This window comes from Meriones unguiculatus, chromosome 7 (genome assembly GCF_030254825.1).
Source record: "Meriones unguiculatus strain TT.TT164.6M chromosome 7, Bangor_MerUng_6.1, whole genome shotgun sequence".
In the NCBI taxonomy this organism is placed as follows: Eukaryota; Metazoa; Chordata; class Mammalia; order Rodentia; family Muridae; genus Meriones; species Meriones unguiculatus.
Genome location: NC_083355.1, coordinates 77,094,526 through 77,214,970, shown reverse-complemented (window position 1 = coordinate 77,214,970; position 120,445 = coordinate 77,094,526). Strand labels below are relative to the sequence as shown.

The window sequence follows — 120,445 nt, the reverse complement described above, 5'->3', positions numbered from 1 at the left end:
CACATTCTGTGTTTTTCTAATGACCTATTCACAAGACCTTATCTACTGACTTCTGTAATTTTAATCTTCTTTCCAAGTCACTAACCAACCTATTACTTACTGTGCATAAATCAATATTGATTCCTACCTCAGGCCAACTCTCCTTCCTAACAAAAAGGTCAATGAAATGTACTACTCAATATTGCACCCACTGGGGGAATTTTTCATCACTGTTACCATTGCTCTTTGTGGAATCGGGCCATAAATCAGGGGCAAGCCTCTTCATATTAGTGCTAACACAGAATGCCAACTATTAATAAATGAGGCCTGCACACATTCTTCCTCTGCTAATGGCCCTGAGCCTGAATGTGTAAGTACAAGAAATGAGGCACAGGGGTGGGGAGAGAAGGGCAGATGCCATGGAAGCTTGTTCGAAATCTACCTTGCTTGGTCATGTCAAGCTTTTCCAGGATATACTGTTCCATTCAACAATGAAATTCTGCTGCCTGCATTTATAATTCAGTAAACTAGGTAACACAGTTCTTAAAGAAAAGTTTATGTCACACAGTCACTTAGTATCCCATACTCTGGTGTTAAATACGTGCCAATGCCTGGTAGCAAGCCAAGAGTTGGCTTTCAGTTGTATAGATGTCACAGGCATGCTCATATTCCAACATCGTAGATAGGATACCTAGTGCTGTAACTCTCACTTTGGGTTTGTAAGAGACTATGAATAATATTTGTATTTACCATCAGGTCTGCTGAGTCTTTAAACCCAAGTATCAAGACACCCTATGTCATAGTATGGGTCATCAAGCTATGTTATTTCTTCCAAGTCCCATGAAAACTGGTAGCATGTGCAATGAGGGAAAAAAATCAAAGAACAGTAAATGTAGCACATTGTCTTCAAAATCCAAAAAAGACATCTGAACACATGAACTCATCCTCTGAGGTGGATAAATTTCAATAATATGCTAGGGCTGCATAGATCTGTTTCATTCTCTGGTATGAGGTCTTTGGTTTTGCCTTAAGGAATAAGTTAAAATACTTTTGCCCAGGGTGCTCCCAAACTCCTAGACACATGGATCTAAATATCCATGACTATTTTATGAGAGCACATCTGCCTTGACAGTCTTTCTAAATTATGTAGGATGGTAGCTCCTTGCTGTTCCTCAGGTCCTATGTATCCAATGAAATCAAAATAATAGACTGCTTTGATGCAAGGAAACAAAGGTCAGTCTAGAATTATACTATGTTACTGCACAGAAAAGGTCAAACAGTGACCACCCTATCATAGGCTCAGGAATGCAAATGGTTGGGATTATCCTTGTTAACAGGAACTGAAAAAGTTACATACTGGGCTTCAAGTCAGCAGCTACTCTCAGACTACCAAGCTTATGTTTATTGGCTCTAGTAAAGGCCCTAAATGCAGTATTTAATTGGCATCAATATTTAATTGACTGTTCACGTTTGTGTATGGTTTACACATGTGCACATATACAGGAAAGCTTCCCTATGTGTACTCACTCATGTGTGTGTATGTAGAGGCCAGGGACTGACAATGTCCTCAGTTGCTTCTCTACTTTTGTGTATCTTTGAGGCAGGGTCTCTCACTGAACCCCAGGCTCATGTTTCAGCTAGGCTGGCTGGCCAGCAAACCTCTGAGGTCCTCTTGTCTCTGCCTCCCCAGGTGGGAACTACAAGTGACCCCACCATGCCTGGTTGCTTTCAGATGGGTGCTGGGGACCTGACCTAAGGGTGTCACACTTGCTTAGCAAGTGCTTTATCTGCAGAGAGGTATCTCCTCTGCAACTGGTAAGATTTTGGTGTTTTTTGTTTGTTTGTTTTTAATAGTTTACAAGTATCTTCAAGCTAATTTATCTAGTTGGGATGGTTTGAATGTGCCAAACAAAGTTCTTAGGTTAGAAACTTAATCCCTATTGTAACCATGTCAAAAGATAGACCCTTTAAGGGATGATTAGGTCATGAAGGCTGGGCCCTCTTACATTCTTTAATGATGGGTTCTCTTCATCTACCTATTTCACACTAGCAAGTTCTTGTCCTTCTGTGTTCTGCTAAGTGATGAAATAACCAGAAGATTTCATCAGATGCCGACACCTTGATATTGGGCTACCTAGCCTTCAGATATTGGACTACCTACCTGAACTGAGAGATATGAATTCTCAGTCTATGGTATTATGTTAAAGCAATGTAAAATGGACTAAGACACTAATGAATGGACCAAGCAGATATGTTAAAAGACAAAGGCCTCTGTCTCTCAGATTTAATTTTTTTTTAAGATGTGTATTAGGCCTGCATGTAGTGTGACTGCATTGGTAAGAAGTGACTGTTGGGTCCTCTGAAATTAGAGTTAGAGAGATGGTGAGATACCATGGGGTTGCTGGAAAACAAACTCGGTCCTCTGAAAAAAGAGCAAATGCTCTTATCCTCTGAGCCCTTATCTAACCTTGTCTCTTAGATTTTTAATAATTGCACTAATGCCTTTCAGGTTTTTAAGAGTTAAACCAAACTAATTTCCCAAGCAATAAGGACATCCTGTGCCTACCAGTTGTATAATTACACACCGCATAGTAAACATTCACAAGCCTCCTGCTGAGTTTCTTCTGCATGTTGTGCCCATTCTCACATACATTTTGGAACTGAGAAAATAACCTCTGAATTTATCTTTGCTTCTTCTACATCTTTCATGAAAGACTTCTGAGCCAAAACTACATTTGACTTCCTTCCATCTCTACTAAGATCACTGGAATCCTGGTGTGTTAAAATACCGCTCCAGGGAATACTGTTCAGGCCACTATCCTCCAGACTGTCTGAGAATTTCACATTCCTCAGTTCATATTCATCCTGGTCACAGGACTCTCTGGAAATAGCCTCAGGTAAGGGACAGTCATTATATGTAACTATAGGCAGAATCTGTCCTCAAAGAAACCCGCCTCCCACCCCTTAATTAAGGGATTCCAGGCTTAAGACCTAGCTTACACCCAGATGTTGGATATGCTATGCATCTCTATTACAGTAACCAGTTCCTTTTCTGCCCACCAGTCCTAAAATCCTTCCACTCACATATATCAAGTAGCACTTAAGTGGGCTATGGGTTTCATTCATTCCAGAGATCTGAGGATCAATAGGTCACCACTCCAATCCCTTTCTCTTGAGGGTTATCAATAGTAACTGTACTCAGCATGTACTTGATAGTCTTCTGGCCTCTACAAGGATCTCCCTGTGTTACTGTGGCAACATCTCCAACCTACTGAGGACAGTCACCAGAGAAGTTGGCAAAAATATTTCTGTTCTCATTCAGTGTCCAAACTGGGTAAATTCTATGAGCCCTGCCAGAAGAGGTGTGCACAGAGCATAACTGTGCAGGATGAACACAGTAGAGCATATGTCAGTCTCCTTTCTATCACTGTGACAAAACACTTGACAAAAACAACATAACACTTAACTTTCAGAGGTTAGGAGCTATGGCTGGCTGGCTCCATAGTTTCTGGTTGTGTGGTGAGGGAGGGTATCATGGCAGAAGGGCCTGCTGAAACACAGCTGCTCCCCTCATGGCAGCCAGGAAGGAAAGAAAAACAGTATGGGGTTGTGCAATCATGCACACACAAGCAAGCACACGTGCCCATACACACATACACAGACATACACACACCCTTCAAAGATATGTTCCTAGACCTGCTTCCTCCAATGAGCTCCCACCTTCTATCGTTTTCAACACACCCAAAAGTCCATTTGAATTTTGACACTATAAATGAATCAATCCATCAGTTAGGTCAGAGCCCTAATGAACCAATGGCTGCTGATTGGATCTACAAGCTATGAACACAACCTTCCATACCTGAGCGTTTGGAGGTACACTTCATATATAAAACAAAGTTCAACATTTCCATCTTTCTGAATCTATAGAGCCCTTCCTTTACAATATATGAGGAAAAATTTGGCACTTCCATCTAAAGATTCTAAGTCACTGTAGTGGTTTGAATGAAAATGGCTCCTATAGGTCCATATGTTTTACCACTTGGTCCCCAGTTGGTGAAACTGTTTGGGAAGGATTAGAAGGTGTGGCCCTGTTGGAGGAGGAGTGTCACTGGGTGTTAAAGTTAATTTTATAAACTTGTGCTTGTTTCTCAGTTTCTCTTTTAACCTGGCTATCATCCAAATAATTGAGACTCTGTTGTATTATTTTAACAAGCTTCATAGACAATACAATATTACTCTTTTTTTATAATGTGATTTTTTATTTATTACAATTTATTCACTTTGTAGTCCCCACCCTCATCTCCTCCCAATTCCTCCCTCATCTCCTCCCATGTCCACCTGACCCTAGCCTATCAGGTCTCATCAGGACTGTCTTTCTCTGTGGCCTGGTAAGGCTGCACCCTCCGCATCCCTCAGGGGGAGGTGATCAAAGAACCAGCCAGTAAGATATTCTATTCTTAACCCTCTAAGATAACAAATCTAAGGAGCTATTTGTTCAGTCATATAAAAAATACACTGCACAACTGGTTTACATTGAAAGATGTATCAAGAGTTCAAACTGCAGCTGGGCACACCTTAAATGCCAACACTTGGGACAAAGAGGCAGCTAGTCCCTGTGAGTTTGAGGATTGCCTAGTCTGTGCAGTGAATTCCAGGCCAGCCAGGACCACACAGTGAAACCCTGTCTCAAACAGCCAAGAGGGGAAACAGAGGGGTGTATTGAGAGATTATATTGCTAAGATCTATATGTTCTAGAGACTGTGTAATCAGGCTAGCCTTGGAACTAATGAAGATCCACTTTCCTCTACCTCCCCGAGGGCTGGGATTAAAGGCCTGCGCCATCACACCTGGCTAGCTTTTAAAATTTTTATTTTTGATACAATTTATTTATTACTTGCAGTGGTAGTGCTTCTGCCCTATTGTGGAGTGTGTGTGTGCGTGCGTGTAGGTTGGAGGACAACTGTAGGTGTTGATTCTGTCTTTCCATCATGTAGATCAAGTTCAGGCCATCAGGGAGGCAGAGGCAGGCAAATCTCTATGGTCTTGAGGCCAGCCTGGTCTACAAAACTAGTCCAGGATAGCCAAGGCTACACAGAGAAACTCTGTCTTGAAAAACAAGCAAAAAAATTTTAAAACCTAAAATTATTTGTATATCAAGTATTATAGAACATATATACATATGTCTGTATATATATGATATATATATGTGTATATGTGTTTTGGGTAGAATACCTATTAAGTCATGTTTTTATTCCTTATCTTATCATTATAAAACTGAGCAATTTGTAAGACTTCTTTCAACTCTTGAAACCTTAAAATTATATGCTTAACTGTTTAAGACACAAACCAAGCCTACTCACAGTTTGTTCATAAGTGCATTGAATTTGAATTTCTTTACCAACCAACCTACGTCACTGACCTTGTTAAAATTAACTCAGCTAGTTCTGAAAAAAAATCTTTAAAATTCTTTTGGAGTTAGTATAAAGCAAATGTTTTCCTGTTTGCATCATCTGTGGTACAAGTAAAATAATGATTATAGCAGACACTATTTTTAACCAGCACAGACTCCTGTCTTTCCATGCTATCCGGTTCTTGGTTGATGGTCAAAGCATATGGATCTACCATTACTGGAAACATAAAATATCTTCACTTGTGACCTCAAACTTTTTATTACCTAATTAATTTTAAATATTGTGTTTCTAAAATAACACACTTAGAGGGTTGTCAGAGGATATTTATCATTGCCTCAAACTGGGTACTCAGAGTTTCTACTCTGTGAAAGCTCATGAGGGAGATTTTTCTGAGGTCTGACCATCAAGAAAAGATATGTCTCTCAATTAATTTGTTTGTCTTTATTTCAAAAACAAACAAACAAAAACCCCACTCTCAAATCTTTTGCTTTGGCTTTTTCTTTTTCTTTTTTTTTTTTTTTTTTTTTTGGTTGCATTGTTCTGGTTTCCTGTCCCCCCTCCCTTCAAATCTCATGTAGTTTCCTCTCACTTATTTTTATCTTGTGTAAAAAAATAAGTATTTTGTGTGAGCTGCCCTAAACTCCCCACGGGATAATGCAGGTGTAAATAAGAACAAGCACATTTCAAGCTTGAGAAAGGATCGATGTCCCCTTTTTGACCCTGAACTTGGAGGGCTGCTTTCCCTCACACAACACCCACCCTCCATGTTGACTTGACTATTCTGGGGACAGTGTGGTGGAGGGTCCTCAGCCCAGGACAGAAAACAAGTACTAAGATACCAATAGAACATTTGAAGAGATTTTGAGTCATCGAAGCCAAAAGTATGTGCCCACCAAAACAAGAGCCAAGAAGCTTTGAAAGAAGGAACTGTTCTCCAACTTTTTTTCTTCAGTGCAGCACAGACATAGGCTTTGTCCCTGGAGCATGTAAGTCTGGGCTTACTTATGTTCCCTAAATAAGTGCTCTTTGTGTGTGGAACACAAGAAAATGCATATATTCCCTGATCTGTGAAGGTGTTAATTTAATTTCTTCATTTATTAACTATAAGGAGTGTATTTCTCAAAACAGAATTGGATTGTGTCTGGGGCCACAAGTCATCTGAAACTTGTATTATTGGAATTTTTTCAGTCACTAAGCACACAGTGGCTATGTATTTATCTGGTTTTTCCAATTTTTCATACATTTTTATTTAATTTTGTTGTTTGCCCACATGTATGTCTGTGTACTATGTGCATGCCTGGTACCTACAGAGGCTAGAAGAGGGCGTCGGATCCCCACGCCCACCCCTACTCCGAGTTACAGGCTGGTGGGAGCTGCCAAACTGGTGCTGGGAAATCAATCCAAGTCCTCTGAAGAGCAGCCAGTGTTCTTAACCACTGAGCCATCTTTCCAGTCCTTACCTGGTTTTTCTACTGAAAAATCTCTGCAAGATTCTAGAGATAGCTTTACCAGTATATATAAATTGGTAACCTAATTTCTACCTTAAGAACAAGGCTGGCACTCAAACTGCAAAACGGACTGAAACATTACCTATATCCCTTCTCAGGACTCCTGCCCAACATTTTAAAACCTCTCACGTCTGATAATCCTCTTTACAACCCTGTAAAATGATTTACAAACATTTCTCAGGTGTCAAATACAAAACCTATCCCCTTCCTGAGGAAGGTGTTGGCAACTGAGATGTTGCCAACTCTGCCTTGTCCCAGATCACCTACTTTGGAGCCAGAAGCAGACTAACGACCCTAGCTTTGTCTTAGGATCTCCAGAACTCCCGGTCCCATCAAAGCTGCAACAATGAGGTGATTGCCCCTAGACCACTGGAACTTCGTAGGAATTGGGGGTTTTCAGAAATGGCTTGGGAAACCCCGGTGGAAGACAGGTTGTGCAGGCTTGTGGTCCATCCTCAGAACTGGTACCTCCGGGAACAGTGTGTCAAACAGGAAGGTGCAGTCGGGTGTGCCGGCGTTTACAACCGGGCACTCCCCGACCTCCTTCCCGGGCGGCCTCAGTTTACCTTGACTGTGTGGAAGCAGGAAGGCAGCGCTCGCACAGCCTTCGAACAGGCCCTCCTCCTCCTCCTCCTCTCGTCCCTCTGGCGACCGGACGAATCCCGGTCGGGCCTGGGCGGGTCCGACGCCGCACGAACGCCCCGGGCGCCCCGCAAGGATCTGGGAGGCGGGGCGGCGGCGGCGGCGAGGGTGTCGTTCGCCCGGCGGGCCTCAGGGCGGCACTCTGGGCCTGCGCTCTCGGGCGGGCCGGGCTCGATCCACGCCGGCCGCGAACGTGTCTCCCGGTGACGCAGCCACGGGTGGGGGAACGTGGTGCGGCGACTGTGCGCACGGCCGTCTCCGAGAGGGCGCGGGTCTCCGACGCGGCGCTCGGCCGGGAACGGGCGGCCCCTCGGGTGCGAGCGGCGCGGGGCCTGGAGGGGCCGAGGAGGCCAGGAGGCTGCCGGGGCCGCGGCCCGTGACGCCCCCGCGCTCGCTCACGCCGGTGCAGGCGCAGCTGCGGGCAGAGCGAGGCTCCATGTTGGGAAGCGCCGTCGCGCGCCCTCGTTAGCGGGATCCGGGCGCCGCGGGCGAAGCCCCGGGCTGGGTGCAGCGAAGATGGAGGCCCCGCTGAGGCCTGCCGCCGACATCCTGAGGCGGAACCCGCAGCACGACTATGAGCTGGTGCAGAGGGTCGGCAGCGGCACCTACGGGGACGTGTACAAGGTGAGGCCCGGGCCCGGCCTGCGAGCGTGGGGCGCCCCCGGGATGCGCCGGACCACAGCGTCCGGCCAGGAAGCCGCCGGGACCCCGCGGCACCGTTCCGAGCACCCGGGGTTCCCCACCGGTTCCAAGGCTGCGGACCAACAGAGCTAACCGCACCTTCCTAACCACGGCTGAGCTTTTTTTGTGGTTTTTTAAGGCGTATTTATGGCATTGAAGTTTCTCTGAAGGATGTTCTGGTGTTAGCGTGGAAAAAAAAAAGTTCCAGGGGAAGGCGGTAGACGGGAAAGAATACTGCAAATCCAGACATTTGCATTCTAAATTATTGTTATGGATGAACTTGGCTTTAAAAAACTCTATGGGACCGGGCTCTAAATTGTGAACTGTAAGCAGTCTGGTTCTGGAGTAAAAGAATAAACACGACGGCCTGTAGAAAGATGTTTTTAGGGGACCGGTGACATGGCTCAGGAGGTAAAGGCGCTTGCTGCTAAGCCTTTGGACCCCAGGTCCAAAGAATCCCCCGGATTCTCCCTGTGGCAACACGTTGTCCTCTGACCTCTACACGCATGCCCACACCCATACACTCGCACACAACCCAGTAAATAAGTAAAATGTAATTAAATGTAAAAAAATTTAGAGAGAGTTGATTTTCACCTGGCAGAAGCTTAAGCGTTTGTACCTGGTTGATAATAAGGAATATAACTTACTCCAATAATCTTTTCCTACTCCAATAATTCCTCTCTTTGGGATTTATAGCATTCCATAATTAGGAGTGGATAATTGCTGTTGTCATTTTACTGGTCTCTTATATTAAGATAAATAACAATAAATTTGTAATTTGACATTACAAAAACAAAGAAACAAAGCATGCCATAACAAAGCAAACCAGTTTCTTAAGTCGGCTAAGTTTTTGACGGGCTCAGAAGCACGAGACTGTCAGAGATTCCCTTATGGCTTTTGTTCTTTGTTCCAGAAGGGCAGAATTAATGCAGTTCTCTATAGGTATCAAGAACAAGTTTCTTTTCTTTTCGCAACAACTTGATGTTTTGACCTATATATTCCATATAGCAATTTGCATATAGCCCTAATGGCCTTGTTTCATGAGTAATATCTTGACTCCACTGAGGTATGTTGATTTACACAGGAGGTACTATGCAAGGAAAGCACCTCTTTTCTCTACTTGCTTTTCAATAATTTTCTAGCACCTTAGGGTGGTATCAGGATACCGCTAGCACTGTTTGATTCTGGGGTGAGGGCTCTGGATAGCTTTTTACTCCCTAAAAAAAAAAAGGCCTTTGAGTCTAACTCCAGACTGTTCTAGATATAGGGCCGTGCAGCTGGGAGCAAGGTCCTGCCTCTGGCTTGAATACCTTTGATGCAAAGTGCACAATTATAATGGAATTCCTTCCTTATGTAAAAAATTAGGGGTAGTTAGCACATACTTGTTTATCTGTGCCTTCGCTGTATTTAGGAAATGCTTGCTCTTTAAGAAACAAACTCCTGTTTGCTTTCTCAGTCACATTTTCAATCATCTTTGTCTTAGATTCCCTGTAAGTTAGACCAGGTCATGGTAATTATACTATACTCTAAATTTCTAGCTCTTGCTCCTCCCTCAACTCCCCTTCCCCCCTTTTCCCTACTACAGAACATTTAAGGGTCTATTTACCTACAAGGATCTCGCCAAGATCATGTTTTTCTTTACAGAGTAACAACCAGAGTAGCCCTCTGACTGGGGAAAGCACGCTATGTTAAAGGACAGCTGGCAGCCTGATTCTTACCCAGCTGCTTCCTGGCCCTTGCTGTTCTTGTCTGCTACACAACAGACAAGTCTGAGGCTAAATACTTCCCACCCCCACCTCGGCCTCCCACCTTTCACCATCGTGCTCACATTATATGTGCACTCCTTGCATGCCAAGCCAGCCTCTGAGTCCCACACAGCCTGTAGACTTGGAATGTCTTCTGTTTGGTTTTGTTCTAATTACCTGGGACCACCTCCCTCCCCCCTCCTCCACCTGTTGCCACTTTGCTGTCTAGGAAAACATTACTCAGTTCTATAAGCCCCAGCCCCTCACCCTGACTTCTAACCTCACTCACCACTCTCCCTCTCCCATTCTGCTCTAACCACACTGGCCTGCATCTTCCCACTTCGGAGTCTTTGTTCTTGCTACTTCCTCTGTTCAGTGTCTTTTCCCAGGCAGTCCATGTCTCGCTTCCTTCCTTTTAGACATACCTGACCATGGTTGTACTTAGAGCTGTCTAGCACAGTGTTTTACTTATGTTTTTTACATGTCTGTTTTGATCCAATAATATAAATACTACACAGACAGGGATTCCCCCTCCCCCGCACACCGTTTTGTTGTATCTTAACACCTAGAATTAGGGAGCGCACAGTAAGTGATTCCTAAGAGGTTGTCAAAAGAATGAATGACTGTGATTCTGCCACCCAGTTGTCTGAGCACTTAATTTTGACATTACGCCAGTGTGTGTATATGGTTCTCTGTGTATTCCTGGACTGCTTTTTATGATAGCCACATGTCTGTTTTTATTACAAATTTCAATAACTTGAGTTCTCTGGGAAAACATTTCTGAAAAGCTGTTTCATAGCATATTTATTATCAGTGATCTAAGTCTTGTGGAATTTTGTGAGTTTATACTTACTCCTTAATATGCCTAGAACACGAGACTTAGGGATTTTTTTAAGGCAGAGAGAGTGTATTGTGATTGTGTATTTTTAAGAAACTGAAAATCCTAGGGAGCTTTAAAAGCATTCTCCATCCATAACACAAAGTAGTAAAAGAACTAGTGAGAAATAATGTGGACTCTTCAATGCTTACTCATCCCAGCCTCTTTTTTTTTTTTTTAATGTCTGAGCTATATCATAAAGTAGTAACTTTAAGAAGACTCCAGCCTTGAGAGTGTGAAGTTTTACACTCTGCAAACACACAGGTTCCCTTGGAACCTCCTTTCCTAGGACTTCCCAAGAGGCTCAAACTCCGTCTGAAAAGGCTGTTCTCTGCTTGAGAGAGAGGAATGTAAAGATTCAGATAAATGGAGGAAATCCTTGAGGGCAGAGCAGGAAATGGTGGAGGGAGAGAGACACAAAAGAGGAGTGTGGTGCATGATGGATGAAGGACCGCTCCAGCTAGGCAGATCCTGTTTGTGAGGTTTAACACTTGCTAACAGGAAGGGGAAATCTAAATAAATAAAGTGTCCCCCACCTTCTGCCCACAGAGCAGTTGGTGTGTCACATGGCTCACAACCAGCAGCCAGCAGCACGAGCTGTTCTGCCGTTTTGTACCAAAATTGTTTCCAGTCCAGTTTCCAGAAGAATTCCAAGATCTTCTCACCTTTTATAGGATGTAAATTTAGAGTAGGGGACCCATGTACTTCTTTTAAACTCTTACTAACTCTTTGATTGCTTATCCAAGTGTGACATGTTTAGTTCCAGGCCACCAGCCTTACAGCTGTATTATAGCAAACAAGACCAATGCTTAGGAAATAATTTGTTTAATGATATTAGCAGTAGTAAATTGCTCAGATATAATAAATACTGCTGTAATGTAGTTTTCTCAAGCCTTTTCTAATATCTTTTCTAAAGACATCTAAATGTTTTTAGATGTCTCTGAAATGATTTACATTTTTTTATGATGCCAGTCATGTTGCATCATAATCACCAACAGTTTTCTTTAAATTACTGTCTTTTAAAAGGATCCATTGAATGAATCTCTAAGTTTCACATCAGTTATTTTCAATTTCTGAGATTGTTTTGCCATTATAAATGACATAATTTGTGTACAAATCTCTGTTATATAGTCCTACCATTTCTGTAGGTTCTTCTGCAAGTTTGATGAGTTACCTCTGCTGTAATTGAATCCCACTTTTATTCAAGGCCTTTCTTTCTCTCCCCCAAGCCAATAGTCAGAATTCTGGAATGGCTTTAGGCACTTTGAAACATTTGCCAGGATCCCATTGCAAAGAAACAGCTTAGTCCATAGTGATAGTGAGTGCTGACTTTGTGCTGGGGTCTGGAGATGCAGGCCTGAGAAAGAAAGTGCACTATCAAAAAGGAGTGTGTAATTTAGTCAGGAAAACAAACATGCAACCACTGCAATTCAGTACGTGTCATAATAGATATGGAAGAAATACTCAACTCTGCCTTTATCAGGGTTGTGGGGGTGTGGGGGTCAACTGAGAAAGATTAACAAAAGAAGAGGCAGTAACTACAGGGTGTTTGTTTTTTGTGGAGATTAGTTTCCAGACTGACAAAATAGGGAACTATTTCAGACTGTGGGACTAGTATAGGCAAGCATCTGGGGATCTTCTAAGGACTGGCACTGCACTGGCCTTGATGAGCTTGAAGGGTGTACATCTTTCTTCCAGGTCCCTTGCCACAGCCCTGAAAGAACTGGTAGTGGAGGGCAGCAAAAACCAAGATGGCAGATCTTGTATTGGGCATGAGAAAGGTGGATTTTGTTCTGTAATCTGAAGAAGTATTGTGGGAGGAACTTTTCTGTGGTATAATACAGAGTAGTTGGAATGTAGAAACCATTCCTGAATAATCTGGATGAGAGTCTACATAAGTTTGCAGACTGGTGTAGGAAACCAAAGAGAGAGAGATTTGAGTTCAGATTTATAAGATTTGTTTGTTTGTTTGTTTTCAAATGCTCATGATCTGTAAGAGAGCAAGATGGTAATTGATGGCACTTGGGTGCATTTATTTTGTTTGTCTTGGGTGACATTTTGTGTGTGTGTGTACTGTTAACAGAAAAAAACAGCTCTAGTGGGATCTGAGTTTTGCATTTGGGTTTGTTTGACCGTCAGATATTGTGTAAGTGAGTGTGTCTCTTAGGTAAGAGGAAGTGCAGTTCGAGCCTTAGCTCGGAACTGGGGCTGCAGGTTTAGGAGTCATCATCGGTGCATGGGATAGTACGTGTGACATGTGGTGAGGTCACCCAGAAAGTTTTTAGGACAGCAGAGGGGACTATAGTCTTAGAGAGAGGTCAGAAAAAAAACAGAACACTGATGATGTCAGAGGAAGCAAGGGCCCGAGGAGCTTCAGTCCATAGGAGTCAGCCTGCTCTCTGTGGTCTTATTTCACCTGCTCTGACTGCAATGAGGAACCATGAATGGTCTTTCATTAATAATAATATTTATTAAAATTATTAATTTTACTAAATGATTATTATTAAAACTACATGAACACAGTGACCTTAGGTATACCATTGTATTGGCTAGTCTAGTGTGGTTCCATCGCACATTGTCTCAGCTAGTCTAACATGGGGCCACAGCTCAGTAATTAGAGCTTGAGGAAGAGAGCAGTGAGGTCATCATGGAAAGTCACAGTTCTATTAGGAATGGAGGCGTGGGGCAGTTAAGGTGGCCCAGCAAGTAAAGGCTCTTGCTGCCAAGCCTGACAACCCGAGTTTGATCCCCAGGACCCACCAGGTGGAAGGCTAGAACCAACTCCTCCAGTGAGTGCCAGCCCATTTTCCTGGTGAGGATGATAAGAGTGAGGTGCGATGATTGATGAGGAATAGTGATGGAGAACTGGGGTAGAAGGGGGAAGGGAGTGTTTGTGTAGGACCTCTCATAGTACAGACACTGCCCCTGGGCACATCAAGTGAACAAAGTAAATGAAGATTGCCACCTTCATGGAATATGATATTCTCTGCCAAGGAGACCATAAATGTGTGTTATGTTGGGGAGATTAAAGATGAAGAGAAGGTGAACAGGTTAAGGGAATTGAGAATGGCTGGGTGGGATTCTAGCCTGAGGAATTCACGGGGATTGTTGGGATAAGCTTCATTGAGAAGGTTAGAGTTGAGCCAAGCCTGAGCAGAGGTGTGAGCGCTGCCTCTCTGTTTTGTTGATTTGCAAGACTCTGGTTTTGAAGCTAAATGGTGAGCTCAGGTGCAAGCACTGAAACCAAGACAAAATTGGGGGAAGAGAACTACATGTTATTATAATTAATATAAATAATAAATAAATAATTAATTAAATAAAGTTCACCAGTTGTATGACTAAATCTTGTGGTACTCTTTAAGGCTTGATTTTGTAGGCAAGGATGTGTCACTGTTTTCTTTGTCTTGCTCTATGAGTATTCTCTAGTCATTAAATCCTAATAAAGTCTGTCAAGATATGTAATGGCCTCAGATACGAAGTTAAGAGAGAACGGTTTTGATAGGGACGTGATTAAAGTGTTCTCCTAGTGTCCTGGGAGTCTGACTTTAGAGAGACTTGGTTTTCACATTGGGGTTTGAGAGTAAATAACTTGAAAGTAAAGTTAACAGAGCTGAAGGCATGTGCTTCAAAAATCTCATCTTAAATTACATTTTGTTAAGCAGTGATACCTTACTGAAAACTTTTAAAATAGAGGTTACATTAAATAGTAAATTACTATAAAAATAAATTATGTTTTGCTGAGATGAAGTGTTATAACTGTTTACTATTTATAAGTCATCTGGTTAAGATCTTACTTAGTATTTCTTTTTCTTAGAGTTCAGAAATAAGTATGTTTTAAGACTGAAAGAAAACATGGTTCCGATGATGAGTGCAAGCCTGAATCATAGCTGCGAGCAAATTACTTCAAAATGTCTTTCTACTTGCATAGAAATGTGGAAGCTGTGAGAGAAATCTTTAAAGTATTTCAGCAAAGAGAAGATAGATGTAAGATGGTATGGTCATTATCTTGAGGCACAGATTCTGTGCTTAGAAGTCACCACAGCCTTGCACAGGTGTAGCATTTTTTACTTTGATCACTTTCAGTTGTTCTGATGAACATACATAGGATGGAATGCAGATTGATTTTTTTTTTTTTTGTTTTCAGTTTTGCTTTCAAAAATTGAAAGTTTCACTTCTAAATTTTGAAGTTGTGGTTTTGGACCAAGAACACAGGAAAAGAAAGATGAAACCGGTTAAAAGTGATGATTGTGTTTTCAGGCCTGCCTTAGCAATATGAGAACTTCCCCAAGACCAGGTAAACCAGAGCAAGCACTCTCTTGGCACTTTGGAGCATTTTCAGTATTTGTGCACTCTACTTTTAGAAGGCTTTTGCTTCCTGATTTTGCAAAGTACTACTTAAGTTGAAAAAAGAGGATGACCTTTGAAAAAGGCAAGAAATGTATGTCTAATGTAGCTCTAGTTCTCTTGAATATCTTTATCTCCCTGGGAGATTTTCAGACTATGTCTGATGGCCAGGGCTCTCCTTACAGGTCTGAGCTCATGAATCATAGTAGCCCCCACCTTCCAACATTTTATAAAAATAAAATCGGATTAAAATGACTAAGAGTGACTAATGTTTGCATAACCCTCCAGTACATTATTTGTTTCCAGCCATAATCCTGTGAAGTAGATGGAACAGATGTCTTTTCATCCCTATTTTACTCAGAGAGAAACTTGGTTTTGCCTTGTTGGTAGATTGCACACTATCAGGAGTTGAATCTTGATGCCCTAGTCTCCTGGTTTCTGCTTTTTCCTTATCCCAGGCCACCTGGAAGCTATGTCTTTCCCATTCATTAGGCAGCATTCAAATCCACAGCCTTGTTGCACTGCCTGGCGCCTGGTAAGCAGTGTACAGATTGTGGTGAGGCGTGGCAGGCTTGCTCCCCTGCGGAGGGCTGGAGGGTTTTGTGGACTAATGTTCGATTGTGCACGTAAAGCACCAGTTTGTAGAAGCACTTCCTCCTGGTCTCTCTGCGGTCACCTCTCCCCTTCACGCCTTTCAGTCTCAGCCAGGCTCAGTTCTTTTATAAGCGAGGCTGCTGCTATCCACCCAATTGTTGGACCCCTTCCTGCCTTGCCTTGCCTTATTTTGCCCTCATTGTTTTGGAACTTTGGATTTATGGTTACTGTTACTGAAGTTAGTGGGTCCCATAAACTAGGTTCTAAGTGGGATTATAAATTAGACAAAACACTAAGCATTTTAGACAAATGAAAATCCTTATTCTGTTTGTCTCTAATGAAAATAGGATGTCTGAGCAGACTTCCAGTGTAAGCTTCTCCTCACACCCTTCCAACCTCCAGCCCCACCTTTTTAATCCTTCTTGTCATTAAAAGCAATCCAGTTGTGTGTGTGTGTGTGTGAGAGAGGGGGGGTGGGGGGTAATTTTTAACATTTGAGATAGGTCTTACTCTGTAGCTTGATTGGCCTCAAACTCAGTCTTCCTGCCTCTGCCTCCACTTTGTGAGTTGTAGGATCACAGTTGTATGTTACCATTCCTTGCGAGTTAATACATTGTAAAACAAGTGACTTGTAACAAATGACCAAGACCTCTGTATGGCTGTGGTAGAGCTGTTTGGGCCACTCTGGATTATTTCTGCAGCAGTGCAAGTTCATCCACGTTGCCTATCCTATTGTCTGTGGATAGGCTGCTCTCTCTTCACTGTCTTTTAAAAATAAACTAAGTACTGTAGGTTCGTTTTAGAAGCCTATGATACAGGAAGAAATGAAAATGTGCTTGTGTCTTCTTTACCGGGAAGACATTGTTACATATCATTGTAGACTTAAAAACATTTTGTTAATTTGCCAAAGCCTAGAGAAATGGCTCTTAACCAAAAGGGTCGCCTATCAGATATCCTTCATATCAGATATTTATACTGCAGTTCATAACAGCAGCAGAATTACAGTAATGAAGTAGCAACAAAACATTTTTATGGTTAGGGGTCACCACAATATGAGGAACTGTATTAAAGGATTAAGAAGGTTAAGAACCACTGGCCCAGAGTATCTGAGTGAGTCTCCACTGGGAGACTGCTTAGATCAGATCAGCAGGTGGACATCTTTTAACTGCTAATTGAGGTAGAATGGCCCGCCCACTGTGAGCAGTCTCACCCCTAGTCAGATCCTGGGAAGAAGAAATCCAGCCGAGTGGAGAAGGCTAGGGAAGAAGCAGTAAGCTTTGCTTCCACTTAGAGTTTCTTTGAGTTCTTTCTTGAGTTCCTGCCTAGACCTTTCAGTGAAGGCTTGTGACCTGGAATTTAAACCAGATGATTCCTTTTCTCCCCAAATTGTTTAATCACAGTCACAAAAAGCAAACAATAACAATAGGCAAAAATGACAGTGTAGACAGTATAATCTTTGAAATACAAGTTATATAGACATATTTGGGATGTCTCTTAAATAGTATGCCCAATTTTTAGTTTCAGTAAATATCCGTATTTACTTTCTTGTATTCTGTATATAGTTAGGATTTTTTTCTTATTGTGTGTGTGTAAAACAGCATCCTGGGGTAGCCTAGGTTAGTCCAGAACTCACAGTTCTCCTGTCTAAGTCTCCCAAGTGCTGAGATTACAGGCAGCACCACTATGCCATGCTAGTTTTTTTTTCCCCCTCTTTAGAAATCAGTGTGTTTTTAATTTATGTGTATGTCAGCAGGCCTGACACCAGAAGAAGCCAGAAGAGGGAGCCAGATCACCTGCAACTGGAGTTTCAGACAGATGTGAGCTATCATTTGGTGCCGTGATCCAAACCTGGGCCCTCTGCTAGATTAGAAAGTGCATTTAAACCCCAACCCATCTCCCTGGCCTCCCTGGTAGTTTAATGCATTATGTATAGTTCCTTGTTAGAAACAAAGCTGTAGTCAGTATCCATGAATGAATCCTTTTTATGGGTCCCTAATTATTTCTTAAATCTGATTCTTTTTAGAATCAGATTTTCTAAGTTGTTTTAAAGTTTTAGTGAGTTTTGGCTAGTCATTCTCCAAAAAAATTGAACTCATCAGCAGTGACTATTAGTCTGTATCTTTCCTATATTAAAAGTTGAAGCCCTTTGGCCAGCAAGATCCTCATCAGGTAGAAAGTGCTTGCTGTCAGCCTGACTACCTGAATTCAATCGCTGTGCACACGTGCAGCCTTTTTCTTCCTTTCCTTAGCCTTTATGACCTTGGTGTAATAGTTCAGCTTAGCTGATCCACCTAAGCAACTTGCCTGTTACCACAATTAGTCTGTATTAGAAAAGAGTTAGGAGAGGTCTTTTCAGAGACAAGTTAGTATCCTAGCAGACTGGCTTTAGTTGACTGGAGATAAAAACCGTGTCCTCCGGGTAGACGCCATTTGGGGTCCCAGCGCTGAGAGGAATGGACACAGACTCCCCTCCCATTCATAGGAAGCTCTCTCCCGTTGACAGCCTCACTGGGTGTGCACCAGCAGCGGTGGCTAACACAAAACCAAACGATGGTATTTGGGGAGGCCTTTATTTTTATTTTTATTTTTTTTATTTTTGGTCTCATAATGCTTTGTCTGGGCTTCTCCCTACTCCCACCCCACCCCCCTTTACCATACAGGTCTTCTGTTTATGTTATGGTTCCTGACTTTGTATTTTTAAAGGATTTCTGTGTGTGCCAATATGTATGACTTTGCATCAATATGTGTTTCTTGGGCATTTTCTTTGGCACTTTGTTTTTCTGTTCATTTGTTTGTTTGTTTTTTTCCTATTCATAGTTTTTTAAAAACTCTTACTATTTTTCTTTCATTGTTTTGGATGCTTGTTTATTTTTTAATGAGAGGAGGCAAGAGAGGATGTGGACTTGGGTTAGTGGGGAGGTGGGGAGAATCTGGGAAGAGTTGGGGAGGGGCAGTCATAATCAGCATATTGTATGAAAAATGTACTTTAAATTAAAATAAAATTGAAAATAAAAAGCACATGCTCAGATTTGGCTAGAAAAATCTGAATTTGTCTGCCTAATGGTGGAAGAAGTGTGCAAGTACAGACTCCTCCCCGGAGAGGAGTTTCCCGTCCAGATCTGTTCATCTATGTGGAAGCAGGCACACATCAGAACCTAAGGAGCTTGGTTGGTGCAGTGAAAGGACCTCTGGAATGGAGGGTTGGAGGAGGTAGAGAAGCAAGGATGTGTGAAGGGCTGGGTATGCCATTCCTGCAAGTCCAGGGCCAGCTAAGGCTGTGCAGTGAGCTCTGAGCCTGCTTGAGCTACCGCGTGAGATCTTGTCTCAAAATAAATAAATAAAACAAAAAATAGTGAAGTTGTAGTTGTTGTTGTTGTTGTTGTTGTTGGCTTGGAATAGAGCCCAGCACGCACAAAGCTGCTTCATTCTCCAGCACCATACAAACTGGGTGTGAGCGTTCAAACAGGGCAGGGAGGATCAGAAATTCTGTTAGGCCAGTGACTGAGGGGTGAGAGGGTGGAGCTAAATGTTGAAATCAGCAGGAGCAGTGGCAAAAGAGGGCTAGCGAGGAAATCTAAGATGTAGGAGAAAAGGATGCGTCTCCCAAAGTTGATGGGTAATGGCTTCGGGAAAACAGAGAATGGGACAGTCTGCTCTGAGCATCAAAGTGTCCTTGTCTCTCAGCATCTCCTCCTGCAGGCTTATGTTCAGCAGCAGACACTTTGACCTCTTGGAACTGTCCATCTTGTCTCCAGACCTTGAGTGGTACATGGTACTCTGCCATCCATAACCCTGTATTGGTATCTTTCCCCACCCCCCAGAAAATCTTTTAGATTTATTTCCCTTTTGGAAATGTTTTTCTAGTCCATTGCTCCTGGGCCGAGAGCACCCCTCTATGTTGCAGTGTTCAGGACTTGACATGGTGTGGTTGTATTTGCCATCTGCATCCGTAGCTCCCCACCCGGAAGAAGGCCCTGAAGACAGCACAGGGTTAGTAGAGCACTAGTCCTGGTAGGGGGGCCTCACACACAGTAAGTGCTCTGTAGTACTGTGGTATAAATGGACTTGTTAGAAAATGTCATTAAAGAATTGATCATAGATCTTTAAAGCCTGAGGCGCAATTGCTCGCTTCTGTATATGAGCCAACTACTATTCTGTTTTTAAATTTTGTGGATTCTATGTTGCTGTCTTTGTATAATTCCAGTTCTCAAGTCTGAGCTCTGTGATCCTGACCCTAACGAACACTTACTGGACATAAAGATGGCTTACTGAATGTTGGGACACCTGTTTTCCAATTATTAAAAAAATTTAGAAGAGGGCATATGTAAAGTCAAAGCTGGGCTTTGACTGGCTGCATGAAGTTTTGTAACCCTAAAAATATGCACAAAGAAAGTTAATTTGGAGTAGGGAGGGTGATATTTCTAATGTGAAGAACAGTAAAGCTTATTTATTAGAAAAATTTTTTCATCTAATAATTTCAGTAGCCAGCTGGTAAGAATTAACTAAGCCGTGTAACTATAGCAATCCCATCGTATTGGATTTCTGGGTGTTTACCATGCTTGTCTGCGTATTATGCCAAATAACCTACTAAAATAGGAATTAACATATTAAGATTTCTTTGAGTCGGGCACAGTGGTGCACGCCTGTAATCCCTCCACTCAGAGAGGCAGAGGCAGGCGTATCTGAGTTCAAGGCCAGCCTGGTCTACCAAGCCAGTCTAGGACAGCCACGGCTGCATAGAGAAACAAAATCTCCAAAAACAAACAAACAAAAAAAATTTCTTTGTAGAGGTAGTGTGGGAATTTAGTTCCTTTTGCAAACAATGCAAAATCTTCAAATTCTACGTGTTTGTTTTAAAAGGGATAACTTGTGGGAGGAGGTGTTAGACTTTAAAATTCAGTATTTCGAGATCCAGTACTCCTTTAGATTATATTGTGAAACTCCATAGCTAAATTTCTGGAAGATCACTTGATTTGAATTGAATCTGAAAAGTCTCTGTGTGTGCATGTGCGCCTCCCCCCTTCACCACCCCCCCCCACCAGCCTCTTTGCCTCTCGCTATAAAAGAGCCTGGCACTGCTTTGTGTTTTAAAAATTCAGCTGGAAAATTACAGAGTACAAACATTTGCCCATCAGTGCTTTCCTTTGGAGACATGTCTTCCAAGTGCACACTGACATTGGAATATTCCCGTCCGTGGGAGCTGTAGTTTGTGGCTCTTCACTTCTGTAGCTACATCTATTCAGGCTTCTGCCCAGTGCATCTGAATTTTCAGATACCAGCTTTCTGAGCTTCCATGGTAGTTTTCAAATTTTCCAGAGCTGTGTTTCCTTCGGAGACACTCTGGAAAAAAAGAAATCCATGAGTCCTTGGGCATTGCTTTTTTATTTTAGTTCTATTAAGTTGAAACAGTATGTTTATACTGGTTCCTGTCAGGACCAAAGGAGACATCACTTCCCTAAGCGCCAAAAGACAGTCCAAATATCCAGAAATGAGCTGAGCCTGGGCTATAGGAGAATTTCTGGCAGTTAGGTAAAAGCCAGCATTCCTCAGGTACTTGTGAAACTAGTTCCTGTCTGTCAGGAGTCACCTCCCTCACTTTTGGCAGAAGAGACATCTGGCTACCTATGGAGCCTATCAGCATATCTGAGCGCATGCTGGCCTCCAGGCCCCCTCGGGACCACAGGTATCATTTCAGAGTCTATGCTAGTCTCCCCTGAAGTCCCTTCAGCTCACAGGCTTCCCTCCCCACAGCTCTTCATTCCCCTCCAACCCTGCTGATCTGTGGTTTGTTTCTGTTTGTTTTCACGTGCTCAGCTCCTGCTTCTCTCATGTTTTCTCTGTTCTCTACCCCTGCTCTTCTCCCCTCACTTGTAGACAGCTCTGGCCGTGTTCAGTCTTTATTTCTTTCTCTCTGCTCTGGACTCTTCCAGTTGCCTGTGGCTGTTCTCTCTTTCTCATATCTATAATAAAAACCTGCCCTTACTCAGACCATAGAACAGTCATATCATCAGTTTATATAGTTGGAGTCCTAAAAACTGACTTTAACATTCTTTAGAAAATAATTTTTAAAAGTCTTTTATTTGTTGATTTACTCTGTGCATTTTTATATTTACAAAATTAATCAGACAGTACGTAGAATTATATTTATCTATCCCTAACCTGTATATATCTTCACCTTTTATTACTATCTTGCATTTGTGTGGTACATTTCTTTTCATAGCCATGTTTATGTATCCCTAGTTTATATAAAGGTTTACTCCAAGTGATGTACATGCTTTTTGACAGGCACATAATGATGTGCTTACAATGTTTTACCTGCATATAGAAAACTGGCTGCCCCAAAAGTCCTCTGCATGTCATCTATTTATTTCTCTTCGTAACCACTGATAATTTTTTGTGGGTTTTTTTTTTTTTTTTTGCCTTTGTTGTGGTTGGTTGATTGGTTAGTTGATTTTGGCATGGAGGTTGTAGTTGTTTTTCCATTTCTGAAACTTTGCCTCTTCATACCATGTAGGTGGGATTATATGTATAGCTTATTATATTTATAGCTTCTTTAGATTGGTTTCTTCAGTTTACAATCTGTATTTCCGGCTTCTCTATCTGTCCTCATGGCTTTTTGGTCCTGTCTTTTTATTGCCAATAGATGCAGCACAGTTATTAGTTTATCTATTGAGTGACATCATGAATATCACCTGTCTTATTTTATTTATGGATTGACTGCTATAAACATTTGTATGCAGATGTAAATTTTCAGTTCATTTGGGTCCATTCCTCGAAGCAGAGATTGCTGGATCGTATCTAAGATTGTTCAGCTTTTTAACATACAGACACATTTTCAGTGTCCACATCTCTGCATGTGTACTCTTAAAAATTAGTCTGATCCGGGCAGGAGAAATGACTCAGCACTTAAAAGCACTGGGTGTTCAAGAGGATTTGGATTTGGTTTCCAGAACCACAAGGCGGCTCACGGCTAGATGCGAGTCCAGTTGCAGGGGGTCCGGATCCTCCTCTGTGAGCAGCAGCGCGTGCATGGTGCACGGACACACGTGCAGTCAGGACACCCACACAGAAAGCAAAACTAGTCTAAAAAATCAGCCAAACCAAAAGCCTGGAAGTATGCCCTCTAAACTGTGTGCCATAGTTACCTTAGGAAGAAGGGAAGACTGGGAGAGAAGGGGCTACCATGTTTGCCGACAGATTGTTTTAATGTTTTTAAACAACACAATCTTACTCTATATAGCCTTTTCTCCAAAATTTCTTTTTAGTTTGTGGGCATAAAAATGACTGAATCCGCATAAGCAAACCCAGCATGATTCAGTTTATTTTCAGTCTCATAACGTGCTAGTGACAGGAGATTGGAGTGTCGTCGACTGTGTACGCACTGGATGGTAGAGTGTGGACCCAGGGACGCTCTTCCAAAGCTGGTGTCCTGAGGACCACACACCTAACCGGCCTTGAGTTACCATCAAGGCTTGGGATAATGAGTATCCTGAAAATAGTTTGTGGTTGGAACTGTGTCAGTCACTGTCTCTCGTGTTAAACCCTGCGTTTCTTACCAAAAGCTCCCGCCTTGACTTGGTTCCTTGTTACTTAACTGCCTTTGTGGTTGCATGTGGTCCTTGCTACTGTTCTCTGTTGCCTGTGTTCTTCAGCCCATCTTCCCAGTAAGGATACTTCTACTCTGTCCATACACGCTTTCCTGTTTTCTATAGAATTCAAGGGAAACGTTTAGAGGATCCTCTTAGAGACAGAATCACAGTCAGGAAACGTGCTGGCATTTGACGACAGAAGCGGTAGGTCCTTGGATTGCTACAGGCTGATGAGAATATTTAGTCTTAACTTGATTTTATCCCATTCTTCACAAGGTTTCTGGCTGTGTGTGTTTTCCAAAATATTTAAAAGTATATTTTCTGTAGATTAAGTTAAACTTTTAAGATTTTTTAAAAAAAGACTTTGATGTGTAAATTCAAATGCTGTGACATTAAAAATCACCATCAAGACTGAGGAATGTAGCTTGTCTAGCATGCATTTATTCCTACCATACATGCATCAATGAACAAATAAAATCCTCATAGGAACCATTACTTCAGTGAGAAAGATGATTATTATGTTACGGAATTTTTTTAGATAAAAACCATCAGTGTTAAATTATAACTACTTTATCAAGTACCTGTTAACTTTAAAAGGAAAAGGGGACAGTCAACATTCTGAAAGAGAGCCTCATCACCTTGTCATCAGTACGTAGTTCTTTGGTTCTGAATCCCTTGCTCTTGGCATCTTGGCCTTGGATAGTCAAGCTGAACTTTTTTATGATTAAAATAATTGAATTAAATAGCATAAGCCATAAATAATACAAACCATGAAGCACTACAGGTGTAATTGCCATCGTCATTAGGGAATCTTTCTTCTAAAGCACGTAATCTACCGAGTAAGACTCACAGGTCAGTGAACTCTGCTTGTTCTATAAGTGCTTACAATGTTTTCTATACCCAGCTCTCGTGACATGGACAGCTCAGTACATACAAACCATTCTTCCTACAGCTCAGGACAGGTGAAAATGCTGAATTGTAGTAAGAGCTGTAAGACCTGGAGTTAATGGATAGTTCTTTTATTCAAGGACCAAAAAGAAGGTCAGGAAGGTTGTGAGACTTCTCTGCTCTAGTTTTTTGTAAACCTGTTCCTGGTTTGAGAAGTGACTACAGATAAGGAACTAAAGAATGTTCTTAGTTCACCTCAAGAGGAAATGTGGTGAATTCATGTAGTTGACAACAATAGTCATCTCCCTTCTGCTTGTCTGTCTTTCCTATTTTTTATTTTTTAATTTATTATAATTTATTTACTTTGTATCTCAGTTGTAGCCCCCTCCCTTATCCCCTTCCAATCCCACTGACTGCATTGTCTTCCTGTGTGGCCTGGTAAGGCTCACCCCTCCCCCCAACCCCAGGAGGAAATGATCAGAGAGCTTGCCACTGAGTTCATGTCAGAGACAGCACCTGTTCCCCTTACTAGGAAACCCACTTGGAGACTGAGCTGCCATGGGCTACATCTGTGCAGGAGTTCTAGGTTATCTCCATGAATGGTCCCTGGTTGGAGTATTAGTCGCAAAAGGGGTACAGAGCTAAACAGAAAATTCTCAATAAAGGAATATTGAATGGCAGAGAAACACTTAAAGAAATGCTTAACATCCTTAGTCATCAGGGAAATGCAAATCAAAACAACTCTGAGATTTCACCTTACATCCATCAGAATGGCTAAGATCAAAAACTCAAGTGACAACATATGCTGGAGAGGTTGTGGAGAAAGGGGAACCCTCCTCCATTGCTGGTGGGAATGTAAACTTGTTCAACCACTTTGGAAATCAATCTGGCACTTTTCTCAGACAATTAGGAATAGTGCTTCCTCAGTATCCAGCTATACCACTCCTCGGCATATATCCAAAATGTGCTCAACTATACAACAAGGACATTTGCTCTTTCCTATTTTTCTACCAGTCTTTCTCAGCCTCTGGGTCATTCTAAAACCTCTTCTAACATTCTCCTCCTGCATCTTTGTTCTTTGTGTCCTTTTTTTTTTCCTTATTTCTCTGATGATGTGATTTACTCAATCCAGAAAATTGCCAAAAGAATTCTTGCCTCTTTAATTGTATGGTACTTATTTTTTTATGCTGAAAGTTGACATTTAAATCTAATAAAATGGGTAAAATATTATCAGTAATTGAATTTAATTTTCACATATGGAATATAACTGGGCACAGTGAAAATGATCTCTGGTTCTGTTTTCCAGATTCTTTGTCTCTTTCATGTCCTGTGTCAGACAGTTTTTAGAGCAATGAGGGAACAAGACATTTTAAGTCCACATATTGTTTAAGCTAAAAATTCTATGTCTAGGTTACTTTACTGATAAGCTTTTACATGTTCTTTGGAGGGATATTCATTATAGCACTAATTATAGTTCAACCATGATAATTATAAAATAGTGGTTTTTCTTCTGAAGATTTATGTGAAGGAAGTAATCAAAGCTATGGACAGATATAAAGCTGTGATATATCTATTCTTTTGTTAATAATTGCAGAATGTTAAAATCCTAGATATGTAACAGTAGTGAGTTAGATAAACCATGTATTCTCTAGGTGGAAGATTAGGCAGCATTGCAAATGTTGTAGAAGACTATAATGGGATCGTCTTCCATCATCCACGTGCACACACAGTCACGTACATGGATAGATGGGAAGGAGTAAACGTGGGAAAGATTGCTTTTCATTTACGTTTATTTTTATTTAGTGGCTTGTGATTATGATTATAGTATGAAACAAACATGAAGGTTCGTTTTTGCAGTTTTGGCCATATAGAAATCTTATTTGTTTATTCATTCATTGAAATTCTTATCACTCTGTGCTATTGGCCTGGTCTCAGATCCCCAAGATCCTGAGGTCAAGTGATTAAGTCTACCTTCCAGGAGTTAGGACTGCAGGCTTGTGCCATGGAGCCTAGCTCATTTGTTCATTGTTTAAACTGACACATGATAATTTTACATATTTATGAGGTCAGGACTGACAGATGGATACATTGTGCATGCATAGGTCAGGGTAAGCCTATCTGTCACTTTAAACATTTGTCATTTCTTTGTGGAAACAAAATCTAGTTAATGAACAGCACATAATTACCTGTAGTAATCATATTTTACAACAAAACACTGGATTTATTTCCCACTCCAGTTGTGTTTTTTTTTCTTTCCTTGTACTGAAAAAATAAGCCACATATACTAAAAAAAACATTGTAGGAGATATACTAAAAGATTTAAACAGTAGGTGTTTTGAGAGGTGAGACTAAAGTAATCTTTAAAAAGACTTTTGTGTCTTTTCTATATTTTTCTTTAATGAGAAAATGAGTATATTTATTTTATTGTAAATAAAGATGTTGATTTTTTTTGTTTTGATAAAAGCATGGTTGATAGGCAATTTGTTAGCATAGTACCTAGTAATATTTATAAAACTAACAAACTTGAATTTTTCTGTTTTCATTTTTAGGCCAGAAATATACATACAGGAGAGTTAGCTGCAGTAAAAATCATCAAATTGGAGCCTGGTATGTATTTATGTAGTGTGTATGTCTGTGTGTTGCTAGGAATTAAGCCCTGCCTGGTATGGGTGTGTATTAAAATACTTTATGTACATTTTTATCAGTTTTTATATGGCTATAAGACTTAGATGTATATTCTGTATTTCTTCTTTCTCCTACTTTTCCTCCTCTTCTTTCTCCTCTTCTTCTTCTGCCTAAAATAAATTTTTTTGTGTTCTTTTAGGTCAATAGAATATCTCTAATAATATCTTGTATTAAATTGCTTGATAGTCACAATTGATGTGACAGTTTTATTGCTAAATAAAATTTAAATTTTAAATGTACATGTTCAAAACTTATAAGTTGCATCGACTCACAGTAACAAAGTAATTTTTTGTGCAATTATAGTGAACATTTTAATTTCAACTTTAGCTGTTAAAAAGTACAGTTAGAAATTCACACACACAGCCCTAACTAAACTCTGGGGTATACTACATAAAACCAAAAAAAAAAAAAAAGGTGAGAGAAAGAGATTGTAGGCTGGATACAGGGCTGGCGGCAAGGGCAATCAGTGGGAAAGGGTGGAAAGAAAATGGCCAGACTGCAGAGTTTACGTGCATGAAATTGTGAAAGAACAGAGTTTACTAATAAATGTGAATTTTGAAAAGTTAATTATGGAGGTAGGCAGTGGCTTTTTAAAGGAAAAGTAACTTAATATCAGTATCTAAGATACTGGTATTTTGTATGTAAGCTGTTCCTTGATTATTTTTCATAAGTTGGATCTCAGTTCAGTGCTTGTTTCTGAAGCACTTCATGTTCCAGAAGATTATATTAAAACATACTGAGAGATTTGTTTTGGAAAAAAACATAAAACCTGGCCAATTCCTGAAAGTGTCTGATAACACAAAGATTATTTTTAGACCAGGAGGTGAATATTTGGTGATCTGTTCATTTCCTGGTTTATAAATGAGACATGTACAATAGTACATTATAATTATGAGGGATTCTTAATCTGAGTGGCTTTTGTATTTCAGATACATTTCTGCATCATCATTTGTATACTTCAATAAACATGATACTTAGAAATAGCCTATTTTGGAACAGTTTAAAGCCAAGTCTTGAGATATGACACTGTACCTTTCCCTCGGACAGAAAGTATGATATTTCAGAAATCTTTTACTAGTCCTGTGATAAATGTAGACTGATCTCCAGAATGTCTCTTAACTAAATAAATGGGACTATAAACAAAGTTTCCTAGAGGGGTCATTTGAGTGACCGCTTCACGTTGTTTCCAAGGGCTGGGGATAGTCTAGGTTCCAGGCTGGACGCTAAAGGAGGCACAAACGCTTTCTCTTTGCTGCCCACGGGAGGTACATGGGTCTTGGTACTGCACTGATTTACTTTACCTGGCTTCCTTTTGAATATCTGCATGTCTCACTTATCAGTAAACTCTGTTATGAATAGTATAGAAAACTGAGTCAACAAAAAGAAAAAAAAAGTCAAGGCCAAGGACATGGCTCACTAGATAAATTATTCACCTTGCAAATAAAGGACCAGTGCTTGGATCCCCAGCACCCTCCAGTGTTGGGTGGGTGTGGAGGCCTTTCGTGATCCTAGCACTAGAAAGACAGACAGGATCCTCGAGCAAGCTGGAGAGGACTAACCGAATTGATAAACTGAGTTCAAATGAGAGTCTCTGCCTCAATGTGTAAGGTGATGAGGCTTCAAAAAAGGTACCCACAGTCAGTCTCTGGCCTACACGCATGCGTGCTCACCAAAGGAAAAGAAAACTATCATATGTGGTGTTATTTAGCTTAGTGGTTAAATATGGGGTCTTAAATTAAGACTCTTTGAATGGCTGGAATTCTCACTTCCTTTTTTTGTAAAAGCCATTGTTTTCATATTAGAGGTAACTCATAAATATTTAAACTCTCCTTCACAGAGAAAACAGACTCAGTAAATACCAATGATGTAATATTAGTATTTCAGCATTTGTATCTGTAGTATGTGTGTGTGTGTGCACGCACACGCATGCACCTTCATGTGTATGTGAGCATGGGTGTGTGCGTGTGTGTGTGTGTGTGTGTGTGTGTGTGTGTGTGTGTGTAGGTAGGTAGGTAGGTAGGTCAGAGTACTTACTTCTGAGTCCCGTCTTTGTTCCACCTTGCTTGCTTGAGATGGGTCGGTCTCTGTTTTTAGCTCCGAATATCCCAGAGCTTTCCCTGGAGCTTCTGGGGATCGACTCCTCCTGCCATCTCCCTGCAGACTGGGGTTGTAGAAGCACAAAGCCACACCTAGCCTCACACGGGTTCTGTGGATCTGAACTCAGCTCCTCAGGCTGTGCAGCACACAATTTACCTGCGAGCCGTCTCCTCAATAGTCAGCCTTTTTTATGTTGATTGCTTACTTGTCATCTATGCTGCCTGCCTTCTCTCAGGCTATTTTTATTACTTGTGTTTAGATATCTGCACTTTGAGCATAGTGACTCTCCACATTTTTATGTTTGCATTCTGCTTCTGGTATTTTTCTTTTTTGGGTGGGGGGAAATCTATGTGTGGTTTCAGTTTTATTAATGTTTCTTTTACAAATGTCGGTGCCCTTGTATTTGGGGCATAGATGTTCAGAATTGTGATGTCTTCTTGGTGGAATTTTCCTTTGATGAGTATGAAGTGACCTTCCCCATCTCTTTTGATTAATTTTGGTTGAAAATCTAATTTATTAGATATTAGAGAGGCTACTCCTGTTTGTTTCTTGGGTCCATTTGCTTGGACAACCATCTTCTAGCCCTTTATTCTCAGGTAATGTCTATCTTTGTGACTTAGGTGTGTTTCTTTCTTTCTTTCATGTAAATATTTTTTAAAAGTATGATTTTTTTTCTTTATTAATTACACTGTATTCACTTTGTATCCCCCCTGTGGTTTCCTCCCACCTCCTGTCCCAATCCCTCCTTTCCCCCACCCTCTGCATGCATGCCCCTCCCCAAGTCCACTGATAGGGGAGGACTTCTTTTCCTTCCTTCTGATCCTAGTCAATTAGGTCTCATCAGGAGTGGCTAAATTGTCTTCTTCTGTGGCCTGGTAATGCTGCTTCCCCCTCAGGGGAAGGTAATTAAAGAGCAGGCCAATCAGTTCATGTCAGAGAAAGTCCCTGATCCTATTACAATGGAACCCACTTGGATACTGAACTGCCATGGGCTACATCTGTGCAGGGGTCTTAGGCTATCTCCATGCATAGTCCTTGGTTGGAATATCAGTCTTAGGAAAGACCCCTGTGCTCAGATTTTTTGGTTCTGTTGCTCTCTTTGTGGAGTTCCTGTCCTCTCTAGATCTTACTGTTTCTCACTTCTTTTCTAAGATTCCCTGCACTCTGCCCAAAGGTTGCCCATAAGTCTCAGCATCTGCATTGATAGTCTACAGGGCAGAGCCTTTCAGAGGTCCTCTGTGTCAGGCTCCTGACTTGTTCCCTCTTTTCTCCTTCTTCTGATGTCCATCCTCTTTGCCTTTCTGGATAGGAATTGAGCATTTTAGCAAGAGTCCTCCCTCTTGATTAGTTTCTTTAGGTGTACAGATTTTAGTAGGTTTCTCTTATATTATATGTCTATATGAGTGAGTATATACCATGTTCATCTTTCTGCTTCTGGGATAGCTCACTCAGGATGATCTTTTCCAGATCCCACCATTTACCTGCAAATTTCATAATTTCCTTGTTTTTTATTGCTGAGTAATATTCCATTGTGTAGATATACCACAATTTGTGCATCCATTCCTCCACTGAAGGGCATCTGGGCTGTTTCCATCTTCTGGCTTTTACAAATAAGGCTGCTACATGGAGAGATGTCTTTTTTGTCTTGCCAGTCTCCTTTTCTCTATTCTCTTCTTTCTCATTTTTAGGCCTTTTTATAAGGCCTTTTCTATTAAATAATTACATGTTTTTTGTTGTTTTGTTTTTATTTGGGTTTGGCTTAGGGTTTTTGAAAATTTATTTAACTTTTTCTTGATTCCTTGTGAATTCCACATCATGCACCCCAATCCCACTCATCTCGCCATCCCTTCATACCCGCCCTCCACCCTTGCAACCCCCCCCCCACACACACAAAATCTCATTGTGGAAGCTGTAGTGTGTCATGATGAGTCCCACAGTACACCCTTTTACAGACTTCTATACTTCCAAATGTTGATTGCAACAAGTCATTGGTCTGGAATGAGGCCTCTGGCTTCTGCTACCCTATCAATCCTGGATTCTCACCAAGGCTCCTCTCAGAAACCCTGCTGTTGCCCTGTGTCATGGCAATCCTGTAGTTTTGGATCTGTAGGACTGGCCCCTTCACACGCTCCAGAAGTTCATGGAGGGTGGGGGGAGGTAGATGTTAGGGTGGGCCAACTCAGGGCCCTGGATCTGGGCCTGTGTGGTTGCTGAGCTGGTCAGCCCTCGAACCCACTCCAGCTCTCCCACCCACACCACCAGGGTGAGCTCTCCAGCACTGTCCCAGCTAGCTCACTCAGTGCTGCAGCCCGAAAGGGACAGGACCAGCTCTCCTATGCTCACACTGTCGGTGTGGCTCCCAGGCAACTCCCCCAACCAGGGCCAGCTCTGCTGTGCTTCCCAGGCCAGGAGTAAGCAGCTCTCCTGAGCTGGTGGGGCCAGCTCTCCCATTATGCTCAGGAGAGGGATGAGCCTGCAGGTCTGTGCAGCCCTCAAACATCAGCATGGCCTCAGGCAGTGGCCCAGACTAGGGAATTCTGCCTGTGGTGGTAACAGACACCCAACTCCCACCTCCACCCCTCGCCCCGCTGCTGCAGGACAGGGACCCAGACATGGCCCTCTGTGACAGCTCGTGCCAGGACCTTATCATGGTCTTAGGTGGCATCGCAGGCCACTCACTCCAGGCTGCTGCTCACTACCCCTGAGTCTCCAGTTCTGCCTCTCTTCCTTGTGCCCCTGTCCTTCTGTTCCTCTTTCTCTTCCATTTCTCCACTACTTACTCTCTCATCTTGGTGCTGCCCTGGGTGTCTAGAGCCACCTCAGGAGCGACTCCAACCTTGTGCCACGTGGCACTGGGCAGGGGTTGTCTCTGGTGCGATCTGCTCACACTGGCCTGTGTGGCACTGAGCTTAGGCTTATCTCAGGTCTCACCTGCTCCCCCGGGCCCTCCGCCTGACTACCTACCTGTCTTGGGATAGTTGCAGGTGTAGTCTACCTGCCCGGGCTGCATGGTGCCGGCAAGTCTTCAGTGCCAACCTCTCTCCTGCTCCCCTGCCTGCAAGTAGAAGGGAATGTTCTTCCAGCCCAGCATGGAGTCCTGTTTTTGGTTTTTTTGAGACAGAGTTTCTCTATGTAGCCCTGGCTGTCCTGGACCAGGCTGGCCTTGAACTCAGAGATCTGCCTGCCTCTGCTTCCAAAATTCTAGGATTAAAGGTATTTGCCACCACTACCTGTCAGATTATTATGTCTTAAAAAGTTAACTGAGACTTCTTAGTTGTGTCCTTCCAGTTTTAAATGTCTTCTCCATCAGAACACTCTGTTCTAAACAGCGAGTGAGCTCTCGGATCTCAAGGTCATTGTTATGTTTTTGAATTGCTGACCGTCTTTCCAACCACTGCTGTAAAAGCTTTTTCTGTTGACAGATTGGAAGTGTGTTTCTTGGGTTTGTGTTCTGATACAGTGGTTTCTGCCTTCTATTTCAAGTTTACTAACATTCGGGTTTTGAGTAATATGACTTTTTATTATTTATCAAAAATTCTCTTTTATTTCTCAAATGTCTGCTTGCTTTGTTTATTTATTTATTTTGCAATAAAATTAGTTCATTGTTTTGGGAGTCTCAGTATTGGCCAAGGTAGCCTCAACTTCTTAGGCTCAGACAATCCTCCTGCCTCAGCTTCCCAAATAGTTGCAGCTACAGGAGTCTGCCACTTACTGTGCCTGACTGTAAAGGGGAACAAACTTATTTATTTGTTTTTTTTTTTTTTTGAGGAAGGGTTTCTCTGTGTAGCCCTGCTGTAGACCACACCTGTCTCAAACTCACCGAGACCCGCCTGCCTCTGCATCCCCGAGTGCCGCACCCTTTAAGACGAACTTCTTAAATCTCACACACAGTTTTGTGTCTGGCAGTCTTATAGAACTAATATCATCTCTGATAGTCTTCACATCTTTAGAATTACCTTTACATGTGTACATGCTGATGCCCACAGAATTTAGGATGCTGCTGCCAGCCCTGCGCATTAAGGCTGACAGTATTGACTGGCCTGTACACTGTGGTGATTCTGCCTTCCTCACCTTGTCTGTGCCATTGTTTGCATAATGCATCTTTTGGGGCTGGAGAGATGGCTCAGAGGTTAAGAGCACTGGCATAATGCATCTTTTGCTTTGTCTGTTAGCGCATAAAAGTCATACAACATTCTGCCTGCACACCAGATCTTACTATAGATGGTTATGAGCCACCATGTTGTTGCTGGGAATTGAACTCAGGGCCTTTGGAGAACAGCGAGTGTTCTTAACCTCTGAGCCATCTCTCCAGCCCCCGATTACATCATTTCTTAACAGCAGTTTATTGATTTCTTAGTACATGAGAGGTCCATTTGGAGTATAGGAATGTAGAAGAGAACAGTGGGGCATAGGATTTGAATTTGTATTTTACAGAGGGAAGTAGAGCAAAGGAATTAATGCATGATACAGTGATTGCTCATTATTTGATCATATTGGCCAGTGGCTTTGTTGTTTTCCTTGTGACTCATGTGCTCTGTCCTCAAACATCACTCCAAGTGCTCCCAGAGCTCTGTCCTCAGATGTCCACTCCAAGTGCTCCCAGAGCTGTCCTCAGACATGACTCCAAGTGCTCACAGTGCTCTGTCCTCAGACATGACTCCAAGTGCTCACAGTGCTCTGTCCTCAGACATGACTCCAAGTGCTCACAGTGCTCTGTCCTCAGACATGACTCCAAGTGCTCACAGTGCTCTGTCCTCAGACATGACTCCAAGTGCTCACAGTGCTCTGTCCTCAGACATGACTCCAAGTGCTCACAGTGCTCTGTCCTCAGACATGACTCCAAGTGCTCACAGTGTTCTCCTTACTCTGATTTTAACTTTGGATGAGCTGTGTTAGAGCCAACCTTCCTTTTATGTTGTCTATACCAGTGAGACACTCTAGCATATCTGGGCCTAGCATTTTGACCTTAATACTTCCTAAGTCATGGGTTTTAGGGTTTGCTTGTTTTGTTTTGTTTGTTTAGGCACTTAAAAATTATAATTCATTTATTTTGTAACCTAACCTAAACGTTTACCCCTTATAAAGATGAGTCCATCAATATGTTCAATATATTATTACTTAGAGGGTAGATGTTTCACTTCATATGTTTATTTTCTTGGGTTTGTTTGTTTGCTTGTTTGTTTGTTTCTTGAGACAGGGTTTCTCTGTTTAGCTTTGGCTGTTTTTAGAACTAACTCTGTAGACCAAGCTGGCCTTGAACTCAGAAATCTGCCTACTTCTGTCTCCTTGTTCCTATTTTATTCTTAATCTTTCCTTTCCTGTAAGTTTTTTAATGGCCTGGAATTTCTTTTATTTTTGCTGCTGACAATTTGGAAGAAACATAATTTGGTTTTATCAGAGAATGGCTTATGAAGCTTTGGAATAACAGGCTTAAATTTGCATAGCTTCATTAAATTAGCACACACCTTTAATCCTAGCACTCCAGAAGCAGAGGCAGGTAGACCTCTGAGTTGAAGGTCAGTCTGGTTTACAGAGGGTTTCAGCAGAAGTCAGCTGTGGTCAGAGTCTAAGCTCATATCCATAAGTGTTGGGGCAGTGCAGAGACATACTCAGGGTGTTCAGGGAGAACTAGAGCAGTTTGCCAACAGCTTGATGCTGAAGGATAAAAGAGAAATCAAAGTAAAGCTCAGTTTGGAGCGTGGCCAGCTGATTTCCAAAATGAGGAAGATCAAACAAGTTTGGGAAGACAAACCAATTTTTGGACACAGATTACATCATTCCTGGATACACTTGGAATCATAATCAAATACCCAGCCTTGCTCATAAAATCCTACACCATCTGCTCAGCCACTCTGAGCTACTCACTTATGTTTCTCCCTTCACTCCTCTCCTTCCATTTTCTTCCTGTTTTCAAGATAAACTGTTCTGTGTACAAGACTCCTTGCCATTCAGAACTCAGCTTAGATGTTGTGTCTGCAGAGGCCAACCTAACCCACACTCTTGTGGGTTTGAATTTTCACATAGCATGTGACTGCTTGATACTTTTCCTATATGATTATTTGTTTGTCTTTCCTGGAATGTATGAGCCATAAGAGTAGTGGTCTCTCTCCAGCACTGTGTTTCAACACGTTGGGCAGTGTAGGCACGCACCAGATACTCATTCTTCCTATAAATGCACGGTGTTTCTGTTGCCTTTGAATAAGAGTGATCATTGACTACATACAGAGTGACTGTGTCACTCATTTTTCTGTCAGAGAGTCTGTAGCGTTTCTCCTTTGAATGCTGTAGGAGCTGCTGTTGCTTTCCTGGAGGTGTATTTATCTCCTCAGTGGGAGTGTGCTGCTCTGCATTGGAGGTTGGCAGTCTGCTCTTGGCTTTGAAACTAGGTTCTTCATGGAATACATTTTGATCTTTGAGAAATCTTTGCAGGTTTTCCCCCCTAAAATATAGTGAATCTATTGTTTTCCTTTGAAATTTTGTTCTTTCTGTCTTTCACAACTTTTCTTTTATCATTCATAGATTTAATTTTTTTTTCCCACTGTGTTAAGAGTACCAATTTTAAGCTGGAGAGATGAGTCAGTAGTTAAGAGTTCCTACTGCTTTTTTCAGAGAACTTGAGTTCAGTTCCCAGCACCCATATTGGGAAGTTTACACCTACCTGTTAACTCCAGTGTCAGGTTGGTCTGTTACCTTACACACACACACACACACACACACACACACACACAGAGAGAGAGAGAGAGAGAGAGAGAGAGACAGACACAGACACAGACACAGACACAGACACAGAGAGATGGAGGGAGAGAGAAATGGAAAAAAAAATCCTTAACAGTATAGTGCCAGTGACTCACAGGCCCTCCCCTTTCCTCTGCTGTGTGGTTCTCTCCAGGTGTGTTTGTCTTTAAGCGTCTTCCCTGTTTTCTGTATATTCATTTTTGCTCCTCATACAACAGTGACTTACTCGCCTCCTTCAGCACTTCTGGTTGGTTCTGTACAAGTATTGTTTTTTCCTCAGCTTCTCCACTGGACTCTACATCATTATTTTATTTCATTTGTTGCCAAAATATTCCTGTATTCATTATCCCCTTTCATTTCCTTAAAAGGTCAAAGCACTGTTGTCTAAAATTCTCTTTCGAAGGGAATGCTCATGTTTTTTGCATCTTGTAGTGTCCTTTTTTCATGGTAAAATTTGGAGCAGGATCAATGTTTTTTCCTTTAGCATTGTGGGGGAAGCCAAAGTAGATGTTGGTTCCCATGTTATTGTAGCAGACTTTGGGAATGTTAAAGCACAATATCATGTTAATGAGTTTTCCTAGGATTCATTTAAGATGTTTAAAAAAATTCTGTAGACAGCAGTATTTCAAAGTTGAAGTCTTAGCTGTATTTAGCAACTTAAGAACTTGCACTGAAGCCAGTACAGTACAAAACACTTCCTTGTATTGACTTAGCAGATGAGCTGCTTTAGGATTGGGTTAGGCGTAAAATGGTAATTACTTGCCAGTATGACAAAAAAGGGCCTATGTTTGGGAGACCATAAACAAGAGGGTATTTTTGTTTGTTTTTTATTTTTCATCATTAAGTAAATGAAATGCCAACTGGAGAATTTTAAATCTTGTTACAGCCTTACTGACTTGCCCTTGGCAATTTAATTTTATTATATTTTAGTCAAAATTTTACCAAAACAAATTGCTTTGGTGGTCATAAAAATGCTAAAGTAAGTTTTAAGGATGAAGATAAAAACAGAAAGTTGTTTGTTTGTTTATAGGACACAAAAATGATTATGAAAGAAAGTGAAGTCAACTGTCTTTCTGTGGCCCTGCGTTCTTTTTGTCTTTTTTATATACCGAAATATTACTTTTAGGAATATTTGACTATTTCTGTCTTGTTCTTATAGTAGAATCTGTATTAACCAATAAAGTCACCACTTCACACATAGTGGCATGAGATAGGATTTGGCTTACCTGTGATCGCTACTAAAACATGGTGCTGTTGTTGTGAGCTTTAAACTGCAATCTTCTGTTCTATGGCCTCAGAAATGCCCCAGAGAATTAGGCTGGTGTGATGGAGATATACCACCTTGACTTCCTGTCTTGGGTCTGAATGCATAGCTTAGCATGATGCTTGCTCAACAGGTCTGTGGCTGGTGGAGGCCAGCAGCCAAAGCAGGAACAAAACCCCAGGAAAGCTTTCTCTTTTCTTTCTTCTCTCCACTTATCCCTTTATACTTACTAGTGGTAGTTTGTTTATTGAGACAGGGTCCTATTAGTCCAGGCTGCCAACAACTTGCTATGTGGCCAATGCCTCCTATCTCTCTCTCCAACACTGGCGCTACAGAATATTTACTTACTTACTTGTTTGGTTGTTTGTTTATAAAGTTTCACCATGTAGTACTGGCTGGCCTGAGCTCACTGTGTAGTCGTAGACTGGCGTTGAATTCAGAGATCCTCTTGCCTCTGCCTCTTAGGTGCCACCATACCTGGCAAGGATATTTTAAAAATAGGAAGTTTATGATATGTTAAGTGTTATGAATCTTGCTTATAAGGATGGATTTTTTTTTTTTTTTTTTTTTTTTAGTTTTTTCTGACAGGGTTTCTCAGTGTAAGCCCTGGCTGTCCTGGAACTCACTTTGTAGAGGAGGCTGCCCTCAAACAGATCCAACTGCCTTTGCCTCTGCTTCTGGAGTGCTGGGGTTAAAGATGTGTGGCACTCTACCTGACTCTAAGGATGGACTTTAAGAAAATTGTTGTCTACATAATTAGTGTGATAAACTTTTGTTTGTTCATTTGCTTATTTTTGTCTGGTTGGTTGGTTTTTGTTTTTATTTATTATTCACAATTTATTCATTATATATTCTGATTGAAGCCCCCTCCCTCAACTGCTACACTTTTCTTCCTCTTCTCCCTAGCCCCTTCCCCTAGTCCACTGAGAGGGAGAGTTCTCCTCCTCTGCCATCTGCCAATAGCTTATCAAATCTCACCAGGACTGCCTGGATCCTCTTCCTCTGTGGCCTGGGAAGACCACATCGCCAGGGGAAAGGGATCAAAGAGCAGACAAAAATACTCAACAAAATACTTGCAAACCAAATCCAAGAACACATCGAAGATATCATCCCCTATGACCAAGTAGGCTTCATCCCAGCTATGCAGGGGTGGTTCAATATACGGAAATCCACCATTTAAAACTGAAGGAAAAAACCCACATGATCATATCCTTAGATGCTGAAAAAGGACTTGACAAAATCCAACAGTCATTCGTGCTTAAAGTCCTGGAGAGATCAGGGATACAAGGCACATACCCAAACATAGTAAAAGCAATATATAGCCAACATCAAACTCAATGGAGAGAAACTTGTAACAATCCCACTGAAATCAGGGACAAGGCAAGGCTTGTCTCTCCATGTCTCTTCAACATAGTTCTTGAAGTCCTTGCTAGAGCATTAAAACAATTAAAGGAGATCAGAGAGATTCAAATCAGAAAGGAAGAAGTCAAAGTATCACTATTTGTAGAGGATATGATAGTATACATGAGTGACCCCAGAAATTCTACCAGGGAACTCCTATAGCTGATTAACACCTTCAGCAAACTGGCTAGATACAAAATTAACTTTAAAAAAAAAATCAGTAGCCTTCCTGTATACAAAAGACAAATGGGCTGAGAAAGAAATTAGGGAAACAATACCCTTCACAATATCCATTAAAAACATAAAATATTTTGGTGTAACTCTAACCAAGCAAGTGAAAGACTAATATGAAAAAAAAAATTAAGTCTCTGAAGAAAGAAATTGAAGAAGATATCAGAAGATGTAAAGATCTCTCATGCTCATGGCTCTGTAGAATTAACATAGTAAAATGGCCATCTTACCAAAAGCAATCTACAGATTCAATGCAATTCCCATCAAATTACTATCACAATTCTTTACAGACCTTGAAAAGAAAATTCTCAATTTCATATGGAATAACAAAAAACACAGAATAGCTAAAACAATCCTCTACAATAAAAAAATCTTCTGGAGGTATCTCCATCCCTGATCTCAAGCTGTACTATAGAGCAACAATACTAAAAACTGCATGGTACCAGCATAGAAAGACTGGTGGATCAGTGTAATCAAATCGAAGACCCAGAATTAAACCCACACACCTATGGACACCTGATTTTTGACAAAGGTGCCAAAACCATACAATGGAAAAAAGATAGCATCTTCAATAAATGGTGCTGGTCTAACTGGATGTTCACATATAGAAAAATGCAAATAGACCTGCATCTATCACCCTGCACAAAATTAAAGTCCAGGTGGATCAAAAATTTCAACATAAAACCAGACACACTAAATCTGTTAAAAGAGAAAGTGGGGAAGAGCCTCAAACTCATTGGCACAGGAGACAGTTTCCTGAACAGAACACAAACAGTGCAGGCTCTAAGATCTATAATTAATAAATGGAACCTCATGAAACTGAAAAGCTTCTGTAAATCAAAGGACACTGTCAACAGAACAATATGACAGCCTACAGACTGGGAAAAGATCTTCACCAATCCTATATTTGATAGAGGGCTAATATCCAGAATATTTAAAGAACTCATGAAATTAGACACCAACAAACCAAATAATCAAATTAAAATTGGGGTACAGAGCTAAGCAGAGAATTCTCAACAGAGGAATATCGACTGGCAGAGAAACACTTGAGTGTTCAACATCCTTAGTCATCAGGGAAATGCAAATCAAAACAACCTTGAGATTTTACCTTATACCCATCAGAATGGCTAAGATAAAAAAAACTCAAGTGACAATACACACTGGAGAGGATGTTTCAACTATGTTTGTAGTGGCTTTATTTGTTAATAGCCAGAATCTGGAAACAACCTAGATATCCCTCAACAAAGGAGTGGATACAGAAATTGTGGTACATCTACACAATGGAATACTACTCCGCTATTAAAAACAAGGAAATCATAAAATTTGCAGGCAAATGGATGAAACTAGAAAAGATCATCCTGAGTGAGGTAACCCAGAAATAGAAAGACAGGCATAGTATGCTTTCACTTATAAGTGTATATTAGCTGTATAATATAGTATAGCCATACTAAAATCTACAGACCTAAAGAGGTTAAACACTAGGAGGACACTAGAGAGGATGCTTAAATCTCATTCAGAATGGCAAACAGGATAGACATCAGAACCTGTGAGAATAGAGGAAACAGGATGGGAGCCTACTATAGAGAGTCCTCTGAAAGGATTCACCCAACAGGAGATTGAAGCAGATGCTAAGACTCACATTCCAAACTTTGGATAGAGCGCATCCCTGCATACTACCCCTCTTTCTTTTGGAAGAAAGAGGGCTAGAAGGTCCTGGAGTGGACAGGAGCCCCACTAGGAGACCAACAAACCTAAAAATTCTGAGCCCAGGGGGTTCTGCAGAGACTGATGCACCAGTGGAGAACCATGCATGGAGAGGACCCAGACCCCCTGCTCAGATGTGGCCCATTGGCAGCTCAGTTTCCATGTGGGTCCCTGAGTAAGTGGAGTAGAGGCTGCCTGTGTCATGAACTCAGTTTTTGTTTTTTAATGCCATTAGGAATGTAAAATAATTTTTTACAATAAAATGTTGAGCATATCTTCATAGTTTAAAGTTTTCTAAATAGGTGGGAATATGCTAATATCTTTCAATAAGTGTTTTTAAAAACATTTATGCTACCAGGGAATCCTATTTTCTGGAAGTGCAGAAGAGAATGTAAGAGAGGAAAGGTGGGGACAGGTATGATATGTGCTCTGAACAAACCATCAGCTGTTCTAGCTAAGTGGTACATTCTCAATTCTCGAAACTGTTTACAAACTTAATAACCCTTAAGAAAAAGAGAGAGCTAAAAAGTTTTGTTTTTTCTTTTTAGGATGTATATATAGTATATGTGTACACATAGAGGTACCTACCCTCATTCTTTCCCTTATTCCCTTGAGACAAGGTCTCTCAGTGAGCCTGGCATTAAGCTGGCAGCTGAGAGGCTGCAGCCATCCTGCATTTGCTCTGCACCCCAGCACTGTGCTCAAAGGATGAGCATGACCATATCTGCTTCTTCATGTGGGTTCTGGGAATGAAAATTCAGGTCCATATGCCTGTGACCAGATACTCTGTTTACTGAGCAATCTTCCCAGGCCTATTGTTTTGAATAAAAAAAAATTTATATGTATACATGTATATATCCTATGTATGTATGTATACATGTGTGTGCAGGTACCCACAGATGACAGAAGAAGGCATTAGAGCCCCTGGAGTTGGAGTTCCAGGTAGTTGTGAGTGCTGGGAACTGAAACTCCAGTCCTCTGGAAGAGCTACATGGCCTCATGACTGCTGAGCCATCTCTCAGCCCTCATTTTCCATTTTTTAAAACTATACTATAAAATATTTATAGCCTTCTCTTCATTGTTCAGATACTTCAGTTCTGAACTGGGGGAATGTTAATGGTAGTAAAAATAAATTTAAGGGCATGTTGCACATCAGAAATTTTAGTTTAGGGTAACAGAAATGGCTCAGCAGGTCAGACCATTCCCCATGCAAGTGCCCTAGGGTCCCAGAGAAAGACCTCTGCAGTTAAGAGTTCTTTCTGCTTGTCCTGGTTGGTTTTATGTCAGCTTGGCAGAAGCTAAGGTCCTCTGAGAAGAGAGAACCTTACCTGAGAAAATGCCTCCCGACAACTGGCCTGTAGGCAAGCCTGTGGAGCAATTTATTGATTGACGGTTGATATAGAAGGGCCCAGCCCACTGTGGGCAATGCCATCCATGGGCAAGTGATCCTGTAGTGTAGAAGACTTGGCCAAAGAGAGCATAATATGCAGCATTCCTCCATGACCTTTGCTTCAATTCCAGCTTCAGGATTCCTGCCTTGTGTTTCTGCCTGCCTGCCCTCAGTGATGGAGCGTTCCAAGACGAAATAAACCCTTCTCAACACTGCTTTTGGTCATGGTATTTCTCACCTGAGTAGAAATCCTAAGACACTCCTTTTTCAGAGGACTTAAGTTCAGTTCCCAACAGCTACATCAGATGGCTTACAACTCCCTTCACTACAGGGGATCACCTTCTTCTGGCCTTCATGGGTACCTGTGCATGTGTGAGAGCAAATAATTTTTTTTAAATTGTTTTGTTTTGTTTTTAATTTTTAGCACCCTTAAAAAAGCCTTTGTGCCAAACCTGTAACCCCAGCACTGTGGAGAGGGGTACACAAGGTCCTTAATGCATGCTGTCTACCAAAATGACTCAAGGTTCAGTGAGAGGCCCTGCTTCAAAGAAATAGGGGAATGATGACAGAATAGGACATTTAGCACCCTCCCCTGGCCTCCACCTCTGCATGGCTACATGTACTCATGTGTGTTCATGTGCATATGCCCCACACACAAAAAATTTATTATATTGGTTTTAAGTAATATATAAATGAATAAAAGCTAAATAGAATTTTTTTTGTACCAATTAAAGCACAGGTAATGTATTGCACTAATAAGGCTGTCTGTTTCCCAGTTCAGCTTTGAACACAAAATAAAATTAAAGTTACTTTTTGCTTTTCTTTTTTTTTTCTTTCTTTTTTCCTGACATGAGAGTACGAGCCTGTAATCCCAGCTCTTGGGAGGCAGAGGCAGGTGGATCTCTGTGAGTTCAAGGCCAGCCTGGTCTACAAAGGGAGTCCAGGACAGCCAAGGCTACACAGAGAAACCCTGTCTCAAAAAAATTAAAAATAGTGTTTGTTTCTGTATGTTAAAAATCTGTGACCTTCAGTGCCAGATTCTAGATTAGTAAATTTAAAACTCACACAGTTTTCTAGATGAAGGAAGCTGAAGCCAAAGATTGCAAGTTTAAGGCGAGCATGTTACAGTGAGTTCAAACCTAGCATGGTCAATTTAGTGAGACCCTGTCTTAAAATATTTTTTTAAAGTGGATGAGAGGCTGGAGGTGTAGCATAGTAGGAGAGCATTTACCTGGAAGGCAAGAGGCCCTAGTTTCAAGGCCCAATACTGTAGTGTTTTTGTTTGTTTGTTTAAATGGTTTTAAGGTCCTTTATCAGTAAACATTCCGCACTCATTTTGTTCAGTGGGGAAAAAAGTTATGGTTCTTGATTACCACTTGAATCAACCAAATCTACATGAGCATCAGCATTGAGTCCCTGTCTTCATGGCTATGTGAAGCTTAGCAAATGCAATATTTAGCATTGGAGTTATTTGGGTTTCTGAAAGCAGTTAATTTTTAAAGTGTGTGTGTCTGTGTGGGAGTGCACGCGTGTGCGGCTGAACATGCATTGTACACATGCACGAACAAGACAGAAGTCAACGTCAGATGTTGAACGTCAGAACCCATTTACCCATTTTCTGAGACAGGCACTCTCCCTGAAGCCTGGGGCTCTTCACTGCTAAATTGGCTCGCCAGCCAACCCCAGGGTTCCTCCTGTATCCACCTCCCTAGTAGTGAGATTGCAGGCCTGCACCTCCAGTTCTGAACAGATACTGAGGATTGAATTCAGCAAGTTCTTCACCAAACTATCTTCCCAGCCTGGATTTCCCTTTTAAGGCTGCATACTTTCATTATTTATAGATACCTTGTGTTTTCCAACTCTCACCATGAATGATTGCTCCCACCTCTTGGCTCCTGTGAGTAGCATTGCTATGGTCATGGAATCTTTGAGATTCCAGATGTGCTCCTTGGATGTGTACTTAGAAGTTGGCTACTCCGTAAATAACTAGATCATATAGTAGTTCTATTTTTATTTTTAAATTGTAAAGACCTACCATACTGGTTTCTGTAATAGCTGCATCATTTTATGATCCCAGCAGTGGGGCACAAGGGTTCCATGTTTTCTACATTCCTGCTGTTACTTTAAAACAAAACAAAAAAACAAACAAACAAACAAAAAAAAAAACCAGCAACCAATCGTTGGTGGCACACACCCTTAATCCCAGCACTTGGAAGGCAGAGGCAGGTGGATATCTGTGAGATCAAGGCCAGCCTGGTCTACAAAGCGAGGTCCAAGACAGCTAATACTACAACGAGAAACCCTCTCTGTAAAAACTGGAATAAAAGCCCAGCCCATCCTTGTGGGTTTCTCTGATTAATGCTGTTGAACATATTTTCATATGATTATTAATATTTGTTGTCTTTGGATAAATGCTAACATTTGTTGCCTATTCTTGATGAAGCTTTTGATTTGTGATTGTTGAGTTATAGGTTTTTATATATTAACGCCTTATCAGATACATCATATCACATAACATTTTTTTTTTTTTCATTCCACAGGCTGCTTCTTAGTCTGTTGATGGTGCCCTTTGATAAACTTGAATTTTTAAAGTTTGGTGTATAGCTGTGCTTCTGGTGTCACACCTAGCACATTTCTCAGCCCGGTGTCATAAGCCTTTTACTAGGATTTCTTCTAGGAGTTGTGTGTTATGATAACTTAGGTCTTTAATTCATTTTGACTCACGGGTCTATTTTACGGTTAGTTTCCATCTTTCTTCTCTTACAAGTGTATAGCAGCACTGTTGTATAAGTAAATTATCATACATACATGAGGGCTTATTTCTGGGTTCTGCTCCATTTATGTGTGTGTCTGTATTTGTGCTAATACTGACCTGTTTTGGTTATTGTAGCATTCAGTACCTTGGATAACTGGAAACACAGTCTTAAAGTTTTGTTCTTTTTAAAGATTGCTTTGGTTATTGAGGGTCCCTTGAAATCTCAGGAGGTTTGTTTGTTTGTGGTTTTTGGTTGTTGTTGTTGTTGGTTTTGGGTTTTTGTTTTTGTTTTTGTTTTTGTTTTAGTTGGTTTTTTGTTTTGTTTGCTTGCTTCTGAATAAAATTTCTGTTGGGATTTTTATGGAGATTATGTTAAATAAGTGCTGTTGAGCATAGTATGATTCCATCTACTTGAGTCTTCTTTCTGTACTATTTTATGGTTCTTGGTGGATACATCTTTCACCTTGCTCCATTTTCTTTCCAGGTATTTTATTTTGGGGGTGCTATTATGAATGAAATTATTTTATTTTGTCGTTGGTTGTTCCTTGCTCCTGTATAAAAGCACTAGTTTACTGAGCTGCAGGTGTGCTGGCTTCACTGGTTCTAGCAGATTTTAGTAGGATCTAGAAGATGATGTCATCTGTGAACATATTGTTACTTGTTCCTTTCCAACTTGAGAGTTACTAAAGTGACTTTTAATGACATGAACAGTGCTTATTTTATTATTGGCTGAAAGTAGTCTTTTAAGGTATGGAATGTGGGTCCCATTCATGGATATGGTAGGAGGAACCTCATAATTACATACTTAGAGAAATGGAAGAAAATATCAGAATGCTAATAATGATCACTGTGTATCTGGTTGGTAAGTTTATGAGTAATTTTTATTTCATTCCTTCTGTTCCTGTGTTGACAAAATACTTATGTTAATATTGATACAGTAATACAGACTAGAACACAAAAAGGTTTCATTATTTAAAAAGTAACAGTTCTATTATTGGTGCCTCAATAAGATGAACATGGTTTGGCTTTCTGTATCATTTGGAAGCATCATTGTAATAATTTAACCTTTGAGCAACAAGGTGGAAATGTATACAGTAGACCTTTAAAGCATAAATCAGTTAATATTTGATGAAATAATAATATTTGATGAAAGGCTTGCTTCAGTAATAAATATCTAATGGAAGTATTAAAATATATTAATGTATTGACAGTGAGTCAACTTATTAAAAGTTATCCAAGTTAGGTCTGGTCCCAGCGTCTTTCATTTAGTATGTAGAGCTTCCATCCCTCTTTCATGCCTGATGGACTTACTTCATGACTGACATGGAACACTCTTTTCCCAGGGTTTCAGGCTAAATTCTGCAATCCCAAGACTGAAAGAAACCAGGATGACAATCCAGTGGCCTCTGTGGCTCCCCGCTTTCTCAGTTCCACTTTGGTGTGGCCAGCAGCCACCCTTATCAGAGGCAGGGAAAACACACTGGAGGCTTATCTGGGGAGTGCTGTTCCCCTATCAGGACTTACTTAGCTGTAGGGCTTTCAGAGTACTTTAAAAAGAACTGAAGCCATAGTGATGTATAGCTTTTGATTCTATATCCTGTTTTTACCGAGACTCAACTAATGACTAAAAATGGACCAATTTTTCATAGTTCATCTTTTCAAGAGACAAAAGCTGTCTTGTGCCAGGCTGTAGCTGCCTGTCCTCTTGTCCACCCAGGTACTTTCAGCAGCCAGGTAACTTAGCACAGACAATAGTTTGAGGGAGGGTCATTGCCTTAGAAGGGTGGGGGATGACTCATAGAGGGCCAGTGGAGTCCTTTACACTATGTTTAACATAAACAGATTAGTCAGGGAGAGGGACTGGAACTGTAGTAAATGTTGAAACGTGTGCAAGATACTCAGGTGGGAATGAGAAGGCTGCTAAAACTGGAGATAAGGAGTTCTGTGGTTCTCAGCTAATTAGTCTCATCCCTAACATGGCCTGGATAAGATGAAACTCAACTTTAGACACAACGTAAAACCCGTTTGTAGAGGAGTAGAAGTAGCCTGCATCCTGCAAACCCAGCATACAAGCCCAGTGCCTTTCCTGTGTACTGAAATGAGCATGCTGAGAAAGAAATGGGGGAAAGCCAAACTAGGACTAAGCCCAGCCAATGAGCTGAAAGACCTGGACAGGAAACACTGAACCAAGGCCAGTGATTCTTGAGTACACTTGCCACCAAGCCTGGTGACCTGAGGCCAATCCCTGGAACCTCCACAGTAGGAGAGAACTGACTCCGCAGGTTGTTTTCTCATCTCCACTCGTGTGCAAATGTGCACACACACACATACACACACCCTCAAATGTAATCTTTTTTAATGCCAACACTGAATTACACTAAGTAGAATAAGCTAAACCTAGAAAGAGAAACATCACATGTTGCTCTATGTAAAATCTAGATTTAACAGTGTGTGTGCGGACAAATGGAATAGTCCAACTAGAAGATATGATTGCAAATAGATATGTATTGAATATTGAACCCAGTTTCACAAAACACTGTAGTACGTAAGTGTTGCCGAGTATTTCATCATACTATGAACCCTGAGATTGTTTATTTACTGGAAAAAACCCTGTTTCTAGTTGTAGTGTGACTCAGCCATATCACACACCTTTAATCCAAGAGCTTTCTGCTTGACTATTGTAAACAGGATTAACTAAAGTCAACCATAAGTCAAGAGGCAGAGCAAGCAACCAGATGACCAGAAGTGAACATAGGAGTAGTAAGAAAAAAACCATAGATAGTAAGAGGGATGGACAGAGAGATACATAGGAAGTAGAAAGGAAGGACATTCAGTTTGAGGGGTTTTTGAGGTGGAATGGAAGAAGGAGATTTCCTTCTGGGATAGTGGCTGAGAAGGAAGTCAGCTGGGTGCTTTCTCTGCCTCTCTGAGCTAGCTTGCTTTCTCCCCAGCAACTGGCTCGCGAGTCTATTGGTAAAGTCAAAAATTGAGATTTTGTTAAAAACAACATTAAAGGACATTGAGGCTCAGATACAATACTAGTGAGTGACTTTGGGCCTGGGAAGATGACTCAGAGGGTAAACTGTTTGTTGTCTGAGATTAGGTACTTGAGTTTGAATCCCTAGCATCCACATAAAAAGGCTGCTGCTGGTGGTGGTGGTGGTGGTGTGCCTGTAACCCAGTGCTGGGAGGCAAAGACAAGAGTACCCCCGGGACTCACAAGCGAATCTTGCTTAGTCAGCAAGTATCAGGTTCAGTGAGAGACCATCTGTGTTCAAAACTGAAGTGGGAAATGATAGTGGAAGACACCCAACATTGGCCTCTGAACTTTACAGGCATGCACACAAATTCTCACTACCGCTCCCCCTCCCTGCTCAAATAAAAGTAGTGGGTGAGTTCATTCCCCAATGGTCCTTAATGTGTAGATCACCCACAAAGAGATGGTCTGTAGTTCAGTGGTAGGAGTGCTGTCCTAGCAATGCATGAGGTTACGTAAATGTAAAAAACCTTAATAGTTGAACTATACCATAGATCAAATGAGCAGGACCGATAGATAACTCTGTAGTATTCCTTCAAACAACTGCAAAATATAGTCATCTCACATTTTGTCATATTTGGAGTAACGTGGTGACCAACTTATTTTGTTTTTCAGGTGATGATTTTTCTTTGATTCAGCAAGAAATATTTATGGTTAAAGAATGTAAACATTGCAACATTGTAGCCTACTTTGGGAGCTATCTCAGGTAAAATCCAAGAACGATCTATTTCATATTCTCTTTCCGTTCACTCTCTCTCCCTTTTGTGTGAATGCTACCAAGTGTGTGCATTTTGAAGATGTCCAAAATTCTAAATCTGGTAGGGTTTTCTTGCCCTCTTCCCTGCTACGTTAACTCTACCTCCTCTTTATATGGTCATGCCTTGTCTGGCAGCCCTAGTGGAGCAGTGTGAGTGGCGATAATGGAGAACAGATCCTATCTGAGCTCCTTCAAACTGAAGCACAGCTGAGGCTCACGTGCTCTCGCATGTGCTGAGGAAGGAATCGCTCTGGCAGTTTTCTGTGCTCGAGCACCCTGAACCCTGTGTGCTACAAGTAGAGCACTTACCTGAGTAGTTGGAATTACGGGCTCATAATTCTCTCTCCCTCTCTCACATTAGCAGGGAGAAACTCTGGATTTGCATGGAGTACTGCGGTGGCGGATCACTTCAGGATATTTATCATGGTACAATATAATATATATGTAATATATAATTGACACAATTATACATCTTAAGGCATGCTTTGACTTTTTATGATTGTGGGTTGACATTTCCAGCTAACAAGGGAAGTGAGTTGTATAGATTTTCTCTCTTAACATTATCCACTCTGTCCCTATAGACATGTTTAAAAACTAAGAATTCTTATTGTTGCTCTAGATGAGTCAGCTGATTTTGCTTGTGCTTGACCTAAGAGATCTATAGATACTGTAGAATATAAACTTCACTTTTTACATGGGAGTGGTGGTGTGTTCTTATTACCCCAAATGAAGTTAGCCGGACAGAGTGATCAAGAGCAGATTCATTACTGTGACAATTTTTATTAAAGTATGAGTTTGAAAAGAACATTTAGTATTATTCTAATTTAGTCAGCTTTCTTGGAACTCACACTGTAGAGCAGGTCCTTGAACTCAGAAATCCGCCTGTGCTGGGATTAAAGGTGTGCGCCACCACTGCCCGACTACTTTAGAAATAGTTTTTTGCGGGGCCTCCGTAAGTGTGATTTACGCACGGGGTCAACCATGCCCCTGGCTTTGTCCCTGAGAATGTGTTGAGGACTGAGCTCACAGCCCTTGCTCTCTGTGGACCTTCCTATGCTGCGTACTAAGTTTTGCGCATAATGAACACTTAATTTTCACTGTCCAGTTGTCTGGGAATAAACGTCTTATTTTCAAAGTGGGCTTTAAAATTGTTTTGTCTCATTCATTTCTTTCCTTCTTTCTCTCTCTCTCTCTTTTTTTTTTTTCAAGACAGGGTTTCTCTGTGTAGCCTCGGCTGTCGTCGAACTCACTTTGTAGACCAGGCTGGCCTCAAACTCACCTAGATTTCTCTGCTTCTGCCTCTCCGAGTGCTGAGATCACAGCCGTGTGCCACTGCGCCCAGCTTTGTTTCATTTCTTAATTACGAAAATACTGTATGCTCTTAGTCAGACAAAAAGGCATCCAGGGATATACGCAGGAGTTATATGCTGCTTTATTGTTTTTCAGCTAGACTGTTTTTAATGTTAGCTTCAAATGACAGTGTGCTTTTTTTATTTTTGTTGTTGTTCTTTCCTTCTAGTTACCGGACCATTGTCTGAATTGCAAATAGCCTATGTCTGCAGAGAGACCTTACAGGTACCGTATTTGCTTAAGTAGCTAGAAAAGCAGTTTCATAGTGAGTAACTGTAAAATAGTGGTTTGCCCAAAAAGCTAAAGAGTAGAAGAAAATAATCTCCCAGTTTGGCTTCCATGTTTTAATCTTGTAACGCTCCTGCCTTAATCATGAATGATTTCAAAAATGTATTCAGATGGGCGTCAAGAAGCGTGGTGGTCGCGTGTCCTCTTTGATGCTGATGTGCAGGTGGTCCTGTGCGTGGTAGTGTACTTGGATGTACGTAGTATAACCTGTGCTCAAGATCCTGTGGTCGGTGATGTCACCTGTAGATAACTTACATAATCAGCTCATGCACCGGAAATGTGGAGGCCATTGCCGCCCTGTCGTTTAGGGGGAACAGCAAAAAAGTCTGTACATTGGAGGTAGATTTTTCTTACCTCAGATATTTCCAGTCTTCGTTTGCTTTAATCCATGTATGTAGGAATGACTCGAAATATATTTTTCCACAATATGTACCTAATAGAAATATATTGTGTTTAATAAAATATAAACCTAATCATGGGCCCATACCAAAGAATTACTGACAAATTAGTTTTCTTTATATTTCAGCTTCCAAGGTTCATTGTTTCTTTAAGCAATGATAGGAGGCTAAACCTAAGAGAAAGAGTTGAAACTTTTATTTATAGTCAGGTCTAGTCTATGACTTCAGCTTCTTACACAGTTCTGGTTCCCTGGGTGTAAAATAAGGCTTTATAAGCAATGATCTCCCAAATCTGTTCCAATTTTAAAACTCCTGTCAAGCTAGCAGACTTCTGCATTTGGTCAAAATGGAGTAACAATCCCCACACCACCCAAAGCAGTATAAGAAACTTGTCAAAATACATACAGTAGTGGTTTTCAAGCATCAAGACAGGAGGTCATAACAAACAGGAAGTCCTGAGAGGTAGGAAACAAGCAAGGAAAGCTTTGTTGCCCACGAAGATCTTGGGAACTTGTCCAGACCATGGTGCAGGAAGAAGACCCCATGCTGACTGCAGAGACAGCAAGGCAGCTAGAGTGTTCAGAACAGGATGCTGCAGAGTACAGGGACAGCAAGGCAGCCAGAGTATTTAGAACAGGATGCTACAGAGTATTGGGATGAGGTTTTTTATTCCAAAATAATTTCAGAAAGGACAGTTCATAATATTGGCCATCTAAAAACTATTGGCCAAACAAAGAAGCATCATAAGGAGAAAAAAAAAAAAATCAGTGAAACTAACCCACAGCTGATAAAATGCTATGCTGACCAGATTAGAACAAAAAGTCCCGAATTTAACTAAAACTGGGCCCACCAATCCAAAACATTCAGTGAACTCTTAAGTACAGGAAACATGGGGAAAAGCACACCATCACCATCATCACCATTACCAAAATGCTCACATAAGGAGACGCTTAGAACCAAAGACACAACAGGTACAAAAGAGCAAAGGAAAAGGTGAGGGGATGTGACAGGTGTAACAGTACAAATGAGGAGACAGTGCAAGGCTTGAGAGAACTTTCCCTTCAAGCTTATCGGTACAAAGAAATGTCTAGAATTCAGTACCTAGAGGAAATAAAATACTTGTCTCGTCACTATGATAGACAGAAGCAAAGGAGGAGGGGTTTATTTGGTTCATAGATTCAGAGAGTACAATCCCCTGTGGCAGGCAAAGTGTCAGCACTGGGAGCCTACAGCATGGCTTGTGCACATCTTAGCAGAAGAACTGAGACCTTGGGCCAGAGCCATGGCTTGATGTAACTTCAGAGGCCTCCTCCCAGCATCTCACTTTGACTAGATCAGTGTCTCAGTGAACCAGTTGTTCACACAAATGATCGTGTAAGGGATATTACAGATTCAGACCATAATGTCTTCAGTATGCGGGGACATTCTCTAGGCAAAGTTCAGATAACATCCAGTAAAAATATAAATGTGCTCAGAGAAGCAAATGCTGTGTGGTTACCATGTGCATAAATATATAGATAAATGTGAAGGCGTTTCAAATTAGCGTATATTGCCAACATTTTTACAGCTCCACTAATTCGGGTTTTGTAGCAGTTAGAGTGTGTCTAAGTAGGATGAGTGACAGTTATCTCATGTGGATCTCACAGTGTGAAGGTGGGGGCTGGAAAGAGGGCTCAGTGTGAAGAGCAGTGGATGCTGTCCCAGAGGACCTGGATTCAATTTCCAGCGCCCACATGGCAGCTCACAACTGTGTAACTCCAGCCCCAAGTGACTTACATGCAGGAAAAACACAAATGCACATAAGATAAAACAAATCATTTTGAAAAGAAGAGTCTATAGAAGGTGGACACATATCACAAGATTTGTATTTGGAAGTTAGGTTTTGTGTCACTCAAAGGCAGCTGTACTGTAAACCATACAGCAGCACACAGAAGCCTTTGAAATAAGTTAGCCGAGATAATCCAGAAAGATGGAAATGCAGATGCCGTATAAAGAGTGGGTGACCCTAAGAGGGAGGGCCGTTCAACGTTCACTCATTGTTGCAAGTAAACAACCATGAATAAACCTTAGAGAAAGCCAAACAGTCAGCTAACCGAACAGTTAGTGAAATCCAGTGTTTATGCTGGATAAGTTTCTGAGCACACAGAAGACAAATACAGCATGTTCTCTTTCATATGAGAGGCCTAGCTTCTGGTCTGCGTGTGTGTTTATGTGGGTATGAATGTCTGAGGAGGCCCAGAAGCTGGAACGGAGCGGTGAGAGAGGCAGGGGGAAAGGGAGAACATTTTGTATATGGAGGCAAAGTAGAAAATAGTGGGAAGGCTTTGGGAATATAGTGAGGAAATTTAGAGACCCAACCTAAAAATGCATGGAAAGCCATCAGGAAAACTGCTACTTTGTAAACCGATTAAAAACATAGAATGAAAAAATGCAGTATAGCATATGTGGAAGGAACTTGGTTAACTCAATGCAGAGTCTCTGAAAATGCTGCAACCGAGGCTTCTCTACACAGACCAAGACAATGCCAGCCTTGTATTAAAGCTTCTGATAGTGTGATAGTGTGGAAGGAAAAATAGAATAAAATAGAAAGGAGTCCAGCTTTGAAAATAGCAACAAAACGCTGCATAATCATTTCTACTGCAAATGGAAGAGAATCACTAGAGCTCATAGGTGGAGCTGGAACCAACCTTGGCAAGATTCTGATTGCTTTTCAAGAGTCAAGTGGATTTCAGACTTAGAAATTAAAGTTTAAAGAGAATGCTGTGTACATTAGCATAAGGGAAATGACATTCTGGTGGATAATACAGCAGAAGAGCATGGACACCTGGGTACTGAAAGTCACAACACTGCCAAGAAGTTAAGGACCGAAGTGCGTAGATAACTAGGCTGCACCCGTGGATTAGGAGATTAGCGTCCCCAGAGCAAACCCCAGTTCCAGTCAAATCCAACCAGACTTTGTTGTTGTTGCTAAAGAAATTGGCAAGCCAGTCAGGCATTGTGGCCCACACCTGTTATCTCCGCAGTCATGGACACTGAGGCAGGACGATTGTGAGTTTGAGGCCAGTCTGTGCTACTACATATCGAAAGCTGGGGATGTGGAAGAACGACAGTGGAACTGATAAGCTGATTCTGTAATCCATGTGGAAATGCGGAGCAGGGAGAATAGTCCAGTTACTTTGGAAGCCTGGTATAGAGAGACCAGCCAATGGAGTTGGTGGAGTGAGCATAGTTACAAAGAGGCCGAGAGGAGAAAGCTCTGGGGAGTGGTGAGTGCACCCGTTGTCTTAATTACTGATGCTTAGGTAAATTATTCCAAGTTTACCAGAAAGTTAGATTACAGTGCTCAGAAACCAGTTAACAGAAACAAGCCCTTTTAGCCCCTGAAAGACTGTCTAGTTTTTCTTATTCAGTAATTCGGGTAGACATTTCATGCAGCCTTCCTAATGCGTATTCTTTTTTAACTTCAGGGTCTTGCCTATTTGCATACTAAAGGCAAAATGCATAGAGATATCAAAGTAAGTTCATCTAATATATTTTCATTGCTGAGTTTTGAAAGAATTTTTATGTTGCTAGTTTAATAGTATTTGTGCTTTTGTTTTAGGGTGCAAATATCTTATTAACAGACCATGGTGATGTGAAATTAGGTATGTTATTTTGAGTTCTTAAAATTTTTTACAAAAATATTAAATATTTAGGTTCAAATAGCTTTAATTTTTTTATATGTAATCATAATAATCATTATATATGATACCTATTCTATTCCTGAAGGACAGAAATCTACTGAACTTGAGAGTATAATCTTATAAGTGAAAAAAACTCATATTCATAAAACTATTAGTCATATTACATATGGTAGAAATTTACAACCCCTGGAATACTTTTCAGCAGATCATTAATATTTATGAAGATATGTGAGTAAATCTGCTATATTAAATGGCAAGTATGAACTAAATAGTATATTTAATATTTGTTACCATGTATAACAACAAATATAAAATTTTATATACATAAGAAAATATTCTAAAAAGTAGCAACAAAATAATAGCCTTGTAGTGTTTTAGAATTAAAGGAATTTAGGTGTATGTTTTCTCATGTTTTTAGTTCTGCCGTATTTTTCCTCAAACTAACTTCAGTGTGCTTATAATAAAATAATTTAGTCAGCCTAATACATTTTTCATTCTAGTAAAATTTTAGTAAATCTCCTTTTAGTGATTATGTTATGAACCAAGTAAGAACAGATCTTGTTACTAAGCTTCTGCACAGCTTCTTGACATTAATACCTAAAATATTAATGATGCTGTGCAAAGGTTGAAGCTTTAGAAGCTGGTTTCAAAAAGAACTACCAATTTTCTGCTGTTTTTCCTTTGACCAGCTGACTTTGGTGTGGCAGCAAAAATTACAGCTACCATTGCAAAGAGAAAGTCTTTCATCGGCACCCCTTACTGGTAAGACGTTGCGATTGTTCTTCTGTTCTCATTTCTTTATGGTTTGGGCTGAACCTTAGTTCTTAATAATAAAAGCCACCATCAAAGGCCAAGAGACTTGCACCACTTGATGCTTTTCTGACTTTGATTGTGTTAGGAGCTTTAATTCTTCATAGCGCCCTGCTCTCCCTACCAGGATGGGCCTAGTGTGGAGTTTTCAAAAGAAAGACTGCTAGGACCTCTTCTAATTTTCTGTTTCAAGTACTGTGCTCCTGGTTGCTAACGCCCACACACCCTGTGCTGGTGTGCAGCAGCTCCACGTGCGTGGTGTAGCCTCTCGGTGACCACCACAGCGATCTCTCAAACACTGCCATCCTCATTTACAGATAGTGGAGTATAGCGGAAGACCTCATATTAAACATTAGTGTGAGCCCGACACGTGGGTCATGCCTGTAATCTCAGCCGTGGGGAGACTAAGGCAAGGGGATTGCTGAACTTGAGGGTAACCTGAGCTTCAGTATGAGACCCTGACTCAAAAGAAGGCAACAACAAAATCCCTTAATAGTTAAAGTAATGTAATGAATGCTACAGCAGGTGACATGCAAAGTTTGTGTTAAAGGTTGGGTTTGTTAATATATAATATTTGAATAGTTTATTATTTTGAAAATATTTTAAAGCAACTCTGTACCTCATAAATAATGCCAAAATAAATTGTAGGTGGGGACTGGAGAGAAGAGCCCTGGCTGCCTTTCCAGAGGACAGAGTGAAATACGAAAGTAAAGGCAGGTCAGACATGGGGGCACAGGCTCTTGGAAGGCAGAGGCGGGCTCTGTGAATGTGCAGCCAGCCTGGACTGCTTAGTGAGCCCCTAGCTTGCCAGGGTCGCAGAGTGAGGCCCTGTCTAGGAAAAAACAGTGAACACGAATAGGCTGGGCTGGAGATGTAGCTCAGCTGGTACAGGGCTTCCCTGGCATGCATGATCCCAGTACCACATACAGTGGTGGGGGGCGCGCTTTTTTTTCCCCCTGCACTTGGAAGTGCAGGAGAATCAGAAATCCAAGTTCATTCTCAGCTAAAAGCAAGTTCAAGACCAGCCTGGGGTATATGAGACCCTGTGTCAGAAAAAGGAAGGTGGGGTACAGCAGAGAAAAAGGAAAGGTGGAGAAACCTTTGTTGGCATCAGACTTTAAAGGAAAAGATTGTTCACATCACATGACAATTTAAAGCTTTATGTCTGCCTCCTGAAACAAAATTAAAAGGCAAGTAAAATACAGGAAGGACTGGCCACATTGTCCAAACTATTTAATATCTTCAATATGCCACCGAAAAGAAGGCCTCTTGAGCAGCAGTTATTATAATAACACATGCAAGAAATCATAGATTATGAGGAGTGTTTCCCTCGATGAGCATAAGCACAGCTAAACGACTTTCTCTTCAGTCAGATTGGGAAGTGCTTGGAGTCGGTGAGTAACCCTCCCCATCACTAAGTGTGCTACAGGGAAAACCGGTGGAGTACCCGGTCAGCGAGGCTCCAAGAACCTCGAAGTAGCATCTGTGTCCTCTAGTCTCAACACGTTTACTAGTGGGAATTTATCCCAGTCTCGTGCATTTTTATATACAAAGGGCTTTCCGGTAATATTTTAATATGGATACTCAAGAGAAAACAGTGGCGCAAATAAACTAAGGGAATTTTACATGTCAGTTCAAAGGAGTAACAGGATGGTGTTAAAAATGATGTTGTCCAAACAAGATAAGTTTTTAGCAGACAAGCTCAAGATGGACATAATTAAAAAGAAAAAAGAAAAAATTAAACTAAAATTAACACAAGCAATAGAATTATCTTAGGAAAAATAATGTGTCTCTATATAAAAAGCACCAATAAAAATATGTGAGACAGTAGCTGTATTTGAATTGAGGTCACAGCTTGTTTTCTATACTTATAATTTTCTTCAGTTGACATATGCCACTTTTAATATCAGAAAGGGCCTTAGGTATCACTCAGGTAAAAGTTAAATGCAAACATACAGTCAGACTGTCGAGTCTCCAGGACTTTCTGGGACTGCATGCCCTTGTAAACACATCTGCAGCCACTTAGGAAAGCTGCCTCCCAGGAAAGCTGCGCTCAGTTCTGCTGCTCCTCGGGGGCATACACCGCCACCCCTTGTGGAGCTGACTGAGCTAAGCTCAGGTACCTCTGGACCTAGGAAGCACAGCAGACTCCGTCAGGCTGCCCCTCCAATTAGCTGCACAGTCTCCCTCCGGCAGGTAGAGGAACTGAATTTATTTGCTGTTTCTGGGCCGCAGCTCAGTCCCTTCCAAGTCTCAGGCTGGCCTTCCATCCTCTGGCTCAGTGGTAATTATTATCTTCTCTCTTGTGCTGTGCACATGGCTATTATATAACACTTCTGCATATAAATGTCTGCATTATCATTTCTTACTATTCACATTTTGAAGGGAGTTTGGCTTAACAGCAAAGCCCTTGACTGATATGCTCAAGGCTCTGGGTTCAAGCCCCAACACAGCAAGAAAGCAAAGAACTTTAGTATAACTATGTCTTCACTTTAGAGTACACCTACTATGTTCCACATTAGTTAAGATAATATATTTATCTCAATGAGTGTAGATTATAATGTTTGTACATGTAAAAGCAATAGTAACTTGGAGGTATTCAATATGCCTATAAATTAATAAACTTGAAAATGGAAATAAAAAGAAACATTTCCCCTGGGCAGTGTCGCCTACACGCTGAATGCCATCACTGCGTATTTTGAGATTTTGGGGTGGGGGGAGACTATTGAGACATGATCTTCTGTGTAGCTCAGGTTGCCCTGGAACTCAATATAACCTGTGTTTCTGCCTCCCGTGGGCTGTAGTTACAGGCGTTTGCCACCACACCCTGTATTTTTGAGCTACCCTGTGACTCCTCTCTCTGCCTGCCTCCCCTCCTCTCCTCACACTGTGCTTCATGTTGGTGAGAGTTTCAGATTAAGTCTCCTCCATAATTCTTTCAGTGCGGCCACATCATTTTCACAAAGAAATCTGAACTTACTATATATTATAAAAGTATATGTTACATATATAATAAAATAATGTTATATTTCTATATTATAAAGGTATACTATAAAGTATACTATAGTGTATGCATATTTAATACATATAGCGTATTTGTAGTATAAATGTAGATTGTTTGTATCTAGCCCCTACCTTGCCAGTCTTTTTTTCATGCGCTTTGCAGACCATTTAACCCTTCAGATATAAGGATATTTAAAAAAAAAAAAAAAATCAGACCAGACCTAGACTTTTATAAAGTTAAGTGAATTATAAGGTTAGTGATGTGTTCAGGCGAGAGAGTGCTTGCTGTCTCAGTCCCCAGCAGTGACGGGAGAGTGTGGTCCCTTCTCCACTCTCCATAGCTCCCGGCATGTGCTGGTGTTCCCTGAGGTGTGCAGACTCCTCGCCCTCGGCTTCCTGTTGACTCATTCTCAGTATTTCGCCTCCTTTTGGGCATTTTTCTTTGATCTGCACAAGATACTTGGTATTCCTCAACAATTTCACCAACACGGACTGGGGTAAAGTGAGAGTTCTAGGGGCACAGTGTTCAGAAGAGGAAGTCGGGCGTTTTAGGAGTGAATTTGGCTTCTTTTTTATGTTTAGAGTTATTTCTTCTGTAGCAGTACAAGTAGACTTGTACTGCTTGATGCTATTTATTATGTATGCATGTTTTGTCTGCATGTATGTATGTGCACCACATGTGTGCCCATGGGAGTTAGGAGAGCTTAGAACAGAGCCTAGAATCCCTGGAGCTGGAGTTACAGGTGTTTGTGAACTGCTGTACGGGTGCTGCAAATTGATATAAGATCTTTGGCAAGAGCAACCAGTGTTCCTAACCACTGAGCCATCTCTAGCCACCAAGTCATGAGGTGGGGGTGTGGGTCAAGGTGGTAAGGTTTCTTCTTTCCTAGTGATTACCTTCCAGCTTCGTTCCTTTTTAGAGCATAACAAAAGGCAGCATATTTTATATCACCTTAAGAAATAAACGATGTTCTCCTCACTGATTCCCTCTAGGATGGCTCCAGAAGTTGCAGCGGTGGAGAAGAATGGTGGCTACAACCAACTCTGTGATATCTGGGCAGTTGGAATAACAGCAATTGAGCTTGGAGAACTTCAGCCGCCTATGTTTGACCTTCATCCAATGAGGTGTTCTCATTATTTACAACACTTTGGGAAGAGGAAGTGCTGATTACTCTGGGGCTGTGAGCTTATTTTCACATGTGTCATACTAGGAAGAGTACTGTAAGACATGCGGAAGGAATGTCATGTGCCCTGCTCAGGGCTCTGGAGCGCTGCCTTAGTGTGTAGGCTGCTTTCTACACACCATTACAGACCATCCTTAGAACCCTTGTAAAAGCTGGGCATAGCCAGGTTCAGTGGCCCACACCTGAATCCCAGTACTCGGGGAGGGAGAGGCAGGATCTCTGTGAGTTTGAGGCCAGCCTGGTCTACAAAGCAAGTCCAGGACAGCCAAGGCCACACAGAGAAACTCTGTCTTAGAAAACAAAAAAACAACAAAAGCAGGGCATGCTACCACATACCTGAACCCCTATTCTGGAGTGCCAGGGACAGGCGGATTCCCAGAGCTTATTTAGCTGGGCAGCCCCTCTAGACAAAGCAAAGCTGCAGGTTCTGTGAGACACCTTGTCCCCCAAATGAGATGAAGAAAAATAAAGGAAGACAGCCAAAGTTGACCTCTGCCCTCTGCACACACGTGCCGGTTGAGCACATACACACAGTCTGCACCCACGTGCAGGGTGAGCACACACTGCACACACGTGCAGGGCGAGCACACACTGCACACACGTGCAGGGCGAGCATACTGCACACACGTGCAGGGCGAGCATACTGCACACGTGCAGGGCGAGCACACACTGCACACACGTGCAGGGCGAGCACACTCACACACACTCACACTGCACACACATGCAGGGGCAAACTTTCTCTTCCAGCTGTATCACTGCTCCTAAAACAACAAAACAGCAGAGTTGTCTGTCTTGCTTGAAATTTTACTGCCATGCAAATTTCCCCTCATAGTCAAAAAAGTAGGAGATGACAGTTATTGTTAGGTCTTTTTTGAGTCTTCATTTTAATTCCTCCAACAGTTTGTCCTGTTTCTTTTATAAGGAAATGATAGAAACACTTGAATTCTCCTGTTCTGACTTGACTTTCTTTTACCTTGTTTGGGGAATAATGAAGTACCGAGGATAGTCTAATAGTCACTTATGCTTTAAGATGGGTTCCTTCCCAGAAAAAGACAATGAAAGCTTTTGAACAGATGTTTCGATGTTGTGAAGGAAAGGCTATATTGAGCTAAACTTAAAACAGTATAAGAATTAAAGCACCCAAGTGGGAGAAATGTTACTCTAACATGTTTCTGGCTGCAGATTTAACGTGCTGCATTGGGAGCAATTCAAAGACCGCGGGCAGAAACCGTGCCCTAGTGACTGTTGTATCGCTGTGAAGAGACAGCACAACCAAATCAACTCTTATAAAGGAAGCATTTAACTGTGGCCTTGCGTACAGTGTCGGAGGGTTAGCCCATCATCACCATGGTGACAGCGTGGTGGCAGGCCTGGTGCGGGAGCAGTGGTGGAGGGCCTACATCCTGATCCACAGACAGCAGGCAGAGACAGGCACTGGGCCTGACAGGGGCTTCTGAAACCTTTACGCCCACCCCAGTGACACACCTCCTTCAGCAAGACCAGACCTGAACCTTTCCAAGCGGCTCGCTCACTAGGGGCTAACCATGCAATTATATGACTGTGGGGGCCATTTTCATTCAAGCCCCCACTATAGTTTATGAACAAGTACCAGATCCTAAAGAAGCACACAGGGCCCTGAAGGCTACAGGCTGAGAGAGAGCCTACTGCTGACTGGCCAGGAGATTCAGTCATCAAAGTAATTTTATGCCCCACTGCACAGACGCCAGTCTAGAAGATGGCTGAGTCTGTACATTCACAATATGTAAATGCTCCTGTGATAACTCAGCTCAGGAAACTATATACGGGAAGCAAGTAACTGAGCTGGATCCCATGGCCCACATGGGAGAAAGAAACTTCCACAAGCTGTCCTCGGTCATGCTCCTCCCACATTAAATAAATAAATGTAAAAGTAAAATAAAGGGGGAAAAGGCTAAGAATTACCCATTTGTAACTAACTGGCATGGTGGGAATATAAGTATCTTTATACAGTATTAAACAAATTATTATTGGGCCAACTGTTATGTTTGTAAAAAAAAAAAAAAAGAAACCTGGAGAGTTGTTTAGTAATGAAAAAACAAACAATATATAAACCCTATTATATTAGGAACATAATAGTACCTAATAGTGCAAACATTTGGATAAAAGCTTTTTAAAAGGTAAATTTTTATAAAATATCTAAAATTGTAAGAACATGACTTTTTCTCCTCTTTCAGGTTTTCATTAAATTACTTAATTTTTCTTAAGAGAAATATCTTTGCTATGTTCAATAAAAAGTTAGAGATTTTTGTAGCAAATGCTGAAATACAACATTTTAAAAATTCTTTAAGTCCTCCTTATAGAAAAATAGATCAAAGGTGAATTTATACTCTCATAGGCTAGCTTGTGTACCGTAAGGCAATATAAAAATTTATTGTCCAAATAAAGGAAACACCAGGAAATAGGTCTAATTTGCCAAAATTATAGATCTCAGGCTTTATTTATATCTATAATTTAATATTAAATGAACGTGTCATTGCTGTGTTATAAACTAATACACAATATGCCTACAATATACTATTAGTTATGTAGGTAACTGGATGGTAATGAAACTTTGACATTTTATGGCTTTGTTTTGTGAATAAGGGCCTGTTTGACATTTAAAGATCTTTTCTAAAGCTAGTGGAAATATTTCATACCTACCCAAACTATAAAAAATCTCAGGACCATGGGCACTGCTCAGCAGTAGAGGTGCTTGTCTGGCCTGTGCAGGGTCTGGGATTTAATCGACCCCCAGTGTCATCAGAAAACAGAATATGAATATCAAAAAATTCTATGTCCAAAGCAGTGCCTCTCCAGGGGAAAGTCCGATACAAATTGGTAACAGAATATTCATTCTGACTGTTAATTGCAATAACGAAAAGGGTCTTAGTATTGCCTTTAACTGAAATTTCTATTTCAGGGCTCTCTTCTTAATGTCAAAAAGTAATTTTCAGCCTCCAAAACTAAAGGACAAAACTAAATGGTGAGTTAAAGATTATATAGTCTTACAGAATTTAATAATCAGTTCCTTTATGTTGTAGATGATGGAACCAGGGCTCAAGGACTTGAGCAGCTTACCCCAAGTCCATCTGTGAGGATGTGGCAAGGAGCTAGCTTTATTTTCTAGCCATCTCTGCCCTTGACAAAGGGCCACTTTCTAACGTGCTGACATCTTGAATAAAGAAATGTGGTGAGGGAAGGGATTTGAAATGAATTTGTGAAGATTTTGGAAATTCACATTCTTTTGCCCTATGTTTTTTATATCCATTAGTTAAATATTTTTTGGACTGTGATATTTGAAAAAGTTTCCCAGATACTGTGATGCTTAAAATTAGTCTTTATTGGCTTTGTTCTTCCTTCCATGATGCTCAAAGGAGCATCATTTTCATATTTTCATCTTAATCTCTCTTTCCTTTTGCATCTGTCATTATAGGGCATAAGTATTAGATGGTAAAAATTGAAAATTGTTCTGATTGAAATCCACATACATTTTATAAATCAGCAAATAATTCTAATGCAGGTATATATTTCTTGAAGGACTGTGAGCCTCCAAATGTGTATGTTTATTTTTCTGCCGAGACAGTCTATGCTGTGAGATTTCAGATTCTAGCACCCCTCCCCCCGGCAGGTTCTGAGCTGCATTATGTGTCATACCCTGTGTGGGCACAGTTTCATTTAGGAACAAGGTCATCGTAAGGTGATGGCTGCAATGAAAGGCAAGTCGCCTGCAAGGCACCGTTCAGAGCTAACACTGGCCCTATGCTGCTAGCCATTTGGAACTGGAAGGCTTTGTGACAAGAATGCCTTAACATTTCCGAAACAGCAAATGTTGTATAGCAACATTAAATTCATGGTCAGATTCCAGAGACACTGTTAGCATCAGAAGTTCCACTCCAGCCTCTCACACTGTTTCTCTTGAGTGTGTCCCACACCACCACAGGAAACAGTGATGGCGTTTCTCTGCTGAGGTGTGCTGTGTTGTCTTGGGTGGTTGCTATGGCAACTTCTTGGTTCTTGAGCCATTCTTCCCTAGTGGAATCTTGACAGTGTCAGAAAGAAGGCCGTTTGTCATTAGTAATGAAAATAGGATTCTTATCATATATTTTTCTCTCCCTTTCCCTGCTTCATCAATGCAGATAGCAGGGAAATCCTTCTGGTTGCTAAAATCACTCATTTTTCTTTGCCCATTCCTTATGAATTCCAAAAATTCTTTTAGAATTTAAGTTGTCTCTCTACCCTCCATGTAATCTAACTCAGAATAGAAATAAAAATTCTCTGTAAATTAGGCAATAAGAAAAGGGCATTTTGGCCTTCCTGCTCAGATGGAAAGCTCTCCTGGGACTCAAAGGCCCGGGAACCACACAGCCTAGAGGAAGCCTCCTCAGCAGAGGCATTGCAGCTCCCAGGAGAGAGGATCCCAGCTGAGCTGCGGAGTTAGGGAGCCTCATGAAAGAGACTGACTAGGAGAGTCCAGGGTGTGAAGGGATGAATCCAGGGGTGGCTGCCTCTGCTCCCACAAGGGGATAGCAGGGAACTGAGCAGACCACAGGCTTTATATAGGATTTCCTAGAGGATGGAGTTTTTCAGGGTGAGAATTGGTAGAATTTCAAGTCCTGAGCTTGGAGGAGCTCAGGGATTGGTGGGTTTCTGTTCAAACTTTTCACCTAAAATTAGCATAATCTGGGAAGGGTCCTATTGAAGGCCTGGAGATGACCTTTGTGACAGTTACAGAGGCTGGAAACGCCTTTCCAATAGTTAGAGAGGTCTTGTGGAGGAGTCTGGCTGCTGGAGCTCCTCAGGTGGGGACCTGGCCACTTTCCTGCCTTGAGGGTTTACAAAGTATACAAAGTTTACAAAGGGAGTCCATGGCAGGGAAACTTTTCCCTGCCACTTGGGTCGGCATGAATGGCCAACACATTGGCTTTTAGCAGTGCCCCCAAAGAGGAGCTCGTGCATTGGACAAGGCCTGCCCACTTCTGATCTGTAGTGTGATGGTTGAGGTTGTCTAGTGCTGTTGCTGTTTAATTGCATAGTCAAAACGGCTGCACATAGGTCCAAGAGATATGCTATGTTTTGTGTTTAGGTTTTTGGCCTATATAGAACTAAAAGGCCTGAAGGGGTCGGGGGGGAATCCTGTTTCTCACTTTCTACCTGTTCCTGAGTTAATTTTATATAGTAACAGCAGAAAACTAATACTAGTGAAATGTTTTTATCCTGTCTCTTTTTATTTGAAGGTCATCAACATTCCATAACTTTGTCAAAATAGCACTAACTAAAAACCCCAAGAAAAGACCAACTGCCGAAAGGCTTCTGACTGTAAGTCAATGTATCATGGAGGGATTCTTAGTCATGTGGTAGATGTGTTACCAGAAAGTGTACATTGTAAAAGTTATGTTGCTATTAATCTCTTCAGCAGGGATCAGCAAACTTTCCGTAAAGGACCAGATGCTAAATACTTCTACCTTTGTGGACTGTACAGTTTTGGTCTCAGTTGTTCAGCTCAGCCATTGTAACACAAAAGCATGCATAAACAGGATGCACACATGGGCATGGTTTTAACCCCCAAGAACGCTTTATTTACAAAAGTAGACAGTACGCCAGATTTAGCCCTGAGGCTAGAGTTTGATGACCCTCAGCCTTTAAGAAGACATTCCAAAACGTTATCATCTAAAATTAGTTGCTTTTCTTAATTTATGCAAATTTATAGTGTATTCTACATGTATATACAAAAACTTTGAGAAATTAATTAGTTCAGCAACCTAGGAAAACTTTATAATTTAACTGAAATAAATGAGTACAAATATATAACATGCAAGCTTCTTCTCATTATGGAACATCCCATGGTATTCATTTGCACACCAGTATAATATATAAATGAGCATTAGCATAATAGACATTAAATTACTGTACATAGAGAAGTGGTTTGCTTTCTAGTCTCATCCTGCAAGTTTCTGAGTTATATGATGCCTTCAGGGCTGCATTCGCCGTGTGTGTTACTGACCTAAAGGTCACAGTGACATTTTCACAGGCATAGGTGTGAAGGCACTTTGTAAAATGTCACTGTGTTTGCTTTTTCCGCAGCACACTTTCGTTGGGCAGTCGGGTCTGTGTCGGGCCCTGGCAGTGGAGCTGCTGGACAAGGTGAACAACCCCGACAGCCATGCGCACTACATGGAAGGTGACGATGACGACATGGAGGTAAGAGTGCGATGCGTGGGAGCGGGCACTTGAGAGCTTGAGGTTTTAAACGCTGTTGTTCACGTCCGTTACCTGTTGACTTTGACCTTACAGAACAGGTCTCACAGGATCCGGGTGGGCCTGGAACTCAGTGTGTAGACCAGGCTAACCTTGAATCCTCAGAGGTCAGCCTGCCCCGGCCTCCCAAGTACTGGGGCTACGGGCGTGAGCCACCAGCTGAGGTTTTTCTAATTTACACTTCCAAGTTAGTTTAAGTGGGTGAAGGTACAAAAATTAACCGTGTAAACTATATGTTAATTATTAATATATAGTTAATTATAGCTCACTTAATTATAGCCTGCTAAGGCCTTACCTAACCCTGTTCTCATCCCGAGTTCTGTGATTGGCTGAGGTTTGGACGAGATCACCTCACACACATACCTGGAGATCCAGAGGTGCCTTCTCCCAGATCGCAGCTCCGTGATCTTCCTAAGAACATACAGAAATGACATCTCTTTCCTAAGAAATGTAGGCCTTAAGGACATCGCTTTGGACCAAGAGGAAAATGTTTAGACACAACACATGCATATAATTTTTCGTAAAAGAGACTCCTTAGAAGCTGAGTTAATCATTTTTTAATTTTTCTACTTATACATATTAACAAAATACAGAAAATTCTAAAATTCTAAAGAAAATTCTAAGTTGTACATGAATACATACACATGAATAAATTAATTCCTTTTTTAAAATTCAGATTAACAAAATTTTATGGCAGGCATATTGACACTCAACTTTTAAACCAAGGACTGAGGAGAATTGCTACAAAGCCAGCTCAGGTTACATTGTGAGTTCTAGTCTAGTTAAAGCTGCTTTGTGGAAAGTCTTTCTGAAAACAACAAATAGATTTAACCCTTTAATGTAAAGCGTACAGCGTAAATGTTGATTTAGATATTACTTGATTCCCAACTAATCTTTACGTATGTAAATATACAAATCCGTTGTTTACAAGTTTTTGGGGCATTCCTTGTGTTCTGCCTACTTTCTGACTTTTTTGTTGTTATTGTTCAGTGATACACTTTTTAGTCCTTGAAACACAAACCTTCTAGCATATCATGGGTTACGGTGAGATGAGGCTGACACAGTCCCCACGTTCAGAGATGTAGGGCACTGTGGAGGGTTACCATAGAGAGGGCAGGAAAACGCTCAATGAGGATGACTTGGGATTAGAGAAAGAGAGCAAGAATAGTGTGGGGTGGTCTTCCTTCCTTCCTTTTTTTTTTCTTTCTTTTTCTTTTTTTATTGTTGTGTTTTTTTTCAGATTTATTTTATCATTTTATGTATGCAGTGTTTTGCCTGGATGAGGGTGGCAGATCTTCTAGGGGCATTACAGACAGTTATAAGCTGCCCCATGGATGCTGGGACTCGAACTCGGGTCCTCTGAAAGAGCAGCCAGTGCTCTTAACTGCTGAGCCTGAGCCGACTCTCCAGCCCAGTAATAAATAGTTTTTAATAGAGGAAATAGCAGCATAGTTTGAAAGCCTGGTGGTAATAGAGAAAGCAGACTACTTGGGGAACTAAAGAAACTCAGTCTGGCTCAAGTAGAAAATAAGTCAGGGGACATAAAGCAACAAAGCTACATAAGGTCTCTTTCAAACCATGCTAAGCCTGTAGACTAAGGGTGGTGGGAAGCCATTAAAGGGAAGGACGTGACATGATCAGATGTATACTTTTCAGAACATCTCCATGATGTTCAGTAGATGGTGAGTCCGTCTACTGAAAACTTGTTAAAGAACCAGCAGGGTGAGCAGGATAAAGTGACAGCCGCTAGAAAGCTGGTGAGAATTGTTACCAGATTTTGATGTGAAGATCTGGTGGATAGAATCACTTGCTGGGCTAGAAACATGAATAAAGTCAGGTGTGGGGAGAAGGAGTTTACTTTTACACTGAACAACACATTGCATGTGACTTGCATATGGAGGTGTGGTCAGGAGCTAGATGCCGGCTGGAGGGGAGAATTTGGCCTGTACAAATGTGAGTCGCAGGAAATTACTTAAAATTTTAGACTGCCAGACATAAACTAGGTAGGGAGAAGAGGGAAGGTCAGACACCAATGGCGAGTAAGACGGTGGTAAAGCGATGAAGTTGATATTCAAGCAGAAACGTTGAACATCTGTGATGGGAATGAGAGAACAGGTCAAAGGTCAAACCTGGAGTATAGTGCAGAGCATAGAACTGATGACAGGGGGAACCTTTAGAAGTGGAACACATCCAGCTCTCTTAAACCCAGATCTGTGCATTCAGTTCAGCTTTTGAGGTCTTCTGGCCAACGGCGGACCTTGAAATGGAGAGAGGAAAAGCAACAACTCAAGGCACTGTCAGAGCCATCAGTAACTGATGAGTCTTCAGAAAGTTAGTAGCTAGGGGCTGCACTGGGGGCCTTAGCTTCAGATGAGCCTGAGCTCACGCTAAGAGGTGGATATACGTTACTCACTTATGAATGTGTCGGTGCTTTTGTTTTATTTTGTTGCCTCCACATACGTCTGTGCGCCACATGGGCATCTGGCACCTGTGGAGGCCAGAAAGGGCATCAGATCCTCTGGAAGTGGAGGTACAGATGGCTGTGAGCTGCCTGTGGTGTTGAGAAATGAAGTGGGCCTCTAGAAGAGCTCTAGCTGCTCTTAACTGCTGAGCTGCTCCTGTGGCCCCATACCCCGAAATACCCTTAATCTGCCTGTGGCCAGTATTTCTGCTTTCTGTACCTTACACAACTGCAAAACTTCCCCCTTAAAGCTGGCCTGGTGCTGCCACTCGCTCCCTTGCAGTAGAGTCTGCACACACAAAAATAAAAATGGAGAGCCGTTATCTGGCATTCAGGGCCTTGGTGACCTGGCTTACCCAGCCCGTTCACACAGTTCCTCATCTTACCCACCTTCAGTACACTCAAATAATTACCAAACAGCACTTCCTGCAAACACTCCTTCCTTGCCCTGTGTGATCACGGTCCATGTCTGACGCAGCTCCACATACCACACAGCCGGTGCCTGCTGTACTGCAGGCCCCTCGTAGAAAGCCAGCAGCGCCTCCGCTCGCTTCACTCAAGTACGGAGGAGCTGCTCCCTTGTCCGGGCTGTAGCAGCAATAAACTGCGCTGACCATTGTCTCATTTTGAACATGTCCTTACCCTTTGTCTTCCCGGACTGAACTACAAGGACAAGGTCTCTCTGTCTGGCTTTGAATCCCTTTGGTGTTCTACAGGGAATGAACATGGAATAAGTGAATAAGCCCTTAAGTCATCTTAGTGCTCATTATATTTTTGTTGTTTTTCTTAGGAGAAGTGTTTTAGTAGATAATCATATTTGTTAATAAGCAGTCACTTAAATATGAACCTTTTATTTATTGTAGAAAATTTTAAGTTGTATGTTATGCTTATATTCACAGCCCCACGCAATCATTCGTCACACCATTAGATCTACAAACAGGAATTCCAGAGCTGAACGGACAGCTTCAGAAATAAATTGTATGTGTTTGCTTTACATTTTTCATTGGTGGTCTTGGAGGGTTGAGCTGGGCATTCTTTATGTTTTTTATGGGGATATAAAATCTTAGACTAATTGAGGCTGCATACCGTAACATTTCAGAATATATTGACAACATTGCTCTTCTAGTTTTATTGGAATTTTGTTGGTTATTGTTTTTAAATAATTTTATTTTTAATTATGAAGATAATTGTACCCATTGCTGAAAATTTACAAGGAATAACAAATAGAGAATTTGCATTGCACATCATCTCATAACCCATAGCCATCCCATTGTTGATATTCTTTTGACTTCTTGTTTTCCTGTAAGTCTTTAATGTGGCTAAAATTGTATTTTTACATAATAGAGTACATTTTCTATTTGTTGCAGTTGGCTTTGTAACTCCACACTGTGTAGCAGTGTTGAATCAGATAGTATAGGCAGGTTTTATTTAAATCTTTTAGATCAATATGAAGATGACTCTTGACAAATATTTAAAATGGAATTTTGATTTTTTTTATTTAATGAGTTAATCATAAACAAACAAACTTTATATTAGACACCTTTGTCACCTCAGCTGAATTTTTTAAAAAATTAGAAGTTTTGAAGGGCTTGGCAATAATGGCACATGCCTTTGGTCCCAGCACTTGGGAGGCCAAGACAGGCAGATCTCTTAGTTCGAGGCCAGCATGGTCTAAAGAGTGAGTTCCAGGATAGCCAGAGCTACACAGAGAAACCCTGTCTCAAAAAAAAAAAAAAAGTTTTGGATATGGATTTTCGACTTAGATGTATATTTGTTTTAAGAGATTAAAGTAGTTCATAATAAAATGAGATGCATGACTAATGATGTAAATAGAATTTTAACCATAATGAGGTAAGATAATTCATTAAGTATTTGAACCAATTAGAAGTTTTACACGTGAGTATTAAGTTGCTGTCTGCAGTTTATTTTATTTTTGGGGGAGGTGGCTCTATCCCCCAGGCCATGTTCAGACTCACAGTGACTTCCCTTCCTAAGTCCTGAGACTGTGGCGTGTTCTGCTCACTCCACCCCACCCCCAGCTTATGTCCATCTTCTTCAAACCAAGCATCCCGCCTCTGCGAGGCCAGCCTGGTTTACAGAGTGAGTCCAGAACAGCCAAGGCTACAGAGAGAAACCCTGTCTTGGAAAACAAAAACAAGAACAAACTGAAAATAAGAATGGCTTCCCCTACCTGTTACTCAGCAGGACTTGTCACAGATAAGCCAGTAATAACTCAAGACTCAATATCTTTGTTAGTTTTAGTGCCCCGCCCGCTGTCTTCTTTCTAAATCATTTATTTATTATGTGCCTGCTGAGCCATTCTGCCCGACCTTGATGCTTTTTCTCAAAAATTTCTGAAGGCCCAGATACCAAAGATACTTCTTTGATTAAACTGTATTTACCTGTGTAGCTGTATAATATTCTATTAATGTAATCTAATTTGTCTTTTATAGCTTTTGCACTTTCTGTTATAGTCTTTTTCTTCATTCATTTGTTTGTTTGTTTGTCTGTATGAGTTTTTGCTTGCATGTGTCCAGGTACACTGTGCTTGCAGAGGTCAGAGGAAGGGGTTGGATCCCCTGAATCTGGAGTTAGGGATGGTTGTGAGCCATCGTGTAGATGCTGGCGACCAAATCTAGGTCCTCTGCAAGAGCAACAAAGGCTCTTCATCACTGAGCCTTTCTTCTCAGCCCCCTGTGGTATATTCTTGGTTCTGAAGGTGCAGAAAGAATGTCCCATGGTGTGCTGCTGTACTTCGCCTTTCCTCTTTTTAGATACTTTTCCTTTGCCATGAAGTTAGAGCGTGTAAAGCGAGGACTCGGCTTCAGTTGGGTCAGTTCCTTCAGCCCTTCTGGGTCAATGCTGTTTGCTAAAACTTGCTTTTCCTCATGGAAAGTCTCCATGCCTACCATAGGACTTGTTTTCCGGATGTTCTGTTACGTCGCTTTGAGCTGCCTGCTCGTGTTCAGCAGCTCACGTGCAAGTGTTAACTCTGCTGAAGTCTGCTGGACTGTCTCCCTCCTGCTCCTGCTTTTCTTTATTCACTGTCCAGGTGCACACATTGTTGTTCTCCATCTAATTATATCTGATAATTATATAAATAAATTTTAGAATTGATTACCTAGTTTTAAATTTTCTTTTTACTGATGTGTGACTAAATTTATATATTCACAGAGTTGATGTCGTTATGATGCTCAGTCTTCACTAAAGCCTTTTTTTTTTTTGAGGCAGTCAAGATTTAGTTGTTTTTTTTCTTTCTTTTTTTTTTTTTTTTATACATGCTCAGAGTGCTGAGCACTCCATTTTTATTGAGTATGCCTTAGATAACATTGGAAGTCATTTTTGCTGATTTTTTTTTCTGTCTTTACATTTAAACACTTCTTTTATACACACCAGAGTGTTTTATGGCTCTGTTCTTGCTTAATAGATTTCAGGTCTGTTCAGTTTTCTCAAGTTGAGCTGCTAATGTGTATAGTGAAATGATCAAATCTTCAATGCGACACATGGTAAAAATTTAAATATCTGTACACTCATGTAACTTCCTCCCAGCTCAACATATAGAAAGCTGCAGCCTCGACTTTGCCATGCTGTCACAGTCTGTGCCCTTCTCATGTGCTCCCGTCCCTCCCTTTCCAGATTAATCGATACTCTGAGCTCTGTCACATCTGTTCCTGTTAGCCACTCTTGACCTTTAGACAAATAGCTTGACACAGTGGACCCTTTTCCCCTTTTCTTTAACCTGACCATATCTGTGAGAGTCGTTTACACCATTACATTGGAGTACACGGTAGTGGGAAATTAGGTTTATGCGTATATTACAACTCACCCATTCTTCCATTGATTTTGTATTGGGTTATTATGATCAGTCTGTGTATTCTTACAATATATTTTTGCTGGACATGAATAATTTTTGAACCTGGCTATTGATAGAACAAAGTATTTGAGGCAAACAAAAGAAGAAAGATTTGCTTTGGCTCGTGACCTCTTGAGTTCAGTCCATAGTCAGTTGGCTCTGTTGCTTTTGGGCCTTGTGAGGCAGAACAGTATAATCGAGGTTCACCATGGAAGAAAGCCGTTCACCACACGGGATGAGAAGTCAGAGACCGTAAGATGAGCTGGCTGGAGACAGTACACAGCCCAAGGACCCACTCCCTTCAGTTCAGCTCCACCTCTTAACTTTCTTTCCGCCCTCCCACCTCATAGCCTTTCCATTTATGAACCCATCATTGAATTAATCCACTCCAGGGTCACAGCCATCATGAGCCAGTCACTTCCCAAAAGCCCATCAGCTGGCATCCAACCTTAGCACATGGATTTCCATGGACACTTCACATCAAAACCGTAACATGTCCTGTGCTAAACTGGCCAGGGGTACAAAAATACTCCAACAAAATCACATTTACTGATTCCTTACAGTGATAGAAAACATACCGTAGAAACCATGTCACATCTTATCAAATAAAGAAATAGAAGAGGCGTGGGAGGAGTAGAATTCAGATGAAGTTAAAGTGACTCAAAGTGAAGAAGTTTGTGTGTGGAAAAGTGCCCTCCCGGTCTGCTCTGAGAGTAGAGCGAAACCTCCCATAGCTGTGTTTAGAAGTGCCTTCATCTGACGCTCAGTGTCTGGGTTGGATTTGAGTCAGTGACTTAGATCTTCCAGACATAACATGGTGATTCACTGTAATGAACATGATTTTACACAGGCAGGTTCCTGACAGTCTGAGTTAAAGAGTGGTTCTTCAATGAGAAAGCCCTGTAGCTCAGAGAGGGTGCTCATTACGTGAAACGAGACACGTGCAGAAAAGCCTGGGGAGAAATTATGTTTCTTCCGGCCTTTGGGTTTGCATTTGTCTGTCCTCCCATTCTGGATCGATCTCTCTTCTTTCTCTCTCTCATTCCCTCTTTCCCTCTTCCTCCCTCCCTCCCTCTCCAGCCAAGATTAGGCATAGTAGTATTGTGGCACATAATCTCAGAATTCACACTGTTGAGATAGAAGGATGGCAAGTGTTCCGGGCCAGCCAGGAAGACATGGTAAAACTTGCCTTTCTTTTTTTAAGAAAGATAAGTGAAAGTTTTGAACAAGTTGAGTAGACTTTCCAAGCTTCTTACACTTCCACAGACTAAAGTGTTTTGTCTCCTTTGCCTGCATGACAGTGAAGCCTGTTCACACTTCCTCACTGGACTAACCCCTGACCGTGGAGAAACTGCCCCTGACTCCAGTTTCTGTAGTTATCATAGGCACATAGCTGAGACACATTTAGCCTAGACAGTTTTATACCAATTGGACTTGGGTTCTATTGTCTAACCAGAGTTCATTAAGCTTCTTAGGTCTGTATTCATGTTTTTTCATCAAGTTTGGCTACTGTTTCTTTAAATTTCTTCCATGGTCTCTCTGCTCTGCTTCTGAGCCTCTTGTTTCTTGTGAAGACACTCAATTCATTGACCACTACTCAGGCTTTGACCTCCCAACGTGCCTTCACATCTGCACATGAGAAGAACTTTGTTCCTATGTCCATTCTGCTATTAAGCCAATCAGGGAGTTTTATTTCAGGTACAGTAGTTTTCCATATGTAAACTTTAGTCATACACAGGTTACACGTGTACATGTATATACATACTTAAAAGTGTATTCTCTGTTTCTGTGCTGAGATTATCTGCTCACCTGGTGTCTGTCTCTTAAGATGCGTTGTTAAAGTTCCTGTCTGCTGGTTTCGTATATCATCTGTGTCTGTTTCTTTTCTTCAATTGTCTTTGGATCCTGTTTTCCACCTCCACCTCTAGTACTTTTTGTTGTTTCTTAAACAACATAACACCATATTGAACATCTGAATTTTGTGCTCTTCTTTTGAAGAACTGATTACCTGGCAGCTAAGCTGACCCTTTTAAGGCTCTTGCCCTGCTTCTCTAGAGTGTTTTCAAGGTCTCTGGGCAGAATCTCAGATGTCTGTCCTACTCTGCAGACTGTCCCTTGCTTACAGTGCCCTCCATCTATACACAACCTCCTGTAAGTGCAGGCTTCTAGCCTCCAAGAGCAAAATACTGGTACACATAACACAAAATACATTTTCAAAGACATTTATAAGTTATGTTAAATGTTCTTAATGAATAGTGGCTTTTATTTTAGATTATTGTTTTAAGTAAATAACATTTTATGAAATGTCTTCCTTTCTTGTGCTGAAAATTTTAAGCCAGACATGGTTGTGCATGCTTATAATCTCGCCCAGCACTAAAGGGTCTAAGGCAGGAGGAGGATCCTGAGTTGAAGCCAGTGAACTCCAGGCCATTCTGGGTTATGTGGCAGGCCCTGTCTTTACAGAGGGAGAGGGAGAGAGAGAGGGAGAGGAGGAAGGAGGGAGTGAGGAAGGAAAATTTATGATTTACTGGTTTACTCCATATAACAAACTGAGTTAGTGCTTTGTATTACTTTTTACAAGTCTTGTTTTTAGGAATAAATACCACTAGATCTTACTTGAAGCCTACTAACAATTAGATAAGATTGCATTTAGAAATCTTATATCTCTGATTATAAATGTTGAAAAATACTTTTTTGGCCTTTTAGTCACATTAGTTTTTTAAAATTTTTTTAATTATAATAACTATAAGTAGGTAATGGAGCAACTTTTCTCTATTCTAGACTATTGCATCTAAAAGAAATTGCTCTTTGAATACTTGGAGTAATTCTGAAAGTAGCCTGATGAGCTTGAATGAAATACATGGCAGAATTCGACCTTAGATGATAGGCTCCATTCTGACATCTCATTTGTTCTCATTGGAGAATCTGGGCAGATATTGCCAGGTTTTCTCTGTATTGGAGCTGTTGCTTAATCTCAAAACAGCATGTGCAACCTGGAAAAAAATCTTGGAAGATTTTTTTTTTGTCATCTGTTTCTAATAAATTTTAAACATTTTCTTTTACACAAAAGTACTTTCTAATTTTCCTGATTTGAGCCAATAATTAAGCATAGAAACTAGGGGAACCTTTAGTTACTTTATCTGGGTAAGTAAAGGTGTTTTGTGGTAGAAATAAGAGATCTTTTTCCTGTGTCCCTCCTCAACAGTGTTCATCCTCATTTCATTCTCTAAATTAACCACTTATTATGATCAATTGATATATATGCATCTTTACACCTTTATGTATCTGTTCTGTATTTTGCAGTTGACAAATTACAGTTTGAACCTCCTCTGAGAAAAGAAACAGAAGCCCGGGATGAAGTGGTAACTGTGACTTTAACACACTTTCTTATTAAAATTTGAGGAAACTTAGGCTGAGATTTATCTTAAGAAATAAAGTAACTACTTCTTATACATCTTAACTTTACTAACCTGGTTCGTACTCTGGAGTGTGAGAAGTGTGTAAGTAGGTGTTTTGACGACTATAGGGTAGCATGGTTTGACCCACCCATCCGAGTATTCACAGTCTTTGAAGGATGTACATAAATGACTAAACATGGACTCGGCTTCTGTGTTTTCACTGACTCACTTGGGTTTTTAGTAAGCACAGTTTTGCATTGCTTTACTGTTTAAAGTATTTATCTGTGGGCTTGGGCACGTATCTGTTAGTGAAATGTTCGTTGTGGGCTCTGTCATCTGTTTGTGACTGTAGCATCATTCGCTTTGTTGTTTGTGAGAGGGCCTTGGTGTAGCTCAGGCTACCCTGGACTCGCCAAAGTCCTCTGGCGTCAGCAGCACAATGCTGGAGTATAGGCGTGTGTCATCACATCACAAGGGACATCATTGTGAAATTAACTACATAGTACCCTTTCAACAAAGGAATGAATAAATGGATATTGTTAGGACTGACGTAGAAGGTTCCTCATGTCTAGGTTTTTTTAGTCAATAAAAGTACATCTTCTAGTGGATTTTAATGGGCATTCTTATTGCGTGTTTATGTATGCATCAGCATTTCCCGTGCACATTTAATGGGTTATTTAATTGTCCTGGCTGATAGTGTAGTTATGCAAATAATTAAAATTTTTGTGGGTTGTTTCTTGTGGTTCTGCTTGTCAGATTGAAAGCTATATTTAGTAGCTTTGGGGACGTTCTTAAGTTTACATCAAATGATAGTGAGTCACTGATCTAAATATGTCACATGACAGAACAAATTGCAGAAACATAAAAACTGATTGGATGCCATGATTACTGATGGCCACAACACTGAGGTTTTTCCTGAACCAGATAAGGTTCAGATAAGATGGCTGATACATAATTAATAAATCAAAAGGTAGATATGAATATGAAAGTAACATTTAAACTGTGACCTGCACAGGGACTCTCATCAGAACCAAACTTTATGTCACATTGGAATCCTTTTGTGGATGGCGCAAATACAGGCAGGTAAGTTGTTTTCTCTTAGTGACTTGACTATGTGAAGAGCTTTGATGGGGATTTGTCTTAAGGTTGACAGTGTAGAGCTCTGATGTACATTATTGACAAAAACTGTCATGAACTATATAGTAAGATTTTTTTTTAAGGGTCTCTTTAGTTGGGGGATTTTTTTTATTTTCTTCTATTTTTTTGATTTGTTTTTCAATTGTTTTCTTTGTAACAGGATCATGTTCTGTAGGCCAGGCTAGCCTTGAACTTATGGCCATTCTCCTTCGTCTGCCTCCTAGGTGCATGAGCTGCAGGCATGTGCCACCATCCTTGGCATGGTTTCTGTTTTAGTTCAAATATACTGTATGTAATGATAATGTATTAAAAGATGTCATTGGGAAAAAATACTATAGTGATGGTCAGAACACCCCCATTCTGTTTCTCTAATGTAGTTTCTTCATATTCTAGACCTGTCTTTATTCAACAGTCAAGTGAGGGACTGGCCTCAGTGAGTCATTGAACTGTTTACATGTTTGTACATTTCAGTTACCTCGAGAATTCATTGAAAATGTAGACTTCTGGGTCCCCACTTTAGTCCAGTAGAGCTGAGGTTGGCAAACTATAGCCTGTGGGTCAAAGCTAGCTGCTTCCCATTCGCTAAGAATGGCATTTGGGGAAGAGAAGACTAGAGAAAGGGAGGGAGGGAAACAGCGGGTGGAGAGGTGGCTCAGTAAAGAGCACTTGCTCTCTTCCAGTGGACCTGGGTTCAATTCCCAGCATCCGCATCAGGCAGCCCACAACTGCCTATAACTCCATTTTCAGAAAAGCCAGTGCCCTCTTCTGGTCTCTACAAGCAATGCACACATATGGTGGACATACATATACAGGTGCACACATACACATGAAATTAATAAGTCCAATTTTAAGTTAAATGGGAGTATTTGCATTTTGAATGGATAAAAAATAAAAGAATAATATTTTGTTGTATGGGAATATTGCGTGAAATTAATATGTGCCAGTCAAGATTTATTTGGAATACAGCCATATTAACTGCTTTATGTATTATCTGTAGTTACTCTCCCCCTAATCAGCAGAGCTGTGACTGCTGTGTGCCGTCTGAAGTATGCACACGTACAAAAAGTTTGCCAACCCCTGCTATAGAAAATAGTCTCAGTGAATGGAATCTAAGGACCCTGGCAGTGTCCCACTTCACTAAAAGACTCTGGAGAAACATGCATGACCCAAAGACTGTGTCACTGTCTCGCAGGCTTTGACCTGCCAGCCAGTTACCTGGAGCTCTTAAGCTGCAGGTTCTGTGGTGCAGTGGGTCTTCAAAGTGCTCATTTGTCAACGGTCTCTCGGGTCCTCCCTTGAGAAACAAAGGGTTAATTATGCAGGCACATGCATCCATGGGCTCCAGAATTCTGAATTTCATTGTTGGTGGTTTTGGTTTCATTTGCTTTTATTTTCATTTGGTTGTTATTGCTGTTTGGTTTTTTGTTTTTTAAGGCAGAATCTCATATAGCCCGGGCTGGCCTTGAGCCCCCGGTCTACCTTGTTTCTGTCATCTTGGTGCTAGGGTTTCAGGCATGCACATCATACCCCACGTTTGGTGGGAGGGAGTTTCGATTTTGTTTTTAATTTTTGATAGATGCACAACCCTGTTTTGTTTATTTACTCTTCATTAGTTTAGATTCTTCAGTGCTAGAGCATCGCATGTATTCTGTATGCAATGCTTTAGCAAAATGGCAGCGTAGAATGTGGCGTGCACCGTGTTTCTGCTCCCATGCACATGAGCTACCGCTCCCGGGTCGCCCAGGACTTGTGGGGTTGCCCCCGGGCCTCCCTGCATTGCCCTTCGCTTTATACGTGTCAGCGCATCTCTGGCTGAAGGAAAATGTCATTTCATCTCAAGCATCGACACCTCTGGTTTTATAAAGAGTCTGTGTGTTCCTTTGTTCCTGGGGACCCTGCTTTCTTCCTGCAAAGTGGCTTGGACCGCCACCTTCCAGACGCACGCTTGCCTTTCGGAAGTCTGGTCCAAGCAGGTCTCCACAGGCTTCGGGAATCTGGAGGGTTTGTTTGTTTCTTTTGTTGCTGGGAAACAAAACCAGAGCCATGTCCATACTAACCATGTGCTCTGCCCCCAACCAAAGCCTGAATTTATCTTTCTCTACTAAGCTTAATCCGACTGCAATTACACTTCCAGTACAACAGAGTCTAACTGAGGAAGGCTTTGTGCCCGTTTACAGCCATTTGTAGCTGTGCTGATGCAGCCTGAGGCTGTGAGGTCTTAGGTTTCCGTCAGGATCTATTTGTCTCTCAGAACCCCTGTGTGTAAACATTTTAGTGCATATTTGATAGTGTCACCTCTGTTACAGCCATGCATGACCATCTAAATTGAGTTTTTCTCTTTGATTAGATCAACCTCTAAGCGTGCAATACCACCTCCCCTACCTCCTAAGGTGAGCTGCTGGATTTGAGTAATAAATCCTTCTTTCCATAATTAAATTTTAAAATAATGCCATTGACTTTGTTCAGATTTTTAAGTTTATTAATTTCCTTTGGAAGGTGGAGATAGAAAGTACATAGCAAAGGAGATTTTATATGAAATGATATTCTTTAATAGATGCCAGAAAGAAGGAGGTTTTTGGTCATTTGGAAAAGTATTTGACTGCATGGGGGGCAACATAGAGTTTATATGTCATCACCATTTATTACTATAATTTGACTATCAATCGAATCATTCTTAAGTCATTGTCTTTGTCAGTTTATGCTCGTTAAGTACTTGGCAACTGCTTACATAATTTTATTGGTTATAAAAGTGTTATGATTTGGGGTTGGGATTCATTTTAAAACCCACGTGTAAGTTCATAGCGTGTTAGGTAGTGATTCACTTGAGTACTTCTGAAGGTTACTGTGACCCTTCAAAGAGTCCTTTCTTATCCTCCTGCCACTAGCCAAGGATAAACAGTTACCCTGAAGACTGCCTCCCAGACGAAGAAAAATCATCCACCGTCAAACGCTGCCCTGATCCAGAGACTAGAGCGCCTCAGGTTCTCAGGAGACAGAGTAGCCCAAGTTGTGTTCCTGTAGCGGAGACCTCCTCTATAGGTATGACCACTTGCCGGCAGCCCTGGAGGGCACAGCCGGGTACCGCCTCCTACACGAGTCAGACTCTCCCTGCGTTTGAGAGTGTCTCTTCCTTCGTCAGTCCTTTTGCAGTTCAAACCGCTGCTTGTGTGCTTTAATTATACACACGTGGGCTGTAAAAGATGCAGGCCATTTTAGTCTTTCAATCCCTGAGTAAATACTACGGGATCCAGAGGAACTGCCATGTTTCTGCTTTCCAGGAGGATAGAGGGTGTGTCGCCTTTGCCTAGCATCCCAGGACTGCAGGGGCAGACACCAGCCAAACAGCATAATAAGACAGGTCTCTGTGACTAACTGACGGAAAAATAACTTGACAGAGAGACAAAAAGAAAGACTGGTGTGGTGTTTCCTAAAACAGTAACAAACGTCTCCGAGGGAGGTGAGGATGGGGGCGGGGAGTGCTGGGCTACTACTGGACAGTGGTAACGGGCTCGATGAGCTTACACAAGGGAGAGCCAGTGCTTAGGCATTCTTGGAGAATAAGAATAACAGAAACATCTGACTCGTGTTTGAATCACGAGTGGTGCGTAAAGAGAAGGTGGACTGCGCTTGTAGGCACTGTGGGAAAGAGCTTGCACATCACTGTCAGGAGACTCGGTTTCATTTGTGCTCACAGTGCTCGTCATAACGGAAAAGCACTACTAAGGACACAGTGCAGCCTCAGAGTCCAGAGGACAGCAGTGAAGAGGAGCTAGCTCATCTGGCAGAAGTGTGCTCACCCAAGAGGAAGGGAAATAGGGGGGCAAAGAAAGGTTATTTTTCAAAGAATGTTGTTCTTCGTGTGCTCATGCAGCTTTTAACCATGGTTTCCTTAGGAAATGGTGACGGCATTTCAAAACTGATCAGTGAAAACACAGAGGGATCAGCCCAGGCGCCGCAGTTACCACGGAAGAAGGACAAGCGGGACTTCCCTGTGAGTACAGCGGGCGCTCTGTCAGTGGCTTTCGTAGAAGGGAAGCAAGGGCGGGAACTCAGGTACCTAGAGTCGAGCATGGCTGGCACTGTGGGCTGTTGTCCCAGCTTTACCAGAGCCTGGAGCGTCACTGAAGGTCAGAGCTTTGGGGTCAGGTCTGTTTCTTTTATATGGATAGAGAGATGGCTCAGCAGTTGAGAGCACTGGCTGCTCTTCCAGAGGGCCTGGTTCAATTCTCACACCCACGTGACAGCTCTGACCCATCTGTAACTTCAGTCCCAGGGGATCTTCTGAGACTGACACCTGCCTCTGGCCTCCATGGGCACCAGGCACACACATAGTGCACAAACATACATGCAGGCAAAACACCCATATACATAAAATAAAAATAATTCTAAAACAAGGATAGTAACTGAAATAATAAAGGGCTAAAGTTTTAAACCTAGAGTTTCTTACAGTATTAAAAATTACTTAAATATTCTTTTTTTTACAGAAACCAACCATCAATGGCCTTCCACCCACCCCAAAAGTGCTGGTGAGGACTGTTTTTTTGTGACCTATTTGCTGATTTGTTTAAATCTCTTTAGAAGCAGTAGGAATAGCGTTTCTGTCAGGCACATTGAGCCACTAGAAGAAAGAATATTGTCAATATAACGCTGGCGATTAAATGTGAATGTACTGTAGTCAGACCACATGTCCCAGTTTGAGTGGAACAGTTGCAATTTGGAGTCCAAGTTGGATGTACTAGCAGCTGTCTGTAATCTCAGCACTCTGTAGACTGAAGCAGAAAAATCATAGTTTCAGAGTCAGCTTGGCCCACGGTGAGTTCCAGGCTGCATTTGAGCAGTCAGATACCAAAAGAAAGAAAAGAAGCAGGAGAAAAGAAAGAACACAAAGAAAAACAAGATTGAGACTTCATAAATTCTGGCTGTGGGTTCTCAGACAAGCGTAAAGCACCAGCTTAACTTTAATGTATGTCAACACTGGGCCGCCTTCCTTGCGTGGTGAGTGTCTCTCTCCCCCGGAAGCCATTCTCACCTTGAGCTGCGCACAGTGAGAAGGAGAGAGGAAGCTTAGGTTAACACTCACTCTGCGGACCTGGGAGGTGGTGCTGCCAGGCATGGGAACAGGTGCTTTACGAGTTACGCCCAGAGCTTCAGCTCATGCCTGAACGTAAGCTTGGTCTGTTCGTCTGTCGCGTGCATTCTAGAATTGCACTGCAGTTCTAATCACTGCAGGGATGCTGCAGAAAGTCAGGTGTCATTTCACGCTAATAATGGCAGTCCTGAAGTAACAAAGTTCCTGCAGCTCATTCAGTATGTAGATGTTTGGTAAATTTAATACTTTGACTTTAAAGTGGAAGGAAAAGTCTAACTTCATTAAAAAGCTATTTCTTTAGATTTCTTCAGAGAGTTTGACATTGCATTATTTTCTAGAAATATCAAAATTGCATAATAAAATAAGCTATTTTTTTCTTTATAAACAAGATGGGAGCATGTTTTTCAAAAGTATTTGATGGCTGTCCTTTGAAAATTAATTGTGCAACATCCTGGATACACCCTGATACAAAAGGTACAGTTTCTGAATTGTATAGATATCTCCTATAAAATGTTTACTCTCAGAAAGATCTTTGTAATTAGTGAATTGAAGTTGTTAACTTTCAAATTAGCACCATAGATACTATATGGTTTAGGATCCTCTGACAAGCTAAGTAAGTTGGCCAGCTTTGGGTTCAGGAACTTTGAAGTTGAACAGTGTATAGGAACTGTTCTGGTGAGGAGGCTAAAGAGCTATCACAGCTGTCGTGTTCTTAATTTGGAAGGCTGAGACTACTCATCATCAGCCACTGAAGTCCATAGGCAGTGGGTACTGTTATTTCAGTCTCAGTGTTCTGTGGTTGGATAAAACTTGTTAAAGAAAATACACACTGAAATATTTAGGAGTAAAAGCATTTTGTGCTCAGAGCTTAGCTTGGGGGCATGAGTTAGCATGAAGAAAATGCAATTCAAGACTAGTCTGAAATATACAGAGACAGGGTCTCAAAAAAAATGAGGAAACATCCATATTTAAATTTCACTTTCTCCACTCATTTGAATTTCTCCAGTCTAGCATTCAGTTTAAAATTCCTCTCAGGTTAGTCCGTTTGGACTTCTGGGTCCATGTTCAGTAACATGTATCTATCACTGTGACTTATTCTGACACATTTTCCCAGGATTTGTGGGCAAAGGCAGTGCCTGTGTCCTTTCGTGCGGGGACAGTCCCTTACCTTCCTGTCTATTTCACACCCTCCTTCCTCAGAATCAGGATCAGTCTTTTAGCCTAGAAGCTCTGGTTCTTTTTGGTGGTGGTGGTATTTAGAACCCATGTCTAAACAAGAAATGTGCTCGTTCTGTGTGGCCTGTCATGGTCACGGTTTATATTTGAGCGTCTGGCGTATCTTGCAAATGAGCAGCACAGCAGCAGTTTAGAGTCAAAGGCAGTGTTGATGGTGACGTCTCACACAGCTCATAGCTCCTTTTTAAAACACAGGAACGAGACATGATGGTGCGAGCACTAGGAAATAATTGTGTGGTGTTGCAAGTGTGGCCAACTAATGGTAAATGTTGTCACTGTGTGTAGTCCTACTCTGAGTGAGCGGGTTCAGGAAATATGATAATAAACTCCGCTAACTTGCTATTATAGATCAGTACATTATTTTTGGAACCGAAGATGGTATTTACACGTTGAATCTCAACGAGCTACACGAAGCAACTATGGAACAGGTAAAAAGAATTTTAACTTAATTAGTTTGAGCAAATTGAATAAAAGAAGTATAGTTTTGAATCTGTTTGTGTGGGTACTAGTCTTAATTTTTATGGCTTAAATATTGAAAGGGGCAGCATCACTGTCTTCGTGCTCATGTTGAAAGATTTTTTTTTTTCTCTTAAGGTTCTGGTAATTTCCCCAAAGGAAGCATTTTTACTGTACTACTTGTTTTGTTTTGCATGTGCACGCTAAGAGCATGCTCTGCCATAGTCACCTCTGAGCAGAAGCTCTTGACTGTGTTGGGATTTGGGGCAGAGTGGGAGGAAAGAACGGCAGGCACATGTTTACTGGTCTTCTGTCCTCTTCTTCTCTTCAGTTGTTTCCACGGAAATGTACATGGCTCTACGTCATCAACAATACACTTATGTCATTATCAGGTATGCATGACTGTGAGAACCATAGGCACACAGAGAAATGTAATTTTGCTGTACACTGCATGACAGTGCCATTTGCTGTTTGAGAAAGGATCCGGCTTTCCGTGAGGGCTGCATTTCCCAGCCTCTCCCCTGCGTCTGGACACCTGAGGGAGGGGAACGTGGAGGTGATCTGCTGAGCCCATTTCCTTCCAAAACGTCCACCTTTGCCGGCTGCACTCTGCTTCCCTTTGAGTATTAGCAGTATAGCCGGAGGAAGCAGAGGGTCAACGCAATTACCTCCTTTCTCCATGAACTCCGGCAAACCACTTCCTCTCAGCCTCATTTTCTTAATTATCAAAACAGGACAGTGGCAGTAAAAACAAAACAACAAAAGTCTCGAGAGGTTGTTATAAGGGTTACAGCCCAAAGTGCTAAGTAAATTGTTAAGTCTTATACAGTTTGTTGTTCTGGACCAATGTGAAGTATCTTAGATTGATGAATCTATTGTAGGAGTCTGGGGAGATAGATGGCCTCGTCTGTAGAGTGCCTTCCAACAAGCTTGAGACCAGCATTCTATCTCCAGTATCTGTGTAAAAAGCAGGTGTGCTAAACATTTCCAGGGAGGCAGAGCAGTGGCAGGGGGCTCTTGGGCTCGCTAGCTAGCAACCTAACCTGGTAGGTGAGTTCCAGACCAGGGAGAGAACCTATCTCACAAACAAGTGAGACGTTGACTAAAGAACAACATTCAGTATTGACCTCTGGCCTACAAAGCACACGATCTACACTAATACACACACAGGTACGTACAGCTTAATCTAAACAAGGTGGTTCCAGAACAACCTGTTCTGATTGGAACATTGTCAGGTTTTTTGATAGCTGGTGCTAATGAAAGGGTTGGATGAGGTAGTATATCGTTAGACCTTTTTCTTATAGTTCTCACCTACTGTGCTGTGAAGAGACATGAACAAAACAACTCCTATGAAAAGAAATCATTTAATTGGGGTCTTGCTTACAGTTTGAGAGGTTTAGTCTGTTATCACAGCGGGAGCATGACAGCATGAGGCACCAGAGCAGTAGCTGAGAGCTACATCCAGGAGACCAGGGCTGGCTTGAGCTTTTGAAACCTCAAAGCCCAACCCCAGCAACACACTTCTAACAAGGCCAAACTTCCTAATCCTTCAAATCTTTTCAAATGCTATCTTTCTCTAAGCATTCAAATATATGAGCCTATGGGAGACATTCTTATTCAAGCCACCATGCCCACCAAACAGCATTAGACTTACATAGCTACCTAGAGGCTGATTGGTTTCATTTGTAGTGCAAGATATCTAATTATTTTTTCTCCTTAATGGAGATTCTTCAGGAATCTGTACCTGAGCTAATAACGACGTTTATGAAACTTACAGCATTTCTGTGTAAATGGCTTGTAAGAAGGATCCTATGGAACAGTGGTTCTCAACCTTCCTAATGCCTTTGACTTTTTAATATAGTTTCTCATGTTGTGGTGACCCCCAACTATAAAATTATTTTTGTTGCTATGTCATAACTGTAATTTTGCTACCATTGTGAATCATAATGTAAGCATCTGTGGTTTTTCTATGGTCTTAGGGGAGCCTGTGAAAGGGTTGTTCTGTCCTCCTAAGGGCCACAACCCACAGGTTGAGAACCTCTGCTCTAAAGAGTACATAATCCCCTTGGCTTTATTTTTATGCATAAAAGCCCTTATATGGTAGCCACAGCTTGAGCCTGGGTCCTCTGAACCAGACCAGGGTATGCATTTTCACAGGTAGTCAATGAATTCCTGAACGGGAGACTTGGTGAACACAGTCTCTTTCCAGGTCTAGGCCAGGTTGCAGGCTGTGGAGATGACAGCAAAGGTAAAGCTGGCCAGGGAGGCAGTGCAGCAGTCATCAGTACCAGCCAGCAGCAGCAGCTTCTTGGCCACAGGAGCAGAGGCGATGCCAGGGCCTCAGGGGGCAGGGATGGGACACACCAGAACAGAGCCACAGCAGCCTCTCACCTTGCATGGGGCTTTCCTGTCTGTCCCCCAAGTAGTCTCTGGACAGGGACAGTGTGAAAGCTCGGCTAAGGTGATGGCCTCTCAGCTGTCAGTGTCTAACTCCTGGAGTACTTAACACCAACACCAGTGTAACCATTGTAGTCCCCAGTACCCATAGAAGCCTTGAAGCTGGCCCCCTGCTTCACTTCTGCAGTGGCATGATTTTCAGAGCCTCATCTTTTAGGCATACTCCAGGAAAAGTCGACGAGCACAGATTCCTCGATGGCAGGGAGAACAGGCAGATTGCCCTCCAGGGATTTGACCTTCATGTCCTTGAAGAGGCAGTCTGGATTGGTGAAGGAGATCCACTCCTTTGTCTTCCACTTTACCTCTTTGAGCCCCATGACTCCTAAGACCATGGCCTCTCAAGCCTGGGCCTCCCAGGCCCCCAGGCCCTGCCACTACAGAGCTGCACAGTGGTTCTGAATTTTGTACAGAGCATAGCTTCTCTGTAGATCTTGCTACTTTTCTAATTAGACATGGTTGTCTTCAGGCATAGCTTTAAAACCTCGCATAGTGCATTTTCATGAAGTACCACAGGATGGCAAGGAATGGTCTATAGTGGTTTATCCCTGTAGAGCAATTAGAATTATTCCTAAAACAAAGAACGTGGGTATCAAGTCTGAGTGCATAGAGAAGTGGAGAGAAAAGAAAGATGTTGTGTTGCCCAGAACATTTCTCCTCTAAGAAAACACACAAACTGTTGTGAGGATAAAATACCTATGTGGTTTGTTTGTGCTGGTGACAGGTATTGTCACGCTGTCACACCATTTATGAGGATCAGATGATGTTTGTGTGTATCTCCTGCTACAATGTGGCACGTACGGCTGTGCCTTAATTTATCACTGTACTCAAAATACTGGCTTATTTCACTGTTCCTGTTATTATAATCTGTGCATTTAAAATTTTATTCACAGTCAGTTTTAATTGAAGGTTATTGGATGAACTGCTGATAGATCTGTCCCAAAAAGATAACGACAGTGTCACAGAATTTTCTTTTTTGTGTGTACTCTTGTAACTGTTTGTAACACACATGTGCACAGTGTTTCTCCACTAGCATCAAACAGGTTTACATGTATTCTTCCCAGATCACCTATTTGTCAGAATATGTCTACACAAAATTATCTACTTACTTGAAAATAATTTTATACATTACCCTTCAAAATAATATTAACCAGGTCTGTTTGTTGTGTTTTGCATGTTTTTCTGTTTTGCTTGGTCCTTGAACATTACTGGACTCATCACTTTAGAAGGTAATTGCCTTTTTTTTTTTCTTTTTGGTGTTTTTGAGACAGGGTTTCACTTTGTAGCTCTGGCTGTCCTGACATCCACTCTGTAGACCAGGCTGGCCTTGAACTCAGAGAGATCCACCTGCCTCTGCCTCCTGATTCCTGGGACTAAAGGCATGCACCGCCATACCCGGCTATTTGGATTTTCTTTTACTTGAAAATTCTTTTTCTTCTAGTAAAAGCAATTTCTTTCTCTTTTACAGGAAAAACCTTTCAGCTTTACTCTCACAATCTTATTGCTTTGTTTGAACAAGCCAAAAAGCCAGGATTGGCTGCCCATATCCAAACCCATAGGTTTCCTGACCGCATTCTGCCAAGGTATTACATACCGTTTGGATCCTACTGGGGATGAGGGTATTTGTGGCTACTTTTAAGTTGCCAGTGTTCCTTGTCTAGTGAAACAATTAACTTTTCTTAATTTATATGTCATCCAGACTGCAAAGAATTCATGTTTCGTGCATGAAAATGATATTTGGAAGTTTTACAATGCATTCTTTATCATTTAAAATCATAGTCTAAAGTCAGAGTTCATGGTGTTTTTTTTTTTAAGCCCCTTCCTGTTTGATTCTGGCACAGCTGGTTCATATGTCACCATATGGAGGCCACAATAGAGTCTATTCATATTGTCTTGTATTTTCAGAAAGTTTGCCTTGACAACAAAGATTCCTGATACAAAAGGCTGTCACAAATGCTGCATAGGTGAGTAAGTGCTATTTCTCTAACAAGACGGTTAGAACTTTAGTATCTTTAAAATTACATGAGGAATCTCGTAGTATAAATAAGAAGAAAAGTCAGTGTAAGAGTTTCAGCAGCTGTGGATGGCACCATCCGCCAAGCCAGGCTCACTTCTCAGGTCGTGTTTACCCCAAACCACCCCCAGGTTCAGAAACTGCTCAAAGGACTCCAGGAGCTCGCCGACAGGCGTGATGCTTGTGGCTGTGAGTACCGGGTAGAATACAGGTTAAAGCCAGCTGTGAGGGAGAGCATGAGGCAGAGCACAGGACCCCCGGCTCGGTGCTGGCGCAGTAGCGGGCATTGTTGTCCCTTTGTGGTGTGGCCGCGTGGCAGTTGACAGCACTGCCAGTCGTGGAGAGTTTTTGCTGGGTCCCCACCATGAAGGTGTATGATTGCCTGCAAGGTAATCTTGTTGCCAACCCTCCAGTGACCAGCTGGTACTACATGAGCCAGCCCCCCTCCCCCAGGGTCACGCTGTTGGCTTTTCTGCTATGACCAGCTCCTCCTACTAAAATTACCTGGTGTTGCTGGCCCTGCCCTAAGCTGCATTGTCAGGTGTAAGGCATGATGGGAGTTCAAGCGTGGCATTCCAGAGGCTTAGTGACAGTTCTTAGGAGAGGAATGTTGGCTGAGGGCTTGAAGCGGAGGTACATTCCTTACTATCTACCATCTCACTAGCCCCTTAGATAGTTCTTGACACTGATTATGTCTCAGGAGAGTGATGGAGCCTAGAATCAATTTCTTCCAGCCTTGGACTTCTAACTTGCAGGGGTAGTTGTCTGTCTGTCTGATCATGAGCTCATGTGTTTGCCTTCATGAAAAGGTGCTCTGTAAAACAAAACCCACAGTGTGCTCTCATGTGTCACTTCGTGGTGCTTGTATCATTGGGTGACTTAACCATTGTACTTACACAAACCAAGTGACATGTGGCCTAGTAGTGCAGTCTATGGAACCGCCATGATGCACTCAGGCCTTCGCCGACTGAGATGTTACACTGTGTGGTGACAGACCCAGAGTTCAGTTTCCCAGGGAGAATCGCGTGTCTGTCGTCATGCTAAGGTCTGCGGCTCAGAAAGGTCCAGAAGCCTGCAGTCTTAAGACGAGGTCCAGAAACCTGCAGTCTTAAGACGATGGAGTTCTGCAGAACCCACACAGCTGCCTGCTCACATAACCAGTGCCCGTTGTGGGTGATGGCAGTCTCGCAGGAGAAAGACGGCAGTGTGCACCTTTATAGATTTGTCCCGGTGTCCCAGCAAGGTGGATTAAACCATGTATCCATGATAGACACGATGAGGTATCTTCATTGCCCTCACTGCTCTGCCATAGGGACAGTATGTAGTAGTTTCAGTTGCCTCTAGACCTGTCGGATTGTATTCCTTCAGTTTATTTAAAAGCCGTTTGGGGGGCCTTCAAGTAACTTACCTGTTACAGAAGTAACAGATCTCATTAACGATTCCCTATAGTTAATAACCAACATATTAGACATATTTAGAAATAAATATGTGATCTCTGATTCGTATTTTTTGAATAAGTAAAAATGAAGGGAAGAGCAAAGTTTTTCATCCATTCTCATCATCCTGGTTAAGATAGTAGTTTGTCAACTAAAAATAGTTTTCACATCGCGTGCTGTTGGGGTTCCCTTCTGTAGAGGAATTGTAATTTAGAACATGGCTACTCTGGGAAGAGAGCACACCCAAAGACTCACAGGTCTGTGTGATCAGGCTGGAATATAAACACGCCTTCAATCCAGGAGACAGAGTTCAAGGCCAGCCTGGTGTAGTGCAAGTTTTGGGTAAAGAAAAGCTTAGGCCCAGGCATTGTGGTACACGCCTTTAATCCCAAGCAATGAAGATAAAGTTAGTTTGTAGAAGGAAGCACCCAGTTTGAATGTGATATCTGATTGAGTGGCAGAAAGTGACAAATCAGAGAAAGATTAGACAGAATAGGATACGCCCAACTCTCTTGAGAAGAGAAAGGAAAGGGAAGCTACTTAATGGGCAATGCAGAGGAGGAGGCAGTTTTTAACAGGCAAGTTTTACAGAGAGAGGTTGAAGGCAGGACAAGCCGGAAGATTAGAGCAGATTGCTGGAATTAGTTTGAGGACAAGCAGAGCAATTTAGGGACCGAGAGAGAAGGCAGATTGGATAAGTCAGCTGGGAGAGAAATTGGGGCCAGAACAGCTGAGCTGAGCCAGCCAGCTATGAATCAGAATAAGAAAGGATGAGCTTGTGAGCTTATTAATCAGTAAGTCACAGAGAGCAAAAACAGTCTAGGCCTGGGTTAGATTGTAGGGAGGCTGGAAGCTTCCAGGACTAGGCCTAGGTCAGCAGACAGGCAGTAAGCCTCTGAGACAGCAACTGAAACAGGTGATTAGAAGTTCCTTTTACAGCCTTCATTAAAAAACAAACAAAACACACGAGCTATCTGTAATCCCAGCACTGTGGGGTCAAAGTCAGCCTGGTCTACACAGTGAGTTCCAGACCATCCAGAGCTACACAGTGAGACCCTGTCTCAAAAGAAAAGAAAGTCACTTGGCTTTTAGGTGAATGTAGTTCAACTGTCACTTTCAGCTAAACAAAAAATTCAGTGATGTGTATGTGACTAGAGTGTTTATTTATTTTCTTTCTTTTCAGTTAGAAACCCTTACACGGGTCATAAATACCTCTGCGGGGCTCTGCAGTCTGGAATTGTTCTGCTTCAGTGGTATGAACCGATGCAGAAGTTCATGTTGATAAAGGTACATGTGGCATTCTTACCCTTTGTCTTGAGAAAGCACTGTGCATGACCAAAATAGGCCACCGCTGTAATTACTGCTGAGAGACAGCCCCTGGAGAGTTTGGAGGAGCTGTGTGTGTGATGGCGCACGTTTTTAGCATTAGCTTCTATGGAGCTTCCTGTTACTTAATAAGCTTCTGGAGTCGTCATAGCCACAAATACAAATGTGACAATTCCCCCATGTCTCTCTGAACGGCACTCTTGCTCATCAACCCAGAGAAGCAAGCTTTTTAGAACCTGCCTTTCTGCTGACTTCACACAACTTGATACAGATGGAAGACTGCTATACTTGTCTTATTTGTTGCAGCATTTTGACTTTCCTCTACCAAGTCCCTTGAATGTTTTTGAGATGCTGGTGATACCAGAGCAAGAGTACCCCATGGTTTGTGTAGCTATCAGCAAAGGCACGGAGCCAAACCAAGTAGTTCAGTTTGAGACAATCAACTTGAATTCTGCATCTTCCTGGTTCACAGAAATCGGTGCAGGTGAGTGTTCTTCAGTGTGTGTTACGTCTGTGCTTTTACCTCTATGAGAGGCAGAGACTGAAGTTCAACCCTTGTGTGCCCCTAAATAAAAATGCAAGCATAGTTTTCCAAGTGAGCCCAAGAAGTTACCTCCATGTAGTTTACCTACGTGTAGTTTGCCCAGGACTTCTTCTTTTTTCATTTGCATATGTAATGTGGTACACATGCCTGTGAGAGTCGGTGTTCTCTATTCTGTGCATTCTAGGAATTGAACTCAGGTCATCACGCTTGGCACCAAGGATTTTCTTGGCCCCTTGCTCGAGGAAATTTTATACAAATTAATTTTACTGAAGAAGTTTTAAGTATTCTGGACATTTAAAAGTCTGAGCTGCTTCCATGTTTAAGAGCTGGCTGCTCTTGCAAAGGACCCAGGTTCAATTCCCAGCATCCACACGGTGGCTCACAGCCGTCTGTAAGTCCAGTTACAGGGAGTCCAGTGCCCTCTTCTGGCCTCCATGGGTACTAGGCAATGCATGTGGTGCTCAGACGTGCATACAGGGGCGAACATTCAGTCACATAAATGAAATATGTTTTTGCAAGTCTGAGTCAGCAGCAGTTCACCCTTGGGCTTACTAAATAAATGATTATGTTTTGTAATATTTTCTTAAATTTTTATTAGCATCTCAAGCTAAGAATTCCCTAGTGTCCCTATCCTATTTCTCCTGTCTTTTCCCCCTTACCTTTACACTCAGTAGGTGTGCTCTTAAGACATGGATAGAAGTTTCTGAAATAGCCGTCAAGCTTTTTTATTGGAATATTCAATGTTCTTTCTATGATTGGCTGGCGAGTGTAGGTATTTATCACATGTGACTCTGGAAGAACAGGGAAGTTTTTGTCAGAGTTTAAGTTTGGAAAAGATCAGTATTTTTCAGATGAAAATACCCAGTGCCACGAACCAACAGAGAAGAGCAAGTCAGTGCTGTCATGCAGTACCATCTCATAGCGGTCCACACAGCTGTTGCCAAAGAGATAGGACAGTAGCAGACCCTGGTCAGGATGCAGAGAGGAGCTGATCATGGAGATTCAGTTACACAGTCATTCTGAAAAACAGTTTGGGGGCTTTTCAAACAGTAGAAACAGAACTGCTCTATCATGCAGCGGGTTCGCTATCAGGTATGTGCTCTTTCCCAGAAAAAATGAAATCAGTATGCTGGAAAGAGAACTGCATACACACACTCTATAGCGTGCTCCACAGTAACCAAGGCAGGAGTGGCATCACCCTAGGTTGATTTCAGCAGGTGGACGGCTAATGAAAATGTGGGACAGCTACACTGTGGAGAATTACTCACCCATTGAAAACTGTGAGCCCGTATTGGGTGTGATGGCACATCAGGAGGCGAAGATGGGGGAGTAACTAGCCAGGCCACCCTGGGCTACATACAGGGACCTTGGTAGAGAGGAGGAATGAGGATGACGCTAACTTGAAGAGACATCTGGAAGAGTCCAAAGCAGAGAGAAAGAAATAGACTGGAGATGGCCAGGGCAAGAGAGGAGAAATTAGCAGGGGATAAAAAAAAATAGAGAAAACACAGTTATAAGGAAAATGAATAGCTGTGGGGAGGGAAGCCAATGAGCTGGGGGAAGGAGGCTAGGAGCTAGCATAGACTCAGAAATGTGTAACAGGTACTTGCTTTACTGAAGGAGCCTGGAGGCCAGCATGCACTTTGATATGCTGATAGGCACCACAGGTAGCCATGTGTCCTTTCTGCCAGAGGTAAGGGAAATGACTAGTTCCTGAGGAATGCTGGCTTTTATCTAACTGCCAGAAACCCTAGTCCATCTTGAGTGCATCTCTGGATACTTGGACTGCCTCTTGGGCTTTGGGAAAGTGCAGCTTCCCTTGGACCTGACAGATCCCATCTCTTATTATTGTGGAACAAAAGCTAACCCTTGTGTGTGTGTCTTTCTTTCCTTGCCTGTATTTGCCCTTATCATCATCATCATCATCATCATCATCATCATCATCATCATCACGATAGCCCACCTTTCTAGAACAGAAGTAGTGATTAAAGCAATACTGTGTTTTTTGGCTCAGTTATCCATCTTAGAGCTGACTTTTTCTCTCCTAAACTGAGGTACATAGGTTTTTTACAGATGGCATGACAAAACGCAGTTTGAGCCATGTTCCACAGAGTAAATCACAGCAAGATCCTGGCTTTGCTGGTTCTAAAGCCCTGCCTTACTGAAGCATGTTGTTAACTGACCTTTCTCCACTTAGGCAGCCAACAGCTAGATTCCATTCATGTGACGCAACTGGAGAGAGATACTGTTTTGGTGTGTTTAGACAGTGAGTATTATCTTAAAGCTTATCTTGAGTGTGCTTGCTAAAACAACCTATTTAATGGCATTGAAGCTGTTACTCAAGCTCTTCCCCTTTATGTGACCTGCGTGTATCCACTAAGCAGCTATGTTCGCTGCAGCAGGGGGCTGCGTTGCCCTGGCTCTTGGTGCCATCCTTTACACTTGGCTCACATGGGGACATTCGCACTGTCCCACAACTCAGGGTATCTCTGTTTTAACTGTTCCCTCTTGCTGTAGTTATGAGAGCAGAAAGTTACCATGAACACAGAATCACGTAACATGAAATTCTGGAGGCGTGTCAGTTCTAACGTCCTCAGGTGTCTGGCACTTCCATCCACTGCCCTTGTCTGTGTGCAGGAGCATTAACGGGAGCATGTTACAGCGTAAGCAGGGTCCAGGAGAGAGCCCCTTAGCTGCAGGGTTGCTCTGATTTTTCAGATGAGGCACTCTGATTCTTTAAGTCCATCTTACTGTTCTGCAGTGAGTACTGCAGGAGGGACTGTCCCCAGTCTTGGGGTCTCTTTGAAACGTGGCTGTATTTGCTATAATCAGTCCATTTTCAGCTTACTCTTAGTGGCTGAACTGCGCTATGTGTAAGATTATCTGTAGCACAAAGCCTGCAGGGCTTCGCTCACTGCCATCCCTTGGGTAGGGACTTGACACTAATACCAGGAAGGTGGACGTGTTAGAAAATTATCTATAATGAAACTGCATCAAAACTTTTTAATCCTAATAGATGCAAATTTTGTTATTAACCAAATAAGCATAATAAGAATTCAAGAGGCCTGAGGCTTTCATGCTAAACCCCGTGCACATTTGTGAGTCAGCAAACAAATATCTCAAACTTAGCTTTCATCTTTGTGTCATACGTATATTGTAACACATTGATTAACAAGATTCCCTTCTTCCTGCCTAAACTCATTTCCATAGAGGAGTTTTGGAAAATATGTTCCCAGCTCTGTGACTTACAAGTTTGCAATCTCAGATCATGGGTGTGGACGGCTGAAAAGCAAAGAATGCTTTTTTAAGTCTCCTTAATCAGAAAGCACAGGGGGAAGAGGCTGTGTATGCTTGTCAGGCCCCTTGTGTCCTGACAAACTGGCAGAGTCAGGAATTGCTGCAAGTACTACTTGACCAATACAGTGGGATTTATGAGGGAAAATCACAACTCACTCCAGAATACCTGAGCATCAAAGTAGCCGCTTTTTGAAAATGAAGGTGTTGATGTTCGGTATGTGCTAATGTAATTTTAAAAATAGCGAAGTCTCACCTACCTTTTAAAACATATTAATGATGATTTTTCCCCACTGGACATACCCTAATCAAGATAAATCTTTGAACTTTATTAAGAATATTATTTGATAGCCATATAAAATACTTTATATTTTAGGAAATTTTCATTTCCAGTCTTGACTTTTTTTTTAATTTGTTTAAAGAATTTGTAAAAATTGTGAATCTACAAGGAAAACTAAAGTCAAGTAAGAAGCTAGCCTCCGAGCTAAGCTTTGACTTCCGCATCGAGTCTGTAGGTGAGTCTTCTCTCTGTCACCGACCTTGGATATCGGGGGCTTTGATCATGCTCTACTGTGGGTCCTAGGCCAGCAGCTGGCTCTCGCAGCTGGGAGCTCAGAGAAGTGTCGTTGCCGTGTGCACTGGTCCCTGGTGAGTGCCACACAGTACTTTCTACATTTCAGCTCATTTCGTTTGGATTTTTTCTTTATGGTTTCCTGCACACACTTCTCTTTGATCGTGGTCCCTGGGTACTGGTGTTTAAATGTGCTCCGTATTGTGGTACCAAGTGATCGACACTTCTTCCCGCCCTTTACAAGTCGTGAAGGTGCTGTGTGAAGCGACCGTTGCGTTAGGTACACGGTAATGGTTTGTCCCTAGACCCTCACTCCTGTGCACTGACGATCACTGTTTTGGATCTCGTTCTATATCAATAGTAAGTGTTGGGCCAAGGGATGCCTCCGAGGCTTAGAGCACTGGCTGCCCTTCCAGAGGACCTGGTTCAGTCCCAAAGACCCGCACGGCAGCTCACAGCATCTGCAACTTCAGTTTCAGGGGATCCAGTTCCTGTCTGGCCTCTGTGAGCCCTGCACACGTGTGAGGCATAGACACGCATGCAGACAAAGCACACATAAAATAAAAAATAAGTAACTGCTCATTACTTATATGGTTTTATTTTTAAGCGTTATACGGTTGGGTGTGGTGCTGCACACTTTTAAACCACAGCACTTGGGAAGCAGAGGCAGGTGGGTCTCTGTGCGTTGGAGGCAGCCTGATCTACAGAGCAAGTTCCAAGCCAGACTACATGATGAGACCCAGTTTTTTTTTAATATGGAATTATAATTAATTCCACTTTCATCTTTTTTGCTACTAAGTCAGCATTTTCCCAAGTAAAAAGAAGTTGCGAAAAAAATACTATAGATACAAATATTTTTAGACAATTGATTATATGATTCTATCATAAAAGAAATATGTATATCATATAATTACCTATATATGGCTCTTTAAAATGTTTCAAACATTTCTTTAAAATGTTTGTTTGTTTTAAGTATTCTAACCTGAGTTTCTCACATTAAACTAGAATTTTCTTGTAGCACAGAGGGTAAGGGGCACAGGACACAGCAGAGTACATGAGGACCCTAGGCCTTGTCCTACATCAAAATAATAAAACATGCCGTGCTCTTCGTAACAGCTGACCAGAAAAATATGTTGCTTGTGATGGAAATTTAACTTGCTGAAGCAGAAAGCCTGAGCTGTCCGATGAGCTAGGCTGGAGGGATTTTGGAGCTTCTTTCTTTCTTTCTTTCTCTGGTGTATACTAGATACTATGTGTCAGGTTCTAGGATATAACCTTCTCAGGAAGGAATCTGGCATAGGTCCTCCTCATCTTAGTTGAAATGTACTGATAACATATGTGTCACATTTTTATTGTTGTACAAAAGTTTCCTCCCTCCTAGATCACCATCACTTCATTCAAATAAATCTTAAAATGGTTACAAGGATCCTCTCAAAGAGTCCCTCCAAAACATGTCTCAAAAATAAGACAAGTAACTGAATTCTTCATTTGTCACAACTAGTGAAACGTGTGATCTGTCATCGTTAATACTTCTGTCCTTATTAGGCTGAATTATGTCCCAGACATTCTTACAGTGACCATGTCCTTGTTCTGATAAGAAGCATGTATTCATGCTTGTCTGGATTTGCTCCTTAGCACAAGGAAAAAGAAGATGAAAAATGATGGTAGTAATTTTCAGTCTTTTTCTACCGTTACATTTATTCATGTTTATGGTTTTCTAATTCTATTTATGGGAATAGTCAGTAAAATACTAAGATATTTATTTAACAATTGACTGAGGTCATAATATTCAATTTGTGGTTAAATTTTGGGTTATAAAGTAGGTTTATTTAATTAATTTATAATATGAAAAATATGAACATAAAAGTTACTTGCTTAATAGCCATTTGAATAACTTCTTTTACATCCAAAACCCAACTGCATGTTTGTATTGTTTTACTCACTTAAAGTAGAAGATCGAGCATATGAAAGAAAAACTAGTTGCCAGTATTCAGCCCATCAGACGTCAGCCCATGTTGGAGGAATGCCTGTGACACACATCTTTGAAGTTTGCTTCACTGTCTCAGTAAATTACTTGAGTTTAGACATGCCTTAGTCACAGAAATGTTGAGCAGTAATGGTCTAGACAGTGGAATTTTGCCCTGAGCACTTGAAAAGCCATTTGTTGAAAACAGTTAGGGAGGAGCCAGAAAGATGGCTCAGCGTTGAAGAGCATGGACTGCGACCAGCCTAGGGTTGGCAGCATCCTGCTTCTGGCCCCCCGTAACTCCAGTTCTGGGGAATCCCTTGCCTCTGGCCTTTTTAGGCACCTGCATGCACACACATCACACATGTACACACCTCACATACATGTATACCTCATACGCACACATACACATGATTAAAAGTAATAAAGCTTTAATAAAGAGAAAAAGACAGTTCAGGGAAATCTGTAGTGTGTCTCTTTGTGCTTCCGTTTCATTTTGCCTCATCTTTTTTTCAGTGTGCCTTCAAGACAGCGTGTTGGCTTTCTGGAGACACGGAATGCAGGGTAAAAGCTTCAAATCAGATGAGGTAAGTTCACCTCCTTTGACTCCTACCAAGGGTTTAGTGGTGAAATGTTCATTTTAAGTCACATTGCTTTATTTTCCGCCTGTAATGCCATAGTGTAGCAGAATTCACACCTGTCTTCTCTCTTCTCATATGATCACTTTGATATTTTGGTTTTAAATTCCCAGGAGCACAAGGAACTCCAAAATGTTTGCACAAGTTTATTCCTTTATTTTGTAATTTGTAAATACAGTTGTTAGCATTGCTGCATTTTCCAAAATTTAGTGAATATTTCCCATAATCTGTAAATGCATAGCTTCCTTTAAAACTGTAAGTTAATATATATTAGGCCATAAATAGAGAAAATTAATTCATTTACTAAGCATTAAGCACAGATGCATTGAAGACACTGTTGCTCTAAATAATATGTAAGACCTATTATGTCCCAGGCAGTTTACAAATATTAGTACATCTAAGGAGCAAAATGACCCAGTGAAGTAGGCTCATGGCTGGTTAAAAGGCAGAGCATGGGTTTCAAGGTCTTCAAGTGTCACTTTTAGCTGAGATGTTCAGGGTTCCTGTATGCAGGAAGTGGAGTTTGGCTCCTACCCTGAGGGACAGATCCCGCCCTGATGGAAGCATTTCCCACGTTGTGTGATTCTTCTACACCAAAGGCTCGTGAATCTGTGGAGCTGCCTAAAAGTATGGGATCATCACACATTTGAATTTAGCTTATCTAGACCCTTGCTTATATGTAAATAAATATTTCTACTTCTAAGGAAAAAGTGGTTATTGGTGTGTTGGTTTATTTCCTGACCCACGTCACTAAATGTCACTAGATCTCTGTATTTAATGGAATGCCCTACTTCCTGCCGCAGTGCTGACTGTTCTTTTGTTACAGTTACTTTGACAGTTTTTTCTACCCTGGCATGCCACACACAGCTGTGCCAGTTGTTCTTACATGCTCTTTTCACTGTGTCATTTCCATCTCTGGGGAACTCAGGCCCAGGGCCTCACACATACTAGGAAGGCGCCTTCTGCTAACCCACCTACCGGGCCATGTAGCTGCCTGTCCCGAGTCTCACCTTTGCCGCTCTCTGCACCTCTGTCTGTCTGCTGCTGCTCTCATCCTTTGAAGCGCCTGGAGCTGCCGATTAACTTCTGCCATAAAGCAACCTTCCACAGTAATTAGAGGGTTTCAGCTTCCTACATGAAACTAGCCCCCTGGAGTATATAGTGCAGATTGACATTCATATTCATTCTGTCTTTCCAGATAGACTACAGGCTCCGGTGGACAGCCTTTGTATACTAATCATGCACACTTAGTTTGAGTTCCTCCAAGAGCCAGCCCAAGATAACAACTAAGTGGAGGCCATTTATCTAGGCGTAGATTCTAGAAAGCAGGTGATGTCGTGAGACACATAGAAAGAGGGAGGGACGTGAAGAGCATGGTCACGGAAGAGGGTGTCTGCAGTACAGCAGGGCTGTCAGGGGGAGCACCAAGGAGAATGCTGAGCGCTCCCTCAGGCTCCTCTAAGGGGGGGTGTCTTCTGTGCCTCCGTAGTCCACCTGGATACAGAAAGGCTGCGCCCCTCCCCGCTCTGGGAAGTGCTGTGTATTGTGGTGCGGCCCTCGCAGACTACGGCAGGTGTCCTCTTACCCTGGGTGACAACAGCAGGCGCCCACAGCTCCCCACTGGAAAGTAACGCTTAAGTGACCCTGTAACTTATGTAACCTCTCGGCCTGGGTTTGTTTGTTTCAACAATAGAAGTCAAATGCATATCACACAGTTCTTCCAGAAGGTGGCTGGCCTGGGCTATATGCTCTGTAACACTGGCCCATTTCAACTGATAAACAGCCAAAAAACCCAGAGTTACTGAAATATACTTGATTTGGGGAATTACATCTTTGAAAAACTATTTGTTCTCTTTCCTTGCTATATTTAAGTGATTGTTCAATTACTGTGTAAGCAGTATCAGAGCTACAGTGTTACTGATGGGAGTTTTCTTCCATAGGTTACCCAGGAAATTTCAGATGAAACAAGAGTTTTCCGCTTATTGGGATCAGACAGGTAATGGATGTATTAATTTAATTATGGGAAAGTAGCAAAGATCATACTCTTGATTGTATTGGCAGCCTGTGTTGGGTCCCAATCAAAATTCTCAGAGGACTCATCAACTTAGATGTTTGTGTGGAGAGAGTGGAGAATATTTAGTCCATTGTTTAGGCAGAATTTTCAGGGTGAGAATTGTGCTTTGAGAGTTATGCTCAGTCTCGACAAAGTGTGTAGACAGCAGTGTTCTACCCTTTGATCACAAGAAGACCTCACATCCTTGTGTCTTCACCTTGTGTCTTCCTGGTGTGTTCATTCCTAGTAAGCATAAACCTTCTGGTGTTAGTTTTATGTCATAAAATGCTCAGCTTGGGTCTGGAGAGCGTTCTTATTAGAAGGAATTAGGAAGTCCCGTTTACCATGGCTTACGTGTTAGATGTGTGAGGAAGGAGCAGGAGAACGAGGTCAGTGACTCTTTGAAGGGGGTTATAAGGAGAAAGGGGTTTTTGAAAAAATGGTGGTTACCTTAGTGAATAAGAAAGGTAAGCCAGGGGCACAGCAGTAAGTGATGTGGCCAGAAAACAGGAAGCAGCAGGAACCGGAGGAGCCAACCCCAGCTTGAGGGGCTGGTGGAGAAGTGTGGGTCTGCACCTGAGGATGCTGGCTGAGGGGGCACCTCCCAGCTAGCGCTTTTCTCTCCTCCCCTTTGCCCAGAGGTTTCTCCATGACTGCTGTCCTTGCTTTGTAAGGTCTCGTTATTCTGTCACAATCTGCTCTAAAAACGTCAGTTTTCAAAGTATTGACTTCTGCACATTGTGTTTAGGCATCCCCTCGATTCTTTTATATATACACATAGGTTTTGTATTTTGGGTTTTTTTTTAACATTTGTTTTGTCTGCACGTACAATAAATGTGTGGGAGGTCAGAGGACAATTTATAAGAATTGGTTATTTCCACCATGTGGGTCTCAAGAATAAAACTGAGGTAGTTGGGTTCCTCAGGAAGCCCCTTTGCCTGCTTATATATTGGTAGTGGTTGACTCTGGGCAGATAGGTAATTTTACTTTTCCTTCTACATTTCCACAATACATAGGTTATAATCCTATTGCATAAAGTTGACACGCTACAAAAATAGTATGTGTACACTGTCTCTTCCATTCGCCCTCTAGACCTCCCTCTGTGTGGATTGTACCTTATTTTATTCTTAAACCCCTCCTGTGAGGTGGGTCTTGATTTTTATTTTCTTTTTGCATCATTCCTCTGCCTCTTTTCCTGTCTTTACTCCAGAAAAAAGGAAGATGTGACCCATTTCTCCATTCTTTGTTTTAAACCATTCGTCTTCCAAGACCCCATTCAGTTCAGATGTCCTCATAGGGCCCTTCTTACAGTCTAGGCCCTCTCTCTCCCTGGCGTAGAGTCCTAAGGCGTCTGTCACACCTGTTGTTGACATACCTGCGTAGGCAGATTTGGGTCTGGTTGGAACAGGGTGGGATTATCCCCAACTATTTCAGGGCTTTATACAAAACAGCTCTTGTACGGTTGTGCCTGAAGCTGTGAAATGCACTGACTTTGTGTCCCTGAATTTTCATGTAATTCTGCAGAAGGAGCCAGTGATACGGCTGCGTGAACACTGCCACCTCTTCCCAACACTTAACGCTTTGCCTTGGTTTCATTTCAGGGTTGTTGTTTTGGAAAGCAGGCCAACAGAAAACCCCACGGCGCACAGCAATCTCTACATCCTGGCTGGCCACGAAAATAGTTACTGAGCAACAGACAAGTTCCAAGTGACGAGAAGATGAATTTGCTCCACTGAAAGCAAGAGTGTTTAAGGGAATTCAATATAGACTGCAGTGTGACTCGCTTTAATTGTGGGTTTTATAGCAAATGATCTGTACATTAGGATAGAACTCAGTATTTTCTGTAGCTGGAAACAGCTAGTCAATCTCTTGCCACTATGTGGTGGTTATATCAAGTTTGCTTAATAAAAGCTATGAGACAAGTAGTCCTCTAGTTCCAAGAAACACAGTCCTTCAAAAAAAATGTTTGTAACAAGGTGCCATGGTGTTTTTAAATAACTCGTGATTATCTTCAGAGAGAGTTAATGAGCACTCTACCGTTTTATACCATGTCTTATTCCTTCTTAGTGAACATAATTTGATAAGAAGTTACCGAACACGCCTTCCACTTTGACGTTGGCCATTCTGTATGTTTTTGTAAGATAGAATATTTAATCCTTATTTATTAATCTCTTGCTGGAGTGGTGTAATTTCTCTAACTTTTAGCAAAGAAAAGTTGCAGAGCAGCTGAATTTTTTTATAATGTGTGAAAATGTGTTTACCTTTACAGAGTAGTACTTTAGAGGTCACAGGTGGTGTGTCTGGGGGTCCAGCACATGCCACTTCCTTCAACAGAGTATTTCAGGACACAGTTTCATGCAGAGTTGCCTTAAAGGGAAGTTGTTTTCGACGGCAGATGGTTGTGAGGGCTGGTGCAGAAGGACCGCCGTGGACTAAAAGCCGAAGCAGGGGTGTGGTGTGTCTGGCTGCGGCCACCATGTTTTTGACAAGCAGTATAATATACCTGTGATTTTGTTTTTTACAGTAGGGATAATGCATAAGAAATTAATCTTCATATATATCATGGTCCCTAATGTTTGGGAGAAAAGTATTTAACTGCCCATATTATGTATTTTACGTATATTATGCCAATGGGGAAACTGCAAAGTAATTGAGTGTGTAATCTTGGGGTTTTCACATACATAGGTGTTCATTGCGAGTAGCTTTAAGAAAAAAATACTTTAAATGAAATTGGAATTTCTGATGGGATAGGATAGATAAATATGTTGTTGTTTTATATTTTTAAAAAGCCGGTATACTAAAATTAAAAAAAGGATAGGGCCTTTTTTTTAGTTTGTTTTTCTTTTACAATTCTTAGTATTCAGAATTGACGTGTTCTATTGGTACCAGCTGTCTTAATACATTTATTAAGAACAGTTAGCATTGAGATGATGAACAGGGGGCTAGGAGTAGCAAGCTATAGAAATAGTCTGACCAGATACTTGACAGGAAAACAATGTACCTATGTCATCTTTAGCAGTTTTATGAACTTCATATAATCATCTCCATTTTTCAAACGAGGAAACAAGAGTTTAACAAAGCTAAACAACCTACCTGTGTCATACTGGTTAGTTCTTGAGCCAGACCAAGAGTCTTCTGACTCTGCTCTCTTCACTATGCAATATATGAGTAATAAAATATTACACAAACCAACTATCAAGTTATTTGTTCTTTAAAATGCATGTTTTGGGGTCAGGGCAGCAACATGGTCACTGGGTAGAGGTTCTTGTCGTGCAAGCCTGACTGCTACCTAGTGCAAAGGTGGGAGGAGAAAGAACTGAGTCTGCAATGTTGTCATCTGACCGTGCATGCACACACACACACACACACACACACACACACACACGCACACACGCACACACACACACCATAACAGTTAAACAAACTGTTTATATGGGGTATGTTAAAGTGGATCCTCTGAGGAATGCTGTGTGCAGTAGGTGGCAGGAGGACAATCCTCAAAATGGGAGGATTCAAAGACAACATTCTTTTTTTTCTCAGTAACTCCCAACAGCCATGCTAACAACGCTGTAGAAGGTGGCCACTGCAAGTGAAAAGACCTAAGAAAGATCCTCACATCTGAGTCCTCCTGCTAGTAAGCGGCATGGCTATAGAACATCACTGTGAAAATGGAAGTTGTGCTGTGCCCAGAGCTTGCAGTCTTCTGTCCTGTGCGGTGAAAAATGAGCACTCAGTTAAGAGTTACAGATGAGAGAGCAATGGGCAGAGCTCTAGGAGAAACAGACTGCTGGGGAAATAGAAACGATGAGAGATGTCATCCATGACTCATGCAGAGACACTTCAAGAACCTCTGGAAAGAATATAGTTAGCCAGGCGTGCTGGTGCGCACCTGTAATCCCAGCACTCGGGAAGGCAGAAACAGGCGGTCTCGAAGTTTGAGGTCAGCCTGGTCTACAAAGCAAGTCTAGGATAGCCAAGGCTACACAGAGAAACCCTGTCTTGAAAACAAACAAAAGGAAAAAAGAATGTAAGTAGTTGAAGGTTTAGAATATAAGATTAAGAAAATTTCTCAGAAAATAAATTGGGGAATAAATGTAAATATGGAAGAATAAAAGTTAATGAAATTAAAGGGAAAGAGGAAATGATATAATTATTTTCATTTCAAAGCATTTTTTAAAAATAAAAAAGTAAGAAAATAGGAGGCCCAACATCCAAATTCAGAGTTTTAAAAAAAGAACAAAACATCAGTTGCATAGTTCACCAGGCTTGGTGGTACACAACTGTAATTCAGCACTCAGAAGCTGAGGCGGACAATGAGTTCTTTGAGGCCAGCCCAGTCTATATATAATGAATTTCTGTCTCAAAAATAATAATGATACATTTCAAGAAAAATGTACCATTAAAGAACATTAAATTCTAGAACAAAGAGTGCGGAAAAGTTAAGCACTGGTATACACACACGCATACAGAAACACATGGATAGATACAACACAAAATGAAAAGTACTGAGGGAAGTGAATGTGATCAAAACATATAGGACACTTGAAACTCAAGGATCTAATAAAAACACCAGATCACATCATTAATTTCAAGGACACTGGAATGATAGAGAAAACAGGTTGGCTACATAGCAAATACAAACTCGGATGCCTTCAGATTTCTAACAGATGTCTAACCGCACCCAGCTTCAGTCACCTGATCTTTCACTTTAATGCCAAAAGCATAGGTTGGGGAAACGACAGCCTCTCCAACAAACATCACTGAGAAGCCTGGACATCCATGTGCAAAACAAAACTAGATTCTTACCTTGCCCTGTCCAACAGTCGGTTCAAAATGGACCAAAGACCTGACTCTTTGAAACTGCTAAGGAGAATGCACAGGATATTCGTCAATACATAGCCTTAGGAGAGGGCATTATGGAAACAATTCCAGCAGCACAAGATAGAATTGGCAGATGGGATTACATGAAATTAAAAAGCTGCTTCACAGCCAAGGAAGCAGTGAAGAAAACATATACAACAGGAAAAGCCCCTTACTATCTGTCCCTCTAGTGGATTAGCATCTAGAAATGTAAAGAACTCTAATGCCAGCCGGGCACAGTGATCCTAGCACTCGAGGAGGCAGAGGCAGGTGGATCTCTGTGAGTTCAAGCCCAGTCTGCTCTATAAAGTGAGTCCAGGACAGCCACGGCTACACAGAGAAACCCTGTCTTGAGGGAGAAAGAAAAATTAGTGGGCAAATAAATTGGACAGTTCTTAACAGAAAGAAAATACAAATAAATACATGAATAAAAGTCCTATCATAGGCAAATCAGAACTACACTGAGGCCTGGAGAGGTGGCTCAGTGGTTAGGAGCACGTGTTGGTCTTGCTGAAAACCTGGGTTTCATTCCCAGCACCCACACGGGGGTTCACTTCTGTCTGTAGCCCCCCAGGTCCAGGGGATCCAATATGCACCCAGGTGATACATACACATACAAGCAGACAAAACATTCACACACATAGAGTAAAATATTTTTTAAAGCATATTAAGATTTTCTCTTCCTCAGTGTGTTGCTTCCTCAGTTACTGATGTTAGAACCACTGAATGGTCCAGCTACGTTGCTTCAGGGTGTACATACAAAGGTCAGTCAGCTTACCAGAGAGTTAGTGTATATATCCATGTTCATCGTGGCACTCCTCACACAGGCCAAGCTACAGATCCAGCCTGTGTTTATCACGTGGAAAGAAAAGTGATGTATACAAATAGAGTTCTGTTTGGCCATAAGACTGAAGTAGTATCATTTTTTTCTGAAAGTTTACGAAACTAGAAATCACCACATTAAGCAAAAAATACAGCAGAAACGAGACATGTCGCGCAGAAAGCCCGACAGTGCCCACCTGTGTGGGTGCCAATGCTGTTTTCACTGTCTTTCTCTAGTAGAGTGTAAACATCCCTCTCTGAGGCCAACAGCCGGGCTCTTCACATAGGTGGGTGTGGTGTGATTTAAGAACGTCAGAAGAGCGCATGCCCTCATATCCTAACAGTTCCACGTGTTCCATGCGTTCCGTTAAGCCCATATCTTTAGAAAGTGCAGGTATCTAAACGAGAATGGCACCTTAGCAGTTAAGAATTAACATAAAAGCTTGTGTTAACCCCAATGTATAAGGTCCCTGAAGCCTAGGGCTCCACAGCCTGTGCCCCCTTTGCTGAAGCTATTAAACTCCTTCTCAAGAACATTTGCCTACCTGGGAACTAAGAGCTCCTGAAACGTGGCATCAGGAACTGCATGTTATTAAGTTGTATGAACTACAGTTAAATGACCACCGTGGCATGTTACAGAGTAACTTGTTCATAAGTATAGAAAAAAAAATTCTTTGGTCTTAGAATCCACTGTAAAATGCAGATAAGGTGCAAATACCCACCAGTTTTCTGGAATGGCGAAGTCAGGTGAATACGTTCTCTAGATGGATTGAGCTGAACAGGTCAGACAGCCTAGGCCAGAAAGCAGAAATGTACTAGCTGTTTTAAGGGGGGGGGGGCATTAATACGGAGAACAGTTACACGTTGAAAGGGCTGGAGAAAAAGGCCTCAAAGGCAACCAGTTCAGGGTAACGCGGTAGTGACTGCCGGAAGCAGTATCCATCCATCGCTCAGGCTGGAGATGCAGAACGGTGAAGGCTGGGATTGCTAACGCCCAGAGCCCCTGAGAGCCCCGCCTTAGCGTTCTGACGCCCTGGGAAGCGGCCTAGCTGATGCTGCTGATGGAGAGAGGGTCCTTCCGGGTACAGCGCAGATGTGGAGATGCGCAGATGTGGAGCAGGGGCCGCTTCTCGTGGGAAGTAAGGCTGGTGACGGAAGAGCAGATTGAAGCCTTGCCTAGAGGGAGCCGCCACAATTAAGGTTCTTGTGAAGACAGGAAGGGAAGCCTCTCTCCCACCACTTCTCTCCCTGCTGGAACCCAAAGGGAATGCATTCTAGAGAGAGCTCTAGCCCCAACAGAGCCACAAAACTAATTGGACTAATTTGGAGCTACAGAACGTTGATGACAATATTTCCTGAGGCAACATTTTGCCTCTCGGATTGCCTTGTGGGGACCACCGTATAAACAGGATCCCTAAAGCGGGCTAGAACACCACCGAGAACAATGTAAAGGGCAAAGGTCATCTAGCAAGTAATATCTGTGTCCCTTCGCCTCGCTTCCTAAGACCTGTGAGGTTAGAATGTTAAAGGCGGCAAGCGCAGACGCAGCTGCTTGCCACGCTTTCCCTGTGAACTTCCCACCATGTCTGAGGGACACCAGCCCACTCCAGCGTGTGGCTCTGGCAGGCCTCGCCCTTCTCCCCTGGTCCCTTTGCCTTACTAAAAACTGTTAGATTACATTCCCAAAGCCGGCCACCGAGGTCTATTCCCTTATTTGACCACTTCCTCCTCCTGAGGCTGATTACCAAGATCCAGCAAAAACCAAAATCTCCCCTTGGCTCACCTGATTAATATGCCCAATCAAAATTAAGCACCTCATCTTAGGGGTGGGGGATCCCTCTTTTAGTTTTATAAGCCCCTGTTTGCCTGTGGGTCACAACTGTCTCCTCTCTATCCAGAGGCAGTCGTTTTCCCTTCAGGACAGATACTCCTTACCCTGTTCCCTTATCCTTCTCCCTTGTTCTCTGTCTCCTGTCTTTTCCGTATTCCTGCCCGCTATCCCGCAGGGGGCAAATAAATCTCCTTTGTGCTGAGAACTTGGTCTTGGCGTGTCTTGAGCCGACTTCTGAGGTTCCCTACAGTACCTTTTATGAAGACACAGGGGAACAATGCGGTGCTCATTGGCAAAGGATGTCTAAAGCCAATCTCTGAAGGTTTCTGCTTCTTAGTATTATCTCTTAGATCATCCATTTTCTAGTGCCACTAATATTCTTAACATACATCTTAGTTGTGATGCACACCTTTAGTCCCAGCGCTTGAGAGGCAGAGGCAGGAGGATCTCTATGAGTTGAAGGCCAGCCTGGTCTACAAAGTGAATTCCAGGACAGCCAGGGCTGTTATTATAGAAACAAAACTAAACTAATAAAATGCCAATCAGTTTTGAAGAGAGCAAACACAATTATTCAGCCCCTAGTGTGTGTGTGTGTGTGTGTGTGTGTGTGTGTGTGTGTGTGGTATAGCCATGTGTGCTTAGATGTGGAGATTGGCATCTGGTGTCTTCCTCTATGTCACCACCTTTTTTTTTTTTTTTTTTTTTTTTTGAAACAAGAGCTCTCACTGAATGAGGAGCTCATAGTTTGAGCTTGGCTGGCCGGCCAGAAAGCCCCAGGGAGCCAGCCTGTCTCCCAGCCTCACTCCAGCCTAGCACTGGGGTCTCAGAAAACACTCTAGGGCCCAGCTTTTACAGTGTGTTCTTCCCTGGGGAAGACGGTTTCTCCCACATTTCTTACTCGCCTGTAGTTCCCTGTCTGTGCCTGTGGCCCTGTGAGCTTTCCCCCTCCCACATTAGCATGTCCACTAAGTGTGTTGCTTGTTCAGGACATGTTTAGGCAAGCCATGTTGGTGAGACTCAAAGGGTGTGGCTTCTCGGGCATTTCTAGGAGAGACACTCCCATAGCAAACTTCCTGTTCCCTTGAATCTTACAATTTTTCTGCCCCATCCCTCCCCCTTCTGAAAAGATCCCTGGGCCTTAGGTGCAAGAACTGTGTATCAGTTGGGATGTATCAGTCGGGACTGGGCTCCACAACTCTGCATTTTGATTGGTTGTGGTTTTCTATAATGCTCTCTGGCCGTGGCAAAGACAAGTTTCCTTGATGAGTGGTGAGAGCACTTGACTGTGGGTATAAGAATAGATATTCAGGATGTAGTTAGGGATTATGCTGATTTAGCAAAGTGTTGCTTGTAGGTCCTCTTCTAAGATCCATGGCTTCACTAGCCCTGCTTTTCACTGCCTAGGTTTCCAGGCATGATTTCCCTCTTATTGAGCAGGCCTTAAGCCCAATTAGAGAGCTGTTGGTTGCTGCCAAGGTATAGTAGTGTGCCACTACTGCGCCCTTAGGTTTATTGTGCCATTTTCTGGTCATCGGTGTGGTTCGTAGGCATCATAGCTAGGTTGGCTGCCTCCCTCCTTCTAGTTCCGTGAAACCTAGACCTCAGGAAGGTGACGTTCAGGTCAGATCCAGCTCAAGTCTTCCAGGTCCTGAGCTCAAAGTGCATGATGTCTTCAACAACAAGGACACACTTTCCACCTCCGGAGCAGCCAAAGGTGATAGCAACAGCCTGTAATGTTTGGGGAATCTCTTGGACAACCCTGAGTGAAGACACCAAAGTGGGCTTCTCACGCCTGATGTTTTTGTTGGATGGGCTATAGCTCTTGGGATGAGCCTTGTTAGCCCAATTGAGAAAATATCACTTAAACTACTTATGTATATTTATACATGAACTTACATGTATTATTGCCAGGTCCAGCAGAGACCCAGGAGTGGACCTGATTCCATAAAGGAAAAACAGACACATGGACACACAGAAAAACTGGGTTCCGGTGCTCTGTGCTCTTTTGATGGAGAATCTGCTGTCCCCAAAGCTCAGCGTGTGTTATACAGAGTTAAACAACGTTTTCATACATAACTTTCTGCTCTTGCAGAGAACCCAGGTTCGATTACTAGTACCCACAGCAAGGCTTACAACCATCCATAAATCCAGTTCTAGAGGATCGAATGCCTTCTCCTGAGCCACACAGGCACCAGGCATATACATGCTATATATACATATATGTACATGCTATATATATGTATATATATACATATACATATGTATATATGTAAAATATATACATGCATAAAAATAAATTGATTTAAAAAAAGAAAGGGATACCTCACTCAGGATGATCTTTTCTAGTTCCTACCATTTGTCTGCAAATTTCATGATTTCTTTGTTTTTAATTGCTGAGTAGTATTCCATTGTGTAAACACATCACAATTTCTGTATCCATTCTTCTGTTGATGGACACCTGGGTTGTTTCCAGGTTCTGGCTATTATGAATAAAGCTGCTACGAACATGGTTGAGTATATGTCCTTGTTGTGCACTTGAGCCTCTTTTGGATTTATGCCGAGGAGTGGTATAGCTGGATCTTGAGGAAGCGCTATTCCTAATTGTCTGAGAAAGCACCAGATTGATTTGCAAAGTGGTATCCCATAAACAGAAAGACACACATGGTATATATTCACTTATAAGTGGATATTAGACATATAATATGGGATAAACATACTAAAATCTGTACACCTAAAGAAGCTAAGCAAGAAGGAGAACTCTTGGTAAGATGCTCAATCTTCATTCAGAAAGGCAAACGGGATAGACATTGGAAGAGGGAGAAAACAGGAAACAGGACAGGAGCCTACCACAGAGGGCCTCTGAAAGAGTCTACACAACAAGGTATCAAAACAGGTGCTGAGACTCATTGCCAAACTTTGGGCATAGTGCAGGGAATCTTATGAAAGAAGGGGGAGATAGAAAGACCTGGAGAGGACAGGAGCTCTACAAGGAGACCAACAGAACCAAGAAATCTGGGCACAGGGGTCTTTTCTGAGACTGATACTTCAACCAAGGACCATGCATGGAGATAACCTAGAACCCCTGAACAGATGTAGCCCATGGCAGCTCAGTATCCAAGCGGGTTCCCTAGTAAAGGGAAGAGGGACTGTCTCTGACATGAACTCAGTGGCTGGCTCTTTGATCACCTCCCCCTAATGGGGGAGCAGGCTTACCAGGCCACAGAGGAAGACAATGCAGCCAGTCCTGATGAGACCTGATAGGCTGAGGTCAGATGGAGGTGGAGGAGGACCTCCCCTATCCATGGACTTGGAGAGGGGCATGGGAGGAGATGAGAAAGGAAGGGTGGGGTTGGGAGGGGACAAAGGAGGGGCCTACAGCTGGGATGCAAAGTGAATAAACTGTAGTTAATATAAATAAATAAAAATTGAAATTAAAAAATTAAAAAGGAAAGGTCTTTGGTTCTCAACTTTCCTAATTCTGTGACAGTTTCTGATGTTATAGTGACCCCCAACCATAAAATTAATTACATTGCAACTTCATAACTGTAATTTTACTAGTGTTATGAATCATAATGTAAATACTTTTTGGAGATAGGGATTTGCCTAAGGGGTTGAGAACCACTTGCCCTAGAAGAAGAAGGGGTGCTTTGAAAGGACTGGCTTCCATATATGTCTCAGGGTTTCCGTTGCTGTGATGAAACACCATGACCAAATAGGTTGGGAAGGAAAGGGTTTATTTGGCTTACACTTCCACAACACTGTTCATGACTGAAGGAAGTCAGGGCAGGAACTCAAGCAGGGCAGGAACCTGGAGGCAGGAGCTGAGGCAGAGGCCATGGAGGATGCTGCTTACTGGCTTGCTTTTCCAGGCTTGCTCCAGCCTGCCTTCTAATAGAAGCGAGGGCCACCAGCTGCATGTTGAGATTGGGCCATCAGGTCCGCTCCAGTGTCTAAAGCTCTGGAGGTCAAAGGCAGGTTCCCAAGGTGTGCTTAGGTGTTCTTAATCCATATGGAAACAGGTAGGGCTAAGTTTGAAACCTGTTTCAACCCCAGGTGGCACAGTGAGCCTTTCCACACTGATCAGCATCCCAGGACCTTAGCAACTGCTATAGCACAGAGAGGTACCTGCTATTTTCTGTTAGTAACTACTAAGGCTGATGACTACCTGCGCTGTTGGTGTGAAGATGAGAGAAAACACATACACTGAGCCTGAGATGTAAGTGTTCCCATGGTAAAGACTAAGGATTATTTGTATGTGCCCTGAAAACCGTTTCCTTTCCAAACTCACTTGAAGAGAGAAAAATAAATGCAAGCGATTTCCTCAAGCTGCTACATAGTGTTAGTGTAATGTCTGCATAGTCCAATGTCTGTGACTCAACCCCCTCTTCCTTATAAGAAACAGAATTGGGGGAAATACTGCTAGCGCTGGTCCTAGGATCAGGATGAGGAAGCATCGTCATCCTGCCCAGCCCATGGAGGCAGAGCAGCCTGACCACTGGGATTGCTTCACGTGGGGAGGCTGCTGAGGCACAGGAGAAGGAAAGGAACAACAAGGCTCATCTCCCAGGAAGGTTAAACAAGAAGGAGGGTTGTGCTGCATTGCACAGGATAAGGGCCTGTGAGCTGTGTCTCCTGACCTACTCACCCTCTCGGCCTCTATTTTCTCCTCGGAATCTTCAGGATAACATTGTCTATGATATGCTTACGTAAAGCTATTAGAAAGATCATTGCAAAAATATGCTTAGCACAGTGACCACCTTGAGGTGTTTATGAGCTCGGTGGAGGCCGTTGCCTGGGCAACAGTAAATCGCCATGCTCGGGATCAGGTCAGGAGGTTACAATCCTAGCGTGACTCCAGACCACAGGCGCTTTTGTTGCTGTGTGTTGCTCCACTGTTTGTGAGTCCCGTAAGCGACTAAAATTCCCGGCGCTGTTTAGCCTCTCCCGGGTGCAGCGCCGCAGAGAGACCACCACAAGAGGCAGACTTCAAGGTCTCACTCTTCTTTGCACACACAGCAGTCTCTCAGCTTCCTGGGAGCTCCACCCTGGGAGTTAGGATTTGTTAATCGAAACCAATTCTGAGCTTGCCAACTGAAAGGACCTCTGACAGTCTATACCCACAGTATCCTCTTCTGTGCTGACACTAACTGTTCGTCTCCCTTTCAAAGTTGTTCTCCGATGTTTTGCTCCAATTTCTCTCCAAACAAAACAACTCGCAGCTGGAAGTCACGTTAGCTTTCTGGTCCACTGCCTGCTTAGGCCAAAGCAGCCAGAGTACCCGATCACACTCTAACTACCGCTGGGTCTGGCTTAGTTCCACGATCCTTGGGCACTGAACCTTGCGGAGTCCATAAAGTTAATTTTCCAAGCAAACTTTATTTAACCTGATATGAACTTTCTACAAGGTAGCACTGGAAAAATTCACATGGACACCCTCACTTCACTTAAAGTATTTTCTTCATTGTCAAAACAGAACATTTACCAACACAAACTATATTTTGTGTAGAGAAATGTCAATTCAGAACATGGCTGTTCTGGCAAAGATCTTCTAGGTCTGTGTGATCTGGCTGGAATACAAACACACCTTTAATCCAGGAGATAGAGACAAGCAGATCTGAGTTCAAGGCCAGCCTGGTTTCAGGTAAAGAAAAGCTTAGGTGTGGTGGTACAGGCCTTTAATCCCAAACCATGTAGGTAAAATTAGTTTGTAGAAGGAAGCACCCGTGTTTGAAAATGGTGTGGCAGAAATAGTGATGAATCAGAGAAAGATTTGACAAAATAAGTTATGTCCAGCTCTCAAGAGAAGAGAAAGGAGAGGGAAGCTACTTTAGGGGCAAATAGGAGACAGTTTTACTGGGATGATAATAGAGATGGGCTGCAGAAAGAGAATTCAGGTGAAGACCGAATGAGCCAGAGAATGAGAAGGAGCCAAAAGATTAGAGTTCTGGAGTTAGGACACACAGTGCAGTTCAGAGGCTAAGAGGGAAGCCAGATTGAGTAAGTCAGCTGGAAGAGGAGTTTGAGCCAGAACAGCTGAGTTGTACCAGCCAGCCCAGAGCTCCGTAAGCAAGAAAGGATGAGCTTATCCAGCAGTAAGTTTCAGAGGCTGAAAATGTTCTAGGCCTAAGTCAGATTGTATGGAGGCTAGAAGCTTCCAGGACTAGGCCTAGGTTAACAGAACGAGGCAGAAAGCCTCTGAAACAATAATTGAAACAAGAGAACAAAAATTACTTTTACAATTTCGGGCCATTAAACCAACCTTAACATATTTCAGATAATTTAAATTCTAGAAAGCCGGTTCTCTGAAAACAATGGAATTGAACAGGAAATCAATTAGAGAAAGGTATCTGGAAATTTCTTAAATCATTGGGAATTAAACAACTTAACTTTAAACTAAACCTTAGATAAAATACAGTCATACCCAGGCATGGTGGCACACACTTTTAATCCCAGCACTCAGGGGGCAGAGTCAGGTGGATCTCTGTGAGTTCGAAACCAGCCTGGTCTACAAAATGAGCCCAGGACAGCCAAGACTACACAGAAAAACCTTGTCTTTGAAAAAGCCAAAACAGGGGCTGGAGAGATGACTCGGAGGTTAATTGCACTGCTTGTTCTTCCAGAGGTCCTGAGTTCAATTCCCAGCAACCACATGGTGGCTCACAACCATCTATAGTGAGATCTGGTGCCCTCTTCTGGCGTTCAGGGATACATGCAGGCAGAACATTGTATACGTAATAAAATAAATAAATCTTAAGGGGAAAAAAAAGAAGCCAAAACAAACAAGCAAAAAATCGATTCTTGTTAACTAAGGAAATGGGGATTAAAGAGAACTTCGGTTTTAGGTTTCCTTGAACTGAAGTTGTCCATGGTTTGGAGACCACCCACCAAGCTCACTCCCAGGGTTGCTGATAGTATTTACTTTCTCAAGAACTATTGTAGGAGGCTCCTCCGTCCTTCTCTGCCGCCTCTTGGCCTGTCAGTTCATTTCCATGGAGCACTTGCAGCACGCCACCCAGCCTTCTTCAGAGCAGATCAGTGAGGACACCCAAGGCAGCAGAGTCATGATCTCAAAAGTGGCGTTCCATCACCTTGTGTGTTCAGGCCCTTAAAAATAAGTCAGTAGACAGACGCACACGCTCAGGCACGGTTTCTCAGATGGCGGGTTAAGCTACAGGATGAGGGTGTCAAGAAAGAGTGAAAGGTTTCTAAATTCAGGACCACCGAAGGTTCATTCGAAATCGGACAAGGAACAAACAAGTTTCCGAGGGTGCTCAGCTGCGATGGATCATGTCGTTTCATTGCCGCCTTTGCTCTGAACACACAGTGTGCAGTTTGTTTGCCCTGAGCAGTGTGCACACTTTTCATTTCGAGTACCCAAGTTCAGCTCAGCGATTTTTCTGTAAGTGCGTGATGGTCTGGTTTTGGGAAGACAAATGTTTTTTTAATACTTTGCTGTAGTTCTTTCTCAGCCTGTAAGTGTCCAATTAATATCTCCTTAGCTAGCATTGTTAGAATGTTTTGTGTGTTTGTTTTTTTAATCACTGTTTGAGTTACTGACCCGAGTTTCATTTTTTAAAAAGCCATTAAATAAATTTTGGCTTGGTATTTAGCACGAAATTTCCAAGAATTTTTGAAATGGCCCTAAATCTACGCCTGCTGTTCTCTAGCACATAGCTAAGCAGGACACTATCTCAGCACTGAGTATGAGAAAATTGAGGTATCCCTCAACTCTGAAAAACGTTGAAAATACTCTTGCAGCATCAAATGTGTTTTACGTGAAAATAAACAAGCATATCCATTTTTGTCTTTAATAAATGATAAAATTTTATAAACACCAAAGAATTTGGTGTGTGTGTGGGGGAGGGGGTGTTTGTTTTTTGTTTTGTTGTAGACTAGACTGGCTTGACTTGCCTATGTTGTCCTCAGCCTCCTGGATCTACAAGAAGGAGCCACCATACATGACTCCCAAGGAATTGTTTTAAGATGGATTTCTTCATGATTTAATTTCAGAATGTTTATTTTGTTTGTTTGTTCGCTTTTCAAGACAGGGTTTCTCTGTGTAGCCTTGGCTGTCCTGGAACTTGCTCTGTAGACCAGGCTGGCCTCAAACTCAGAGATCTACCTGCCTCTGCCTCCTGACTGCTGAGATTAAAGGTGTGCTCCACCACCATCTGTCATTCACTTGTAAGCTTACTTTATACACCTATATAACTGAGGTCAGGTAAAAATTTCTCTCCTGAAAGGGAATGGAGAGGGTAAATCTTAAGAAGACCTGCCCCAAGGGACGCAGCTGTCGGGCTCATTAAGGACCATTTTAGAGGCTGCCTACAGCAAGCTAAAAATAAATAAGTAGATAAATAAATAAATACAGCTAGCAATATGCTTACTAGTGTAAGATTCCTTTCAATGGCAATACAAGGGGTATGGTTTTGCCACTCTTAATGTGGTCTTGCCACTAATGAACCTACCCAGTGAAAAGAGAAACAAAAACTCATTAAGAAAAGCTAAAATTCCCCAATTTGGTGGGAAAATCTGTGCAAAAATTCCAAAGGACTTACATAAACTTCTTAGAACCCTGAAGTGAGAACACATCTATAGGACGAATGAGAATCAAATTCATATTAAAACCGTTAGAAGCCACTAGCCCTCTATTTCAGTGGCTAAGATCAAAAGGATGGCAAGGATGCCGAGCCCTGAGAACGTTACAATAGTTGGAAGGTTAAAATGGAGCAGCCAGAGACGAAAACATTTCGGTAGTTTCTTACAAAAGATAGGCTTGACCTGCAACCCAGAAAACCTCTCTGAAGTATTTCCCCAAGAAAAATGAAAACATATGTTCATGGTTGTGCATGGCAATTATAATGGCTTCATGTATAATCACCCAAAAATGGAAACAATTAAAATATCCTTCAGCCAGGAATGAATAAACAAATACCCGTATATTCATGCATCAGAATGCTACCCGGCAGTAAAAAAGAAAGATGTAAAAGTAAATGTAAGATGTGTGTGTGAATCTCGGATGCATTCTGTGAAGTGACAATCTTAGTCTCAAAAGCTGTGCACCGCATCTGCCCATTCTTATGACATCCTGAAAAGGGCAAAGCTATTGAGAAGACAAAATTCAAGAACAGGGATTCACATTTGCACAGGATTTCTGGGGGAGGATCCCAGGCTACCACCGGTCCGTCCCTGGACCTCACTATGTTGTACTCCCTCTGCCTGGCAGCCGCCACGCCCTGTGTGCCCGGCCCCAGCTTCATCTGGGCAGATTTGCATGCCACGTTCCTCGACCCGGGTTGGCCAAGGTTTCGCCCTGTGCATTTTCTCTGCAGCCAGCGAGCGCGCACCTTGGCGCCTAGCATAAGGGATGAGAGAGGCCTGACAGAGTGTTGAGGCTGCTGTCTGTCCCGCAGCGCGCTGCCTTATCTCAAGATTTCCCACATCCATCCCTGCCGCTCGAACGGGCTCAGGCAGGACCCGCCGTCTCCCTCCACCGCCTCCTGCTCCTTCATTTTTCTGAAGCTCCAGCGGGCCCCGCGCAGCCGCCGCTCTGCAGGGGTTCGAGGGCGAGGAGGGGACGCGGAGGAGCGAGCCCTGTGAGGTAGGAACCTGGCCGTGCCTTCCCTGCAGACGCTCCGCGCACCATCCTGCAGCGCGGGGGCGGAGGGCGGCCCCGCCCAGCCCGCGCGGCCGTTCCCATGGGGATCGCTGCGGCGACCCAGCGGGACGGCGGGCCGCGCCGCACGAGCAGGGCCGAGAGGCCCCGGGGAGTCCCCGCGACCCCGGATGCCCGCCGGATGTCTTCTTCCGGCGGGAAACTAAGACCGGAAACGAGGGCCGGGGAAGCCCTTCGCCTCCGCGGTGCTGCGGCCGCCTCAAGTGTCCTGAGACCTATGAACCATAACGTTAAAGTGGACAGATTCTCTTACAGCCCGGCTCGTCCGGAGGATGCCGGCTGCGCCGCTAGCTCGGAGGGCATGAGGCGGGCCGTCGGCCTCGGGTCGCCCGCGGCAGCCAGCCACCTGTAGGCCCCCAGCCCTGGGCGCTATGTCACGGGCAGGGGGTGGAGTCCGCACCCGCCTGCCCCTGATCCCGTGCCCTTGTGTTTCCTCCAGATCCCCGACCGCAGCCCCTACTTGATGGGGGCTCGCGTTCCCCGAGCGACTGGATGAGAACCTATTCTCACGAAGACCTGCTCCTCCGGGATGGAGAAATACGAAAAAATCGGCAAGATTGGAGAGGGCTCCTACGGGGTGGTGTTCAAGTGCAGGAACAGGGACACGGGCCAGGTCGTGGCCATCAAGAGGTTTCTGGAAACCGAAGATGACCCTGTCATAAGGAAGATCGCCCTCCGGGAAATCCGCATGCTCAAGGTAGTTGCATCGCCTTTTCCCGGGTTAGCTAAGATGCTGTGGGCTCTGCCTCCTTCCCTCGCAGCCTTGGGTCGCCTGCGGTACAAATCCGGGTCTGTGCGCCGGGAACTGGTTACGTAAGAGAGAAGGCCGGGGGAAGGGGAGAGGTGCCCAGCGCTCGAGGACAGGGAGACTGAAGCCTTTCGTTCCCCGCCCGCAGGGACCAGTCTCTCTTCATGTCAGTGGCAGCCAGGGTCTTTTCAAGAGTCCCTGACAGGCAGGATTGAAAACAACTTAACTTCATTAGTTCTTGAGTTTTAAGCTTCTAGACTGTTTTCTAGTAGTATTATTAATTCGTTTTTCCTGTTTTCTTGGGCTGTGTGTGTGTGGGGGTGTATGCATTTGTACATAGGTGTTCACGTGAGTGGGAGCATGTGCTTTGCGTGTACACGACGTGGACATTTGGAGGCCAGAAGTTAACACTGGCCGTCTTCTTCAACCGTTCTCCACCTCAAGGTCCCAGAGTCGATGAACTGCCAGCCAGTTTTCTGCAGGACCCAACAGGCCCCAGCATTCACGGGGCTGTTGAAATCCAAACTTCGGTCCTCTGGCATATATGACAAATTCACCCATCGTACTATCACCCCCAACACCTGAACCTACCTGTTTCCGAACCTGGAGAAGGTGATTGGCTCTCGTGACACCTGAGGCTGTCTGCTGCCGACCTTCACAGTGTCCTGTCTGAGAGCAAGCATCCTGGTACGCAAAACGGCGGCGCTGTCCACTTACTAGTTACAGCTTGTGTGACTCCCAGTGCTTGGTGTGAGGGGTGTTCGTTTCAAGATTAAAAGCGTTTTCCCTCTTAGTTTGCCAAGAGGGCTCTTCTCCTTCTCTGAATTTCTCGAAGAGGAGATCCAGTTCCTAGCGTAGAATGAGACAGGCCCTGGCAACTGTGGAAATCAGCTGTGCTTCTAAGTATGGCCTCTATGTTCTGACCCCTACATGGCTAGGGAAGAGTAGCTCCATCAGCGAAAAGCAAGGGAAGTGTCAGGGGTATACTCTTGTTCTTTTTATTTAAATTTTATTTTATTTTTTTAATTAAATTTTTATTTTTTATATTAATTACAGTTTATTCACTTTGGATCCCAACTGTAGCCCCTCCCCCATCCCCTCCCAATCCCACCTTCCCTCCCTCTTCTCCTTGCCCCTCTCCAAGTCCACTGACAGAGGAGGTCCTCCTCCCTTTCTATCTGACCCTAGCCTATCAGGTCTCATCAGAACTAGCTGCAATGTCCTCCTCTGTGGCCTGGCAAGGCTGCTCCTCCCTGGGGGGAGAGAGCGTCAAAGAGCCAGCCACTGAGTTCATGTCAGAGACAGTCCCTGTTCCCCTTACTAGGGAACACACTTGGAGACTGAGATGCCATAGGCTACATCTAAGTTCTAGGTTATCTCCATGAATAGTCCTTGGTTGGAGTATCAGTCTCAGAAAAGACCCCTGTGCCCAGGTATTTTAGTTCTGTTGTTCTCCTTGTGGAGCTCCTGTCCTCTCCAGGTCTTTCTATCTCCCCCTTCTTTCATAAGATTCCCTGCACTCTGCCCAAAGTTTGGTTATGAATCTCAGCATCTGCTTTGATACACTGCTGGGTAGAGTCTTTCAGAGGCCCTCTGTGGTAGGCTCCTATGTTCCATGTTTCCTCCTTCTTCCAATGTCCACTTTGTTTGTCTTTCTGAGAGAGGATTGATCATCTTACCCAGGGTCCTCCTTCTTGCTTAGCTTCTTTAGGTGTACAGATTTTAGTATGTTTATCTTATATTATATCTATTCATTTTACATCCTGATTGCAGCACCCCTCCCTTCCTCCCAGTCCCCATACTCTTACTCTTGCATCTCCATTTTCTCCAGGCCTCTCTAGAAATCCTTTCCCATGGATTAAACGCATGGAGACCTGTCTAGATGAGGACCGTGGGTGGGAAGCAGCAACTCTGGGTAAATTACCATGGACGGACAACAAGAAAGTTTCTGTCTTGGGTTTTGAGATGCGTGTGACTGGCAGGTTGTTGTCTGTTCTAAGAAGACACTGGCCAGGTGTCTGAGTGCATCCTCCCCTCAGAAGGGGTGAACTCAGCAGTGTTTGTGCCTGTCCACTTTGGGACGCCTCTGCCTGACTCCCTCCGCACAGCCACTGCTTGCCATCTGTGCTTGCGAGCCACTGACCATTTTAACTTTCTCAGTAGAAGGTTATCGTTGCATTGTTCTTTGCTTTATTTATCATCATCATTATCAATATTGTTATTGTTATTATTTTGTGGTGCTAAGGATTGAACCCAGCGCCTTTATCAAACTAGCAAAGCCTTTATCACTGAGATCCATTCCCAGTCTTCAACGGGTTAATAAGAAGTAAAAATGTGGGGCTAGAGAGACTTGCCACCAAGCTTGGCAACCTCAGTTTGATCCCTTGGACCTTCAGGATAGAAGAGAATCAATTCCCCCAAGCTGACCTCTGACCTCCACCATGCACAGTAACACCTGAGTGTTCCAGCCACCGAAATAAAAACAAATGTCAATTTAAAGAATGCGTCCCTAGGAGAACGGAGGACATTGTCTCCTCTGCCCCTGTGAGTGTCTGCCCCAAGCTGTCACCACGTTTGAGCACATCTCAGCACCTGTCATCACATTTCCAGGTGTAGCTCTCTGACTTAACTGAGTTTCTCTAGGTTGGGCATCTTGCGTCCCTAGCTCTGTGTCCTTCTGGAACACTCTCCAGAACCTGCTAGGCTTCCAATAAATGTTTTTATTGAGGTTATGGGGGGGGTAATAAAATAGACTCTTAAGGAAAAGTAGGTGTTAACAAGCCAATACTAATCTAGTGAGAATCAATTCCCCCAGGTTGACCTCTGACCCCCACAGTGCTCTTGTAGCATCTATGTGCTCCACTTGCCCCACCCCCAAAAAATGTGATCTAAGGGGGAAAATGTGAGGCATGTGATGAACATGACAGAGGCTGTGCTCTTAGCTGAAAACCCATGTGTTCCGGAGAACAGGACTGTACGCCAAAGCTGATCTCAAAGCAGGAAGCCCACCCTCTAAAGCAGGCGCTCAGTGTTTCTTCTGTAGTCTAAGTGAGGGGGTAGGAGATGACTGATTTTATGTCTCTTTGCCGCTAACTCTTCAAATTTATAGATCTCTAATTTCTCATATGTATGTGGTACGTATTTGCTAACTAAGTGAAATTAAGGGTTTGTTAGATGAAGTTGTTTTTTCTTCATTGATCCAGTAAATTCTCCCTGAGCCTAATTGTGTGCTGTGCAAAGTTGGTTCCCGAGCTCAGCTCTTGGAAAGTAGGTGGCATA

The 120,445-nt window shown here is 42.3% G+C and overlaps 2 protein-coding genes across 2 annotated transcripts in view; both read left to right on the top strand.

Moving 5' to 3' along the window:
- The first annotated feature begins 7,791 nt into the window (after nucleotides 1-7,791).
- Nucleotides 7,792-102,421, top strand: Map4k5 (mitogen-activated protein kinase kinase kinase kinase 5). Its single transcript, XM_060387588.1, has 31 exons — nucleotides 7,792-8,164; nucleotides 26,808-26,865; nucleotides 48,173-48,263; nucleotides 48,676-48,740; nucleotides 49,834-49,889; nucleotides 53,818-53,865; nucleotides 53,952-53,994; nucleotides 54,723-54,795; nucleotides 58,840-58,971; nucleotides 61,969-62,031; nucleotides 64,283-64,364; nucleotides 65,130-65,246; nucleotides 68,664-68,742; nucleotides 74,921-74,979; nucleotides 76,031-76,098; nucleotides 78,500-78,542; nucleotides 79,038-79,191; nucleotides 80,046-80,143; nucleotides 80,637-80,678; nucleotides 81,631-81,715; nucleotides 82,826-82,905; nucleotides 83,265-83,325; nucleotides 86,856-86,970; nucleotides 87,293-87,351; nucleotides 90,021-90,124; nucleotides 90,470-90,647; nucleotides 92,905-92,973; nucleotides 94,424-94,516; nucleotides 97,055-97,125; nucleotides 99,117-99,172; nucleotides 100,831-102,421. The coding sequence occupies exons 1-31, from the start codon at nucleotides 8,057-8,059 to the stop codon at nucleotides 100,916-100,918; spliced, it is 2,538 nt and encodes an 845-aa protein (XP_060243571.1). The 5' UTR covers nucleotides 7,792-8,056; the 3' UTR covers nucleotides 100,919-102,421.
- Nucleotides 102,422-116,019: 13,598 nt separating this feature from the next.
- Nucleotides 116,020-120,445, top strand: part of Cdkl1 (cyclin dependent kinase like 1) — a 46,890-nt gene continuing 42,464 nt past the window's right edge. Inside the window, exons 1-2 of the mRNA XM_060387575.1 lie at nucleotides 116,020-116,343; nucleotides 116,858-117,115. Coding sequence (XP_060243558.1) covers nucleotides 116,948-117,115 — 168 coding nt within the window. The 5' untranslated portion in view covers nucleotides 116,020-116,343; nucleotides 116,858-116,947. The remainder of the gene's footprint in view (nucleotides 116,344-116,857; nucleotides 117,116-120,445) is intronic.

Bases quoted from the DNA above. Each gene is read 5' to 3' on its own strand.
- Map4k5 (XM_060387588.1), top strand. From the start codon at position 8,057: ATGGAGGCCCCGCTGAGGCCTGCCGCCGACATCCTGAGGCGGAACCCG. The intron at 8,165-26,807 runs GTGAGGCCCGGG...TTTCATTTTTAG, and splicing joins CCTACGGGGACGTGTACAAG to GCCAGAAATATACATACAGG. The intron at 65,247-68,663 runs GTAAGAGTGCGA...TTATATTCACAG, and splicing joins GTGACGATGACGACATGGAG to CCCCACGCAATCATTCGTCA.